We start from the raw sequence: 138,312 nt of genomic DNA on the forward strand, positions 1-138,312 counted from the left end.
CTCAGAAATAATGCTGCATCAACTCTAGCCTCCCCGAGACACCTGGCCAGGGGCTTCCTGGGACACTCTACTCACTGTCACACAGCTACACTGTTATACTTCCTTGTCCCCTGGTCCTAAAGAAAAATATCTATTTTTAGCATGTTCAGAATACTTTCATCCAAGTTTGTCAGACTCCCCAGTCTTTGTTTTACCTATAACGTTACACATTCAACGATGCCTCGGGAAATCCTTCACACGTTCACACGGGGTTACCTCCAGTAACGGCATCATTTTCTTTTGAGATGATTTATTTATTTATTTATTTATTTATTTATTTATTTATTTGACAGAGAGAGAGAGGCACAGGGAGAGGCAGGCAGAGGAAAAGGGAGAAGCAGGCTCCCCACCGAGCAGGGAGCCCGATGCCGGGACAAGATCCCAGGACCCTGGGATCACAACCTGAGCCAAAGGCAGACGCTTAACTGACTGAGCCACCCAGGCGCCCCATGGCATCATTTTTGAATCTCGAAAATAATACATACTATCTGAACACGAGATTGGTTGTTTGCTCTATTCGCTTGTCTGGTGGACATCTGGAGCCCGATTAATCCGACTGCTTTTATCCACATGCCAAGTAAGTGGCCCGCTCAGTCTCTCTCTAGTCCCAACTGGGGCGAGAGAAAGGGAGGGGAGAGCATGAATCTATCTAAGGAAAGACCTACCCAGTGAAGTTTGAAGATCACTGTCATGCAGTTTCAAAGTCAAGCCAGGAGAGGGCACAGAAAACTTCTGCTTGATTGTCTAACAAGGAAGAGGAATTTCAGGGAATGGACAGAGCGCTCCTTCAATCCTCCATCGGGTGACAGACATAGTCCAGGTCATTTAGTCGGTCTGATTTCATCAGACCACAACAATTTTTTTTAAAGATTTTATTTATTTATTTGTTTATTTATTTATTTAAAGCGCAAGCGGGGGGAGGGGCAGAGGGAGAGAGAATCCCGAGCAGACTCCACACTGAGCACAGAGCTGGTCTCAGGGCTCGATCTCACAATCCCAAGACCATGACCTGAGCTGAAATCAAGAGTCAGGTGCTCAACCAACTGAGCCACCCAGACGCCCAAGCCCGAGACAATTTTATTCCACGGTAGGCTAGCTTAATGTGATCTTTGCACCATTTAATTCTTTCTTGAAGAAAATGTTCAGATTTCTTCAAGCCCCAGCCAGTTTCCTCTGCATTTCTTTTAGATGGCAGTACCCTGCCTCTCTCAGGAAGTCAGCTGCTTCTGAGTAGCTCTCCTTCGCCTGCAAAGCGGAGCCTGGAGGAGCTCGTTCTCCTGACTTCCTGGTGATGACGCACAGCTGGAAACACACGCTCGACCTGGTCCTTGGTGGGAACGGCATTACATAAATGCAGGGGCTGATTATTAACTATAAACTACATACTCTGGGTAATAGATCTGACTCAAGTTACTAGTGAGACTGAATATTCAGTAATTGAGGACCAAAGGGACTGTAGCTAAAAACCCGAGGTTCCAGAGTGACACAAAGCTCAGGGACACGTTGGGAAAACGCTGTTTAGACAAAGCCATCTGTAAGCCAACTCATGCTAGGCAATTCAAACCAAGAGAGCATCATTATCCGTGCTTGGAGGATAAGGGTCAATGCTTGAAGTACAGGTGGAGAGCTCATACAATTAAGCAGGTATGATACAATGTTTCCTGCAGTATCATAAAGTCAATGAGATGATAAAGTATTTGTTCTGTTTCGTTATGATTTACTTTTCCATCCCAATTTCTTTCTAAATTCAACACTTAATTTCATCTTGTCTTTCCAATTATCCTATAAATAAAACATCTATATTTGATAAGGAAACAGAAGTGCTAGGCCACTGATGTCACTGTATTTATTGCAAGGCCACTTCCTCCCCAAGATCCAGGATTAGAGGTGGTTTTAGCTAATAAGACTTCAGTCAGAGTGGTTGGAAGGGAGTGAGTCTCATCATTTATCGGACAGTTAAGAGGATTAAAAAATCCCCCTGACATCCTCCCCATTGCTGCTATCAAAATTGTTTCAGAGTTCCACTTCTGACACTTAAGATCCAGACTCCAAATACTGGCTTCATTACTCGAACCTGGTTTCTGGAACAATCACCAGAGCTACATAATTTGTCTTGGCTCAGAGTTCAAAGACCAGAACGAGAACAGAATTCAGGCTTTTCCATTTCTAATCTAACATCCTGTTCACTGCCTTGTGGATGGGTCAAATCGACTTTTTTTTCTCTTGGTGTCACCCTTGACTTGATTTTCTCTTTTAAATTTTAATCCTCCTTTAAAAATCTTTTTTTCTGATTACAAAAGTGATACATGTGTATTGTACAAAGTGAGAGTCCATCATTGTCTACCCCCACCCAATCAAGGTTGTATTTCAATGCATAGAAGGCTTTTGAAAAAATCAAAAGGGTGGGTTTAGCTTAAAGTGGTTGGCAACATCCTTTTCACCTTAAAATGCCTTGAAACCTTCAAGATAAGCTTTTTTAAAAACTGCTTTATTTAGGGGTGCCTGAGTGGCTCAGTCAATTTAGCATGAAACTCTTGATTTCAGCTCAGGTTATGATCTCAGGGTTCTGAGATTGAGCCCTGAGTCAGGCTCTGTGCTCAGGGGGAGTCTGCTTCTCTCCTTTTCTCTCTCCCTCTGCCCCTCCCCCTGCTTGCGCGTGCACGTTCTCTCTCTCTAAAATAAATAATCTTTAAAAAACTGCTTTATTTAGGTGTAATCTATATACCACAAAATTCACCTATTTTTAAGTGTACAATCCAATAATTTTTTGTAAGTTTCTGCAACCATCACCACAACCCACTTTTAGAACATCTTCCTCATCCCTAAAAGTTTCCTCATGCCTGCAAATAAGCTTTTTTAAAGGGTGCATTTTTGTGGATAATTACAATCACGAATAACAAGTCCCAGAAATTTCCATTTTGCCTAGCTTTCACTTGCTGCTGGCAGGCAAGAAGAAAATTGCAAAAGCCCATCAACAAATGTTGGAAGAAAACACCATAAGCTGACCGACAGCTGTTTGCTCAAAATAGTTTATTCATCCACTCCAGCTTTTACTGAGTGTCAGCCAAGTAGCAAGCTATTGGTTAAGTCTGTAGGGATATAAAGACAGATAATAGCTGTCTTCTCCTGGAATAAATTGGGTGTGAGTTCAAGAGTATGCAGCCTAAGAGTTTCAAGATTCAATGGTTTTGAGACATAAAAGTTTTCCAGATGGGTGGGATATTTGGACTTCCACTTCCAGAAGTCATGATAGAGAAACAGGGACCAGATTTCCTTTCCCACCCAAAAGAGCCAAAAGAGGACAAAAAATATGAAACAATGGTTTTCAATACACTGGACATAAAGCCACAAAGGATAATAACCCCCGATAAAGGACAATAAACAGGGTGAGCCCTAATACTTGCCCTGCTTTAGCTTACAGGCTATAGTGCAGGGAAGGAAAACTGAGGCAGAGCTCAGTGGAGTCCCTGAGTTGTGAAGACAGAGCTGAGAGTGCAGGGTGACCAAGGCAGCTAGAGTTTACAGAACAGAGTACCAGAGAGCAGACACACACACACACACACACACACACACACACACACACACGGAGAGAGAGAACCCCAGAGATTTCTAGAGGGCCCTCTTCTGGTTTTCACCAAGTCCTGCATAGGGCATTTAAAGTAAGAAAACTATCTAAGCCTGGGAAAAGAACCACTTGAAAGGATTAGAGGGAAATGTGCTTCACACCCACCAGGCTGGGAATAGTGCTTATTCCCACTTGTCAGATTAGAAAAACTCCTAATTTATGGGGCATTGGGAAGAAGATTCATAAAGGTCTTCCCTCAGGGGGAATAATCTGTCCTACAGTTGGCACTGCTGTAGTCCTAATGAATCTTAAAAGCAAGACCCCAAAGACTCAAACTATTTCCAAGTAACCTAACTGCACCCCAGAACAAAGCTCCAGATTTACAGGAACACAAAAATATCCAGCACTAAACAACGTAAAATTCACAGCATCTAGCATCCAATCATAAATTACCAGGCAAGTAGAGAGATAAATGTGACTCATGAGGACACAAACTGACCCAGAAGTGACACAGATGTAGAATTAGCAAAGACACTAAAACGATTATTATAACTGTAGTCTCTATCTTCAAAATATTGAGTAGAGTCATGGGAAATATAAAAAAGATTATAATTGAACTTTTAGACCTGGGCTGCATACAGTTCCCAAGCCCACCACAAGTATTTCTGGACTGAAAATGCTGAAGAGCCAAACACTGCCACTGTTACTAGAAATCTCAAAGACAAGGCCTTTAAAAAAAAAAAAAAAGGCAAATATATAAACTTTTTTTAAAAAAAAAAGTAATCTCTATACCCAATGCGGGGCTGAAGTCAGGACCCGCCCAAGATCAAGAGCTGCTCCAACGACTGAGCCAACCAGGCGCCCCACAAACTTTTTTAAAAGAAGTATTTGACTCTTCACTTCTGGGAATTTTTTTTTAATGGAGATCTGTGATCCTTCGGTCTACCACTATTCAAAGCACAGTCTTTTTGGTCAAGACGAATTAGCAGCACAGAGTCCCACTGCCCATTTCCTTTCTCTCTCTGGTCAAGGCGACAAGCCTAAGCCCTGACATAAGGCGCAAGGAAGCTGGAGGAAGCCACCCACGCCTGGGACTTCCACCATGCACCAGTTTCTCCCGCCGCCACTGCCTCAGGCACACCTCCGCCCCAGCTGGAGTCTGAGCCAGTTCTCCAGAGTCGAGCCGGCCGAGGCGGGGTGCCTACGAGCGGACCGGGCTCAACCCGCGCGGCCCTGCGGCCCTTCGGCCGCCGGCTCGGGCCCAGAGGACCGTGAGGCCGCCCGACCGCGGATGCCGGGACATCGGGGCTGGAGCCCCGAAGGGCGCACGGGAGTGGAAACCGCCACCCGGCCTTCCGCCACAGAGAAGGCGGTAGCCGCGAAACGCCCCCGCAGGCTGCCACACTTCCAAGAGCCCCCGCGGGTCGGAGCGGCCAACTCTACCTCCCGGGATAAACCCCGGCCGCCAAAGCTGGGCTGAGGTCGCCTAGCAACCAGGAGCCCAGAGCGCGGACGCCAGGCATTGGCCCGCGCGCATCACGTGACGAGGCGCGCCGGCTCGCTGGAAGATTACGCTGCAGACACGTGATGCGGCGCAGGCGCGTTTCCACCCGGCTCTGGAACAGCGGTGGTGGTGCCGCCGGAGGACTGCTCGCCGGGGTTTCGGCCCAAGCCTCAGATGGGGTGGCCAGAGGGTGACCGAACGGACAGCTGGGGCCTTTCCGCACCAGAAACGGTGAAGCGATAAAACGGTGCCAGATGCGCCCGTGAGGCTTGTTTGGTCGTGCAGGAGCATTTCCTGAGAATAAGACTCGTCAGATGAAGTCGGCCTCCTGTGGGCACAGAAAAAGTTGTGTGAAATTTGTAATATTTAATAAGGGGCAACATTTAGGGATATTAAGGCTGTTGAGTTGAGCCCTATATTCAGCACTGGCTAGAAGAGATCCTGCATCTGGGGTAAGAGGCGTCTCTTTGAGGGGGTAGTTACTGGAAAGGTACAACTTCCACTGTGAGCCAGCTTCTCAGAGCCTAGTTATCCACCTGTCAGTCCATAAATTCTAGGTCTCCGCGTGCAGGCCAGGGTTCGGGGAACCCCAAGACAAGCCTTTGAGGCCGAGCCAAAAAAAAGTCCGATATGAAAGGGATTTGAGGAGATCATTGGGACGGCGCAACTCTTTTTAAAAACTTCCAGGAGGCTGTTGGCAATGCTATTCTTTCCTTCTAATAAATTTCACGCTAGCAAGCAAAGGAGTTTAAAGTACTATCTGTGCTCTGGAATACTAACGCATACCTTGTGGCCATCCTTGATTTCTCTTTCTTCCACACCCTGTGTTCAGTGCGTCGGCAAGTCCTGTAGGTTCTACCTTCAAAATGAATTCAGAATCTGACAGCTTCTCACTAAGTGCACCCTGGTCAGATTTCCCTATGGTCTGTCGCATGGGTTATTGCTAGTTGTATTGCTGATTCTAACTAGTCCACTCACACCTTCCTCTGCAAGTCAGCCAAGGTGATTTTTTCTTTTAAGTTCTGCATCCAACTTGGGGCTCGAACTCACAACCCCGAGATCAACAGTCACATGCTCCACCAATTCCGCCAGCCAGACTCCCCAGCCAAAGTGATCTATTGACATAGCGCATTACATCATGTCACTTCTCTGCTCAAACCTCTCCAGTGGCTTCCCATTGCAGTCCGTGAAAGCCAAGTCCTTACAATCACTTGCCATACAATCTGGTCCCATGGGTTTCTATCTACTCTCCTCATTCATTGATTTCCGGAAGTGTTGTTCTTCATTCTGTCTTGAACAAGACAGGTATGCTTCCATATTTAGGTCTATGCACCTGCTATTATCTGTGCTGAGTATTCTCCCTGGATGTCCACGTGATTTACTCCATTCTGCTTCATCCTGCTCAGATGTCACCTTATAAGACAGACTTTCCCTGACCACCCTCTGTGAAGTAACCACCACCACATGCCCAAATTCCTCACCATCTCCCCAACATTCCCTATCATCTATGTGCTTTTTTTTTCCCTCTATAGTATTTATCACCATCTGACACATTTTGTATGTTCTCTGTGACCCCTTACTAGAATGTAAGCTCAGTGTGGATAGGCTCTTTGTCTTGTTCCCTGTTGTAACTAGAACAATGTCTGGCATTCAGTAGGTGTTAAGAATTGTTGAAGAAGTTAATGAATGGTCTATGTCCAATATGGTTCTATTGCTGATTATGGTGAGTGGACCAAAGTTGTTCTAAGTGGCTAAAAGACTTTGAACATATCCCTGCTATTGTAATGATTCTCACTTTGGCAGTGCCCACTCAGAATGTTTTGTATCCACTTTATATCTTAAAAGCTGGCTCTATACTCTGAGCCATGACACCTGAGATTCCTCCACAACTGTGATGTGGTGTTCCAAGAAGAAAGACACAAGTTTTTCATGAAAAACCAGGAGCTTCCTGAAGGGAAAAAATAGAAAAGCAAGTTCACTACCAAGGCGGGTATTAAACCAGGTATATCAAGGATAGATCAACAAAGTCTGGTCCGATGTCAACAGAGTAGGTAAAGCAGGCTTGTGTCAATCCAGAGGTTCTTGGGGAAATTTGTCTTCCTCAACAGATTCCCTGAAGCCTAGAAATCTGTAGCTGATGATTGATACCTTTATCCCTATTAAAATGCACCTTCCCTAAGAGAGACCATACAGAGTTTCAGCAGTCATTAGTACCTTAGTGTGAACTGGTCCAGCTCCTTTCTTGTGAGCAGGTTTTAAAAAGGCAAGTGAAGAAAGTAGGACCCATGAGAACTAAGAGGAACAGGTGGAGAGAAAGGGAGCCAAAGAAGGAGCATCATGTTGAGCTTGCCAAGGACAAACTTTGGCCTGTTTTGTACTTCTGCCCAGGCTGACTCTGGTAATCAAAGTACATTTTGATCTCTAGCTACAAACTTCTGAGTAGGCAAATAATGGTGCTTGAAGTTACAGCCATAAGTACCTGCAATGTTTTGATAACCCGATGAGTACACAGTACACTGGAAATGAAGAGGAAGAATTGACCTAGAGTATAGTGGGACTGAAATGCTATCAGATTTTAGGAAAGATAAGCAGGGAAGGGAGGAGGCATTGCATTATACACCTGCACATGATCCTGGCCTAAGAAATAGGAAACCGAAGGAGAAGAGTTTTTGTGTTAAGGTAAAATGAGTAAAACGGAGCACCATCTGCTATCAGTTGACGCGCCAGGAACAGCAAGGTAAGAGAGACTTCTTTGAGCAACCATGAACTGATGATGAGGAAAAAATTCAAAGAACAATATATACCTGCTTAAAAAAACAAAAACAAGTACTTAGAGTGTTTGGGATTTAGTCCCTATTGTAGGAGGTTTATTTTTTTTTTAAGATTATATTTATCTTTGAGAGAGAGAGAGAGAGAGAGCGCGTGCATGAGCCAGGGTGGGGGTGGAGGGGAGCAGAAGGAGAAATAGACTCCCCGCTGAGCAGGGAGCCCAATGTGGGACTCAATCCCAGGACCCTGGGATCATGACCCAAGCCAAAGACAGAGGCCTAACTGACCGAGCGACCCAGGTGCCCACCAATTGTAGGAGTTTTAAAAATCAACTAGGGTAAATGCCTTTACCAATTTGTTCTTCCTAGTAGAGAAGAATTAGGCAAGAACCTAGAAGTAGACAGAAACTTCGCTGGCGGTGACCATATGGTGTTGAAAGGGTTTTGGAGCACAGCCAGGTGTCTCCACATGTAGTGTGCAGGCAGAATGCTGGTGCTCTAGTTAAAGGTTGGAAATAGATGTTTTTGTTTTTAAAGTTTTTTATGGCTTGGAGAACCTACTATCTACTAGCTGTGTGAATCTGGGCAAATTGGTTAAAATTCCCACACCTCAATTTCCTTATCCATGAAATGGGAATGAATACAAATACCGGACTCCCCTGCCATCCAAAAGTTTGCTTTATGAAACTTCAAGTTTACAAAAGACCTACGTTAGTACTTGTTTTCACTAACCAAAAGAAATCTGAAGAGGATTTTCGGTTTTGTGAAATGGTAATCACTTCGTTTTGCACCATTTCAACTTACAAAAGGTTTCATAGGAACCATCTACTTTCAGATAGCAGGGAAAACTGGTAGTTCCTATCTCTGAAGGCTTTTGTAAGGATGAAATGAGGTCTTACATGTAGCCGTGTAAAGTAGTAGTTAAGACTGTGGACTCGTGGGGCGCCTGGCTGGCTTGGTCAGAAGAGTGTGCAACTCTTCATCTCTGGGTCGTGAGTTTGAGCCCCACATTGGGTGGACAGATTAAATAAATAAATAAACTTTTTTTAAAAAGTGTGGACTCAAGTCAGAGAGCCTGGTCTGAGTCCTGGAACTGCCATTTACTACTTGTGTGTCCTTGGGCAGGAGACTGGCCTCTCTCTATGCCCGAGTTTCTTCATTTGTAGAATGGAGATAATACCTCATAGGATTTTTGTGGGATTCAAAGACTCAACACATAAAGTGCTTAGAAGAGTGTCTGGCACAAAGTTAGCATTGAGTAAATGTTAGCAATCATTTGCAAGGTTCTTGACATACAGCACTGATTGGTTCATGGGAATCAAGGGTATCCTTCTTGTCTAGGCTTTCTCTCAAGGCCCACTCCAACCCATCCTCACTTAGAATCATGGACCGGAGATGTCTCAAGGCATCTGTGGTCACAAGTAATGGAGATTCAAAGTCTATCTCATAGAGTGATGAGAGAAGTGGGAGTCCATACTCTGAACCAGATCTCAAGAAGCAATTGAGCAGAGTCCAAAAGGGGTGAGGCCCGTACCTCGACATAATAAGGCTTCTCTGTGAAAACCCATAGCCAACATCATACTCAATGGTGAAAAGCCAAGAGCTTTTCCCCAAGGTCAGTAACAAGACAAGGATGTCCACTCTCACCACTTTCTTTTTTTTAAAGATTTTATTTATATATTTGAGAGAGAGCACACGGAGGCAGAGGGAGAAGCAGGCTCCCTGCTGAGCAGGGAGCCCAACATGTGGCTTGATCCCAGGACCCTGAAACCATGACCTGAGCTGAAGGCGGACGCTTAACTAACTGAGCCACACAGGCGCCCCCTCACCACTTAAAAAAAATAAATATTGTAAGTAATCTCTTCACCCAATGTGGGACTTGGACTCACAACCCAGAGATTGAGTCACATGCTCCACTGACTGAGCCAGCCAGGCACCCCCACTCTCACCACTTTTATTCAGCATTACTGGAAGTCCTAGCCACAGCAATCAGACAACATAAAGAAATAAAAGGCATCCAAATTAGTAAGGAGGAAGTAAAACTGCCACTATTTGCAGACGACATGATACTATATTTATAGAAAACCCTAAAGACTCCACCAGAAAACTACTAGAACTGATAAATGAATTCAGTAAAGTTGCAGGATATAAACTCAATGTACAGAAATCTGTTGCATTCCTATACACTAATAATGAAGCAGCAGAAAGTGAAATTAAAACAATTACACCTACAACTGCACCAAAACCAATAAAATATCTAGGAATAAACTTAACCAAAGAGGTGAGAGACCTGTACTCTGAAAACTAAAACACTGGTGAAAGAAATTCAAGATGACACAAAGAAATGGAAAGACATTCCATGCTCATGGGTTGGAAGAACAAATGTTATTAAAATGTCTATACTACCCAAAGTAATCTACAGATTTACTGCAATTCCTATCAAAATATCAACGCATCTTTTACAAAACTAGAACAAAAATCCTAAAATTTGTATGAAACCACAAAAGACCTCGAATAGTCAAAGCAATCCTGAAAAAGAAAAACAAAAGTAAAAGTATCACAATTCCAGATTTCAGGTTATATTACAAAGCTTTAGTAATTAAAACAGTATGGTACAGGCATAAAAATAGGCACACAGATCAATGGAATAGAATAGAAAACTCAGAAATAAACCCACAATTATGTGGTCAATTAATCTTCGACAAAGGAGGAATGAAATACAATGAGAAAAAAAGTCCCTTCAACAACTGGTGTTGGGAAAATCAGCTACATGCAAAAGAATGAAACTGAACCACTGTCTTTCACCATACACAAAAATAAACACAAAATGTATTAAAGACCTAAAACTATAAAAGTGTGAGATCTGAAACTATAAAAATCCTTGAAGAGAGCACAAGCAGTAATTTCTCTGATATCAGCCATAGCAACATTTTTCAAGGTACGTTTCCTGAGGCAAGGGAAATAAAAGCAAAAATAAACTGTTGGGATTACATCAAAATAAAAAGTTTCTGCACAGCTAAGGAAACAACAAAACTAAAAAGCAACCTACTGAATGGGAGAAGATATTTGCAAATGACATATCTGATAAAGGATTAGTATCCAAAATATATAAAGGACTGACACAGCTCAACACCCAAAAAACAAATGACCCAATTAAAAAATGAGCAGAAGACATGAAGAGACATGTCTCCAGAGAAGACATAGACATGGCCAATAAGACACATGAAAAGAGGCTCAACATCTCTCATCACTGGGGAAATGCAAGTCAAAGCTACAATGAGATATCACCTCACACTTGTCGGAATGGCTAAAATCAAGAACACAAGAAACAACAAGTGTTACCAAGGATGTGGAGAAAAAGGAACCTTCTTGCACTGTTGGTGGGAATGCAAACTGGTGCAGCCACGGTGGAAAATGGTACGCAGGTTCCTCAAAAAGAAAAATAGAACAACCCTACAATCCAGTAATCACACAACTGGGTATTTATCCCCAAAATACAAAAACACTAATTCAAAGGGATACACGCACCCCTATGCTTGTTGTGGCATTATTTACAATAGCCGGGCTATGGGGGCACCTAGGTGGTGCAGTTGGTTAGTATCTAACTCTTGGTTTTGGCTCAGGTCATGATCTCAGGGTCCTGGGATCAAGCCCCATGTTGGGCTCCGAGCTCAGGGTGGAGTCGGCTCAAGATTCTCTCCCTCTTCCTCTGCCCCTCCCACTCATGCTCTCTCTCTCTCTCTCTCAAATAAATAAATAAAATCTTTTTTTTAAGATTTTATTTATTTATGTGACAGAGAGACAGCCAGCGAGAGAGAGAACACAGCAGAGGAGTGGGAGAGGAAGAAGCAGGCTCCCAGCGGAGGAGCCCGATGTGGGACTTGGTGTGGGACTCCCACAACGCCGGGATCATGCCCTGAGCCGAAGGCAGACGCTTAATGACTGTGCTACCCAGGCGCCCCTAAATCTTTAAAAAAAAAAACAACAATAGCTAAACTATGGAAGCAGCCCAAGTGTCCATTGATAGTTGAATGGATAAAGAAGATGTGGTATGGGTGTATCTATATATATATATAGAGAGAGAGAGAGAGAGAAAGTAAGAGAGAGACTGTATTCAGTGTACCATATATTGTTGCTTTGTAACAAACCACCTCAAACTTAGTCATGCAAAATAACCATTGTATTATGCTCACAGATTTGTGGGTCGGGGATACAAAAAGAATACAGTGGAGATGGACACATGGTGTTTGAGACCTCTGCTGGAAAGATCCAGATGCTGGAGATGGTTCAATGTCTGGGGTTGAAACCAACTGCACGTGTCTTTGGTGGTTTTCCCAGGAATTGGCTTTGATCTCATCTGGGCTGTTGACTGAAACATCCACACATGTTCTCTCCATGTGGTTTGGGTTTCCTCACAGCATGGCTGCTGGGTTCTAAGACCAAGAGTTCCCAGAGAGCCAGGCAGAAAGCTATATTGCCATTTATAACCTAGCCTTAGAAGTCATACAGTGACATTTATACCAGAGTCAGTCAGCCATGATTCAAATGGAGGGACATACACCCCATCTCTAAATAGGAGGACTGTTATGGTCACATTGTAAGAAGAACTTGTAAGATGGGAGATATTAGCGTGGCCATCTTTAGAAAATAAAATCTGTCACACCCGGCACCTGAGCACCACTAGAGAAAAGATGTAACATGGAAAAATTAATCAATTCATGATTCCAACCTCAGTTGAATCCTTGACACCACCTGACAATTCTACATCATTTCTCTGTTCAACTTGCTTCAATTTGCAATGGTTATTTCAAATATTCTCTGCCGTAGTAGGTCTATGTAGGTCTCACCTACCTAGGTCATGGTAGTGGACATGGAGGGTGTTCACCTAACACCTGTTCCCAAAACCTTTTTCTCCTGTCCATGTCCTTTAAAGAGGTAAGAAAAGCTAAACATTCACTTTCCTAGCCTTGCTTGCATCTATGTGGCACAGTCCTGGCCAGTAAGATGTGAGCAGAAACCTGCCGCAGGACTTCTGGCCAAGCTCTTGCCTTAAACAAGAAAATGCTGCATGGAGTAGAGGCAGCCAACCATACTGTAACCCTCTGGGAAAGGCCAAAATATTTACAGAAATACAGGCCCCGATATCATTGAGTCACCAAACAGATGCAGCGGTCTACCTCCAGGCTTCCCACTCTGAGAAAAACCTTTATTTGCTTAAATCACTGATAGGTTTTCTGTAGCTGATACGACCACTCTTATCCACCCCCTGCTCCTCCACTTTTTATTCTCCACAGATGACTCTCCTTACTTTACAGAGAAAAGCCTTCAGATGGTCATTGACTTTCTTGCCACCAAACCTACCTACTTACCTGCATCCATAGCCATCCTGTTTCCTCCTTCCCTCGTGTTGTAACATCCCTACTCCATGGATGGGGAATTGGGCAGTGGTAAGTAGGGAGATGCCACTCTTGCATCGGTTTTGGTTTTCTGACCTTATCCTCATGCTCTGGGTGTCTATCCAGTCATCAGCTACGTGGCTATGAACAGGCCATTAAAGTAGCAAATACTTTATGGAGTGGATTCTAAGCTGTGCCCAAAAAAAGCTCTGTAGTAGGCGCTGGGGGGATGCTATGTCTAGGACGGAGACAGTCCCAAGTAGAGAGAAAACTTTACAAGGCAGAGGAATGGAGCCTTGGAGCAACCGAAGTCCCAATGTGGCTGGGGATGCCGAGTGGAGGAAGGGCTCAGGAGACAGTTCCGGAGAAGGCAGGTTCCAAGGTAAGCTCGGTTCTATAGACTAGACAAGGTCATGATTTTGATTTTAACCCTAAATCACTGGGACAGGGAGTGAATTAATCTCTCTGAGCCTCAATTTCTACTTGGTAAAATGCATTTTAGAACTCTCTGCTTAGTTGCGTTTGAGTTCCTTAAGGGCAAAGAAGGACCTGTGTTTTTACGCAGTTTTGTATCCACGTGGTCGGCGCTTAATAAATGCCTCAGTTGGGTGAATGAGATCGTGGAGTCCGCCGCCGACTTCAGCTATAAAATCACTCCTCGATTTCCCTCATTCCCTTACTTCCCTCCCCTTTTCTCGCCCTTCCTCCCTCGGGCTTCCCAAGCCTTCCCTTCCCTCCAATCCTCTCCTAGCTTCCCGCTTCCTCTTCCCGGCCCGCCCCTTCTCTGCGTCGCGAAGGCCGAGAGGGCGAGGCGGGCTTTACGGCAGCCGCGTTGCGGCGGGGCGGGGCGCTGGGCGGCTGGCGCGCTTGGCGGCAGCGGTGGGAGGCAGGTCGGCAGGCAGGCAGACGGAGTCGCAGGCGGGTGGCGGCGGCGGTGCTTGGTAGTGAGGGCGGGAGGGAGTGAGTCACTGAGCGTGTGTGAGGGAGGGAAGGAGCAAGCGGGCGAGCAAGCAGCCCGCGCCGTTCGCCCGCAGCACCAGCCAGGCCCCGCCGCCGCCCCGCAGCCCAGCGCCGAGGCCGGGCCGAGCCGAGCTGGGTCGGGCCCGGGCCATGCTGCTCACCGTGTACTGTGTGCGGAGGGACCTCTCCGAGGTGACCTTTTCCCTCCAGGTCGACGCCGACTTCGAGCTGCACAACTTCCGCGCGCTGTGCGAGCTCGAGTCCGGCATCCCCGCAGCCGAGAGCCAGGTATGCCGGGCAGCGAGCTGGGTCTCCCTACGGGGCTAATTCTCCTGCCTCCGGGTCTCACGCCCTCCCTTTGCTACTGGTGAGGAATAGGGGGTGGGGGAGCAGGATGGCCTCTCCCAGCTCGCCCCCGCGTCCGGGAGGGAGCTGGAATCGGTAGCTGCCCCCACACACGCCGAGCGTGGGGTGGGGTGCCATGGGAGCGAGCGGAGAACCTGACCGCAGACGCACCCACTGCAGCCTGAGGGGCGCGTGGACAGTTGGGCTGCCCGCCCCACCTTCTGGCTCTTTGGCCCTCTCTCCTCTAATCCCGAGTTTGGGGTGTTGTGGACCAATGTACGTTATGAGCAACCATAGAATAGAAGAAGCAGCTCGAGGTTTGCAGGAATTCATACATCCTGCTTCCCCAACCAGAAATACCAGTTTGGATCACTGTGGTAGGTTGATGTGCATCTGCTTTTTTGGAGAGGGCTCCTGCTTAAGCAAACGTAATTTACCTTTAAATGTAGAGATTTGCACTCTAAGTGAAGGAAAAAGTTTTGAGACTTGCATTACCTTGTTTTGAGGCATTTGGAAATGCCCTGTTCCCTTTTCCCTACCACATGGCATTTCTGGTTAAATTCTTAAAAAAAAAGAAAAAAAAAAGGTAATTTCCCCCCTCCCCCCAAAGGGAGGGCAGTTATTAGTTCAATTCAAGTGTTTGTTTTTCTGGTTTCTTCGCTGGGAGGAGGCCAGAATCCCTCTTTATTTCAGGCCACAATTCGGAGTTTGGGTGGGTTCAAAGTTCAGTGCTTTATGAGGATATTTTTGTAAAAATGGCCTAGTATCTTCTCCATGTGATTTGCCTGTTTCATTTCCCTACCGTGCTGGAAGGAAGTTCAGCTGCTCTAACATTTTAAATAAGCAAAGTAATTTATTCTCAAAATGCCTTGAGGCTGCCACCCAACAGAATTGGTGACGGTAACTCTGGCCTTCACACTAAAACATTTAAATCTTAACTTGATAAGTAGGCCTTGGAGGACATGTTCTAAACATTAAGAAAATTATAGAAGTCCTCCAAGGCCCCAGAATGTAAATCTTGATTTCCTACTGCAGTTATGAAATAGTTCCAAAAACTATTGCCCAACTACAGCATGTTCTGCCCTGTGTTATGGTAAACAGACGCGTCAATATTTTGTTCAGAAGTGAGTATGATTCCTTTACAGTATGTGAACTTTAGAACCTTGGCATAAGGGGCGCCTGGGTGGCTTAGTTGTTAAGCGTCTGCCTTTGGCTCAGGGCGTGATCCCAGGGTCCTGGGATGGAGCCCCACATCGGGCTCCCTGCTCTGCCTGGGAAGCCTGCTTCTTCCTCTCTCACTCCCCCTGCTTATGTTCCCTCTCTCGCTGGCTGTCTCTCTCTCTGTCAAATAAATAAATAAAATCTTAAAAAAAAAAAAAAAAAAGAACCTTGGCATAAAGCTGAATATCAAGAAAGAATTTGTTTCAGGGTGCAAAGTGTTACTCAAATAGGCAGACTGATGAAAGCTGCAAAGAAATTGGTAAAAGGGATTATTTGCACCTTTTTCTATAAACAGCTAATCCACAAAAACTGAGGAACCAGTTCCTGTCAGTGAATCCCTCAAGTGGAGAGCTGGGAAAGGACAGTTTAAGTAGGGAGGTACACTCAACTCTTGAATATTTGAAGGTGGCTTTTTCAATTGTTCTCTTCCCTTTGGTGGTTCTGTTACCGTGGTTGTAATCACCAGCTGCTGGGGGAAATAAAAAATTAAGATGTAAGTTGATTTTGTTATTAGGACTTGGGAGAAGATGAAGACTGACATTGCCTCAATTTCTGCCCTTTTTGAGATGGGCTGTAACAAAATTTAAATGAAGAGTGTGTCAGATTGACACAGCTCAGAATATGAGGAGTGCCTCACTAATTGAACAATTAGGCTAACTCTAAATTTCTTTCTTATTCCTTAGGTCACCCTTTGGGCATTCACTTCCTTCCCAAGCCAAATTAGCATATGCAAACCTGGGCTCCAAGTACTGTGAACCCTGTATTAAAGAGCCGTAAACAGCGCCTGTGTTTCAAGTTTGTTCCGTTGGCTCCATTGTAACCCAACACAGTATCTATTTTAAGATGTGTGGTGGTCGGTTGTCTTTTCAGTTGTTTGCCCATCAGGCAGGAACAGGATCCACCCTAGACACTTGAGTCATTTCCGTTCACCAAATCATAATAGTAAGCATCATTATAGTTCTTACCTACAAAAATATCACTTACTCGAGGCCCCCACTCCCACCCTTTTACCTCCCAGGTTCTCCCCTATTACTCATCTTCCCTTTCTTCCTCTCACAGTTCTCTTGGTCTAGTTACCTCACTCCTCTTACTTACCTTCTCCATTCTCATTCCTTCACCTCCATTTTTAAAGGGATTTTTTTTTTTTTTTTTTTTTTTAATGTTCCTGGCTGTTCTTTCCTGTCACGATCTCCACCACTGATCTCCCAACTTTTTTGGTTGTGTATTCCTCTGAGTAAAATGTTTTGGAACATACATCTTTGTGATATATATAGAAAGTTGTAAACATTATGAACAAATGTGATATGCATTTTATATATATATGCGCGTATATGTATATAAGTGTAAACATCAGTTATGTAATATACTAAGTAATACCTGATGTACATTATGAACAACCGTAGGATAGAGTTTAAGGAAGGATGAACTAAAATAAGTGGAAATGAAAATTCTAACATTTTTCTGTTCCTTCATGTTTAAAGAATTGCTTTGCCTGCCTACCCCACATTGACGATCACTAGTTTAGAATTCAGTCTTCCACATCAGCATCAGTTGTGCATAAGTATGCACTTGGAAAAGGTGTTAATTTTTAACAGCTCTAGTCTGATTATAGTAGTTATAATGTGACGATAACAAATTTAGACTAGAAACTATCTCTGCTTGTACATGTGATTAAAGCTGGGCATGTTCCATCTCTTAATACAAGTGTGGGCTTGGAAGCCAGTCATGGCTCTGTTTGATACTTTGATGCAGACTTGGCTGGGCAAACTTCAAAGAATTATCAGAACTTAGCTTCACTTTAAATTAATGTCTTTGTATTTTTGAAACATCATTATAATTTACCCCTGTAGGTGGCATGTGGTAAAGACGTGTGCAGAATGTGTAAGGACTCTCAAATGAAAAGCATATTTAAATACCAAATAATAGCAGTGACTGTATGATCCTGGAAAAGCAGCTCTGTACACAGCATGATTTGTGGTTTGTAAAACACTATTTTAAATTGGTGGAAACTAAAATTTTCTATTGTAACTGGTTTTGACATGTTTATTTTCGCAGGTAATTTTCATGTATTTTTTTTCCCTGATAAATACTGCATGTTCATTATAGAGAATTTGTGACTTACAGGAAACGATAAGGACAATAAGTTACTACCTCATCACCCCCAAATAACTGCAGTTTACTTGGTTTTATTTTTAAGATTTTATGTATTCGAGGGAGTGAGAGAGAGTACACGCAGGGGGGAGAGGTGGAAGCAGGCTCCCCGCTGAGCCAGGAGTCCGATATGGGGCTTGATCCCAGGACTCTGGGATCATGACCTGAGCCGAAGATAGACGCTTAAGTGGCTGAGCCACCCGGGTGCCCCTGCAGTTTACTTTTTAGTGTATTTTTTCTCAGCTTATTTCCTTTTATATATGTATCATTTCAACACGATGCCCTGAACTATACTAACAGTTTCAGCTTTCTTTGTTCAGTCAATACTACGTTGTCAGCATTTTCCCACTGCATTTCAGATTCTTCAAATTTATCATTTTAATGGCCACATCATATACCATCCTATAGCTGTACTACCGTTTATTTAACAATTTCCCCATTGCTGGGCATTTGAATTGGGGAAAATTGGGAGCAGTTATGAGTAACATTTCCATGGATATCTGTTTACTTAAGGCTTTGTCACCATTTCTGATTATTTTCTCAGGATATATTCTTAAATATGGAATTGCCAGGTCTTTTGAAAGGCTTTTAGTAACTTGCCAAGTTGTTTTCCAGAAGGGTTGGAAAAGTCAACCTGTTGCATGAGATAGTGTGTGTAGATCACTTGGCATATAGTAGGCTTTCAGTTAACGGTAGGTACTATGAGGTAGCCATTCAGATGTGAGTCCAAAGATTTTGTGGCCAGTGTATGGTCCTTACTGCTAGAAATGTGTTGTTAGGATTTCTGGTGATTGAAGGCTCTCATTCAGAGACCGGGAAACATTTGACATCATGCTTAAAGGTCTCGGAGTTGTTTTCATTAGACTGTTGTTGAATGTTGATGAAGAGGAGAATTCCATCTCGAGGGTGCCTCCCCTGGAGTAAGTCCTGGCAGGTGGGCCAGTTCTGCCGCTTAAGACTCACAGCAGTGTCGGTTTTCCTGTTGTATGTCTTTGTAACTGGCAAAACTAGAATTCTTAGCTTTGTGGCCTTTGAGTCAGGTGTTACGGTAGAAAGCATCACCAGTGCCATTACTGAAACTCATTTTGTTTTGACTGGTAGAAATTTGAAACCATTGGTCTAATACACTCCTGTTAAGCTGGAAGCTCCTTCAGATTTATTCTAGGACTTAAGCTATAAAATAATTGTCTTTCTTAGACTTTTAAACCTGTTTCAACAAAAAGAAATCGTTCCTTTATGGCAGTTATAATTTCAGCTGAGCTTTTGTTTATCTCATTTGTGTCCTTGACTAAAATGGAATACGCCTGCTGCTTTGTCAGTGTGAAGGGTGTTTGCCCCTCGCCCACATTCTCTAGTCCAGTATTTTTAGGAAATGGGGCAGGTGGCAATATTCCCCATTTCATGTATGTATTCGGTGGTGGTTATTACCTGGATCTTATTGTTAGATGAGGCTGTCTTCCTGTTAAAAATTGTATCGTCTGCTGAGGAAAGACTGTGCTAACACTGCGGAGTGATGTACGGCACCCCAAGGTGGGAGTCCAAGGAGGGAGGTGTTGCCAGCGTTCTTTCTCACGTTCAGGGCAGGGGACACAGTGAGCAGTGGACAGGGCTTGGGGTCCCCCTGGTGAGGATAGGCCCTTAGTGGATGGCCTAATAGCTCTCGTTTCAGGTCACCAGCTGATTCACCAGGCCACTTTGGACTTAGGTTTGGGGAAGTTGTCTCTGGTCCTTAGGGAAGATACGGGCTTTGTAGTCAGGCAGATGTGGTTTCAGTCCTAGTTCTCTTCTTAATAGCTGTGTAGTCTCAGGGCACTGAACTCTCTGTATCTGTTTCCCTGTCCATAAAATGGGACAAATAAGGCTCATCTCATAAAATGATTGACACTTATACGAGAGGGTGTTGGTAAGTGGGAGAGCGTGAGAACCCATTCTGACAGAAGCGCACGTGATGCTAGCGTTTTATGGTGGCTCTTCTGGCTGGAGAGAGTTCCGTGATCTGGTGGACAGGAGCGTCTTGATACTCCTGAGTTTGATTTCCTGTTGTAGATAAGTGTTCTTTTATAAGTACAGTTAGAATGTGTCAACTGACTGTATCTCTAAATATACTGATAGTTGAGTTTCTGAACCTGGAAAATTAAGGAGTGGGCTCGTTGTGGTGGCTTCACAGTGTCGCCGCCACTTTGTAAGAGCTGCCTGCGTGGCGCTTCTCTTGGCATGCCTCTTCTTGCTGCTGCACACCTCAACCCGTGACTCTTGTCGCTTCAGATTTCCGGTAGTTTTCCCAGCAATCCCACAAATTATGGTACAACTCTCAGGTTGTATTGCAAACAGTCTGTGTTGGTTCTGTTGTACCTTTACCGTGTGATATGTGCTTAAATAAGGGAGAATAGGAGAGAGTGAATGGATTGATGGAATGAGAGTTGCAGCCTGTTGTAACATGTCTGAACTCTGCAGGTTGAGGTAAGAACTGACATTCCATTTTCTAGTCATGTATAGAACTTGTAAAGTATCGTCAGCCCTACAAACTCTGAAATCAGTTTTTTTTGCGTCCCCAGAAGTATCCGGTTTTGGAAATTCGGTTTCCTGTTAGTTCTGTTCCTCACGTCAGTGCAGATTCTGCGAGCAGATATGACGGATCATTTTTTCCAGTATAAACCATGTATTTTTCAGGTTCTGTGTCAGGCAGTCTTACTATGAAAGCTTTGAGGACACATGAGGAAACGCTGTAAAATGGTAGTGGAGCAGAAAGACCTGGAAGGCACAGCTGTAGTGATCCTCAAGCTTGCTTGACAAGTGGGGAATGTGAAGCCTGGACCAGCTGAGTGGCGCGGCCCCTGTCAGAGCCAGGACAGGACTCGGGCTCCTCAGTTTGCTGGTGGCTTGGTGCATAGCACATCTTTAGGGAGAAAATTTTTCAAAGCCTGAGTTTATTCTCAATGCCCCTCTGGAGTATGTGATAGCGCAGGGTAGGTTTTATGTTCTTTCATGATAAAAGTACCCTTTGCCCGTTGTGCCTTTGCTTTCTGCAGTGTGTGTTTCATCTGCTTTTCTGCTCTCACATTTTCTTCAGTGTTTGATTGCACCTTGTAAAAATATTTTTATTGGTACATCCATGATCCTTTTTGCCATCTGTGTTTAATTGTTCTTTTCTGAATTTCTTCCCCTTTTGTCTTCCACTTACAAGTGTGACCAAACTTTGGGAATGGTAGAAGAGAAGGAAGGATGCAGAGTGGATGGTATTTGGAAAACTTGTAGACTTGCCAGTAGTGCAAGATCATTTAAAAGTGGACACACCGGGATGTCATTTCCAGCTTGGTGACTGTAATTAAGTGCTGTATCACATACGTGAAAGCTGCTAGGAGAGTAGATGTGACGTTCTTAACACACACACACGAGGCATTTGAGATATGGCGAACAAAAGAAAATCCTGTCCTCAAGTAGCTTACATTTTAGTGAGACAGAAAGACAATAAAAAAATAGATTTATAATATGAGAGGTGAGGGTACATTTTAAATAGAGTGATGAGTGAAGGGCTCTGAAAAGGTAATGTTTGATCAGAGACCTTAAAAAAGAATGACTGGGGAGCACCTGGCTGGCTCAGTTGGCAGAGCGTGTGACTCTTGATCTTAGGGTTGTGAGTTTAAGCCCCACATTGGGCGTAGAGCCTACTTAAAAAAGACATGACTGGGAAAAGAACATTCCTTAGGTAGAGAGAAGAGCAAGTGAAACAGTCCCAGGGGGGAAATTGATCATGTTATTTGGGGAACGGCAATTACAGTATGAGATAAAGTCAGAGGGAGAGCCAGGGCCCAAATGGTTTGGGCCTAGTAGGCAGCGGGAAGGACTTGGGCTTTTATTCCAGGTGTGATAGGAAACCATTGGGGGTTTTGAGCAGGGACTGACATCTGATGAAAAGGGACGCTGTATGTAGTTTTCCTGCTTTGTGCCATATTACCTCTTAGTGCTTTCTACCGTGTAATCTTTTCTGGTTGTAGATTGTCTATGCTGAAAGACCTCTCACAGACAACCACAGATCGCTGGCTTCCTACGGCTTGAAAGATGGAGACGTTGTGATTTTACGACAGAAGGAGAATGCTGACCCTCGACCTCCAGTGCAGTTCCCAAGTAAGACATCCCTAACGCCAGCATCAGGAGAGAGCGTAACACTGTGGGCCAGAGCTGTGGACTAGCTTCGGGTTCAGAGTGCAGGGTACGGGCTCTGACTGCCCCTTGGTTGCTGTGTACCCTTGGATGTGTTAACTTCCCTACGTCCGTTTCATCACCAGCTGTAAGATAGGCTGTGAGAACAGTGCACGTGCAACCTTCAGCATGTCCTCGATAAATGTTCGCTTCTGTTGTTATCAATAATAACTTTATCCTTGGGAAGGACTTAGGAGGCCACCTCTGCCCATGATTCCTGACTGACTTTTGCTGCTTCGTGTCTGGCCCTCGGCTAGCAGGCCTTTGTGGAGGAGGCAGCCAGGCACTTGCACCCACGTTGCATGGGTCTCATCACTGCTGTGGGGGAAGAGATTCCTCTTTATAACTCGTTATCACTAATAGATGGCGCTCTGATTTTAAGTAATGTCTTCAGTGTTCATAGCTAGTAAGTGAAGGCGTGGGGACGAAAACGTGGGACTTTTTCCAGTATACTGAGCTTTATGAGCATTAAGCAGCCGGACCACCAAATTCTGTTCCTTCCCCACCAGCCACGTTAATCACGTAAAAGGTAGCTGTTGTCTATCTTGATGTTCCATCCAGATTAGGTGTTTATAGTCTGGAGTCTGTGCATTGGGATTTAGAACGTTTCTGTGGCTCTGAAATAATCACAGTTGTGTGGCTGTGAGCATGTGTGCATTTGATGGGGAGAGAGTCTGTAGCTTTCTTCAGATACTCAGAGGGGTTCATGATCTATAGAAAGTTGACAAGGTTTTGAGGTGGAACCGTTTGATGAAATGTAATCGTGTGTTCCATTCCCTGCTCTCTTCAGATAGATTTCTTTAAACAGTGTTTAGTCTTTAGGTTGGCTGGTTTTATAGTTTGTGGTAACAGCTGATGGGTGTCTGGGTGATGATGACACACTCTAGCTTAGAACACAATGCTTCCATTCACCCTGAAACTGGGGCTGTAAGAGACCATCATGCACTGTTCCTCCCAGATCGGGGTTACATGAGTCCCTTGGGGCTGCTGTTAAACTTTAGAAAGAGTTGTGATTCAAACGTGCCAGTCAACAAAAACCAAGTTTTCGTTTGGTTAATTTGGCGAGATTGTTAGCTCTGGAGATTCACTGTTTTTTTCCTGTACTCTCCCATGTGGACAAGAGAGGCAGTAGGCGGGGGAGGGGAGGGGAGGTGATTTCATCTAGCAGGTAAACAAGTTTCTCAAAATTGCTCTGAAGCGAATGGACTCTCCAGATAAGTGTAACAGGGTTAGAGATAAAATTTCTTGACCCACAGAGAAGGCCCGCCCCTGTGTTTTGCTGGTTGGTGTAGATTAACTCCCTCAACACGTACACACACACATACACATTGACTAGCTGCCAGCAGAGGTCTGTTTGAAGAAAGTGGCTAGTTGAGCCCGTGCTAAGAGGCAGAAACTGATGGCTGGAATTTAAGGATTCCCTTCTTCTGTTGATATCCCGTAAGCTTCAGGATGGCCTCAGACTTGGGACAGGAGTGACTATCAGATACATTTTTGGGATTGAGGAGATGCAGATTCGCTCAGTTCTAGCCCCCCATTCTGGCTCTGCTCTCCTTTTTCTTTGCTAAGGTAAAACTCCTTTTTAAGTAACAGCTTTATCGAGATTTCATTCATGTACTATACAGTTCACTCATTTAAAGGGTGCAGTACATTGATTTTTAGTATATTCCAAGTCATGCAGCCATCACTACAATCAATTGTAGCACCTTTTCATCACCTTAAACATAAACATACCTATTAGCAATCATTCCCCATCTGCCTCCAAGCCTCCTGGCCCTAGGCAACCATCAGTCTACTTCTGTCTCTGTGTATTTTCCTGTTCTGGTCATTTCATATAAATGGAATCATATAATATGTGGGGCCTTTGTGTAAGGCTCCCTTTTATTTTCCTTTCATTTTAATAAGGTCAGCTCAGCCTGGATTATAGAACCCGGAAGTTGTAGCCTCTAAATCTGTTCTATCTTTTGGTGACCTCAGCACTGAGAATCTGAGCATGTTCCTTTTCTTCTGTTTGTCTCTCCTGTAAAACGATTTTACCTGCCAGCTCCCCGGGGTGGGGTGGGTAAGAGGTAGCAGTGAGGCACAGATGAAAGTGTAAATTCCAAGAACGAATATGTTTAGCAGAGACTTGTAGAATTTTACATCTGAAATTGATGCAGTTCCCTTGGTTTGTATAGTATTCTTTACCCAAGGTGTGCAGGCTCTTTGAAACATGCCAAGTGGACTGGGATATTTCTCAAGAATTACATCCAAAATTATGCGGTTATGTTTATTGAGACTAGCTTTAATGTTTTAAAAACACAAATAAGTAAAAATTTGGCATCTCTTTCGGGATATGTATAAGCCAAAAATCTAGGGTTACTGCCATTGTCGGCACCTCTTTTCTGTTCTTGCCTGTGGGTTCACTCGGACTGCAGTCTTTATGTTCAGTGAGTTGAGAGAGGGAGCAGGGGAAAGGTTAAATGTCTGCGGTTACCATTTACTACATGCCATGTACCAGCAAATGTTCGCTGTTCCCTTCAAGTGCTTGTTTTTATGGAGTCACTGGAAGTAAACTTTGAACCGATTTTCCCCAACAGACTTACCCCGAATAGACTTCCGTAGTATAGCCGTGCCTGGCACATCAGGCTCCCGGCAGCGCCAGCCACCAGGAGCACAGCAGTCCCACTCATCTCCTGGAGACATAGCTTCATCTCCTCAGGGCTTGGACAATCCAGCCTTGCTCCGAGACATGTTGCTGGCCAACCCCCATGAGCTGTCCTTGCTGAAGGAACGCAATCCGCCCCTGGCAGATGCTCTGCTCAGTGGAGACCTTGGTAAGCTTATAAATATGGAAGACTGTCAAGCTGACCTGAGGGGATGTAGTCCTGTCGCAGCACAGGTGCGAAAACTCAAGCAACTGGTGTGTTCAGCCCACCGCGTCATGTGATTTCTTGAACTCCTGGTTGCTCTCTGAGAGGTAAATTCGTGCTAGTATCAAAGGCTGAGTCGGTTGGCAGTAGTGAGAGAATTTTACAGCTGCATGGAGTTCTGAAATCCAGCTTGACCAGCCCCCTCCATGGACTTTTTTTTCAAATTATGTTCACAGCACATAACCTAGGTACTGATATTTTAACCTGTTTAGTTAGACCCTCCGTTTGAGAGCGCACCAGTAAGCCAGCTGTCTGCCAGGTGAAATGCTTTTAGTTGCAGAAAACCTATCCAGTTCCATGAGCCTGTGTGGTGAAATGGAACCAGCCCCTTTTATGCTCACTGCCCCGAGTTTAATGAGAGCGGGGTTGTTGCCAGCAGTTTGTTTGGAGCTGCATTCGAGCCATTCTTACATTAAACAGAACGTTTATTTTTAGTCGGCTTCATGAAGAAAGTTTTTCTCTGTAAATTTCTCTAATTTTACTCTTGGGCTTATGAAACGGTACTGATTAAATTTTAAAACCTAACAGACACTTAATAGCTCATTCTTCAGTTGACCATTTTTTAAGTCGAGATAATAATTACCTAACAGAAATGCGCAGATTTTAAGTGTACAGTTCATTGGGTTTTGGCAAACTCATGTAGCCACCACCGTAGTCAAGATACAGAACATTTTTCTCACTCCAGAAGTTTCTGCGGCAAGTCAGTTTCCTCCAGTTATGGGCTACTGCCATTGTGATAATCATGGTTTTGATCTCCACGTAAATGGAGTCATGCACCAGGTCCTCTCTCACGTCAGGCTGCTTTTGCTCAACTTAATGTGTTGTAGGTTCATTCATGTTGTGTGTATGAATAGTTCATATGACCGTTATTGTGGTGGCTTTAATTTCTTACGTAGCAGATCTGGTCGCCAAAGACCACGATGATGGCACATTTAAGTTTATACGTTTATATGCATCCTCATTTAAGAAATAGCCAAATTAAGGGGGTTCTTGTGACATACATTTTATAGCAAGCAATATTTCCTCTTTATTCGTTTTCCTGCCTGTTATTCATCAGGTCAGATAGGTAAGCTAACAGTCGTTTGCTTTTAACTTAACCTGGGTTAAGGCAGAGGGTGTTGTAAAGGGAACGAAACTAGAAGAGGAAAAACAGGGTTGTAGTGCACTGTGGGGTTTGTTTGTTTGTTTGTTTTTTAATTGAAGTATAGCTGACACACAGTGTTACCCTAGTTTCACGTGTACAACACAGTGATTCATCAAGTCTGTGCCTTATGCTGTGATCACCACAGGCGCACCATTTGTCACTACACAAACGCTGTTACAGTACCGCTGACTACATTCCTGTTGTTGTGCTCTGTTTTATTTCTAAGTAATGGGTTAATAAGGGCGGCCGGGGAGGAGAGCAGTGCGGCCATGTATCTGCCACACAGAGAGTCATTCCCACTGGTTTCAATCGAAATATAGTTATCTCTGGGTAGAAACAATACAATGGATAACTTCTTACAGGAAGAAGTGATTTTTGCAAAGACTTTATTTCTTTATACTGAGTTTAGGCGATGGAGTCTTGCCTTAGAACGTAGCAAGTAAATGTGATTGCTCATTTAAAATAGTTCTTAGGCACCCTTTCTGCATCTCTTTACAGCTGTATCTTAAGAAACTATTTGATCTGGAAAAGTTCTAATGAAGAATGGAAATTGAGTGGTACTCAAGATTCTCCCCCTTATTTTTGTAGAGAAATTTTCTAGGGTCCTGGTGGAGCAGCAGCAGGACCGAGCCCGGAGAGAGCAAGAAAGGATTCGTCTCTTTTCTGCTGACCCTTTTGATCTTGAAGCTCAGGCAAAAATAGAAGAAGATATAAGGTAATGACCCTTTACCTAAAGAGCGAGCTTTAGAGAATCCAGAGTTCCCGAATGACAGGTGACCCAGTGTCAGTCGGGCATCTGCTCTGAAGCAGCGTCCTTGTTTTGTATTTGAGAGAGCAGCTTCAGCCTTTTAGGTCGTTCTCTCCTCTTCCGTTTTCCTCACACGCTGATTCAACATCACAAAGGTACAGGTACCTAATTTAATGACTTTCTGTTCTAAAACTTGAATGAAGCCTCCGAGACTAGCCCACAGGGCATCATCAAAGCAGCTGCAGTACGTGACCCCAGGACTGAGCAGAAGCCCCAGCCTGGGGAGACCGTTAGGCTGTCCGGGCTGACTGACTGGATCTCGATCCTTAGACGATCCTTAATTACACCGGGGCTTGAGCATGACTGGAGAGCGAGCTCTGGACAGATGGAACCCTGTAGTCCTAGGTCCGTCTTCCTCCTGCAGTTCTTGCCCTGGCCTCAGTGGATAAACTGACTGCCGGATGCTTTTCCAGCTCCAGCTTCTCTAATGCTGTGGTTCTCACCTGAGGCTACATTAAAAATCACATAAGAAGCTTTAAAAATGCGGATGCTTGTGCTCTACTCCCATATCTCATGGGTCAGAGTCTTCAGAGGTGAGGCCGGAGCAGGTGCAGTGACGCCAGTGCCAACCTTGGTCACGTTACTAGTCGCGAGCAAGATGCTCTTCAGTCCCTTAAAATGAAAAAGAATAGCTGCCTCCTACCCCCATTCAGTTTTTGTTGCGAGTGGTGAAGGCCTTAGTCCAGTCTTCTCCCGTCTTATTCACGGTCTCAGTTTTCTGCGGTTGACCGTAGTTCAGAAGATCAGTAGTAGCCTAATACCACGTCACAAAACCTCTGTCATTCACCTCACTTCATCTTACCACGTAGGCATTTTTTCATCTCCCATCGTCATGAGAAGGATGAGTGCAGTACAATAGATATTTAGAGAGAGACCACGATCATAGAATGTTTATTACAGAATAGTATAATTTTTCTATTTTTTTATTGTTGGTTCTCTCTTACTATGCTTCACTGATAAATGAAGCTTTGTCATAGATATGTGTGCACAGGAAAAACGTATGTATAGGACTCGGTACTCTTGGTTTTGGGCATCCGCTGGGGGTCATGGAATGTGTCCCTTGCAGGGAAGGGCGGACTGCTGTATAACTAAGAAGAACTCTGTTCTTCATTGTCATAGTCTTTTGTTACTCGAATGAAGCCCGACTTGGTCATTATACTGTCAGCTTGGAAGTCAAATAATGGTTATTTTATTTCTTGTTTCTCTAACTACATTTGAAATCAAGGAAATTTAAATTGTATATCAGAATCAGTTGACAGCCCCAAGCCGTTCGTGTTCTTGTTGATGAAGTGCCCCCATTAATTGCATCAGTATTATATGAGTATCTTTGAAAAAACATCTCACTAGTTAAATCTACCCAGAGAAATAGGAAGAGACTTGTGTACTCTGAACTAGACCCCATTGCAGCTCTAAGGGAACCTAACATAATTCTCAAGAATAGATGTGTTCAACCCAGGAGGCAGGAGTGGCGGGAGGGAGAGTGGGGAGGCAGCCAAACCCTGACACTGCCCTGTTGGCAGAGTAGCAGTGAGATGGGGCGTATTGGTCAGGGGCCGGGGAGATTAAGGAAATGGGGTAATGTGTACAGTCTTTTAAAGAAGACCTTATACCTCTCAAGAGACTCTCTACATATAGGGCCCAGATTAGCCAAAGCGACTGGTATTCTCTCAGAATCTGATTTTGCTGAAATTTATCTTGGTTGGAGTCAGTGCAAGGTCAGGAGTGTACAACTAATTTTAGTTCATTTCTAAATTTAAGAATGTGGCATAAGAGAAAAGCCGTGTAATTCTGTCAAATGCCTCCTAGAGTTCTATTTGGTACGTTGCACCAGTGATTACTCAGGGTGTATGTACACTGGGGAATAATAGCTTGCATATTTCCCTGACTAAATTAAACGAGGATGCCTTTGATTTTCTGAAAAGGTTCATGTATTATTACAGAATGGCTGGTAAAATCATCGGTTCAGTTGAGGTAGAGTATTGCTACTCAAAAGGACAGGCACTATGAGTTAGAGCAGGGGTCAGCAAACACTCCATAAAAAGCCAGACAGTAAATATTTTAGGGTTTGCAGGCCCTGCTGTCTGTCGGTGAGGGCTCGTTTATGCCGGTGCAGTACCAGAGCGGCCATAATACAGCAGCTCGAAGTGAGCAGTGCGGCTGTGCCCCCGCGGAGGGTTGTTCGCACAAACGGACGGTCGTCTGTAGTCATAATTTATCCCCAGTCTGGGGCCCCGTTCTGTTCGTGTCTCAGTCTTCAGGTGTGTTGCCCAGCCCCTGCCCTTGTTCCCATGAATGTTGGTAGCTCAATAATGTTTTTAAAAGGAGGTTGGGAATGAAGGCATGAGTTGTTGGAGTAAGCTAGAACCCCCTTTTATATCTTTTTCTCATGTGGGAATTAGAATATGTCTGATGTTTGAAGAAATGGTTTGACGGACCAAGTGAACTGTGAACTGTGATGTGTGTGTGTGTGTGTGTGTGTGTGTGTGTGTGGTTTTCTAAGTGACAGCAGATAGCTAGAGGGACGTGTGCATTTGCTGAAGATCCGTGCTTCTGTTCACACTGTGTTCTAGATGCTCTCGACCTCTTAGCCACACTGTAACAGGAGTCGTTACCCTCACTCACAGGTAGAAAGTCCAGTCTTGGGGATTAAGCGGAGACAGCACAGACGCTAACACCCATGGATTGTATTTGCCAGCTATTTCTAATGCACTGGACATAGGAAATGTACCCAGATACCCAGTAAATCCTCCGTTAAAATTGAAGCATTCATGAAGTTCTGACATTGTGCAGAATTAAAAGGTTGTGACCCTTACTCTGCCGAGGTTTATCTTCCTGTTTCTGAGCTCATAAAGGGAGCAGACCTGTTCTGTGTGAGAGAGCGGTGTGTATGCCTTTAGATTTTCTGCCAGCTGCTTCTCACTGCCTCACCTGCAGGAGAGAGCACCAGGGTCCATTTCCATGACTCAGCTGCTATAATAGGGGCAAAAGATGTGTACAGATCTGTTGGTTTGTTTTTTTTTTTTTTCCGGACAGCGAAAGGGAAACTGGAGGCTCCAAGGCCTTGGGGCTCAGGCAGGAGGCTGCCCTGCAGGCAGAGGAAGAGCCGGCGGAGGGGCCTTGTTTGACCTTCTTCTTGGGGCGCAGGTGGTTGGTGTGGCTGTACTTCCTGCGGCAGTTGACAGCGCGGGGGTGAGGGTGAGCAAAGCGCTGGCGGCAGGTCATCTGGTCGCAGTTGTCTTTCTGGGCCAGCTGGCCGAGGGGAGGCTCGATGGTGCCACCCCACAGGCAGCCAAGTACAGGGTGGACTCTTTCTGCTAGTCTGAGAGCGTGCGTCCATCCATCAGCGGTTTGCCCGCAAAAATCAGACGCTGCTGGTCAGGAGGGATGCTCTCCTTGTGTTGGAATTTGGCTTTGACATTCTCACTGGTGTCACTGGCTCAACTTTGAGGGTGATGGTCTTGCCGCCAGAGTCTTTGCAAAGATCGGCGTCTCCGCGTCTGCCGCTCAGCCACCTTGTTGAAGAGAAAGCCAAGTTTGTTTTGAGTATTGTGACTTTGAAACAGATTTCCCTTCCTGGAAATAATTTTACTGAACTTGGTTTTGGTTTGTTACAGGCAACAGAACATTGAGGAAAACATGACAATAGCTATGGAAGAAGCTCCTGAAAGTTTTGGCCAAGTAGTGATGCTTTATATTAACTGCAAAGTGAATGGACATCCTGTGAAAGCTTTTGTTGACTCAGGTGACGTCTCCGTCTTTGTCTCCATCTGTCCGACATTCTTACGTGACACGGGAAGAAGGGGAGACGCTGGTGCCTGTTAAAGATGGTAGTAGTCTTCTGGACTGCTAACAAGCCTGAGGGTCACTTCATCTGCCAATCTTTTTGTTTGTTTGTAACAGGCTTATTTCTTAATTGTTTCTTAACTGGTTTTGTATTTTGCAGTATGTCCTTTATCTTCCTACCTCCCCTTATTCGGCATCCTGAATTTTTAGGATACCTCTGTAAGAAATTTGGGGGTAAATGGATTTAGGAGAAGGAGCCGTAAGAAGTAGCTGCATAGAGTATAGGTCAGACAAATATCTCAGCATAGTCTGTGTGGTAGCACTTTGCCAGGAGCTATGAGGAGTCAAAGCATGTATGAATCAGGGCTCTTGCCCTTAAAGAACTTAACCAGGTCAGGAGACAGGGAGTTTCCCACTTGAGGATTAAAATAATCCCTGTACCAGCTGGCACCTTTTCTCGCAGTAATAACTCTGCTTTTTAGTAAGACCGCACAGCACCGTGTGGGTGTGGCTCAGTGGTCTTATGGGCCTTAATTCTGTGCAGTTCGCTCAGGCTGTAAGCTAGGATGAGTTCCTAGAGTAGTAAAAGGCCCTGTTCAAGTAATATTTTCCTCCATTTGTTCATCCACAATTATTTGAGCACATGCTAGGTTTTAGCTGTCACTAGGTGTTTTTATATCTTGAGATACATACATATCCTGGGAGAAGCACATTTGCTAATTATTCACTTTAAAAAATGTCCGTTGAATATTGTAGGAAGGGCACTCGTGCTGAGTGTTTGGGAGTAAGACTCACTAACTGGAGCTTCATGGGGCTCCTATGAGTGAGAGAGACAAATACATAAGAGACCCTAATATTAACACTCAACATTTATTGAGCCCTTACTGTGTGCCGAGCACCATACTCCGTGCTTAATATAAGTCATCTTAATTTCACTTAATCCTCAGGTTATCCTATGAGCTGTGTTCAACTATTAACTCTATTTTGTAGATGAGAAAATTTAGACAAGTGATGTCACTCTTCAGGTGGACAGAGTTCACAAGTGGTGGACTTTGGTTTCAGCCCAGATCTGTTTGATACCACAACTCAGCCACCGCAAAAATCAGGTGCATGTTGGATAGCCATCGAGACCACATTCTCCCTCCGACTGGGGTGCTCAGGCATGCCTTCCCCACAGAGCAGGCAGGCATCCGAACTGCCCTGTCTTCATGGGCAGAGGAAGGGCCTTCAAGCTGAGGCTTGAAAAAAGGCAGGAGAGTGGCAAAAGGGGCCCTTCTTAATCTTGGACTTGCTTGCTTTACATCAGTAAGGAGCTTTTGTGGAATAGAGTGGGGAGAGAGGAAGAGAAGAGAGATTGCCTTCTCCGGTTTTCGTTTCCTTCGTTTTTGCTGGGCCTTTTTGAATCTAACCTTCCTTGAATGCCGAGAGCTTTCAGTGCTCATAAAGTGTAAGGAGCCTAATGAGTACAATGAACAGGAAGTGTTGGAATTGAAAGAGGGGAGATCACTGGGCAAGGCCAGTCAGCGGAGGAGGAGGCGGGCTTTGAGCTGGGCCTGACGGCATAAGTGGAATTCGGAGAAAGTGAAGGCAGGGGGCACGCTGCAGGAGGGTCGGCGGGAGGAAGAGGCAGAGGGAACAACTCGCTCCTGCCGAAGTGGAGGGTTCAGAAGAGTCCGAGTATAAGGCTGAGAGCTGCCTCTGTCTGGGCTGCTATACAGTAATACCATGGACCAGGGGGCTTGTAAACAGCACAGGTTTATTTGTCGTTCCGGAGGCTGGGGGGTCCAGGACAAAGGTGCAGGCAGGTTCAGTGTCTGCTGAGGACCCACTTCCTAGGTCACAGGTGCACGTCTTCTCACTGTGTCCTCACATGGCAGAAAGGGTGAGGGAGCTCTCTGGGGTCTCCTCTATAAAGACGCTCATCCCATTCCTGAGAGTTTCACCTCCATGACCCAATCACCTCCCAAAGGCCCCACCTCCTAATGCAGTCACGTTAGGAATGTGATGGTTTCAACATAGGAATTTTGGACGGACACAGACATCCAGTCTGTAGCAGCGGGAAGCAGTTTGGCCAGGATGAGGTGGGCTCTGAAGCTGTGGTGAGGTGGTTTGAAGCTTATCTTACAAAGAGGAGGAGCCATCGAGGATTTTTGAGCAGATGAATAAGTGATCTGAAGAAGGTCATATTTGAGGAAGACTGAAGACAGTGACAGCTCTGGAAAATTCTGTACCCATCAGGGTCAGAACTATTCCCTTGCTTTAAATTATATCCCCACAGAGTGGTTTGGAAACCAGAGAAATTGTCCACTAGCGAGGGCAATAGGGTGTGAGCTAGGCTGATTGCTATAGTTAGAAGGAGGAAAGTCAGAAATAGAAATTGCATAAAACTTACTCATAGGGTTGGAGCAGAGTTTAGAGTGGGGAGAAGGCTAAAAGACAAAGAGTCACAAGTGAACAGTGCTGAGTTCTATGTTGCAGGAAAGTAGTTTCGTTGGTAAGAGAAATCCAAAGTGAGAATGACTTGGGGGAGAAAGGGTTTTATACCTGTTGGCTTTGAGATGGCAATGTCGAGCACCCAGGCATGTAGACAGGAGTCTGTGGGAGAGATTAGGACTGTAGGGGAAAACAGAGATGTGTCTGTCTCTTGCACAGGCCGGGTCCGGCTGCGTGGATGAGTACATGCGAGAAAAGACCCTAACTGCCCTCTTTCCCAAAGGAAACAGAGTGATTGCTGATGCAGAGATGGGGGGAGTTCAGCTTTTATTTATTCGAGAGACTGCAGGTTTTACCTGGTAAATTACGGTGTCCCAAAGTTTGAAATAAAAATAATCTGATCAGGTGTTTAGAGGTACTTGGTGAAGATTGATCTGAGTGTAAAGCTCTGCTTGACTTAGTGTTTCCATCTGTAGACATGGTTTGACTCTCTGGAAGTCCTCTCCAGGTAGTTTTGCTTTCTGTCGGTAAAGTTTTAAAACGTCATCCAGTTACTACCTTTAAACAAAATATTCTTTCGCTCCCCGTCAGGTTTCTACACTGTGTTTCAGATTCCAGTGTGGAACTGAAAGTTGAATTAAGTGTGGCAGGAACAACTAAGGGCTAGGTTAAGCTAGGGTATGAATAATTTTACACAGACAAAAGCCTGGGGGTGTACTTGCTCTCTGCCCTGTTCGCAGGCTGCATTTTTTAATCTTAACACAAACGTGGACTTTGTTTTTATTATCTGATGTTTCCCTCCGCCTCCAGGTGCCCAGATGACTATAATGAGCCAAGCTTGTGCAGAAAGGTGTAATATAATGAGGCTGGTGGACCGTCGGTGGGCAGGGATCGCCAAAGGAGTGGGCACCCAGAAGATTATTGGAAGGGTACATCTAGGTGAGCAAGGGTACTGTGGGAGTCTTTCAGAGTAGTAGATTATTAAAAATTTATTTTGCGTAGGTATATCTGATCCAGCAAGCCTAATCCCCAGAAATTTTAAATCCTCTGTTCTGTCCGAATTATCCATATACATGTTTTAGCTGATTATAAAAAATCAGTCACTGTGTACTTCTGCGTTCCTGCTCCTTAGTGATCCCATTCAGCTATTTTAGCTCATTTCTTTTGGTGCTTACCTCCATATTTCAAAATAACATGTGTTTTGTGCTCTTACTGATACGTAAATACTGTTGAGAGCTGAGCCATCTGAAAATGATTGCTTTTCCTTTTGTGTCTAGTATTGTTTTTCTTGTAATAATTGTTTTGTTTTGGTCATTTGGGATTTGGTCATTTGGGATTCTTTGTCTTACTCAATCCCCGAACACTTTGGTCATTTTGGGATTCTATGTGTTACTCAATCCCCAAACACTTACCTAGTTGTGGAAATCTTCTTTATGCATTTCATCCTGTTGAAGATTCTTCTAGAGACTGGATGGGTGCCTCAGAGCTGCCTCACAGCTGTTGTTTTAGACTCTCCCTTGCCTGGGTCTCAAAGGCTCCTTTCCCCTTGGTGTTAGATAGGATTACATGCATCCCCTGTCATACTCTGTAATTTTCTCCTCAGCTTTTTAGAGTACATCTTCCAGTAGCTTCCTGAGAAAAAGTGTAAGGGAGGAAACTGAGTCCTTAAATATCAGAACTTGTCTTTTTCCCCTATATTCTACTAGTCTAGCTAAGTTGGAGATCACTTTTGTTTTCCACAGTTTTTGTCAGCATTGCTGCAGAGAAGCTGGCTGCTGTCCCAATTCTTGATCCTTTATGTGAAAGATTTCTTTTCCATTTCTGAAGCTTGTAGAATCTTCTTTGACCTCAGTGTTCTGAAATTTCACAGTGATGTACTCGGGTGTAGATCTGTCTTCATCCACTGCACAGGGTATGTTTCACCCCGCCGCACCCTGGAAGTCTGTTGCTAGGGTGGGATAATCTCCTATCCTGGACTTGTCTTCTAGTTTTCTTTCTCTCCTGTTTCTTTCATGTGTCCTGGTGTGTTGTTTGTTTGCCAGATTTCCTCAACTTTGCCTTCCAACCTGTTATGTTTTGTATTTATTTGACTTTTGTGTTAGATGGTTTTCTCAAATGTCTGGTGAGACATTGTCTTGGCATCTGCTCATATCGAAGACTGGGACACCAAAAGTCTGTTTGGAAGATTACTTGGGTGGGCAGCCATGGCAGTTGTGGGTGATATGGAAGTTGGAAGGGAGAAAAGGGCCAGAGGCTCAGTAAACTTGACCTTCATCCCCCTGGGTTTCAGTTACATGCTCGTATCTCTGTCCTCCTCCGTGCCCACCTCTGTTTTACCCTCTTGAGAAAATAAACCTCCAGTCTACTGTGGGGGTGAAGGGAGGAAATCACCTGACTGAGCAGAAGTTCCAGAGGGAACCCCAAGATCTAACTGCCTCCTGCAGAGACCTTCACCCAGTCTTCCTGCTTCGGACCCACCTCTACCCCTGTTTGCACAGGTCCTTGTTCTGGTGAACAGGGGAGCTCTGAGATGTGAACTGGCTTGATTCCTGGTTTTCCTTACTGTCCTCTGCTTTCTGTTCCAAAATTGTGTTTCAGTTGTCTCTTCCGTTATTTTTGTCCTTAGTGATTTGTACCTTAAAAAACAAACTTGATTGTGAATTTTTTAGGAGTAAATGGAGATAAATATATGTGTTCAGTTCTTCATCTCTAACCAAACTTTTTCTTTTTCTTAATACTTTAAATCCTTTTGAGTGAGACTCAACCACCAGGTACCATTGTACTTAATCTCCTTCTGGCCTTTTTTCCATGCATTTTATTCTTGCAAAAAAGTGGTCATATATAGAATTTTATACCCTGTTTTATGAAAAAATAACATTTTCTCACTGTTTCTATATATTTCATAAGCACCATTTCAGATGCATAGCATTCTCTTGTACGGGTTTAATGGTCAACTTTTAGGATAAATATTTCCCCCAATATTTTTGTGTAGTGGATTTTTGTGTAGTTTTGTGCACATTTTAATTTTTCTCTTAGTCGAGATTCCTGTAAGTGAAGCTCCCGAATCAAAAGTTATGAATACTTAAAGGCTCTTGATGTATTTCCAGCTTGTATCAAGGCAGTTTTTCCAGCACTGAATCAGTATTCATCTTGAGGTCCTTGTACAATCAAGGATTATTAGTTTTTATTCCCTTAATGGACAGATTTAAAAAGGGTTTTTTAAAATTGTTTTTTTCTTTTATTGCAAGTGATAGTTTCTACCCATTTTTTCCTTTCTTTTGTAATGTTGTCTATTAGAGTCTCTTTGTTTTCTCTTGTCGATTTATGTAGACTAACGATAGTTTATTTTATTTTATTTTTTTTTTTAATAATGATTTTTTATTATATTATGTTAGTCACCATACAGTACATCCCCGGTTTTCGATGTTAGACTAAGGATAGTTTAAATACCTTCCTTGCATATACTTCCCTACACGCAGTAGGCCTGAACCTTCACACAGTGGTTGCTTCAGAGTCTGAATTTTCAGAATTTCCGTGGTTTTAAGTAGGAAGGTGATAGGAGGAAGCAAAGTCAGTACCAGTCCCTTGTGTCCTTCCCTGTGGGTGGGCAGGCTGTAGCATTTGCAGCTTTGGCTATGACAGGCAGAAGAAACCTTAAAATTATAAGGGAAATCTAAGTAAAGGGGAGCTATGTCATGGATAAAAGGACTCAGGATATCGAAGGTGGTAATTCTCCCACATTCGTCAGCAGCAGAGTCATTGTAATACCATTAAGATTTCAGTAGGTTTTTTTGGTGAGACCTGATGTGCTAATTTAAAATTTTACATGGGCCATTTATTATAGGAATAGGCAAGATACTCTGGAATAACTTCCCCTTCTAGATGTCAAGACCGAAGGACTAGAACAGAAACAGACCCATGGCTTACATGAACCTTGATAAATGAGAGAGGAAATCTTATAGAGCAGAGGGAAGTTTTCAGGAAACAGTGCTAGGACAGCTGGGTATCCATGTGGAAAAAATGAATTGGAAATTGGACCCTTTCTCACATCACACACAAATGTCAGTTCAGGGTTGATGTGAAAGGCAAAGTCAGAGCTTTTAGAAGAAAATACTGGAGAATATCTTGCATGGGGAAGAGGTTCCTTAAAAGTTAAGAAGGAAATTATATGACAAATTTGGCCACATTAAGATTAAGAACTTTTTATCAAAAGACAAAGAAAGTGAACAAATGCAAAGTAGGAAAGAATTTTTATAGCACATATGACTAATAAAGGATTCAGATTATGTACATTCTGTGTGTGTGTCTGCCTGTCCTCCAACTCAGTAAAAAAGACAGGATAGGGGCACCTGGGTGGCTCTGTTAAGTGTCCAACTCTTGATCTCAGCTCAGGTCTCTTATCAGGGTCATTAGTTCAAGCCCTGCTTTGGGATCCACACTAGGCATGGAGCCTGTTTTTTAAAAAAAAAAAAAAAGTTCATAAAAAATTACAGAAACGACAGAAGAGGCACTTTTTTTTTTTTTTTTTTTAGAGAGAGAGTGAGCAAGAGCAGAGGGGATGGGCAGAGGGAGAAGCAGACTCCCCACTGAGCAGGGAGCCTGATGTGGGGCTCTATCCCAGGACCCTGAGATCATGGCCTGAGCCGAAGGCGGATACTTAACCGAACCCCCCCCCAGATGCCCCCAGGCACTATTGAACAAGAAACCCAGATGGTTAATAAATGAAAATTTGTTCATTATTAATCAGGGAAATACAAAATTACTTGCCAGATTAGCAAGATTTTAAATCTGATAATACCAGGTGTTGGTGAGAGCAGTGAAATGTGGAGCAGTGAAAGTTTTATACTAGAAGCGTGTTAGAAAGTATTTCAGCATCACCCAGCAAAGTTGATCCTAATATCCCCTAGAACTGTATGATTCCATTTTCTATGATACACACACACACACACACACACACACACACACCACGTTAGAGAAACTGAATACACACCAGGAGACAAGTATTAGAATATTCAGGGTGGCATTGCTTATGATAGCAGAAAACTGAAAGCGACCCAGAAAGTCCCAGAGCAATAGAATCAATAAATCAGTTGTGGTATATTAGACGTTACAGTACTGGAAGGGGTGATTTAAAGTGAAAGAAACAGTCACATGTACAGGGATAGATCTCAAAATACTTTTTGAGTAAAGAAGCAAGTGGTAGTTCAGAAACACAAAGTTGAACGGTAATGCTGCTTAGAAATCATACAGAACTGGTAAGGATTATTTAAAAAGCTGGGAATGATGAACACAAAAACCAGGATAGTAGGAAAGGTTGGAGAAATCACTAAGTTGTGATCAGTAGAAGATAATATAGGAGACTTCTGTGCTTTGTGTTTTCTAACCTGGGAAATAAATGCATGGGTGTTTGTTCCATTATGCTTTATACTGTACACGTTTCATATACTCGTCTGTTCGTAAGGTACACTTAAGAACAGGGCGCATGGGTGGCTCAGTCAGTTGAGAGTCTACCTTCGGCTGGAGTCGTGATCCCAGGGTGCTGGGATCGGGTCTTGAGTCCTGCTCTCTGCTCGGTGGGGAGCCTGCTTCTCCCTCTGCCCCTCCCCCTGCACACTCACGCCTTCTCTCATGCTTGCACGCTCGCTCTCTCTGACTCTCTCAAAAATAAATAAAATCTTTTTTTTTAAGAAAAACTATATTTAGGGCGCCTGGGTAGCGCAGTCGTTAAAGCGTCTGCCTTCGGCTCAGGGCGTGATCCCGGCGTTCCGGGATCGAGTCCCACATCGGGCTCCTCCGCTGGGAGCCTGCTTCTTCCTCTCTCACTCGCCTGCTGTGTTCCCTCTCTCGCTGGCTATCTCTCTGTCACATAAATAAATAAAATCTTTAAAAAAAAAAAAAAAAAGAAAAAAAAAAAAAGAAAAACTATATTTAATAACAAAGTAATTTTTAAAATATATGTATAAAGTAAGAGGACTAATAAAGAGGCAAAGCAGAAGGCTCCAGGCAGACACAGGCTTTGGTTTGTCTCGGCTTTCATGAGTAGAAACTTGATTATAACAGGTGGTGATAAACTTTAGTTTACTCTTTGGAGACTGACTTGTGTACAGATTTTATTTCCCTTTTAGAAAGCCTTTTGTAAGTGGATAGGAAGCAAGCGGTTAATATTGGAGGAACTGATCCTGCCAGTCTTTAATGCCAGCTTTCCTTACCAGCTGAACATGTGTCCTGATGGTATCACGTATCAAGCCGGGTATTCTGGGTAGTAGAGTTCCAGTCTATCCCCTTTATAAGCTGGTGCCTTCATTGGCTTTCAAACTGATCGTTGGGCTTACTGGATTTATTTTATACGTAACTCACCTTTTTCATGCTTTGCCTTGGCTTTGACCAATTACAGGAAGTAGGGCACAGAATGATAGGTACTTCCGAGGCTTGCATGAGGCTTTTGAAGCAAAAATCGGTAATCCCAAAAAATAAAATAAGAAATACAGATTAAAATAAAACTCCGTAATCTCTTCTCTTCCTGTGCTGTAGCTCAGGTTCAGATTGAAGGCGATTTCCTGGCGTGTTCCTTCTCCATCCTGGAGGAGCAGCCCATGGACATGCTTCTGGGACTGGACATGCTGAAGCGGCATCAGGTAGTTAACGGACTTCGCTGTCCTTCTTCTGTGTGTGTACACGGTTCTTAGCGCCTCATTCTCCTCGGTTGTGTATCCTGGAAAACGGAGAAGCCGTGGCTTCTCCAACCTGGAAAGGGCCTGAATTGAGGATGGCATCGTGGATGGTTTGAAATTATGTATCAGTAGAAATAGAATCTCTTCTTGTGAAATCTCTCTGAATCTTTTACATCTTGCCATCTGTTTGAGATTATAATGGGCAACTTTGTTCTCTTGTGTTATTTTTAGTTTCTTATGGGAACTCAGGTAATTTTTGATGGGTTTGCAGGGATCTGGACAACACATGATGGTAATTTTTTTTTTTTTTTTTTTTTGAGAGGTCGGGGAGGGACAAAGGGAGAAGGGGAGAGTCAGACACTTAACTGATTGAGCCCTCCCGGTGCCACCATGATGGCGATTTTATTGCAAGTATATGTTCAGTAAATCCTTACTAGCTCGGCAGACGATGCCCAGGAAGAGGAGCTGCTGGATTCAGGAAGGTGTACGTGAGGTGCTGGGAGTAGAAATGTTTATTTAGTACAGGGAGAATGATTCGTAAATATATTTGCTTGTAGTGATACTTATGTTTCCACCTTGAAGCCTAATAATTGGTGTAAAGATAAACTGTTCTGATTGAAGAAGCATTTAGTGTCCACTGGGTAATGAGATTTTTCACAACAAGATTTCATAGCTAGTCAATATATTTATGTCACTAATACTCTTTAAAAAGATTTTTATTATAAATTCCTATAGAACATATTGCATTAATATTCTAATTAAGGTGCAGAATTTTAAGTAGAAGGGATGAGTGAATGCATGTATTAATAAAACCCAATATTTAATTTGCACTATGTTTCTCTGTTTACCTGTCATGGTAGAGACCAGTACTCTCCAACTTGACAGATACAAAACATGTATGTGTGTACTGTCCTGTGTCAAATACATAGAAAAATAAACGGAAAAGGAGGGTAGCATAAGTATGAAATGAATACTTCTGTAGAGATGGCCTTGCCATATACCACTTTTAAGACCATTGGTATAGAGTTTAAATATAAGTTGTACTTTATGCAATAAGCCAAATGTAAATAGTAATGTAAATGTGAATGTATAAATAGTATGTCTCAGCTTTATAAGAAAAAGTCACTTACATGTTTCTAAAAAGTGGGGCTGCTGATTATGCCTGGCTTTTTTCCAAATTTTGTACAATGAACATGTATTACATTTAAATTCTGAAGTGAATAGAGCTTGGGTTAGACGAATAAGTGTAAACTGCATCCTATGAAGATGATTCTGCTATAAACTTCAAGTACTTAAAAATATTTAAATATGAAGTAAAACTTAAATATTTAAATTCATGATAGTTTTTCTGCATGGCATCTTATCCACTGTCCTCAGTCTTTGGTTTCTTCCTTCTAAGTGTTCCATTGACCTCAAGAAGAATGTACTCGTGATCGGCACCACAGGCTCTCAGACCACCTTCCTTCCCGAGGGGGAGTTACCAGAGTGTGCCCGATTGGCATATGGGGCGGGGCGAGAAGACGTGCGGCCAGAGGAGATTGCAGACCAAGAATTAGCAGAAGCTCTTCAAAAATCCGTAGAGGATGCAGGTATTTGCAGTGGCCACGCTCTTTAATAACTTTTCTTGTTACTGGTCGGTGAGCAGGGGAGGTTGGAGCTTCAGAGGGGATGGGGACCTTTTCCGTTTCTAATCCGTGTCATCGTCCTGTCATGGATGTGTTCCTTGTCCTCTCACCACCTCCTCCTATCTCTGAATCCAATAAAGCAAACCTCGGTGTCTCAGCAGATCCATTGCTGTGTTATTGGGTACATCAGGGAGTTATTTGCTTAAGCACATTTTGGTAGGCTTCCTAAAAAATCTTGGCTTTTTTCCCCTAACAAAAATTACTACGGGGGTGCCTGGCTGGCTCAGTCAGTTGAACGTCCGACTCAATCTCAGCTCAGGTCTTGATCTCAGAGTTGTGAGTTCAAGCCCCACGTGGGACTCCATGCTGTGTGTGGAGCCTACTTTAAAAAATAAAATAAATTATAGTAAGCAGGCATTCCCTTTTGAGTTCTACAGTCTCCCTGAAAATTTAGTTTCCTTTTCTTAGGCCCGTTTCCTTTGAAAGACAGCATTGTCGTTGTGACTGAGCAGTCCTGACCTTTTTGATATCTACTAAAAGTGCCACCACCATAGACAGAGACACCGACGATAAGACACATAATTGGACACTAGTCAAACTACAGTGTTTATGCTATTAATGAGATTGCATGTGTGTCCTTGGGCCAAATCAGAACAGTAGGTCAGCTGTTGACATGGGGATACCTAATCATTTTTTCCTAAGTCTCAATTGTCATGGCTTGTTTAAATCTAAAGACCAAAGCCAAGTTTTCTGGGCTAAACGGAAGGACATATTTTTTGCTGAACTCCTACCTCCATGGCATAGTTTTTCCCCATCTGTTATAAAACAGTGACTCTGGGATACATTTTCTAGAAGCTGAAGAGAATTGATTTTTAAGGGTTTTTTTTTTTAAAGTCTTGAGCTGTAATTATTCATCAGTGACTAATATCACATGTTGTGTTTTCTGGTGTAGTAAAATGTATTAGAGCTACAAGTCCAGTGAGTAGCTTTCTCCTAAAGACAAAAAAAAAATAGGATCTTTAAAAAATAAGCAGCCAGATTTTGCCAGTGTTTGTACTTAGAGAACACCCAGATATCTAGCCCCAAGCCTCTTTAAAATGGGTGTGGGCTGCAGACAGAGTTTCCCACGCTGGCATTGGCCCTAATCTCCACCACACCCTTTGGCACTTTCGAGTTTTACATATAAAGTACAGCTTTGGTTGTGACTTAACTGTTTTGCAGGAAAGGGAGAATTCTGAACAACCAGAGACTAAATTAATAGTTTTAATCTTCCCTGCAAGGCAAGCTTGACTGAGTTTGACATACCCACTTAGAAGGTTTTACCTGTTTTTAGTAACTTGTCAGCTTAGTCATAATAGTGGGTATTAATAAAATGAAGATGTATTACCATCTTGTGAAGTCTCTATTTTCCCCCACAATTTGGTGTTTTTATTTGAGAAGCACTAGCTGATGATAGCAATGCTTTCTAACCTACTAACAGTTACCCTCTTTGGTAATTACCTTCTTGTAATAAAAAGTTTAGGAAATTAAAATAAAAACCACAGGTGTTTTCAGGCATAGTGACAGGAATGTACCAATTGAAAGGATGAAAAGGGGCGCCTGGCTGCTCAGTTGGTAGACCGCGAGACTGCTGATCTCAGGGTCATGAGTTTGAGCCCCACGTTGGGGTTAGAGATTACTCTAAGGACATTAAAAGTAACATGAAAAAATAAAAATATTTTTTAAAAGGATTAAAAGGAAGTAGGTTTTTTGCCCATGCGCCTTTTTGTTACTGACCCATATATGGCTCTTGCTAATTTTCATAATGTTTAAATAGCGAAATAATTCTACATCAGGTCCTGTTTGTTTGGAACACTGACTTCCAGTATCCTCAAAATCAAAACTCTGGACATAGTAGGTGAAAGTATTTTTGCTAAAAACTGGTGGATACCTTATACCAGAGTGTCTTTATCTTTTCTATCAATGGAAAAAGAAATATATCTAATATGTCTTCTAAAAACTGGCTAAAAGGTAAGCCAGGATAATCCAGTTTGGTTTGTTTTTCTTCTAAAAATAAATCTCAACTGAGAAGGAAATTTGGAAAGTGACTGTTACAAGTGTTCGCTCACCTTTAAGATTTCCATACCGTGTGATTCCATCTGTGAGTCTGCTGTTCTCCACCCGTCCCACATGTCTGCCCGTGAATTCCATGTGTGTGGGTGTGTGAAGTTCATTTCTTTCCAAGTTCTATTGAAAAATCTGTTGAAGTTGACACATTGCTTTATGTATTGTGAGAGAATTAAACCAACCAGACTGCAGAAACATTCCCCAAGCTTGACTCTACCAGTTCCCGGTTGTAAAGGTGACAGAGGAATGGAGACAAAACGCTGCATGCCGTGTGGTTCGCATTGTTAACCCAAGTTTGCTTGTCTGTTTCCTAATTCAAACAGAGCGTCAGAAGCCATGATGCATGTAGTGTGTGTGTACTGCAGCTGGAGTGGGCCCCAGACCAGGTATTTATAGACACCACGTTAAGCCTTCCATCCAGTTATCGTCTGTGGTCTGAAAGTCTCTGTATCTGCAGCAGTTTTGGAATTTAGCCGCTGCCGTCCATTTCACCTTGTGTAATCTGGTTACAACTAGCCTGTATATGCATCTGTGTGTTGGCATACGTACGTATCTGAGCACAATTTCCTATGCAAAGTTTTCTCAACCATTGGAACAGTCCAAGGAGGGGAGGGAAATCCCAGGAAAAACAGGGCCCATCTGGCCATGGCGAATACATCAAATCAAGAATGTCAGCACCACAGCACACTGTCCTTGGGGATACCTACACCATCAGCGGTTTCGTGAGTCCGTTTCTTCTGAAAACCTGGAAGGTTTTTTTTCCTAGCATCGCACACAACTGCCTAGAGTTAGAGACGGGTAGAAATTGCCAGTCCACTGAGGAAGAAGTGGAAGCCTAGACCAGCTGACTTGTCTAGGGACACAGGTTCACTAACATGGGCAGGATTGAGGTTTTATTCTCCCAGAAAGAAGAGCTGACGCTTGGCTCTTCTGTCTCTCCCTAGCCTGACAGATTCTCCCCTGGAGGTGCTCTGCCCCGTTTCCCTGGAGTGTAAACCTGGGAGACAGCAGCCTGAGCATATCGGCTGATTTCTCAAGAGGAGGAAAGACAATCTTTAAACTACCAACCTGGGACTTATAGGGGTTTGCAGGCTGGTTGTAATTAGATACCTAGCACTCAATTTCTCCTTTTTTCCTTTTTCCTTACAAAGGGGTAAAAAAGTAGGCATGTTTAATTAGTCTTACTATCCATTGTCCTCATCCCCGTCTCCTATCCTGTCATACTGACCCAGTGCTCCCCTACAGTTAGGACTTAGACCAGTGAGACCCACCATCTCAGCTACAGGAGGACTATACGCTGCTTTCATAGGGAGTACCAAACGCATGGAGGCCATGTCCTCCTTGACCGCATGCAGTTGTCCTAACTGGCGTGCCAGTGCCAGAAGGCCGTTATCACATACCCCATGCCACTCACATGGGTACTTCACTGTAACGCATCTTTTCTGTTGGCATTAACTCGCAGTTGAACCTCTTTCAGAGTCAGCCTTAGGGATTGGTAAATAAAACTAATAGCTGTGTTTCTAGGCACTAATGGATATAATTTGCACTGAAGTAAATACTGTTTTCCCGTTTACCTCTGAGGTACAAGATCGTTTTGCAAGAAGTCTGTAACTTCCTGACCTCATTAGTGCTTTATTGTCTCCTGCTGTTAAGCAGTGTCGCAGTAGAATGATTTCAGAGCTCTTTGAATCCTAACTGGATTGCTTCATGACTTCTTAAGATCAGGCCCCCCACCTTGGGTGTTCATCAGCATGAAGCATTTGAGTCACATCTGCCCTAATAGATTGTATTGTGAAGTAATTTTTGTTACCAGCCTTTGACATTCAATTAAAGATCGTATGGTAATTGTGTAGAGGTCCGTGTTTAACTGAGTCGGTGGCAAAAGGAGGGTTGGAGTTGATGATTAATGGTGTCGTGAGGTGGTGTTTGAGCCTGCCACCCTGTGAGCGCTCCGTCAGTTGCAGTCTATCTGAATTGTCATTGCCTAGCGAAAAACTGTTACGAACTATCTCCTTCCATTGCCAGGACTGCCCCGCTACCATGCCCTTAAAGTACTTAAATGTTCTCACTTAGTTGTACTATGTTAGTGTGATAAAGTAACTGATAATCCTTTCTAAAGTTGCCCTGTTTGGTAAGGTGATGATTGGTATTAATCTGTTTGACCTTTAGCTTTATTTTTGTTCTTTGACTCCACACTCGTGTAGTTTTATCCTGATTTTCAGGAAGTTTGGACAGAAATGAATTGAATAGAATGTTTCTCTGTCCTCTGGAGATTCCCAAGCGTATTCTCCTTTCTCATTGTAATTCCCACTCTGTTCCAGATATACCTGGATTTAGACTTGTCGTTTAGAACCTTCGTGTTCACGTTTGAAACACTAAAAGTGCATTGACGTGAGAATCGTTCCAGTGTAGAGGTCCTCAAAATTTGTAACATGCTTAAGAATCACCTGAGGAGCCTATTGAAAATGCAGATTCGTGGGTTTACTCGCAAGGATAGGTGCCCCAGAATGTGCGTGCTTAGCAAGCGTTGCAAGGTGATTTCAGGGCAAGTGATGGAACACGCTTGGAGAAGCTCTTCTAGAGTTCTGAACCCACTGAGAATAAAGATACATCATGTCCCTCAGTCTTCAGCACTAACCCAGCCACTATGTGGATGTTTATTAATGGTACTTAAGGAAAAATACGGAATTAGAGTGCACATGTTTTATTAAGAACGTACCTGCCTCTTACTCTGATGCTGTGATGTTAAATTGTCTGCCCCAGTGAGAATGGCTCTTGTATAAGTCTGTGAATATTAAGACAAACCCAAGCTTAAGGACCTGATTTTGTTCTGTCCTGTTTAGATTTGTATCATCTGATAATTTAGTGGCCTTTGTAACCTGCTAATTATAATCTCCTTTCCTTTTTGTTCCATTTAGAGAAAAGCGGTAAAGAAACTACCTCACTGGGAATGTCATCATTACCAACTTCAGATGGATTTAACCATCCAGCCCATCCTTCAGGACAGAGTCCTGAGATTGGTAATCCTATGAGTCTTGCTCACTCTGTCTCTGCTTCAGTCTGCCCTATCAAGCCCAGTGACCCCGACAGCATCGAACCTAAAGCTGTGAAGGCTTTGAAGGCTTCAGCTGAATTCCAGATAACCTCCGAAAAGAAAGAACATCTTCCTCTGCAGGACCTTTCTGATAGTGCTTCTTCAGCAGACAGTGCTCCGGCAGACCAGAGTCCAGCCATGCCTTTGCAGAATTCCTCCGAAGAAGCCATCGTTGCCGATAATGTGGAGAAACCTGCTGAAAGAAGCACCCAGGGCCTCAGATCTCATCTCCACACAAGACAGCAAACCAGTGTATCTGTCACAACTACCAGGGTGCAAGAACCACAGGGGTTTCTGGGTGAAAAGGGGTGGCATCCAGAAAATCAGAATCTGCGTCAGGTGAATGGCCTTCAGCAGCACAAAGAACCAGGGGATGAACAGCACGGGGTTGGACATCAGAATGCTCTAAATGACCAAGAACATCTCTGTAACACAGAGGACTTGGAGCTTCTTGGAGAAAGGCAACAGAATCAACAAAGAAGTGTTGATTTGGAAACAACAATGAAAGAAGACGGGCTACAACAGAATGTGGACCTTCCAGGTACAGAGGAAAATATTCTACCTTCAGGATGCTTTGGCTGCTCAAATTCAGAAACACTTATGGAAGTAGATACAGTTGAAGAGTCCCCAGTTGCTGTGCTTAATTCAGCAGACAGCCAGCATGCCAGTGTCAAGAACATCAGCGCATCTGCTCGCACCTTAGAGAATCCCTTGATGGAAGTAGAAACATCAAAATGTAACCCTTCGTCTGAAATTTTGAGTAATTCAGTTTGCACTCAGGATTTACAGCCTCCAGACAGTAATGTTGAAATGTCTGGAACAAGTAAAGAAGATGGGGATTGCTCCCCCTCCTTAAATCTTTGTGGCAGTTCTCAGCCCTCCGTGGAGTTCACAGAGGAATCTGGCTCGTCTCTAACAGCAGCCTTGAAGGAGCTCCATGAACTTCTGGTCATTAGTAGTAAACCAGCTTCAGAAAATACATCTGGGGAAGTTATCTGTCAGTCCGAAATGGTAACTGAGGGCCAAACAGTTACTAAGGACCTTTCTGAAAGATGGACCCGAAGTGAGCATCTTACAGCTACCCAGAATGAAGAGCGTTCACAGGTCACCTTTCATCAGACCATATCTGTATCGGTGAGGGCAGAGAAGTTAACAGACACTTCAAATGGTGCTGGAGTAGACGCAGTAGAAAAGAGTACCGTTAGGGATCCGGGCGATGGCCCGGTAACGGATAAGGAAAGTGTCCCCGAGCCTAGGGAATCCGGAAAGGAGAGCAGCTCTGCCACTCTAGCCTCAGCTAAAACGTCTAACCAGTCACACTGCACCTTAGGTGTAGACATTCCACCCAAACTCTTAGCAGGTAAGGAGGATGCAGTCAGTCACGCTTCTGAGCAAACAAAGTCCTTGTCCAATTTCATACTGGTTCAAGATTTGGGTCAGGGCACACAGAAGCCAGTGCCAGACAGGCCTGAGACCAGAGAAGATGTCTGTCCTGAAGCTGCAGGGCCACTTCTTGAATTTGAACCACCTCCCAGCCAGCCATCATCAAATCCCTCCATTCTTTCACCATTAATTTTTCCCGCTGCAGACATTGACCGCATTCTCCGTGCCGGCTTCACTTTGCAGGAAGCTCTTGGGGCTTTGCATCGAGTTGGTGGAAATGCAGACCTTGCACTTCTTGTTTTGCTAGCAAAGAACATTGTAGTTCCTACATAACCATGGAAAAGGGGGCTAGACCATACTCCATTCCCTTAAAAAAAGCTATACACACGCACGTGCGTGCACGCACACACACACACACACACACACACACACTCACCACATATACAGTATATGTAGAAACCTGCAAGCAGAATGTTGAGCCAGATTTTTTTTTAAAGATTTTTTTCGGCCAAAGTAATTTATCTCTTGTCTGATGAATTTGTCTATTCTCTTTGTTAAAATTTGGGCCTTTTTAAATGTATTGGCAGTATGTGCATACAAAAGCTTTTTATTATCATTAAGATGATGTATTCTGGAATAAAATCGTTGGTTTCGTGTATAGCATACCATTTTAGAATGAGAGTGAATGCTTTAAAAAGCAGAAGCCATGAGAATTCCCACCACCCATGCAGCTAAAAGCCGATCAGCTTCCCATCTTGGCTGTGTCTGTGCTGTAGGCAAGGTATGGCTTGTTGGCTCAGTTGTCCATTTACAAACTGGATCACATGGTTTGGTGTTTGGAATTATACTTAGTGCTCTGTGTATTGATGATTCATCAGTTACAACAGGAAATTGAAGAGTAATTGAATAATATCTTCTAGAGTGGTATGTTTTTATTTGTGTGGTTAGGATGTGACCTTTTTATGGGATGAGGTGGGAGGGTTTAGAGCTTGGGCTGCTTTGTGCATCATAGGCTGCTGCATGGATTGCCATGTATTTGGGGTGGGACACTGGTGGGGAGGGTGGGGGAGTCAACATCAAAGTGAAACATGGTGCTACCCAGATAGAAAAGGGAAGAGTCTGTAATTCCATTTGCAAACGTCTTGGTGATGTTTGAAGAACTAGGAATGAAAAATGGCCGAAACACTGGACTTGACTAGAGAGTGGGTTTGCTGGCATCTTCTTGATCACACCTCAATCTTTAGTGATTAATGATGGACTTAAAGATCTGCTAATGGCTTGATCGCCAGCAGTTTATTTCCTTTTGAAGCTCATCTGCTAGAACTTCCTCCAAAGCTCAGGTTGAGCTGTGATCTGAGTGAAATATTGTGAAGTGGGATAACCTTGTCACTGGTTCATCTTGGTGCTTGGAATGGTCAGTCTCTTTGTGGCCCCGGAAATAGTAACTGCAGTTTCTGACTCAAGTGGCCTTGGTAGAGATTTCCATCCCTTTCTTTCCTCAGGAGTTTCTTTTTTAAAGCAAGATGCATCATATTTGTGTTTACCATGTCAAGGTAGAGTGGGGCATAGTATATAGATGTATTTATTGTGGCCTTTTTTTATATGAGGACTAGCCCTTGGAAACCATTGTCCTATGGGCCCCACTGTGCAATAATCCTACTGGATAGATTTTAGGTAGTTTTTCCTGGAAAATAAAACTCTCTTACGTACCTAGCAGGAATCCGAAATCTTGGTTTTATTGAAAAGAATTTTGAGAATGACTCCCGATTCCAAGTTCTGGTTCGCAGTGTATTTGAAACAGATGTTTTGAAAGGGTGATTCGTGAACTTAGTGTTAAATGATTTTGTCTGAAGTTTTTACTCTCTTTGGAAGCTTATTCTTTCCATCAAAATTCGAGTCATTGAGCACAATCAAAACGGAGGCTCATATCTCAGGAGTTTTTGAAATTTTAATTTGGGGGCACTTAGAGACGTTTCTCTTCTACCCTATTCCATCTTCTTTTCCTTTTGCTGTGGTGTTTGTATGTGTGTTTTGAGACTTTAGTGATGTGATGCAAAGTCACATAGATTCATCATGATCTCTGAAGTTAGGAGATGGTTGACGGAAGGAGTTGTGGTTTACTGTTTTCAAGAGGGCGCTCGGAACAGCGGGTCAGCCAGGTTGTCTTTAAGATGTTCTTTTAGACAGTCACATGTTGCAGATCCTTTTGCCTGCCCCACACCAAAGATGTAAGATGCACTAGAAAACTGCATATAGGATTTCTGTCAACCGACTCTTAGAGCTGTGATTGTAATTAAGTAGTTGGTGCTATGATTGAAGCAAAATCCAGTAGCAATGCAATGGCCCCTGTATTTGCTTTATGGGTGGTAATTGGGAATTTATTCTAAGCTTATAAATCTTTAGGGTCGTGAAGTGGGGTTGATGTGAGGTGGGGGAAGTGATCAATGACAACAGACTCTTCCAGAAAGGCCTCTGCGTGAAGATGGGCCTCATAGACTTCTGTCTGGGCAGTGGCACACTGCTCAGAGGCTTGGCCGCTCAAGTTTCACAGTGCAGAGATTTGGGAATCAGTCCCAGGTGGAGTATAGAGTATCAGGCCGGAAAAGGTTTTATTATAATAGCTTTTTACATATGTATATTTATTTTTAGAAGAAAATTGAATAGGCCTATAGTTGTACATGTATTCTTGTTAGGAGTGCTTTGAATGAATGAGCTGAACCCACTTGCCAAATATCCTTGGCCTTTTTCATCATTTATTTTTCAATGTATAATTGCTTTCAGTTTTTAAAACCTTATTTCCCGTTCCATCATTTGTATGAAAGTGAAGTTGTTGACATTGTTAGGATTTTGAATCATTTTTAAATTTTGCAGTTCTTAAAACACAAAGGGAATTAAGGAACATGACATCAGTGAACTTTCATTGTCAGTTTTATTGAAAGTGCAGAAATTCGGGGCGCCTGGCTTCCTCAGTCGGAAGAACATGCGACTCTTGATCTCAGGGTCGTGAGTTCGAGCCTCTCACATTGGGTGTAGAGATTACTTTAAAAAAAAAAAAAGTTACACTTTTTTTAAAAAGTGAAGAAATTCAAGATAATTTCTCTTAAGATAAAATCATTGTGAACTCCTCCAGTTGCCAACAAAACGGATACTGGTCAGCCATAAACGATAATGGGCCACTTTACTGGACAGCTTCTTTGCCACAACCAGTAATGGACGGTTCTGTGGTCAGCGCTCACCTCCAAGGGTGGTCTCTGTTTATTCACCAGAGAGGAGAAGATTATCCTGTACGACTTCTGCAGTTTTTACCCTAAGTCGATTCACATGTGTAGCAATGTGCTCGGTGACCACACAGCTGTGCCTAGGCTGTAGATTTTGCCCATCGGAGCTGATAAGAATGATTTCCACCTGTACCTGTTTAGGCCTCCAGACATCAGCCAGTAGCCTTCATCCCACAGTCTGGACCTTAGCCATTAACATATAAAGATAACCAGTTGCTTGGCAAAGAGAACGGGGTAGATGGTGGGTGGGTGTTAAAACTGTTCTGCCTTGGAGCCTCTGAAACCTCCCAGAGCTCCTTGTCTCCATATGTACTAACGGAAGACACAACCCATGTGTTTCTTCCCAAAGCATTTCTCCAGCAAGAGAGGGTTGCATAAAAACGGAAAGATGTATGAGACTGTGTGTCACCAATTTTATGATAACTAGTTAAAATGGAATCTTATTCTTCCCTTAGCACAGCTTTCTCTCTCTAGTAAAAGCCATAAAAACTTAGTTGGTTTAACCATCAGCTCATGTGTATATAGACATGTGTGGTTGACAAATATCCTACAGTTAATTTTACATAGACTGAAAAGCAAACAATCTTTGTATCTACAGATATATTCTTCACTTACGGTGGCTTTTATCCCACCATGTATATAAAAACAGCCTTGCAAATAACTGGCCAGGAAAGTTACAGTACATCCTGACTTCCTTTTCCGACCTGTTTGCCGCCTGTAATGAGAGCAAGCGGGGTCGTCGAACTGCGATGTATTTCAAACTTGTCATCACTGGTAACATATCCTAAGAGAAGCTAATTAGATCATGCCTTCCTCCATTCTCTAGCACAAATACCAAAAAGCCAGATTTCTCCTTTGAATTTGGTGACTTAGTATAGTCTGTGGCTGAACTAGAAAGAAAGAAGTTATTAGGAGTTTCCCTTCCCAGAAGATGGAACGTTAACTTTTGTGTTAGGAGTTCCATAAAATAAAAATCGCTTTTTTTCTGAAAGAGTAAAAATTCCAGTTCCTCTTAACAGCAAAGTACACTTGAAGTGTTTCCTTGAGAGCTAGAAATGTAAAATCATGGCATAAGTTCTGTACGTTAGAGGCCTCGCAGTGTTTGTGGGGTGTTCTGAGGAGTTCATTGAATAAATAATTTAGGGGTAAACCTTTGATGTACTTGATTTTTCTCTTGTGCCTTAGTTTCTCCAAATAGCAGAAGCATCGCCTTTTGGTGGGAAATAAAAGTGGAAGTATCGGGCAAGTTTGAAAATGGCCGTCCTTGAGATAGAGGCCATGCATGGAGTGGTCCTAAGACTCACCCTCGTTGTTATTTCAGAATTATCCTGCACCAAATCTCTAGACTTCCCTAGATAGAAGAATTACAATAGGGCTTTTTGCATTGGGAGTACCAAAAAATGGTTTCTAGATGTTTATTATGTTCCTTGTTGCACTATCTGTATTGTGGTGAAGACAGAGTTCGAGAAAATGTGTGTGGTACTGTTGAAGGCTGTACAGTGTGAGTCTTTGAATAAGATTTCATTGATTCATGGGGCGCCTGGCTGGCTCGGTCGTTAGAACATGCAACTCTTGATCTCGGGATTGTGAGTTGGAACCCCACATTGGGGATAGAGTTTACTTTAAAAAAAAAAAAAGTGTATTGATTTATTCATCAAACATTAAGTGCCTGTGTGCCCAGTACTGGGGAGCACTGGGGATACAGGGGTGACTAAATCAGATTGGAAGCCTGCCCTCGTGAAGTTCTGTCTAGTAAGGAGACATGAAATAAATTTTAGCTTTAAGAGCAAGATCTGTTTTTGCCTGTTAGCATGGTTTTATTTTCAAAGTCATATTGGAGAGATTTGGTTCAAATTCAGAGGAGATTGGGAAAATCAGGCTCAAAGTGGAATTAGATGCTGTGAGCCTAAAACTGCTCTAAAAAGTTTTTATTTTTTAATAGAGTCAGAAGCCAACAAAAAATGTTCTAACATTTGATAGAAATACTTGAAGAGATCAGCATAAATGCTCCCGGGGGACAGGGGGAAATGGGCAGGACAGAAGCGCAAGTAATTATGGGAGATGATCCCAAAGACGCACCAGTGACAGTCAGCTCTTCCTCCCAGCAGGACACCCTTCCACGCAGGGCAGAGATGTGGAGTGTGCTGCGGCATCCTCCCCGCTGCCCCTTTGAGCGCAGCTGCTCCAGAATACTGACCATCTGGGCCAACAGGACTTAGCAGACAATCTGCAGGAGTTGCTGTTCGAAAGCAGCTGAGTGCAAGACGTGGCAATGGGAATCTAGAGCAGAAAATGCAGCAAGTGACGGGACCGGATGGTGGGCAGGGTGATTTACAAGAGGAGTCAAGGCTCTACCAAATCTTTGACAGGATAGCTCCATCAGAAGGACATTCTTCAACCCGTTATTTAAAATGTCATCATGTATGTTGTAATCCTGAGGCATACAGGTAGAATTTCTGGACCTGAGTACTAGTGACTTCCGAGGCTTACGGTCAGAAAACTCAGAAGTTGTGTATTGGTGACTGGTAATCTAGACCCTCTGGGGGCTATAAAAGGTGAGAGGGCTATAGCTGGTAAGTTTCAGGGCACACTCTTAAGGAATGAAATCTACAGAGAAAATGGTTCAAGGGTGTAGGAGTTAGAGAATGTTTCTTTTACCTAAAAAAGTTAGGCAGATGACAGAAGACCTGGGGTGGGGGCGTAGAACACAAAATTAGAATTTTTACAGAACTGGATTTCTTTAAACACGTACCATAAGAGGGTTCTCATTTAGCCGACGTCGGGAAGGGGCATGCTGGCTATTTTTCCCTGGGAGAATCCATGTCTGATGGGAAACAATTTTGTTTACCAGGAGCTTGCTTTACACACAACGTTGAATGAATGCATCTGTGGCTTAAAGGAAGGAGACCTCTCTCCATCTCCTACCAGAGGCAGTCAGATCAGCCAGTTGGTTTCCAGATTCCTTCAGCCTGAGATTACCTGACGCTGACCAGACTTCTCTTTCTTTCCCTGAAGGCCCCACAGCTTTCTGAGTTTATGCCTCCTGTCTGAGACCTTTCTCTCTGAATGATTATATTCCATTCTCTATTCTCTCGATCATCCTTTTGAAATAGTGATGCACTCAGAGCAGTTCAACGTACTGATTATATTGCTTTCTTCACTGTGCACCAACAATGGACATTGATTTGCTTGTTTTTATTCAAAATCTCGTCTTCATGGCAAGTTGGGCTAATGGCCTTCGCTCTCGTGTAAGGTTTGTTTACCAGTTTTGCAGCCATTTTGGCAAATCTTAGCAAATAGAAACCCTTCTTTTCCCTTTTGTTCTCGCAATTGCTCATGTATTGCTTTTCTGACTTTTCTTTAAGCTTTGAGACTACTGCATCTTTAAAAACTAGGCGGATTGGCAAAATAGGCTTGCCAAAAGCTTAGTCACTCCCATAGTGCTTTGGTTTTGAGAGTTGGGAAAACTCTGAGAACTTAAGAGAACCAAACTCAGGAATCCCACAGTTGGCTGCACTGTGCCCTTGTTTAGGGGCTGGACATAGGACCTGTCTGCAGCTGAGTGAACTAGATGCATTTGGGTTTGAGTTTTTGTCACATACTGAAATGTTAAGTCAGCCCTAAATAATCGAAACACTTTATTTTTCTTTTTTTAATAGGAACTTTCTGAAGAAAAAGTGATGTGTAAATCATTTGATATTTAAGACAATAAAGTTTTTATCATAAGACACTTGTTTGATCCATTTCTTTTAAGTTGAGATGGTTACTTTAGTCCTTGTCTGTCTCCCTATCCCTTTAAATAACCTGTACCCGGGCACCGTGATTTGTAGCCACCTGCCCGTACCTCACAAGAAATGGGTATCTCCAAGCCATTCAAGGTAACTTCCAGATAACCACTGCAGGGGCACGGCCACCTGCTCGTGTCAGAGACGTGCGTCTGTGACTGCATGGGTGGCTGATGTGCAGGGTCAGACATTGTGATAGGGTGTTGGGGGTTAGACCCGCCTCTGGAGCCAGGCCGCTTTGCCACTTGCTGGCTGTGTGCGTTTGGGTTAGTTTCCTAACCTTTCTGTGCCTCCATCTCATCTACAAAATGGGGACCGTGTGGATGGTTGTAGGGTTTAAACGAGTTAATATGTGTAAAGTGCTTAGCACAGCACCTGGCACCATGCTAAGTGCTCATTAGATATTAGCTAGTACTGTGTCACGTAAAGGATTTGAGAATGCTGAATGCAGTTTCTAGAAGTTGGGCAATCCCAACTGTGGGATGTGGCTCCGCCCCATGCAGTCAGTCAGGGTCCTAGGCTGCCAGGGCTCTGCTTTTCTCCCACACATGGCTTCCAAGATTACCTTGGACACCAGCATCCCACTGACATACCAGGAGAAGAGAATGAGGGCTGTTCATGGAAGTTTTTCTACCAGGCCTGGAAATGGTGTGTGTCGCTTTGCTACCCACATTTCCCTGGCTGGAACACAGTACCACGGCCAGACCAAAGTGCAAGGGAGGCTGGGAAACCTAACCTCGTGTGCCCAGGGTGAGTGGTACAGCGAGGTGTCACCTAGCAGTGCTTCAGCTCCCACCCCCAAAAAGATGGCCCCATACAGGCTCTCAGCCGACCTCAGTCCAGAATCTCCCTGCCCTTCAGGTCCTGATTGTGGCTCCTTACGGTCTAGCAAACCGAACTGGAGATAAGTTCTGTGCTCCCACCCACACACAATGTTGACTCAGGGACAGAAAAATAGCAATAACAAATCCCATTCAGAAAAAAGAAGGGGAAATGCAGCCATCGTGAAGGGGTTGGGGGAAGTTCCTCTGCTTAAAATTCGCATGATCTCCTGTGGAAGGAACTCCCTTGTTCTTCGTCCGTGGCCCCACCTGCAGCAGGTGTTCGGTGTGCCTTCCTCGGGAGTTACGCAGCTCTTGGCTTACTGCTCGCACAGGTCTGGGGACTGGGGGTTGTCTGAAGGCTTGGGAAAGAGTCCATGGCTTTTGAACTCTGGATTTGTAGTTTCTTTGGCAAAACAATTTGCTCAGTAACACTTAAGGGGCTTCTGATTATTTGCTCCAGTCAACCCTGCATTGCCAGTAACCACACTCAGGGGTTCTTTCATGTTCACAGTCCTCAGGCATGATTCATTTCTTCGCTTTCTCACTTCCAGTCTGCCCTCAGGGGCATCTGAGTTTATCTCAAATAGGTTCGAATGGGAAAAACATACTATGATTTTTGCTACAGGACTGAGTCTTACTGGGCTTTGGTATTCAAAGCTCATTTCAAACTTAGCTCTTACTATCTGAAGTCCAGAACAAGGAAATTGACTCGAACAACCCTGAATTCAAGGCCCCAAGTTTCTTGGCCCCATTCCTTTTCCAATTCTGCTCGCAACAAGCCAGTTCTTCCCTAAACTTGGGTCTTTCTCATAAAGTCAACACACTAACCTGGCTTTTCAACCTTTCCTTGTAGACCTGAGCTTCAGGCCATGCAGTTAATGTAGCCAACCATCCAAGGTGCCCCAGGAGAGTTCTACCAGGTGTTTCCCCCCCCCCGGGATAAGAAGCACCTCCATTTTTCCAGCCTCTGTATATCCGTTTCCTTCTTAACCACCAAGACAGGCTCTTCTGTTAGGTTTTTAGGGTGAATAAAATTAGTACGAATTTCTGTATTAAGGTAGGCTAACTGCTGTGAGACACCCAACCCAAATACCAGTAGCTTAACACAACAGAACCTTATTTCTCCTTCACTAACAGCCCACTGTGTGTCCAAGTCAGTGGAGGTAGGAGGACTCTTCACGCTGTTGTTCAGGCAACAGGCTTTGAGCCGCTCCGCCATTTTCGCCGGGCTTCCAAGCTTGCCCCGGCCTTCAACATTCAGCTGGAAAATAATGGAAGAGAGAAGCAAGCTCAAGTGGTTTTTACAGGCCAGACCTGGAAACGGTACCTATCATTTCCCACACAAAATCAGTGAAAACTGGCCACACCTCGCTGAAGGAGAGGCAGAGAAAGGTAGACGAGCTCTGAGCTCAGTAAGAAGAGAGCAGTTAACCCAGTTTTTGTCTCAGAAAGAATATCCATTTTCTAATATCCAGTGGGCCCCCAGAGCCTTGTCTTGATTCCCGTTTATATATTCACAAATTGAGACCCCTCATTCTGAGCTACTGAGAGTGGATTTCTTGTTGAGGGTAACAGGACAATCTCTTTTCTATCCTTAAGCTTGGAAATGTGTGATTTTTTTTTTTTTTTAATTTAAGTGACTTGGAGTGCCTGGGTGGCTCATTCTGTTGTGTCCAACTCTTGATTTTGACTCAGGTCATGATCTCATGGTTCATGGGCTCGAGCCCCACGTTGGGCTCCGAGCTCAGCAGGGAGTCTGCTTCTCTCCTCCTTCTCCCTCTGCCCCTCTGCGCACGCTCTGTCTCTGTCTCTCTCAAATAAACCTTAATCTTAAAAAGAAAATATTACCTGACTTAAAATTAACCATTTTGGGGATCCATGAGTAACTTGGAAACACCTTAGGGTGTTGACCAATGTGGAGTCATTGCCTTGTGTGTGGTTTGTGCTGTGGGGCCTTTACTTGAGAGGATTTCAATGTACCTGGAAAAGCTGGTATATATGGGGAGGAGCGTAGACATACCCCGCCTTGTTCTGTTAGACATACCCCCCCTTGTACTTCCTCGCCCATCTAATAAGAATGATGAGAGCAGGGGTGCGTGGGAGGCTCAGTCAGTTAAGACTCTTGGTTTCAGCTCAGGTTGTGATCTCAGGTTCATGGGATTGAGCCCTGAGTCTCTCCCGCTCCCTCTTCCTCTGCCCCTCCCTCCGCTCACACCCTCTCTCTCTCTCTCTCCCTAAAAAATAAATAAAATCTTTAAAAAAAAAAAAAGAATGATGAGAGCAAAGGCTATTTCTAGTTGGAGGTAAGAATTATGTTACCATTTTTCAGGTCTTAATCCTTTGATAATCATTTCATTTGAAATGAAATTTCTGGTACTTGATAGAGTCATAGAAATTGTGGGACATTAGGGGCACCTGGGTGGCACAGCGGTTAAGCGTCTGCCTTCGGCTCAGGGCGTGATCCCGGCGTTATGGGATCGAGCCCCACATCAGGCTCCTCCGCTATGAGCCTGCTTCTTCCTCTCCCACTCCCCCTGCTTGTGTTCCCTCTCTCGCTGGCTGTCTCTATCTCTGTCAAATAAATAAAATCTTAAAAAAAAATTGTGGGACATTAATTAATTAGTGGAAAGAATTATGGGTCCTTGGCACAGAGAGAGGGGAATTCACTACATCTTTATTTATAAAACAACAACAACTTTGAAAGTATCGGGGAAGTGGGGCGCCTGGCTGGCTCGGTTGGAAGAGCCTGCGATTCTCGATCTTGGGGTTGTGAGTTCGAGCCCCGTGTTGGGTGTAGAGACTACTAAAAAAAGTAAACTTAAAAAAAAAAGTATCAGGGGGCGCCTGGGTGGCACAGCGGTTAATCGTCTGCCTTCAGCTCAGGGCGTGATCCCGGCGTTCCAGGATCGAGTCCCACATCAGGCTCTTCCGCTATGAGCCTGCTTCTTCCTCTCCCACTCCCCCTGCTTGTGTTCCCTCTCTCGCTGGCTGTCTCTCTCTGTCGAATAAATAAATAAAATCTTTAAAAAAAAAAAAAAGTATCAGGGAAGTAAATGCATTGGAGGGCTGTGACAGGAATCCGTCTATAGCTTGGAGGAGGAAAATGTAAGAAAAGGGTAGGATATTCATTTAAAAGTAGAAATACAAAGAAATACAAAAATAAATGAGTTCAAAAAAGAACATAGTTCTAAATTTCAAAATACGCGGAAAGCAGAGCTTATTACCATCTTACATAAAAGGGCTAAACTGTCACCAGATACTGCTTCCTCGTTCAGAGCCATTAGTGTACTAATGGGATTAACCAACAATACCAACCAATCCTTACATGTGGATTGTGTCCTTAAAAAAAAAAAAATTAGAGCTAAGGTGGTTTGGTTCCTCCTAGGAAATTACTTAAAGCCAACATTTTCCCTGTTCGACTCCAGGTATCTGAAATTGCAGAGCCTGAGCCAGAACTGCCCCACCCCCACCCCCAATCCTGCTCCTCTCCGTCCTCCCTGGGAAATCAATAGCAACCGGCAGCACCATTCTTCCAGCTGCTGGCTTTAAGACCTTGACTCTTATCCTTCACAACGTGCGTCCCATCCATCCTAAAGCCTATTGGCTGCACTTCAAAACAGATTCAAAATCCAATCATTCCTGGGGGCACCTCCGTTGGTTAAGCCTCCAACTCTTGATTTCCGCTGGGGTCGTGATCTTGGGGTCGTGGGATTGAGCCCCATGTTGGGCTCCGCGCTTTGTGGCTTTGGGCGGAGTCTGCTTGTCCCTCTCCCTCTGCTCCTCCCCTCAACCCCGCTCATACTCTCTCTCTCTCTCTCTCAAATAAGTGAATAAAATTCAATTTTAAAAAATCCAATCATTTCCAGAGCCCTGGTCCCAGGCCCCATCACCTCTCCCCTGGGTCTCCCTTCTCCTGTCCCTGCCTACCTACAAGTCTTTTTTTTTTTTTTTTTTTTAAGATTTATTTATGTATTTGTTGGGGAGGGGCAGAAGGAGAGGGAGAATCCTCAAGCAGACCCCCTGCTGAGCAAGAGCCTGTCGTACGGCTCGATGCCAGGACCCTGAGATCATGACCTGAGCCGAAATCAAGAGTCAGCCACTCAACCAACCGTCACCCATGCGCCCCATCTACATTCTGTTCTTCCTGAGTACAACAGCCAGCACGATTCTGTCAAAGCCAGACCACAGCTCTCCTTAAAACCCTTCAACGTGTCCCCATCCCACTCGGGGTAACAGCAGAAATCCTCATAATGCCTCCAAGGCCCCTATCCACCTCCCTGCCTTCCCCCCCGCTCCTTTCCTTTCCCTCATCCCTAAACCAGCCTGCCCTCCATATTCCGTGAGCTCACCACAGTCTTGCCCACTTCAGGGCCTCTGTAATGGTTACTTCCTTCCTCTGGAAGGCCCTGTCCTCAGACACCTTCATGGCTTTTTTGCTCACGTCCTTTGGGTCTTTATATAAATATCACCTCCGTAAAGGCCTCCCCTGGCTGGCTACTCTATCTAAAATTCAAGCCACCCAGCCCCTTCGCCGTCATTTCCCTTCATTTTTCTCCGTAGTGCTAAGCACTACCCAACATACGGGCATTTCCCCCCTGGTGACAGTCTTTCTCTCCCGTTAGAATGTATGCCCGGGAGGGTAGGGATTTCCGTCTGTCCTTCTCACTGCTACACCCCAGTGCCTAGAACTGTGCCTGGTGCACAGCAGTCACTGTCGTGAGTTAGTAAATCCATCAACACGATTATGCTGCTTCAGCGTCTCATCTCCAAGGTCGCAAGGGGCTGTCCTGTAAGTGGAGTGACGTAGCAGAACTGTGCCTGAGGCCCAGGGAGGTCACTGAAGTCAGTTTGCAGACTTAGGGAGTCCAGCTCAGGATGACTGCTGAGTTTGAGTTCAATGTAAATTTTTTTTTAAGATTTTATTAATTTATCTGACACAGAGAGAGAGAGCACGAGCATGGGGAAGGGCAGAGGGAGAGGGAGAAGCAGGCTCCCCGCTGAGCAGGGAGCCCGAAGCGGGACTCGATCCCAGGACCCTGGGATCATGACCGAGCCGAAGGCAGATGCTTCACCGACTGAGCCACCCAGGGGTCCCGAGTTTAACGTCAATTTTAAAAGACAGATGACATCCTGGGGTTAGTAAGTTTGCAGGCTTCCATGCGAAGTAGTACTTTTTATTATACCCACATATACAACTAATTTGGGACGTCGGTAAACAGCTCCCCTCAGCTTTTGGTCACGTGGGCTTTGACTATACTTCCTCATCCTTTACCTGCTGCAATGGAAAGGCCCAAATCAGGTGTAGAGAGAGGCAGCTTTCGGGGCACCTGGGCGACTCAGTCAGTGAAGCGGTGAGTCAGTCGGTTCAAGTCATGATCCCAGGGTCGTGGGATTGAGTCCTACGTCTGGCTCCTTGCTCAGAGGGGAGCCCGCTTCTCCCTCTCTCTCTGCCTGCCGCTCCCTCTGCTTGTGCTCTCTCCCTGTAAAAAAAAAATGTAAAAATTTTTAAAAAGAGAGGCAGCTTCCTATTGGGTCCTAGTTCTCTTCGGTCCTTTTTCTTCTATGGCCAGCTACAAAGATTTTCAGCTTCCCTACCGGATTAAAAAGTAATCAGAAAATATTGATTCAACAAGCCTTGAATGTCATGTCCCAGACCCTGAGCCGGTGCTGTAAACGGAGCACTGCATGAACGGAGAAAAGGTGTGTCCTTTTGGAAGCGAGCGCTAGAGCAGTCTCTTTGAAGAGTGACAACAAACAAGGTGACAGGTAGTAATAAATTCCACAACAAGAATTTAGTAGCTTTGGGGCCCCTGGGTGGCTCAGTCAGTTTAGCGTCTGCCTTCAGCTCAAGTCACGATCCCAGGTCCTGGGATCGAGTCCCAAGTCAGGATCCCCGCTCAGTGGAGAGCCTGCTTCTCCCTCTCCTTCTGCCGCTCCCCCTGCCCATTCTCTCGCTCTCAGACAACTAAATAAAATCTTTAAAAAAGATTTAGTAGTTTTGCATGCTGGGAAGGACTAGAGGCTGCTTAATGTTGAACAATCAAGGAGATAGTTCTGCGAAGCTAACATTTAAATTGAGACCTGACGAGAAGGGTCCTCCCAGGTGAGGACTTGAGATATATTATATTAGGCTGGGCTGAAGGAACAAAGAGGTCAAACATCTCAATAATTTGTTACAAAAGAAGTTTTTTTTTTTTTTTATCTTGATTATATTACAGTCCAAGACAAGTGTTCCTGGTCCATGGGCAGCTCTGCTCCCTGCAGTGATGTAAGGAGACGCGCTACTCACATCTTGTCACTCAGACATCCCCTTCACGTCATCCCACCTGGTGGAAGAAGACGCAGCATGGAGAAGCCACCCGCTTAGAAGCCCAGGCTGAAGTGAATCTCTTTGTTTCTATTCACGTTCCTTTAGAGAGCACTTCATAATATAGCCATCCCTACCACAAAGGAGGCTGGGAGATGTCATCTAGAATGGTGCCCGGCTACCATGCTGTCACTGTGGGGGGGCAGATGTGGGTGACCCGCTGGGCGCCCCTGCCACACCAGGGAAGAGCGTCCCAGCCAAGGCCCTCGGATGTGAACACACCAGCAGGTTTGAGAAACGGAAGGTTGGCAGGGGCTGGCACACGCCAGGATGAGGAGATGAGTCAGGGAGAGAGTCTGGATCCGATCGGCTATGGCCTTGGCGTATAGGGAAGAGTCTGGATGTCATTCCAGATGCTGCAATGCAAAGATGCTGGAGGCTTTTAAACTAAGAGGTTGAAGGACTTCCCCAATTTTCACCAACCCATCTTGCTGACTGGACGGTCATGAGGAAGGAACTGGATGTTCAACATTTTTAAAAAATAGTTTATTATTATTTTTTAAGTCATCTCTACACCCAACGTGGGGCTAGAACTCACAACTCCGAAACAAGAGTCCTGTGTTCTTCCGACTGAGCCAGCCAGGGACCCCTGAATGGTCAACATTTTAAAATAAAATCAGCTAGGCACACTTGGCTGGCTTAGACAGTGAAGCTTGTGACTCTTGATCTTGGAGTTGTGAGTTCGAGCCCCACGTAGGGTATGGAGATTAGTTAAAAATCTTTTAAAAATAATAATAAAATAAAATCACCTCAACTAAAGCTGCCTTGTTTTATTTAAATTCAATTAATTAACATACAATGTATTATTGGTTTCAGAGGTAGAGGGCAGTGATTCATCAGTGTTATATAACACTCAGTGCTCATTACATCTCGTGCCCTCCTTAATGCCCATCCCCCAGTTACCCCATCTCCCCACCCACTTCCCCTCCAGCAACCCTCAGTTTGTTCCCTATGATTAAGAGTCTCTTATGGTTTGTTTCCCTCTCCGATTTCATCTTACTTTATTTCCCCCCCTTCCCCTATGATCCTCTGTTTTGTTTCTTAAATTCCACATATGAGTGAGATCCTATGATAATTGGCTTTCTCTGATTGACTTTTTTCGCTTAGCATAATACCCTCTAGTTCCATCTATGTCATTGCAAATGACAAGATTTCATTTTTTGATGGCTGAGTAATACTCTATTATATATATATATATATAATATATATATATATTATATATATATATATATATCACATCTTCTTTATCTATTCATCTGTCGATGGACATCTGGGCTCTTTCCATAGTCAGCTCTTGTGGACACTGCTGCTATGAACACCGGGGCACAGGTGCCCCTTCGGATCACTGCATCTGTATCTTTGGGGTAAATACCCAGTAGCAAAGCTGCCTTGTTTTGATTTACCCAGTCCTAGAGCTGTGGGTTGTCTGCACTTGTGGGTGCTGGAGTTAAACTCTAGGAACCGGAACACTGCTGTGAGGTACAACCAGCCCCCACTATCTCCCCTTCTCAGATGGGGTTCAGCTTCACAAGCCTGATGGTCAAGGAAATATTTCCTCCCTCCTCCAGAAACACAAATGCATTTGCCTTGAGTTAAGGGGTAAGGGAGGAACTAGTCTCTTAAACTATCCTCCACCTCCCCCCCCCAGCTTTAATTTAAATTCCAGTTCGTTAACAGACAGTGTAATGTTAGTTTCAGGTGTACAATACAGTGATTCCACACTGACGGACAACACCCAGTGCCCCTCACAAGTGCCCTCCTAACCCATCACCCATTTAACCCATTCCCCTGTTCCCACCTTTCTATTTTTATTTTTTTAAAGATTTTATTTATTTATTTGACACAGAGAGAGACAGCCAGTGAGAGAGGGAACACAAGCAGGGGGTTTGGGAGAGGAAGAGGCAGGCTCCCAGTGGAGGAGCCTGATGTGGGGCTCGATCCCAGGACTCTGGGATCACACCCTGAGCCGAAGGCAGACGCTTAATGACTGAGCCACCCAAGCACCCCATGTTCCCCCCTTTTTAAAAAATAATCCCGTCCAATGACCTTTGAAGGATGTGGCAGGATAAAGCTGCCAGATTTTTTTCCCAGCTCTTCCGTCTCAGAGGCAGGACACATCTTTGGAAAGAAGAGTAAAGAAGACCTGGTGGGTGGCCAGGTCTGTAGACTCTATGATGTGCCTTCTTACCCTACTTGGTCCCTCACCTGACGGAGTTGAGCAGTGGAAGACAGGTTGGGACAATATTTAAAAGAAGAGGAAGAAAAGTCATTTTTCCTGTGTCATTGATTTGGAAACTAAGCCAGTGATTTGCCCGAGGCCTTAGCATGAGTCAAGTGAGGCTTTTGCCTGCTGATGCCTCAGAGTCTCATGCACTTGCCACATGATCAGAAGTCTTGTGCAATAAATGGATGAGCTTCCGTGACTCCCTATAACAGGATTGATAGGCGTCCTGGGCCTTTTTAGTTTGGTTCTTTTCTGGGTTGCCTTTTTTTTTTTTTCTTAAGTAACCTCTATACCCAACCTGAGGCTCAACCTCACATCCTCAGGATCAAGAGTCCCGTGCTCTACCGACTGAGCCCGCCAGGTGCCCCCCGAGTTGCCTTGTCTTTGACAGGCAAGGATGAATTCCATAGTTGAGCTCTGGGCGTGGGGCAATTATCTGCACGTGAACACACACTTGGCCCCCTCCTGCTCCCTGCAAGAAGTCTTGTGAGACTAAAATATGCCTCTCTTCTCCCACCCACTTACCCATGCAAACCTCAGGAATTTTTTTTTTTTTAGAGATAGATTTATTTATTTATTTGAGAGCATGAGATAGAGAGAGAGAACGTGAGCGGGGAGCGGGGGCAGAGGGAGAGGGAGAAGCAGACACCTCATTGAGCAGGGAGCCCGATATGGGACTCTATCCCAGGACCCTGGGATCACGACCTGAGCCGAAGGCAGACGCTTAACGGACTCAGCCACCCAGGCGCTCACCTTAGGAATTTGGTAGGCAGTAAGACTCTATGTTCCTCTAATGTTGTAAAAAGTTGAATGTGCCCATCCCCCAATGTGTGAAGGTGAAAACAGCAGGGCAGAAATGCCACCACCTTCCATCACAGGTAAGTAGCCAAGCAACCCAAACGCCCGTTGAAGCCGTCATATGCCCAAGCCATGAGCAGCCATTTATGGGAAGGCGGTGCCCAGGAGAAGATGCTGCCCAGAAGACACCTTACTGTTTAACAGCAAGGAAGAATCACAAAGCTAGCAGGTTCCACTCTGGGCTGAATGGATTCTCAAGAGCCAGAATTGCGTCTGGCAGGTCAGGGCCTGTAGGCAGCCCAGCCTGGGTGCAGTGGGAAGGGAGCGCAGCAGGGCTATTAGACTGCTCACAAACACCTTGGGACGCGTGACTATTTCTTTCCTCGTTCAAAGTAATGAGTCCTCTGTTCTCAGCCTTTTCTCTACCTGCCCAGTGACCGCAGCCTCTTCCGCACCTGTCATTCTGTCCTGGCCTGACTCCTGAACTGTCCTGAACTCAGTACTAATAAGAAATGCCCTCAGTTTAGAGACTCTGCTTCTTTTCCTCAAAGGTTAGCCCAAGTCCCTACAGGGTCACCTGCTAGAATAGTGCGAAGAAATGTAAAACGATCTTTGACTTGGGATGCAAATGGCTTCCCTCATCTGTACAGGAATTGTGTGAGAATACATGAGACGAATGTACGTAAAGCACTTAGCTCAGCGCGTGGCACATAGTCAGCACGCAACACTTACCACCACCATCATCATCGCTATCGAAAACTCTTGACCCAGATCCTGAAGTGGCCATAGAATGCAGTTTCTCAGGTTGTTCTCTTTCCTTTTCTTGATGCATCATTTTGTCCCCCTATCCAGTCACATAAAAACAAAACAATGGGCTCCTGGCTGGTTCAGTCACTGGCGTGTGCAGCTCTTGATCTTGGGGTTGTAAGTTCGAACCCCACATTGGGTGTAGAGATTACCTGAAAATAAAATCTTAAGCAAACAAATAACTACCACCATCTTGGGTCTCTCCTGGGGAAACTAAGGGATGGAGAGGGATCTTTTGGTTGGGTATGGGGTGAGGTCCATCTAGGATAAGCTGTAGAATCAGTGTTTCTTAAGGGTGCTGAGGGGACCAGGTCTGGGAGGCTGGGGGAGGAGTAGCCCGAGCAGAGAAGAGGGAAAATAGGGAGCTGAAGTTGAGAATTGGGGTGTCTTAAGAATAAAAAGGGTACCAATCATTTCGCAATATATACAAATAACGAATCATAACGTTGTGCCCTGAAACTAGTGTTATATATCTCAATTTCATAAAGTGAAAAAAAATTGTATATGGACTTTTTTTTTTTTAAAGAATAAAAAAGAGGGACTAATGGATGTCTCAGGATATATTTATTTGGGGACCAAATGAGCTAAGCCAGCAGGTAGGTGGCTTTAGGGGAATTTGGAGAGGGGTGTGTGTGTGGATAAGGGGAATTGTTATGGTGGGTTTCAGGGCTGAGGGAGTTGGGGTCCCCAGGGCAGGTAGACCCACTGGAGAATTGGATATGGGTTAAGAATCAGAGTGGGTGTTGGGACCGAAGGGGAAGTGCGGGGGGTGTGTTTTGGAGGTGGGGAGGAGCACCAGAGACCTGAAATGGCCTGAAAGTTTAACACAGGGCCGGGAGGGAAGGAACCGCGAGGGGCTGGCTTCTCTGGGCTGGTGAGGGCCGGGGCAACCAGTGAGCGCCAGAGGGCTGGGGTGTCTGGGTCGGTCCGGGTGGGGGTGCCCGGGTCTCTAGGCTGCCAAAAGCCAGGGGCCCTAGGTCTCTGCGGTGAGGGGAGCCGGTGTCTGTGCATTGAGGGGGGCTCCCGGGATCCCGGGCATGGCAGGGGCCTCTCGGCCAAGGAAAGGGAAGGTACAGGTGGGCTCTGTGGGCTAAGGGGATGTCTCTGGCCGGCGGGGGCGGCGGCTTCTCCAGAGCCCTGAGATCGGGGGGCACCTCCGAGGTCCCCGGCCGGAGGGGGTGGCGGGGCTCGGGGTCGCTGAGGAGCCTCGGGAGGCCTGGGTCTGTGGGCTGGCAAGGGCAGGGGAAGGGGCCCAAGGTCTGCGGGGATCTGGGGGTCCCTGAGGTCTGCGGGCTGAGGGGCTTTCCGCGGCCCCCCGCCCGAGGGGCTGTGAGCCGACAAGGGCCGGGGCTCGGCGGCCGCGGGGCCGTGGGGGTGTCCGGGGTCCCCGGCGTCCCCGGCCGCAGGGGCGGGGGGTCGACGGGCGCCGGGGGGGCCGGGGACGCGAGCCGGAGTGCCGGCGGGTCCCCGGGCGCGGGCGCCCCAGCCCGACCGCCGGCCTTGGCGCCGCCCCGCCTGACATCAGTTCCTGCCGCCGCCGCCGCCGCTGCCGCCGCCGCCGCCGCGCACAGCCCGCGGCCTCTTCCCCGCCGGCCGCGCTCCGGAGCCGCCGGGCCGCGGCGGAGCGAGGGGCCGGGCGAGGCGAGGGCCGGGCGGCGGGCGCCGGGCCCCGCGGCCGGCACGACGGAGCCCCCGCACGGCCGGCGGCAGCGGTTGGCGGCGGCCCCGGGCCCCCGGTGCGGGAAGCGGCGGCGGCGGGGCGGCGGCGGCGGCGGCGCCATGGAGCCGCGGGAGGTGAAGGACCGGATCCTGGAGAACATCTCGCTGTCGGTGAAGAAGGTGAGCGTGGCCTGCTCCCCGCGGCCGGCACCCCCCCCCCCCGCCAATCCGGCGCCCCCCCTTCCCCCGCCGCGGGTCGGTCGCCGGGGCCGGGGGGTCGTCCCGTCCCCGGGGCTCGGGGACACCGCCCTTCCCCTCCGCGACCCCGGGGGCCAGGAGCAGCTGCGGGGGAAGCGGGCGGCTCACGTGAGCGCCGCGGCCTCCGAGCTGTTTGTAAAGAACAAAGTTGAGGTCAGCATCCCCGGAGCTCCCCCGGGGCCGCCGGGGCCCCTGCGTCACCCCGTGGGGCCGCGACCCGCCGGTCCCCCCACCCCGGCCTCCCGGGCATAAGCAGCCGCAGCTCCTCGGGGCCCCGGGAAGTTCCCTGCGCGGTCTTGCTCCAGGATGGCAGTGGGAAGAGGCGCGTTTCAGGGCTTTGAGAACCCCAAGTGCCTGGGGATTGCAGTTTGGGTGACGACCCATGGAACTTGGTGGCACACAGACACCCGGCTGTCTGGGGCTCCCTGCAGTAGACATCATTGCCCCAATTCCAGGTAGAAAAAATACTGCCTATTAAGGATATGTCAGTGTGTGTGAGGAAGTCGCTTCTCTGGAAAAGAGTCCTTCCTATTCTCTTAAAACCAAACCAGAATTGACAGCCGTTTGAGGAACGTGGCATATATATAAAATTTGAGTTCCCGGCTCACCTGATAGTCTCAGAAACTGGGAATGATTTAGAGGGGGAGGAAAGGGTCATCAGATTATTTTAATTCAATAAACCAAAATGAAGAGATTTCTTATTATATTTAAATAGCCCCCCCCCCACTTAAATTCCTCAAAAGTAACATAGGCTGGCAGTTTTACCTTCACTGAGATCAATGTGGCTTAAAAGAAAAGTAGATCCAAAATGATCTTGCTGAAAGGTTCTTCTAAAAGCACAACTAAGAGTAACGTTGCAGACATGGGACAAAAGTTTTGTTTATTTACTTTTCCTGAGTTTTGCTGATGCAGTTGGGGTATAGTTTTTGCTTACTCGAGTTCAGGTTAAGCAAATGCTTTGTTAAAAAGCGATAGATCTTTCACAATGAAAGAGAAAGGGAGACTGCTGACACCTCTAATCTAATCCGGACTGATAATGCTTCAGGTAGGCCAAGCGCTTTGTCTCTGGATTTCCCACAAATAAATGGGGAAAGTTCTGGTAGATGGGGGTAGGCATGGACACTATCATTCGTGTAAGCATGAGTCTTTTCAGGACAGAGATTCGCTCTGTAAATCAGGCTGCCATTTATGAAGGCGCTGGGTGTGCTTGTCAAGATTGTTGTAATCGCGCGCGTGGAATAAGCACGTTTTATTGAGCTGTAATGCACGCCGGAAGATAGAAGTCGCACACTAGCAACTGGAAACCCATCCCTGGGTGATCACAGCCAAAGGCATGACTCTGGCATCCCGGTTAAGAGCATGGATTCTGGAGCGTGGCCGCCCGCCCTGCCAGTTAGTAGCGCTCTAACCTGAGGTAGCTTCCTTCACCTCTCCGCGCCTCATTTTTCTCATCTAGAACAGCAGGGATAAAATTAGGGTTGTGAGCGTGGAACGAGAGCATCTATAGAATGTTGAGCAGTCTTCGTTAAGTTGTCTGAGTCTGCTCCGGCCGCTGTAACGCGCTCCCATGACTGGGTGGCTTAGAGACAACAGGTATTTATTTGTCACAGTTCTGAGTGTTCGAAGTCTGAAAATAGGGGGCCGGCCTGGTTGGGTTCTGATGAGGGCCCTGTTCCCTTTGCAGACTGTTTACTTCCCCTGTGTCCTCACATGGGGGAAGCAGAAGGGACCTCTCCTGGATCTCTTCTATTAGGGCATTAATCCCTACCGAGTGGGCTCCACCCTCGGAACCTCAGCACTTCCCAAAGGCCCCACCTCCTAATACCATCACCCTGGGGTAGGAGTTCAGCCTCCGAATTTGGGGGGAGGGACAGACATTCAGTCCATAGTGCAAGTGGTAGCCTCTTCTGGGTGTGGGAGAGCCAGTTCCTCACTTCTACAAGGCTCTGGGATGGCTAAGGGCCTCATCACCTAAGGGTTGTTATACAACGTCTTTGGACTTGTTACCTACTTTCTTTGTATGCTGTGTTTCAGGGAACTGTTTTATATTCTCGCATCAGGAAGTGCATTTGGTTTTCTGAATCAGAGTATCTCCTCCTAATAGGAATCGGATGGGCTACAGCCATAGGCGTTGAGGCCTAGCAGGCTTGGGTCACATTTGTCCTTGAACACCAGTCTCACCTAAATTTGTATTTAGTGCCTGGAGAGTTGCTTTGCCTTTTCATCTTTCATTCATGCTGCTGCTAGTAAAATGGGCTTGCTGATCCCTCTTAGAAGGTTGTTGCCTGAAGAAAATGAGATGTGTATTTCTGCAAAAAAAGATCCATTGTGTATTACTGTGTTTGCAAAGGGTATTTTAAAGATGTATTTATTTTTAGAGAGAGAGAGAGAGAGCAGGGGGAGTGGCAGAGGGAGAGGAGAGAGAGAATCTCAAGCAGGCCCGACGCCCAGTGCAGAGCCCCACGTGGGGCTTGATCCCACAACCTGATCATGACCTGAGCGAAAACCAAGAGTGAGACACTTAACTGACTGGGCTACCCAGGTGCCCTGGCAAAGGGTATTTTAACACTTTTTATTGAAATGGAACATACCTACAGAAAATAGAATATACTTCACACCCCTAACTACAGCTGAGTTCTCCCAACGTGAACATATGCACACACCCAGCACCTAGATCGAGAAACCGACCATAACCATCATCCAAAAGCCCCCCTCGTCCCCCTCCCAGAAACTGCACCCCAAGCGTAGCCGTTCTCCCCAAGGAGTCTTGTTGAGTTCAGCCGTTTTACGGGCTCTTGTGAGGAGCAGGATACGCGGTGACCCCGGAGAGGCGACATAGCTGTTACCCTGCACGGATCCAGGGGAACCTGTGTTTTGGTATGAAGGCAGGGTTCAGGGGGTTAGAGAGAACTGGAGCGTTTCACAGCACAGTTAAATGAAAAGCAAGTTCCATAGGTTCTAGAAAGGGAGAGGAGGCAGAAACATCCCAGGTGCAGATAATAAAGCCTGCGGTTGCTGGTTTGTTAATAAAGAGAGCTGTCCAAGTCAAGGACAGTGGTGGCATTTTGAACTGGCATATGGTTCTACTAAATAGCATCTTCCCCAGGGGAGGGGAGGCAATGGGTTTCTTTTCTTTTCTTTTCTTTTCTTTTCTTTTCTTTTCTTTTCTTTCTTTCTTTCTTTCTTTCTTTCTTTCTTTTTTTTTAGATTTTATTTATTTATTTGACAGAGAGAGCACAAGCACAAGCATGGGGAAGGGCAGAGGCAGAGGGAGAAGCAGGCTCTCCACTGAGCAGGGAGCCCAATACCGGGCTCGATCCCCCAACCCTGGGATCATGACCTGAGCCGAAGGCAGATGCTCAACCGACTGAACGACCCAGGCAGCCCAAGGCAGTGGTTTTCCCAAGAGTTCTGTTTTGTTTTTGAGGAGCGTGTTTGACGCATACATGCACAGGAGGAGTGAGAAGCAGCCTCCGTCCCCCTACAGTTTGTGTGATGGTTGGAGGGAGAATTTTAAAAATCACTAGAGCGGGGCGCCTGGTTGGCTCAGTCGGTGAAGCATCTGCCTTCGGCTCAGGTCATGATCTCGGGGTCCTGGGATCGAGCCCCACGTGGGGCTCCCTGCTCAGCGGGGAGCCTGCTTCTCCCTCTCCCTCTCCTCTGTCTGAGCTCTCTCTCTCTCTCAAATAAATAAAATAAAATCTTAAAACAAATCACTAGAGCAAGGAGAAGCCCCCAGAGAAGAAGGGCTTCACTGAGTCTTGACAAATTGGTTTCTACCCAGAAAGAGAAGCAGCGGCCATTGCGGCTAGAAGGAACAGCCGCAACATCCCCGAGGCCGTGGGGACGCCCAGGCCGTCTTCTGAGGAGACAGACCAGTCTTGCGCGTGCTCGGGCTTCTGCTCGACGTAGCTGGGAAGCGCGTTGCGTGGAAGCTGAACGGCACGGGGAGGCGGGCGCAGGTGTCCGAGGGGCACAGACCTGAGTCTGGGTTTGAATCCTGGCTGTGTCACTGACCTCTCTGGCCCTGGCAAATGACTGGGCCTGCATCAGCCTCCGCCGTCAGAACTTTCTGATAGTGGTGTCATGAGAATGAGATCACGGGACATAACACGCTCCAGGCACTTAGCAGAACACGGAGCTCGTGCCCAGGCCTAAAAAACACCAGGTACCGCCGGGCCGGCGCCCGTGTGAACCCTGCGGTTCGCTCTCAGAAGCTCCCCAGTCAAAGCCTCAGACGACTCTTCTCGGTTTCTTCAGGCTCAGGGTTTGTCAGACTTTTTCGTGAAATGCCAGGTAGTTTGCGCTCGTGTGGTCTCTGTCGCAGCTACTCGGTGCTGCCCTTGTGGCTCAAGGGCAACGGCAGACAGTCCGTCCACGTGGGAGAGCAGCTCTGCTCCCGTAAACCTTTACGTACAAAAGCAGGCTGCATTCGGCAGGCCGTACTTGGGATATGTGCCTGCGTGTGCGCATGAGAAGCCCTCCTCGGGGCGCCTGCGTGGCTCAGTTGGTTAACCAACTGCCTTTGGCTCAGGTCATGATCCCAGGGTCCTGGGATGGAGCCCCACATCGGGCTCCCTGCTCCCCAGGGAGCCTGCTTCTCCCTCTGCCTGCGGCTCCCCCTGCTTGTGCTCTCTCTCTGTCAAATAAGTAAATAAAATCTTAAAAAAAAAAAAAAAAAGAGTCCTCATCCAGGTAGGCTACAGATCACCTTCAGAGAAATGGGTGTGACTGGTCCCACAGGTAATCAGATCTCTATGGCAACTGTGTTTTTGTGTATTGTATCAGGCTTGCGGAATGAATGTGGACATTGGTAAATCCCATCTCATGTCTGTGTGTTTCATTTATCAAAAATATTTACCGAGCCCTCCCCCCCCCCCCGTATGTCTCTCCTGTGCCAGGCCCGAGGAGGGTAGGGGTTGTAGTGAGCAAGGCGGATCAGATCCTTGCCCTCATGGAGTGGGGATTGCAGTGAAAGAGACAAGGGATGAATTAGTAGGCAAACCAGTACAAAGATGATTTCAGATCATGGTCATGGCGTGAAGGCATTATAATGGCAGGAGACCGTGACAGGGAATTGGCAGGGGAGTTTGCTGTATAGAGGAGGTGACCCAAGAAGACTGGCCTAAGGAGGTGATGTCGTATCCCGTCCTGAGCACTGACTAGGGTAAGAGAATGAAACAGTATTCTAAGAAAATGAGTAGTTGTGGGGCTCCCGGGTGGCTCAGTTGGTTGGGCATCTGCCTTCGGCTCAGGTCATGATCCCAGAGTCCTGGGATCAAGCCCCACATCAGGCTCCCTGCCCTTGGCGGGGAGCCTGCTTCTCTGTCTCCCTCTGCCTGCTGCTCCCCTTGCTTGTTCTCTCTCTTCCCATCTGTCAAATAAATAAATAAAATCTTTAAAAAAAAGAAAAGAAAACGAGTAGCTGTTTTTAAAAGCATGCAAACAGCTCAGAAACGTGTAAAATAAAAAGTAAGTGGCCCCTGTTCTCTGTCTCCTCAGCTCCAATTCTGCTCTCCTTAAACAGGGTAAATAAATGGATTTTATTTTATTTTTTAAAAAGATTTTATTTATTTATTTGAGAGAGGAAGAGATGGAGAGATCATGAGTGGGGGAGGGGCAGAGGGACAAGCAGACTCCCCGCTGAGTGGGGAGCCAGAAAAGGCAAGGCTCGTCCCAGGACCGACCCTGAGATCATGACCTGAGCCAAGGGCAGATGCTTAATGGACTGAGGCGCCAGGGACCCAGGAGCCCCTGCAGTTTAATAAAGTAACCATCTAGAGAATGAATGTTCCTAGGTCAGGACGACATTCTCTCACCTGGGTCTCCTGCCCAGCACAGACGTGCTGCCCCACCAGCTCAGGCCCCGAGTGAGGTTCTGTTTCCGGCCAGGCACCCCGAGGTCTGCTGGTCGGGGTCTGCTCACACTGGCAAAGGAGCTGCGGCTGTGTTGTTCAACCCAGCCTGTGAGTGCGGCTGAAGAGGCCGGCAAGAGCGGTGGGCTCCTCCCCTCCCCATTTTCCCATCCCTCAGATCCGTTAGGTCGGCCAGCTCATTAAAAATTAGCTCGGGCAGCTGATTCTAGAGAGGTCCTTGTATTTATATACATGTGGGAAGCATATTGACCATTGGGTTTCAATCAATAGTTTTGTGCTCTCTGGCTGAAAGGTCTTAAGAGTTCTGAAAATCCCCAGTGACCTGAGTCACTGGGGCAGAGCTCTAAAGATAATACCCCCACACACACTTTTTTTATAAACTGAAGTGCTAAGGGTCAGGCTTGCTTCTCCTTGCTTCCTCTCCCCCTGCCTGCGGCCTAATGTTGACAGTAACTGTTCTGTGCTCCTTTCCTCTCTCACAGAATAGAGGCTTTCCAGTGAGGGGTGTGAGGACCCAAAAGCCCCGACCGGGAAGCACAGGACTGTGCACCTGACCCTCTGAGTGACCCCCCCCCCCAGGCCCAGCAGGAGATACTAGTAGAGAAGTGGTTTTCCGAGGCCTGCCCATTCAGTTTTAGGACATGGTTTTCCTTTTACAAAATGCTTCTCTAGCATTAGGTTTCTGTTCGAGGCCTTGTGACATTGTGGGCCCGCCCATCCCATCGCAGCACACCCTGGGCCCTGGCTCTAGCATGAGGCCCGTCCACACCGAAAGGCCTGTTTGACGACGGGAGGCCGGGCAGAAACTCACCTGTACCTGGGGCTGGACAGAAGCCGGTGACCCTCTGGCGGCAGCAGGCCCCCAACGCCGTTGGGTGGGCTGTCACTGTGTCTCTGTAGTCGCTCTGCGGTACGGTTAACACTCGAGTTCAGATGGAGCAGTGGCGCTTCCTGCCGGTCCCCCTCAGAGCTCATCCAGCTGGAGCCCCTTGTGACAAGAAGTTGCCAGCAAAATTGAAGATCTGCTGCTAGCGGACAGAAATTGTTGGTCTGAAACTAACGTGGCGCAGTCAAGACAGGTTCGACCGTGGAAAGAAAGGAGCGATATTTGGAGTGTGAACCTTGTGGGAAGAAGGTTGGCACTTGGGGGTACCGTGGGGCTGTCGGGTGGGTCGATCTCCCCGCTCGAGTGTTTGGTGCTCACCTCGAGCGTCGGGATGCGCTGCCCGGCACGAGCATGCTGCTGCCGAAGCTGGCGGTGCCCTTGGGGCCGAGGCGCGCGATGGGGTCTTCTCCCAGGTGGCCTGGCTGAGAAACCATGAAGCCGGTGTCTGAGCTTAGGACCTGCCGTGCGGGGGAACAACCACATCCGGGCGCCCGGCTCTCCTCCGTGGGAGTCGGAACGAGGCAGCAGGGCTGGTTGGTTCGGGTGAACTTGCCTTTCCAGCCCTGTCCTTATGGCTGCTCGCTTAAGGCGGGAACATCCTAGAACTTCCCTTTGAGGCAGGAGAGTAAGGACAGTTTCGGGGAGAGTCCCTTTGGCTGGAGCTGAAAGTTCGGGTCGTTGGTCTGTTGGTCATGTGACCATCCCGGGTCCTGAGAGCGCCTCCTGCATCTTGCTCTCAGGCAGCTGGTCCTGCCACACAACCATCCCCCCCTGGTTTATGTATTTGTCATGTATCGTTGCCCCTTTGCCTGAGTGCTTCACCAGCATCACAGAAACACATAAGGAAAGGGGCGTGTGGCTGGCTCAGCTGGTTCAGCTTCCAACTCTTGATTTCGGCTCAGGTCATGATCTCAGGGTCGTGAGATCGAGCCCCGCATCAGGCTCCACGCTAGGTGTGGAGTCTGCTTGAGATTCTCTCTCTCCCTCTGCCCCTCCCCCACACTCGTGCATGCGTTCTCTCTCTCTCAAAAAAAAACCCACAAAAAACAAAAAACGTAAGGAAGTGTTAGGGGCACCTGGCTGGCTCAGTCACAGGAGCACGCACCTCTTGTTCTTGGGGTCACGAGCTCCAGCCCCATGTTGAGTGTAGAGATTATGTAAATAAATAAATAAAACAAAAAGCCAAAAAAAAAAAAAAGAAAGGAAGGAAGTGTTAGTTTCCTAGAATCGCCTCTCCTCCCTGGATAACTGTGCCTGAGAGTTGGAATCGACAGATTCTAAGAAACCCGGTAATATATGAGAAGGAAGGGACTAGTGTAATATTGAAATCCACAGAAATCGCCAAAGTTAATTTTACTAAGTAGTCAACCTCTGTTCACACTTTCTCCCTGGGTTCTTTGTTTTGGGTGTTCCAGACGACCGAGGCATGGAATGGCCAAGTACCCGAGAGGTAGCAGGGTAATAATGCCAGAGGGGTCCCTACGTTGAGTTTCGTCAGCAGCTGCCGGTTACGCACATTTCCTGAGTCGGGCTCGCAACACACTTGCAGGCTAGGCCGTGAGCCTGGTCCAATACCCGAGGGAAATGACGCTTGGAGAAGGAACTTGCCCCGGATTCTAATGCTCACGAGGGGCAGAGCTGGATTTGAACCATGTTTCTGGCTGCAGCTCTTTCCATTTCTCTGGGCCTTTTCCATCCTCGTGATGTCTGTCTTGAAATTATAACAGATAATCCATCCTCTCGGGTCCGTCTTGTGGGCCAGGCCTCCTTAAAACCACGTGTTCATTGAACAAATATTTGCTGAGTGACGGTGACGTGCTGGACGCTCTTCCGGTCCCTGGGAACCAGCAGTGAAGAGAACCCACCGAGCCCCTACCCCCTGGGGCTGGCGCTCTAGGAGAGAAGACCGTCAGCACACCACGACGGACTAGGTGTCTACCCAGCGGTCCCCCATGTCCCTTCATGGCCAGGATGCGTGTGTAATCCACGGCGTTGTTGTCATGCTTCCTGACCCTGTATCACATCGTTAGCCTCTGTCTGCCTGTATGGCATGGACCATGGGGCGGAAGCAGGGGTCCCCCCAGTGTCCTCAAAACCTAATATTTTGATTTGGACAATGACCTGATGACATTTTCCGTGGCAACAAAATGGCTGTAGGGTGAGGGGCGCCTTCGTGAGGTCATGTCGCAGGTCCAGCTGAGAGGAGGGGAAGTGAAAGCTGAATGCAGAACCAGTGAGGTTCCCAGGCGTTGAAAGACTGAAAGAGGCTTTGAAAAGCTCCCTTCTTCTTCCTGCCAGTGCCACACACGCCACTGAAGCGGAGCCCGGAGAAAACAGGGCCCGCCTCCATCCCAGGGGAGAAGCGTGGCGTGGAGTCCTGTGTGCTGCATGTTCTTTCAGGCCGTTGGTTGGCTTCTCGGCCTCTGGTGTTTGCCCAGCGACCTCCTAGCAGAGACTCCTGCTGTTTTCGTCCCCACTTGGAAAGGAGTGCTCTGCCCCCGTGAGAGGTCCGGCCCGTGCCGTGCTCCTTGGGGCTGGGACACTCCTCCTCCAGGAAGGAGAAACACGTAACTGCTCTTGGAAACCATATTCCATCAAATTACCCAGAAGATCTGTGCCCAACTAGGCCTGTCCCCTTCTGCTATCACTGTTCCAACACCCCAAAGAAAGCACAAAAAAATGAAATCCATGGATAATTCAAGTACCTGCTTTTTTTAGCTCTCCCCCCACCCCCCGCATATCTTTCTGCAGAGCTGCCAAAAAAGCAGAGAGCTTGCCGACTTTCCAGCAAAGGGGCTAATGAGTAGCGATTTGGGCGGTGGGAAAGAAAGCCATTATAATTGGGTGTATTCAGTAGCAAATAAATGGTTAAGAAGCATTGATTTCACTCATCTTGCTTGAGAAGCAATGCAGGCTCGTGGTGAACAAACAGCACACCCTGCACGGTGACGGTGCGGATGGGGCCAGCCAGCCCTAGGATGGCGCCCAGCCTGGGCACGCGCCTTTCCCGGGCAGGGGAACTGACAGATGGACGGTGTTTTTCATGCCTGCCAAGAAACCAGGCTGATCACTTCTGAGCTGCAGGGTCTCTGGTTCCTACCTAGCAGTGATCTCTGGTTCCGTAATCTACCGTAATTGTCATTGGGAATGCGGTATTTTTCAGGCTGAGGTGGGGTGGGATCTCAGGTTAGGGATTTTAAAATTAGGAGAGTTAAGTCATGGGGTGCCTGGGTGGCTCTGATCTGTTGGTTAAACATCTCCATCTCAGCTCAGGTCTTGATCTCAGGGTCATGAGTTCAAGCCCTTTAAAAATAATAATCATAAAATAAAATAAAATCAAGAGAGTAAGTCAGAAACGTTGCACTTGCCTGGGATTGTGGGAGCAGTGGACACCTAGCGGGCCAAAGCTTGTGTCGACACGCTCCTGTTGTCTAGGAAGGAGGCAGCAAGGATGTGCCTGACGTTGTCCCCAAACTGTAGCTCCCCTTCTGCAGAGCCCTGGAAATGGCCCAAGGCCCTCCTCAGTAAGACGTGCGGCTGAGCACTTCCCAGATGGCTACAGTAGGTACCCCTGACTGTTGCTTTACCCTCAGGGGGGATGGAAGCAGAAGGGGCCCCAGGAACAGCCACTTCCATGGTGCCTGAGCACACCGGGCCACGACGGCGCGGTAAGGACCACCGCACAAAGTCAGGACGGGCAGGGAGTGTCTTCACGTCCCCGGCCCCGATCTCCCTGCCAGCAAAGTAAGGATCAGGTCGTTTTTCTGCTCTTCGGCACATTCAGTAGTCAGACTTTCTTCTTTCTTTTTTTAATTTTAATTTTTTAATTTTAATTTTGATTTTTTAAAAAGATTTTATTTATTTGACAGAGAGAGAGAGAGAGCGCGCGCAAGCGAGCGCAAGCAGGGGAAGTGGCAGGCAGAGGGGGAAGCAGGCTCCCCGCTGAGCCGGGCTCCATGCCAGGACCCTGGGATCATGACCTGATCCAAAGGCAGTTGCTTACCTGACTGAGCCCCCCAGGCGCCCCCCTTTCTTTCTCTTTTTTTTTTAGTCAAACTTGCATTCACTGATAGCCTCACTCTGACACCCCCACCATGGGGGAGACCCCAGGAAACTCTGCTTTGTAACCAGGTGATTTCTGGGGGTCCTTCTGCTCTTAGATTCTGAAACTCTTCCACCTGGTCGGTCCCAACCTTGTCTTAGATTCCAGTGGGGCTTCTCTGCAGAGATGCTGTTGACCCGGGCCTTCTCTTCCTGGGATCGGACATTATTCTTCTTAAGAAGTTTTGCTAAGACTTAAAAGGCTCCAGCTGGCCTGCCTTGTGTGTGTGTTTACTTGTTTCTTTGGAGGGTCTGCATGATGAGCCCTGGCCTTCTCAAATCCAAGGGTCTGTGTCTGAAGCCAGTGCAGAATGTTCGTGCAAGATCTCAGCGGGGACCTGTTTGGGCGGCCTGCCTGAGGGGGTCTGGGTAGTTCTAACCACACCAGCTCTTCTCCAGTGGTCTCTGCTATGGATAAACTATCGTGGGGTCCCCCCTCCAGGGAAGTTCAGGCAACAAGGTTAAGGGACATCCCAGCCCCAAAGGTAGGTGATAAATGGTAGCACATGGCTTGACCTCTGCCTCTCCTCTGAGTTGCTGCCTTGGAAAGAAGAGCGAACGTCCGTGAGGCCCGCAGGGCCAGTTCGACCCTAAGGCCTCACACTGTAAATAGAATTCCAAAGGCCAGGCAGGCACACACACACACACACACACACACACACACACACACACCCGCGCCCCGGTCTTCCACAAGGCCCGTCCCTCCCTCCGAGCGCACCTGCAGCAGCAGCAGGCGGAGAGGCAGCTTAGGGAGTCAATGGCCCTGCGGGGTCCTGCAGCTCAGGGTGGCTCTGAGTTTGAGTGGAGCTCCTGCATCCAGGGCCAGCGTGGATTTCATTTCTAAGACAGGGGAGTTGAGGACAGGTGGCAGTCTACTCTTCGTTCCATGGGGTTTTCCTGCCTTTGGATTTCCACCTCCCGGACCTGGAATGCGAGGCTGTTCTGAACATTCTGTGGTCTAAATATACCTGGTCTCCATGGAGCCCATAGGGCGGCTGCTGTTGCCCGGGGAGCAGAGGAGAGCCAGTTCCTCCCGCTGATAGGTCTGCAGGCTCTGTGCGCTAAGCAGGGAGGGAGCCCAGCAGCGGTGAGGCAGCTCAGCGCCCCGGGCTGTGCCGCCCTGTGGACCCCCTTGCCAATTGTTGGCGCAGGCATTTAACACAGGGGTGGGGACCCTCCCCAGACCCTCCCGCTGCCCCGCCCAGGACAGCCTGTGAGCAGGTAGCAGTCAGAGTCCAGACCTCCCCTCTGCTGGGCCGCATCACGGCGCCCTTGGGGCCGACTGACCAGGGAGAGAGAAGGAAGGGTCCCTGCAACCGTCTTTATTTTCCTTTGGCCACATATCATCTTTCATAGCCACCTTGGAGTTGACCTATTAGGGACCAGTTCTGGAAGGATTTCTCAGTACCAACCACAGAACTAGAAATTGTCTCTTGGTTATGGGTCTATAAGGAAGAGGGAAGACAAAGAGGGCCGGCTGCAGCTCGGAGCAGAGAGTGGGACTGACCCTAATTAAAATGTCCCGAGTCAGGCATTTCTTGGCTTGCTGGAGTGTGCCACCCACATTTCCCGGCAACCACGGGGTCTGGCGCGGCCTCATGATGGCCAGCCTTCCCAGGGTGCTTGGCCTGCCTGCCTGCCGTCCTCCTGGCTTAGAGAGGGTGGGTGTGGACTGAGCCCAGCACTCCCCTGCGCTGGTGCCTGAGTGCACCCCAAGAATCAGGAAAGGCGAGCAGCTTAGCCGACCCGGGGTGTGGTCTGGGAACGTGCCTGACTTAAAGTACTTTAGGGAGACCGTGGCTTAAAAAAAATCTACTTTATGAAATAAGTCAAGCAGAGAAAGACAATTATCATATGGTTTCACTCATCTATGGAACGTAAGAAGTAGGAAGATCAGTAGGAGAAGGAAGGGAAGAATGAAGGGGGGGTAAACAGAACGGGGAATGAACCATGAGAGACTGTGGACTCTGGGAAACAAACTGAGGGCTTCGGGGGGTGGGGGAATGGGATAGGCCGGTGATGGGTAGTAAGGAGGGCACGTATTGCATGGTGCCCTGGGTGTTATACGCAACTAATGAATCATGGAACTCTACATCAAAAACTAGGGATGTACTTACTGTATGGTGACTAACATGACATAATAAAAAATTATTATTAAAAAATTACTTTAAATCTTAATCCCTCTCTTCATTCTTAGCTGACCTTGCTTATTTTTGTTTTGTTTTTTTCTTTAATTTGAATTTTAGTTAATTTTCACTTTAGTTAACATACAGTGCAATATTGGTTTCAGGAGTGGAATCAGGATTCACGACTTAATACAACACGCAGGGCTCATCACGGCCAGTGGCCTCCTTAATGCCCTTCGACCGTCTAGCTCCTCCCCCACCCTCCTCCCTCCAGCCACCCTCAGTTTGTTCTCTATCGTTAGGACCTTGCTTATTTTGAAATGTCCTTCTGATGGGAACGGTTCATCCTGCCGCCTGGGAGCACACCTGCCCACCTGCGTCTGGGCTCCCATCCCTGCCACCCTCCCCTGGGGCAGTGGCTGCCATCCTGTCTTTCCTGTTCGAGGGCTCAACTCCTTCACTCCACTCCCATTTTCTTGCCGCTCTTGACAACTGGCCAAAGGAGTATTCTGTATTAATGTCTCCTCTCCTTCCCTCCCTTCTCGTCCCCTTCCTCTTCTTCTTTCTTCCAAATAGTAGTAGGCAGTAAGACGTACTGAAGTCCCACGCACAGCTCTTTATATCAGGGACTGCTTTGTGTCAACGGTACCCGTCTGTTATTTTTGAAGCAGGCCCCAGACATCCATAAAATTTTCAGTAAACATTGCTCAAAGGTGAGGATTCTCTTCTCACATAACCTAATGCCACTATCACACCTTAAAATTTGTTTTAGTTTATTTATTTTAGAGAGAGTGTACATGTGCAAGCAGTGGAAGGAGCAGAGAGGGAAGGAGGAAGGGGGCACGAATCCCAAGCACAATGCGCCCTGAGCGCAGGGCTCCATCTCACGACCCTGAGGTCATGACCCTAGCCGAAACCAAGAGTCAGACGCTCAACCTACGGAGCCGCCAGGTGCCCCACTCACACTTCCTTTACCAGGGTTCCCAGCACCGTCCTTTTCATGGGACTATGACCCCGATGAAGGGATCATTCCTGGGGCACCTGGCTGGATCAGTTGGAGGAGGACGTGCTCTTGATCTCGGGGTTATGAGTTCGAGCCCCACATTGGGTGTGGAGATTACCTAAGAATTAAGAAAAAAAGGAAGGGATCATTCCCTCCCTTTGGAAACTTTCTTCACTTGGCTTTTGGAGCGCACACAGCCCAGATTTTCTACCCGCCTCTTTGGCTGTACCTTCTCAGTCTGAAGGAGTAATCCTCAGCCCAGGCTGGGCATTGGAATCACCCGGAGAGCGTTTTTTAAAATGCTGGTCCATGGGCTCCATGTCCAGCGTTTCTGCTTTAACTGATCTGGGAAGGCACCGGGGCCTGATTATTTTCCTCCCGTTCCCATGTGGTTCTGTTGTGCAGATGCGGTGAGGACCCCCGGTCTCGCATTGGCGTGCCCTGGCTCAGTACTCAGCAGGACTCAGGCGCCGTGCCTCCTGCTCCCGGGTGACCTCGGCCAGTTCCACAGCTTTAAATACCTCTCCCTGAGCTCCAGACCCATTTATACAACCGTCTCCATGACATCTCCACTTAGACGTCTGAGAAGTGTTTTGAACTTACTGTGTCCAGAGCAGAATTCCACCTGACCTGGAAATGGCAACCCATGCAGTTGCTCAGACCGAAAACCTTAGAATCACCTGGCACCTTTCTTGCTCTCGTACCCCACATCTAATCCATAAATAAATCCCTGGGGCACCACCTTCACATGAGATCTTGAATCTGACCCTTTCCCACTTCCACTACGACAGCCAGCTCCAAGCCTCCAGCATCCATCCGCACCGGTGATAGCCTCCCAGCCAGTCTCCCTGCCTCTACCGTGGCTTCTCACAGTCTGTGTATACACGACACAGAAGCTAGAGCAGCCTCATAACGTATATATTGAACTGTGGTAAGTCCCTGTTCTCAACCTCCCAATAGCTTCCCATCAAACTGGTAATGAAGTATGAAGTCCTTCTTATGGCTTGCATGACACACACGATGTGGCCCTTGGCTGCCCTCTGACCTCATCTCATACCACTCACATCATCGCTTCCTGAGCTCCAGTCACACCTGTCTCCTTACTGCTGCCCCTGCCTCAGGACCTTTGCACCTACTGTCCCTCTAACGAGAATAACTCTTCCCCCAGATACCTCAACAGTCATTTCCCCAGCGAGATCTTCTCAGACCCCATATTTATAACAGATTCCCTGTACCCTGCGTCTTCTTTTTCTTATAACATTTTTACTCCTGAACGTGATATTATGTATATGTACACAGTTATCTCCATCTGCCACCAGAACGTAAGTTTTACAAGGGCAAGAACTTCTGTATAAGATTAGTATCTGATATACACAGAGCAGGTACTCAGTAGATATTTGTTGAAATATATGAATCTGCAAGACTTGAGCCTCCCCTCTGGCCACTGCTGACCTGAGCTTTGGTCAAGAGACACCTCTCAACCCAACCTGGCACAGGTGTGTGCTCCATCTCTACTGAAGGCTCTAGACCAAAGGTCAACAAACTTTTTTCGTAAAGGGCCAGATAATATTTTAGGTTCCATGGGCCGTACATTCTCTCTTGCATCTACTCGGTGCTGCCATCGTAGCACAAAAGCAGCTGTAAGTGTGCCGGGCTGGCTCAGTTGGAAGACCATGTGACTCTTAATCTCTCAGGGACGCGAGTTCAAGCCCTACGTTGGGTGTGGAGATTACTTAAAAAAAAAAAAAAGGTGGTTGTAGATAATACAGAAACACATGATGTGGCTGTGTTCCAATAAAACTTTATTTACAAAAATAGGAGGCAGACCCACTGGCTATAGTTTGCTGGCCCCTCGTCTGACATTTTCCACCTTTTCCCCAAATCTACATAGACAGAAAGGGAATAGCCAAAACTACTTGGGAATCTGGTCAGCAGGATGAGTTTCTTCCCAGAAGTGGGAAAAATCTCCTGGAGCAACTGCAGCTTGTGTTAGCCAGACAGTACACTTCCTCACCACCGGGAGGATGCCAGTGTGGAGCAAAAGGAGGGCGAGAGTCAGAGGCAAGCTTTCTTCTTAAAAAAAAGTGGCACTGGCATTTCTCCTTGGTCCATCTTCCAAGCAGAAGAGTTACCGCAGAAGGTGCTGAGCTCATTTCCACCCCATGGTGAAAAAAGTTTAGTTCTGTGGCTTGTAAAAGAGAGACCGTACTTCTGAGTCCTCGTGCAGCGCATTAGATCAGAGCGTAACATTTTATATACATTATTCATCCAGGGATCTTGAGCCCCGATGGAAAGACGTGGATTGAGAGTCTGGCTCTGCCACTTACTAGCTCTGTGACCTACTTTATGCAATCGCCGTGGTGATTAAATTAAACAGTGCTTGTAAAGTGTATCATCGTCACGTTGATAAAAACAGTGTAAATAGTAGCTGAACCCTTACAGCATCCCACAGGGAGGATACCGTGACCAAGCCCATTTCACAGATGCGAATGCTGAGTGTAGAGAGGTGAAATCACTTGCCAGCGTCACACGGTGAATGAGGAGCAGAGGCCACGTTCAAATCCAAGTTGTCTGACCCCAGAATCCGTACTCGTATCCACTGGGCGCTTCCTGGTGCCTGTAATAAGCACTCTGTAAGTGTGCTCAACACAGCTGGCGTTAGCCCCGCAGCAGGTGTCGCGGTAACTGAAGAGTCGTCCGCAATACAGGCTGGTAACTGTGCTTCCAGGCTCACGCATGTTCGTTACCCTCATTCCCTGCATTCTGTTGCCCCAGAGCCCTTGTTTATGTGATGGTTGCTTCCCTCCCATCCCCAGTCCTTTCGGAGCCTGCTGATCTTACTGGCGGTGAGTTGCTACTGGCCGTGGCCTCTCCACAGTGAAGGGAGAATACCTCTGCTGTTTACCTTTATGTCACGCTTTGCTGACCCAGCTTCCCAAGTACGAGCTCAAGCCGTGGACGCAAGTCCTAAAGTCCTTCCATCATTGGTTCATAGACATTCCCTTTCTTCTTCCTCCTCCCCTCAGGAGTCATGTGGGGCTGCAGCACTGATTCGAGAACACCTTGTCCCCTGAGATAATAGAAAATCTTTATCAGCCTGCTGTAAAAAGTTGTTTCAAGAGTAGGCTTTGGAACCCCCACTAGCGAACCAGTGAACAGAATGGTAGTTCTCGAGAGCAGAGTACTTTGTTCTGTCTCATTTGCACCTGTTGTTAGGGTTAGCCAAGTGCTGTGTTATTGGTTTGACTAAGAATATGGGTTCGGGGCGCCTGGGTGACTCAGTCGGTTAAGCATCAGACTCTTGATTTTGGCTTAGGTCATGATCTCGGGGTCGTGGGATCGAGCCCTGATTCAGGCTCTGTGCTCAGCGGGGAGTCTGCTTGGGATTCTCTCTCCCTCCTTTCCTCTCCCCATTCATGGTCTCTCTCACTCACTCTCTCTCAAATAAATAAATAAATAAATAAATAAATCTTTGTGTGTTTTTTTTTAAGATTTTTATTTATTTATTTAAGAGACAGCAGGAGCCAGGCAGGGGGCACCGGGAGAGGGAGAAGCAGGCTCCCCATTGAGCAGGGAGCCCAACGCGGTGCTCTATCCCAGGACCCCAGGATCATAACCTGAGCTGAAGGCAGACGCTTAACCAACTGAGCTACCCAGGCTCCCCTAAATAAAGAAATCTTTAAAAAAAAAAAAAAAAATATATATATATATATATATATATATATATATATATATATATATGGGTTCATTATTCTTAAGAAGCTTGGCTACTGTTTATTGAGTGCTTGCTGCCTACCAGGATGTATGGTAAGCCTCTTGCACGCTTTATATCATTCCCTCCCCCAAACTAGCACCATCCAATAGGACTCTCACGGGGAGGGCAGTGTTCTATATCTGCACTGTCCAGTGCAGTAGCCACTCACCACATGGGGCTACTGAACGTCTGAAGGGTGGCTGGTGCCACGGAAGAACTGAACTGTTATTTGTGTCTAATTTTAATCAGTTTAAATGTAACTAGCCCCATGAAGCTGGTGGCTGCTATACCGGACAGCTCAGCTCTCTCCCATTTTATAGATGAGAAAAAATGAAAGTTCAGATGGTTGAGCAGTTTGCCAAAGGTACTCCGCTCCACCGTGGCAGAGCCGCGCTTTGGACCCCTTCTTTCTGCCCACAGCAGAGTGGGCTCTCCACCACCATGTTGCACTCTCTTTCTGTTGTACTTTCTGCAGCAGCGGTTTCCTGGTTGGCAGACTGTTCCCTAAATCATAATATACGTGCATTATGCAGTCCACCTTGCAGTCCCTGTGTGAGACCTACCTATAGAAAGCTGTGAAACATGCCAAACGATAGAAAAGAAGACCTGCATAAATGGGGAAAATTCCACGTCCCTGAATGGGAACACTTAGTGTTGCAAAGATACTGTTTCTCACCGCCAGATCATCTTTGGACTCAGTACAATTCTACTCCAAACTCGATTCTAAAAAGATTGTGCCAGAATAGTCAAAACAAGAATAGTTGGGGGATGGGGTGGATTTGTTCTGCCCCTATCAAAATGATGAATAAAGTGAAAATAAGTAAAAATCAGAGACTGGCCCAGGAGTGGGCAATGGGCTGGTTAAAATAATCTAGAAAGATGGCATATGAAATCACAAATCAGTATGGGATGGGGGCGCCTGGGTGGCTCAGTCGTTAAGCATCTACCTTCGGCTCAGGGCGTTATCCCGGCGTTATGGGATGGAGCCCCATGTCAGGCTTCTCCACTAGGAGCCTGCTTCTTCCTCTCCCACTCCCCCTGCTTGTGCTCCCTCTCTTGCTGGCTGTCTCTATCTCTGTCGAATAAATAAATAAAATCTTTTTTAAAAAAATCAGTATGGGACTGTTAATAAAGGTGGAAATGAGTTCTCCATCCAGAAAGTAATAAGGCTCAATCCTTACCTCATGCCACATATAAAGTAAAGGTCTAAACGCAAAAAAGGAAACCAAAAAATCTGATAAGCCATAGAGGGATAGAAGTACTTTTATAATATTAGACTGGGGAAAACGGGAAACCGTGAAGAGCAAGGTTGACAGCTTTGACTACCTAAAAGATAGAAGTTTCTCAATAGGATAAAAAACACCATAAGCAAAATTTAAAGGTCAGTTGACACAGGGCAAGAATAATAATTCAAAGCAGCGCACAGGATTAACTCCTCCACCAACAAAGAGCTATGCCAGACCATCAGCAAGAAGGCGAGCAGACGGAAGATGGAGCAGGTTGAAGAGACAGTTCACAGGAAAAGAAATAGAAATGGTAGAAATGGCTAATATGAATGTTCAGCTGGGGGCGCCTGGGTGGCTCCGTCGGTTAAGCATCTGCCTTCGGCTCAGGTCATGATCCCAGGGTCCTGGGATCAAGACCCGCATTGGCCTCCCTGCTCAGCAGAGAATCTGCTTCTCCCTCTACCCCTCCCCCTGATCTCTATCTCTTTCTCTCTCTAATAAATAAAATATTTAAAAAAAAGAATGTTCAGCTGCACTAATGGTGAGAGAAATCCAATTTAGAACCATCAGGTACCGGGGTGCCTGGCTGGCTGTGTCGGAGGAGCACGCGACTCTTGGTCTCGGGGTTGTAAGTTCCCAGCCCCACGTTAAGCATAGAGAGTACTTAAAATAAAATCTTTAAAAAAACAACCAAAAAACCCCAAACAATTAGGTCCTGTTTTTTCACCAGTTGGACTGCCAAGAATTAGACTAATTATATCCAGGGTTCACCGGCACCGTGAGAGTGCAAATCGATCCAGCATTTTAAAAGGTCTGCAGGTCCGTTGTAAGCACTCACTGCGCAGAAATACCCACACAGGGATCCACAGACGTTCGCTGCAGGATAGTGTGGCATCAGAGAAGTGGAGACAGCAGCCATTAGCTAACAATGTCCTATTTTAGCATGCAGTGCGGCCCCGAAAAAATGCAGCCGCTCTGTATGTAATGGTACGGAAATAGCTGCTGCGTATGTTGCTAAGAAAAAGCACGTTTGGGAACCATGAGTATAGCATGACCCGGTTTCACTTTAAAAAAAATTTTTTTTAAGTCTGCGTATGCAGGAAGCGTGTTGGGAGGACACACATGCAGGAAGCGTGTTGGGAGGACACACACGAGCAGTTGACAGTGGGAAACGGGGCCAGGAGGTCTTTGTACTTTATACACACTTCATCTTGCTTGAGTTTTTATGGCGAGCAAATGTTGTGAAGGTCTCTTGACCCGAGAAAGGAGTCCGAGTCCCACTCTGGCTCCCCCGCACTGAACTGACCCTCCAGTGAAGAACCAGCCTGCACTGGCTTTAGCCTCCTGCTCTGTGTAAACGAAACAAACACAATCGGAAAGCTTTTCCGTGTCTCTCCAGTGTTGTGGTAGGTGCGGCTCCTCTTATAATCAAGAAAATGAGTAAACGTCCGTTTTCCTTTCTTACGTAAGGGAGTTCACCAGATCTCGAGAGATCCTGCCAGCTCTATCATCTAAGACTGTCTGATCTCAGAAGAAGAAGAGGCCGGACTCCCGTGTGGTGGTTCTCAGTCCTGAAGCGAGCAGGACAACCTCCAGCCATCGCGGGGAGGGAGCTGGGCGGTTCGCATAGGCTCGTTGCTTTCTCCCGGGCCTGTTTTGCCCGCCTCTCCTCTCGGGAGGGCAACCCCGAGGGACTGGGGTCTATCCCCGGCCAGCAGGGCTGCTGGGCTTACCCTGGGCCACAGGGAAGAGAGGCTATTTTTGTTGTGGGCGCTGAATGGTTGGCCTCTGGCCAGGAGCGCGTGCTCGTTGGTATGGTTGATGTAGCTTGCTGCTGCCGTCTCTACCACTGCGGCCAGAAAACACTGGAGAACACGTTTGGCCCGTGCCAAGAGCTTAAACCTGAGATGAGTGTTCTTGTGTGTCCGTCCCCCGTCTGGCTGTTCGAAGGGCAACAGCAGACCGGAGTATGGCTAAAACGAAGTTGGAAAGACTTGTCTCCTAGGGCTTTACTTGGAAAGGGCCCCTGCTTTCTTAGCCTTAACGAATCAGAGAGAGCCACCCTCACCTTCTTCAGCCTTTGCTCAGTGCTGTGGTTCATCTCGCCTGCTGCCCCCTTCCTTTTATCCGTCCAGCCTGGAAATAAGCGTCCTTCTTGGTGTAGGGCTGGACATGAGCCTGGCGTGGACCCTGACCCATACCCAACCTTGTCCGTTACCCCCGGGCAAATCCAGGGTCCCACATCAGTCTCTGGGGCCAGCGCCCCAGTCCCTCAGCCCTTAGTTTGTGCAGAGGGGCCGCTCCGAGTAGGGCGTGCTGGACAACGCCGGAGTGGGGGGCGTTTATACAGATAATGCCTCATGTAGTGCCCCTGGGGGGGCTAGCACCACAGCCCTGGCTCGAAGCCCAGTACCACCTGAGACCTACACACGGACGGTGGGCCCCTGCCAGCATCAAAATGTCATTGTGCAGAGCACGGGCTGGGTGCTCTCGGGGCCTGGGCTCTGAGCATGCAGCTTTGCCCTCTGGAGCGTTCAGGGTAAGCCACTGGTGGTCACCATGGATAGATCATTTGACTGGTCTTTCTTTTATTTATTTATTTTTTTATTTTTAATAATCTCTACATCCAGCGTGGGGCTCGAGATCAAGCGTCGCGCGCTGCACGGATGGAGCCAGCCAGGCGCCCCTTGACTGGTTGTCTCAGCTCTCTGCTCTCACCGTCCTCTTTATCTGTTTCTCATTTCAGGCGCATTTCTTTTCCTTTCAGTTGCAGAGCTACTTTGCTGCGTGTGAAGACGAGACCCCCGCCATCCGGAACCATGACAAGGTCCTGCAACGTCTGTGTGAGCACCTGGACCACGCCCTGCTGTACGGGTAAGCCGAGGTGGTCCCTGGAGAAGACCCTAGGCTGCCACCCGGCTACGGCCTGGGCCGCGAGGAGCCTGCTGAGAGCAGTCCCTCCCCTTGTCTGCCTGTTCTTTCTGCTTTCTCTTGGCAGAGAGAGATTTGCCTCCCTCGGGTAGACCGCAGGCTGTCCGCAGCCGTCCCCGTGAATCGCCTCTGAGCAGGCGTGAACGGCTGGGGAAAGCATCAGCCGGCGGTGAGCCGCTGGCGTGAAGGTGCAGTGGTTGCCTGTGGGCCCCGCAGGGAGCCCATCGCCTTCTGCCCGGAGCTCATTACCAACATGCAGACCGCTGGGCCGGCTGACTGCAGCTTCCCAGGGTGGCCCCGTTGAGGTCACGGCAGCTCCTGTCCTATTTTCTCAGACTGCAAGACCTCTCATCTGGCTACTGGGTGCTGGTGGTGCATTTCACCCGGAGAGAGGCCATCAAACAGATCGAGGTGCTGCAGCACGTGGCCACCAACCTGGGGCGCAGTGAGTAGCACCAGGACGATGCTGCGGGGAGCCCGGGGCCCGGTGCGGCCTCAGGGTCAGCCCCGGGCGGCTGATCCCCTTGTGCTGTCCCCCGGCAGAGGGGCGTTCAGGTGCTGGTGCCCTGCGCCTGAGTTAGCTGGAGCATCGAGGGCGGCGGGGAGGAGAGTGAGGTGCCGAGGAGAGCCCGACTCCTCTCGAATCCCAGCCCGAGCCCCGAATGGGGAGCCCGGCTTCTCTCCCTGAGCTAGGATCCGTGTTAGCCGGCAGGATCGGTGCCCATCTGGAGTTTGGTCCGAGTTCCCTGGCCTGCCAGCAGCTAGGGTCTGACCAGAAGACCACAGATTTCAGGGGTTCCAGCCCTGCCCACAAGAGAGGAGGCTATCAGAGAGCTTGGTGCCCTCAGCTACTCTTGCTGTCCTTCCTGCCCTCACTTGGCCCAAAGAGCCAGCACCCTGACAGACCTTCCTTCCGGTTACTCCTGCCCTCCGTTTGCAGGCAGGGCCTGGCTGTACCTGGCGCTCAACGAGAACTCCCTGGAGAGCTACCTGCGGCTGTTCCAGGAGAACCTGGGTCTGCTGCATAAATACTACGTCAAGTGAGTGTCCGGAACAGTCTGTCTCACGCAGCCCCGGAGCTCCCCTTGAACCTCGTCCCAGAGACTCTTGTCACATGCAGACACCACGGTGTGCCATGTCAGAGGCCTAGCCCGGCCTGGCATGCTGAGGACACGTCAGTGATGGCTGAAGAGCCCTCAGCGCCTTGCCTCTGATGGCCCTGCCAGGAAGATGGGCACTCCCACTGCTCCGCCTCTGCCCAATCCTCTCCCCAGGCCTCAGACCTTACGCTCCGACCCCTTGGCTGGGCTCCTGCAGGAGCAAAGTATTTGTGGCAGCTGCTAAGAGCTAGAGGAGCCTTATGCTGCAGGCCCCGTGTCTGAAGACAGTGGCCGGAAGGTGCTTTGCGGCTCCCAAGCCAGGAGAATGGTGCCAAGGGGTGGGTGAAGGCGGCCCAAGCTGGGTGCCCTCCAGGCAGTGGGGATGTCACATGTCAAACGTCAACACAGCCAGCTTGCCAGTGAGGTCGGGGCCAAGCTGGTAACCACCGTCCCTCCTCGTGTCTCGCAGGAATGCCCTGGTCTGCAGCCACGATCACCTGACTCTCTTCCTGACCTTGGTGTCTGGGCTGGAGTTCATTCGATTCGACCTGGATCTGGTGAGACACCCTGGCTCTCGCCGCCTCTGGGGGCAGCAGGGTGGGCGGGCCGGACGTGCGGTCTTACTCTTCTGGTGCCTCTCAGGGAGCCCGTTGGGGTTCTGAACAAACAACACCTTGTTTGTTCAGGGTCAGAACAGTGGAACTGGGTGGAAGGGGGCGAGCCTCTCTTGGCTTATCTAAGCCAGAATGCCTAGTTCAGGTGACTCCTTCCTTGCCCCTCTGTCCAAACTGGGAGAAAAGCCATGTTGCCTGGAGCATTTAGTGCTAATGTACCCTCCTGTGTGTTTAGGATGTGAGTGTTTGAGAAAGACAAGGCACAGGCATCCCTGTGCCTCTTGGGATCCTAGAAGCGTCCTCAGCTCCTTGCTCCCCGGCCTCCCTCACTGTCATGCACTAGAGAAACAGGACGCGGATCAGGAAGGGCTGAGGAGGGTCCAGAGCATCTCTTGGACTTGGGCTCATCAGCATGCAGCTGCCCCGTCCTAATCCAGTCACCTTCCCAGGTCCCTACGCCAGCGGCACAGACCGTCTACTGAAAAGTAGTTGGAACTGGAGAAAATGAGCGACTCTTATGGTCGAAGAGGTCAAGGAGGGGTTGGCAGGCAGAGCTGGGATCTGTCGTCTCTGTCTGCCTCCAGTCCAGAGCTTTAAGAGTCACAGCCATTCACATGACTCCTTTTAGCGGCTTATTTCTGAATTCCGGGCCTTTAGCTGATTCCCCAAAGGAGAGCCAGCCAGGAGGACTGACGGAGGCAGGTCTGCGCCGGGCCGCCCAAGGCCTCCCGCAGCCGAGCCCCTTCTTTGTGCTCTTATCTCAGGACGCCCCGTACTTAGACTTGGCCCCCTACATGCCTGACTACTACAAACCGCAGTACCTGCTGGACTTTGAAGACCGCCTCCCCAGCTCCGTGCAAGGCTCGGACAGCCTGTCCCTCAACTCCTTCAACTCCGTCACCTCCACCAACCTGGAGTGGGATGACAGCGCCATTGCCCCATCCAGTGAGGGTAAGTGCCCCTGGTGGCAGGGAGCCACGCCCCTGCGGTGGCACCGTGGTGAGGCCGCTCCCGCCTGGCTGGGTGACGTCTCTCTGGGCTCGTTGTGGTCTGATGGGGGAGATTGGCAGTTCAACAGGGCTGACCATTTCCCAAGTCTTCATTCATTTCCTCAGCATCTCCGTGGTGGGTAAAACACTGATTCTGGGGACAAAAAGCCAACATGAGATCATACCTTTTCCAGAAGGCTAGAGCCCTATGCCTGGGGTGGGGGTGGGCGGGACGGTTTTCTAAGTGAGGAGGGATTGGCTGCGTGACCTGGAAACTCTTGCTGCCACTGCAGGGGTGAGTGCTGCCTGCTCGGGGAGGTCGTCCTACTCTGATTCTAGGCAGAAAGAGGCTGAGCAGTCCCTGGAAGGAGGAGAGAGAGCCAGATGGGTCCGAAGGGGAGGGGAGACTTGCCCCCGTTTCTCACAAGCCCATCCGGCTTCTGAGTCCCTCCTGCGCTCGCTGGCGTGTTAGTGCTGATTGCACCCGCTGCTTCCAAGACGGAAATAGGTGGTCATCGTGTCTGTAGGGCATCTTGTCATCTGGATCCGACAACTGAGTGGAACAGCCTGGTTTCTTTCGAACCTTAGGCTTCTGTGTTCATTTATAAAACTGGCGTTTCTCCACCTTCATTCATCCCATGCGGGAAAGGAGAGCTCTTCATTTACTGTACCCCGCCTCACCTCCAGGGAAGGGGACCCCAAGCACAAGTTCAGCCCCCGGGGCTCCCTGGAAGTGCATTAGCATTGAGACCTTTGCCTTCCTCGTTCTTCGCGTCTGCTTGTGCCGTGGGCCAAGGGCCCATGAGGGCAGTTACTTTCAGCCTTGTTAGCAAGACTTGCATTGCTCCTTGTCCAAGCGGAAGGCGGTGGCTCAGTCTCCTAGGATTGGGCTCGCGGGCTGCCTCCGAGAAGTCCGGGGCTGGGCCCTGAAGGGGCAGCCAGGCCGCCGGCAGGCGGAGGTGCCCCCTTGAGCCACCTCACCTCCGATGCTGGGTTCAGAGGCAAGGAAGGCAAGGGATGGAAGAGGTTAGGTACAGGGGAGCCCACATTCTTCTCAGCCAGAACCAGGCCCTGGGGTTGGAAAGGATTGCCCCTGAGGGTCTTTCCAGCTGATCAGAGGGTCCTGGGCCAGCGCCTGAGCTGAGAAGCATCGTAAGTTCCCTGAGGCTATTAGAGAAAATGCAGAAAGTTTAACTTTTTCCTCTCTTGTTTTCTCCCCGTGTCTCCCACCCCATGCCCCCACCCTCCCTGTCCTTCCACTCCCTGTTTCTAATCTTCAGTTTTGTCCCTCATTTTTATAGATTATGATTTTGGAGATGTGTTTCCAGCAGTGCCGTCTGTACCCAGCACAGACTGGGAAGGTGGGACAGAGTCTGCTGTTACCCTCTTTTCCTGTTTTGCTATGTTTCCATGCCAAGCTTGCTGCATGATTCGAAATCAGCTCATTATTTATAATAATGTCAATGATCATAATAAAGCCAAGCTGGTCTTCTAAGAGATGGAATTCTGCAGGAGGAGAACTCGACCTGCAGCTCAAGGCAAACCCCTTCTAGTGCAGGACTCCTGCCTTTACGCAGTGGCCTCGCGGAGTCACCAAGTGACCGCATTTCAGGGACACGTGGTTCCCCCTCCCTGATTCCGATGCCAGTGAAAGCACCAGATGTGCGTAGGGACCTGCCAGCTCGTGGGGTGTTAGTGGCCTGACCCGGCTAGCGGAGACTTGTTCTGGAAAGCATGGGTTGAATCTGTGGATCGTAAGCTCCTTTAGGTCAGATGTGCCCTTGTGTCAGAAGCATCAAGAAGTGAAGGTGGAGGGCTCGATTCCTCCAGTCCAGTCTTGGTGGCTTCCTCTCCGGTGGAAAGAGCCTGAGGGCCGGATGGGCAAAATTGCCCAGGCAGAGCCGAAACTTCCTACAGGGAGAGTCTCTCTGAGGTTTTAAGGCCGATTGAAATAAAATCTGGCCGCTCTCCCACCTGTCCACTAGGCGGCAGCCGTGTGCGGGCCGTCTCCGGCCCATGACTCCACTTCTGGGCTTCTGGAAACCCATGGGGCTCTTCCCGTTCCCAGGATTACTCAAAACCTAGGGCATGTTTCTGAGAGGGTTAATGCTTCCTCCTTAGATCTGGGGCTGTAACCCCTCAGCCCCTTATTAAAGAGCCTCCTGCCCTGTGGGCCGCTTCTGCCCGGGGCTGGGCCAGGCAGGGGCGGGGGCCAGCCCTGGAGGGAGAAGGTGCTGACTCTAACCCTGGCAGGAGGCATAGGTGCCCTTTCCACTGCTCCAGAGCTGGCCTCTTTGTTATTAGCGCCGTGATCTCTGAGTAATGGATGACAGGTGATCTTCTCCCAAGTACTGTATGAGATAGCTTAGTTTGAGGGAAATAAGATAGGGCATTGGGGAAGGTTAATTATGTCATCTGGCCAAGAAAGTAGCACTCAAGAGTGCCACAGATTAGTTAAGATGAGCTCGAAATCCAGAATTCCATCGTAACCTCGTTGATCCTCTCAACCTCTCTTCTTACAATGCACATGCTGGGCATTGATTTCTTCCCCGCCCATTCTAACCACTAACCCCCTCCTGACCCAGCTCCTCGCTGCCCTTTGCAGTCACTTGACAAGCAGGGCCCGACCTTTCCTCTGCAGCCCTTCAGAGCTCCCGGTGGCCCGGGAACTAACGACCCGGGTCGCACTGCTTGCTCAGGCTGGGCCGGGCAGGGCTCCCGGGTGTGGTGAGCTTTGTCCCATCGTGATCTCCTGCTTTCCTCAGTTCCCAAGCCTGCTCTGGCCGCTCACCTGGGGAGGCTTTGTCTTCTCCATCCACCCGGAGGGAAGCAGGATTTGGGGGCAGCTCCAAACTCGGGGCCCTGGGGTGGGGGTTGGGGTGGCCTTCCATGGTCCTTGGCTCATCATGGAGCACGTCCCGTGGCCTGCTCACTCCCTTCTCAGCACTCCTCCCACAAGCAACTGCAGATCTCTAGGGGCTGGAACGAGAGTGGTTGGCCTCACAGGACCCTTCTTTGAGACGGAAGGGCAAGGTTTTCTGCCTCTGAGAACTAAGGCTCTGGGGACCCAGGACATCTGAAGGAAGTCTCGAATGCTGCTGGTGTTTTCCTGGCAGGGCGGGCAGTTGCCTTTGGCCCCTACCTTTATCCTTATATTAAAAGACACTGTACTTTAAAAAAAAAAAACAAAAACGGATGGTGTGTGGCATCGGCAGACAGCTGCCCGGTGGTTTCCAAGATCACTAGGAAGCGAAGCAGGTTGGGCCCTTCCAGATGAGGCTGAGGGCAGGAAACATGTTTGCCATGTCTCCTCTGTCACATAATGGCCCACAAGATGTGTGTAAGCTGGCAAATGGGGCGTGAACATCCCGCGTCCCGTGCCATTAACTCTCACCCGACCTCTTCCGACAGCTGGGCCTCAGCTCCCTGCTGGGCCAGCTCCCATCTGCCAGCAGATAAGTGCCCTGTGTGCTTCTCATGCTCCTGTTCCAGTAACCTGGGCTGGATGGTTGGGGGCAGGGGGAGCAGTGAAACCAGCCCCTCTCTGGAGAGGCAGCACCCCCCCACCCGACCCTGCCTTCTCCCCAGGGTGGAGCCAAGGGTGAGGGGCACCCAGAAATGACCGGTAGGCCGGCGAAGGCTTGCGTGAAATGGAGTTCCCAACTCTCGCCTTAAAGGGGTGCCTGGTCCTGCCCACCCCCACCCCGGCTCCGGGAGTGTGCTGATGTCAGGGAGAGAAGCAGCCGCCGAAGGGCCTGTGAGGCCGCTTTTGGGGGGCGGCCACTTGGCACACCTTTCTTCTCCCCTTTGCACCTTGTTGCCCTGGTCTGTCATTCTCCCTACTGTGCTCTGGGCCCTTGTTCTGCCTTTTCCCCCCATGCTCCTCACCCTCTGGACTCCCTATCCAGTCTCTCAGCCCCTGCCCCCACTCTGCACCCTTCAGTTTCCCTGATCCCCGTTGTCTCTCTCTAGTCTCTCTTCCTTTGTTGCTTTTTATCTGCCTCTGGCACAGGGTGGAGGGGGGACCCTTCAGAGGACTTTGGGTATCTCAGCCCTGCCGGTGGCGTGTGGCACTGCAAGTAAACGTCCCCCCGCCCCCCCATAGCTCCCTCAGACGGAAGGCTCTAAGGTTAACCTGAGAGGTCTGCGGTCCATTTCCTCTCGAGGCATCAAGGTCACCGTCCCTGAGGGGCTTCAGCCTGAAGGCTGCTTAACCTTGGGGCTCTTAACTCGAACTTGGCCAAATTGCTATGAGCTCTTGGGGGTTCCCAGTGGAGTGGTGATGGTGTCCCTCCAAGTCACTTGTAAAGCACAAATCCCCTCTCCTGTTGGTCTGGGCTTCTGCTCTTAAAACAGGGCCACCCTGATCAGATTTCCCCAGGAGGTACTCACCTGCCTCCCTCATGAGTTAAGGCATGCTTTGGGGGCCCCAGACGGTGTCTGATGGGCTGTCTCCTGTTTCCTGTTCTCCCAGATGGAGACCTCACAGACACCGTCAGCGGCCCCCGCTCCACCGCTTCGGACCCAACCAGTAGCAAAGCTTCCACCAAGAGTCCTACCCAACGCCACAACCCCTTCAGTGAGGACGCGGCCGAGACCGTGTCCTCCTCCGACACCACCCCGGTGCACACCACCTCCCAGGAGAAGGGCGAATCCCACGCTCTCGACCTGCCGGACCCCTGCCCGGAGCTCGAAGTCATCAGGTCAGTGGGGTGGGGCCCGCAGAGAAGGTGGGGGAGCATCCGGGGGTCCATCCCGTCCTCTCTGAGCATCCCGTTTTAGTCCTCGCACATGGGGACCATACCCCCCCCCCCGATGGGGGGACCAGGAACTTCCTGGAGACTAAGGGGTTCTCCAGTGGTTCTTTGAGCAAGAAGAAACAGGCGGCCCAAGCCCAGAAGGCGGTGTGGCACTGATGACCGCCGTGGCTGGTGGCGAGGGCCACGCCCGGGCTGCTGGGGCATTTGTCAGGTTTATTCAGAGCCAGAAAGCCCCTTCTGGCTGGAATTCTTCCAGTTCTTGACTGTCACTGTACAGTTTCTGAGATGTGTACTCGTTCAGCATGGCTCCTCGGAAGAAGAGTGTCTCTGTCGTGTGGGTAGGGGCCTTACAGAAGGGGAGGGAGGACAGGTGGGGGAGCTCTTGGTGCAGAGACTCCTGGATTCCCTGCCCTGCCCCGGCTCCTGCCCCTGAGGGTCTCAGCGCTAGAGGGGAAGGAAGATATGTATGTCAAATCCTCCGAGGCTTGCTGGCCCGAGGCAGGGGTCAGGGGTCCCGCCCTGCAGGCTGGTTCAAGGCCTCAGCCTCTTAAATGGCTCAGACCTGGGGTCACCTTGCCAGGCCCATCCCAGCCAACTTGCCACGAAGGAAGCTTGAGCCCAGAAGACTTTGAGTGCACTTCTGGTTACGTGATGGGGAGTGAGGTCAGCTCAGGGGCCGCTGGCCACATCCCAAGGAGATGGCTCCGTTAGAGACGCCATCGCCCTGTGTGTGCTCCCCAGAGCACAGCTAGTGCAGCTGTGTCGTCAGCTAGAATTCGTAGGACCTGCTCAGGGGTTCCTCGGGTCCCCGCCTCTGCCAGCAGCGGGGTCCCTCAGGGCCTGAGCTGCTGTTGCCCCCAGTACTGCCCAGGACCGCCGAAACTCCGCCCTCAGAGGTCACGCGCGCAGGATCGCCCCTTTTGGCCCAGCCCGCCTAATTCTCCAGTACCGCAGCGCTCGGGTGGTAAATCTGTGCCCGTCACTACTGTCCCAGGGTCACCAAGAAGAAGAAAACTGGCAAGAAGAAGAAGACGAGGTCGGATGAGGAAGCTAGTCCACTTCACCCCTCCTTGACCCAGGACACCTGTGCCCGGCGGGGGGATGGTGACAGCCTGGTCAGCAGCCCAGGCCTGGGGCGGGCCTCCCCGGACGCGACCTTTACTTCCCCCCAGGAGGAGGGAGAGGGGCCCAGCAGCACAGCGGAGAGCAGCGAGCTCTCGGAGCCCGGCCAGATGGGCCTGCTTATTCCCGAGATGAAGGACACCTCCATGGAGCGCTTGGGGCAGCCCCTGAGTAAGGTCATTGACCAGCTCAACGGGCAGCTGGATCCCAGCACCTGGTGCTCCCACGTCCAGTCCCCAGACCAGTCCTTTCGGACCGGCTCTCCCGGGGAAGCCCCGGAGAAGCCGCCATTTTGCGACTTTAGTGAGGGGCTTCCAGCCCCAATGGACTTCTACCGCTTTACCGTCGAGAGTCCAAGCACTCTTACATCAGGTGGCGGCAACCATGACCCTGCAGGGCCTGGCCAACCGCTGCATGTTCCTGGTAGCCCTGCGACTGCTGGCCAAGAAGAGGGAGGAGGAGGAAGAGAGGGACAGACGCCTGGGGCCCTAAAGGACGCCCCCAGGAAGGCCCAGGAGCCGGGGACCCAGGAGCCGGACACTGAGTTGCCCCCGGTTGGGGAGGGGACTGTGCCCGAACCAGAGCCCGGGACCCACGAGACTCTTTGCCAGCTCAAGCGAGACCCGCCCAGCCCGTGTCTGAGCAGCGCGGAGGACTCTGGGGTGGATGAGGGGCAGGGGAGCCCGTCCGAGATGACCCACTCGGCAGAGTTCAGGTGAGCCGGGCCCCCCGTGCGGCTGGCCTCAGAGCCGCTCCGGCCCTCCAAAGCTGGGGACAGTCTGTCCTCCAAATGAAGGAAGTGCGGCTCCTGAAAGGACTGGCCTGGGCTGGGAGGCGGGAGGGGGTGTAAGTCTCCCCCACCCCCCACCACCCCCCACCCCCCGTCACCTCACTTTGGCTCCCCATCGGGGAGCCAGGACGGCTGGGCTCCCTCTGGGTGCCTGCTTGGCCGCTGTGAGCCTGTGTCCCCTCCGCCCCTGCCCTCGCCCGACACCCCCCACGCTTGTCCCTCTCACAGAGTAGACAACAATCACTTACTCCTGCTGATGATCCATGTATTTCGAGAAAATGAAGAGCAGCTGTTCAAGGTCAGTCCCAGGAACTCCAGGGCGAGCAGGAAAGCGTGCGGCCGGCCGGGGCGGGCGGGGCCGGGGTGCCTGACCCTCCTCCGTGCGGCCCCTCAGATGATCCGGATGAGTACCGGGCACATGGAGGGCAACCTGCAGCTGCTGTACGTGCTGCTCACCGACTGCTACGTCTACCTGCTCCGGAAAGGTGCCTGCCGCCCCCAGCACGGGCTCGCCGCCCTCCCTTTCCCCGCGCCCCCACCCCCGGCTCTCGGCCGCCAGGTGTGCGGCGACCAAAACGCTGCCCGGCTGTGCCACCGGCTGTCCCAGCACCCCAGGAGCCACGAGCCCCCCGTGTCATTCCCCTCCACCGTGTCCGATCGCGGGGCAAGGACGGGGCCTCCCTCAGAGAGAGGCCGGGTCTTAGAAAATGGGGCAGGGGGAGGGAAGAGAGGCCCCTATGAGTCATAGGCATTGGGGTCTCCTCTCTCAGGGGCCGCGGAGAAGCCATACCTGGTGGAAGAGGCCGTTTCTTACAACGAACTTGACTATGTGTCGGTGAGTGCAGGCTCAGCAGGTGGCATACACCGTAGGACAGGGCTCCGCGGGCCGCCAGAGCTGCCGAGCGAGGCTGCAGAGCGATGCGTGTCCCTGCCTCCCCCCCCCCGTTGCCCCCCCACCCCGGGGTTGGGCATCAGCTTCTCTCTCAGAGCACCTTCCACACGTGATGCTGGGGACAAGAACCAAGTTTCTGACGTCTCTTCGTCCACCACATTTCTGACCATCCCTCCCGAACTCATGCCAGGGTCCCCAGCCTCTGGGGCTTTACCTTGTGGCGACTCCGGGGCGTGCTTCTTCCTGCCCCAGCCAGCCCTCAGTCTGGCCACGGCCACGGCCATGGCTGCCTCTTCCTCCAGGCAGCCGCCAAGCCCCGTGCGCATGTGAAGGTGTTGTTTCTGGCAGGTGGGCCTGGACCAGCAGACGGTGAAGCTGGTGTGCACCAACCGCAGGAAGCAGTTCCTGCTGGACACGGCCGACGTGGCCCTGGCTGAGTGAGTGACACGCCCCTGACACCTCCCCGTTTGCATAGGACTGGAGAGCGGTCCTGGACTCCCCAGCCTTGGGGGAGGACGGGGAACAGTAGGATTCGAAGAAGTGGCGAACAGATGTGTTCCCTCTGGAACCTGTGGGGGGTGTACAAGCACACTGTCGGACTCTGTCGTCAGCTGGGGGGGGGGGGGGACCTGAGACCCCAGGTGGCCGCCAGAGAGGAAGGGGGCTGGCATGAGTTACTAACAGGGAAGAAACACACGCCCCGCCACCAGGCCACGGGGCCACAGAGTGCATGCAGAAATGACTCGGAATAGGATGGTGTCAGTATGCTGACTCGGGTCCCCTCTGCACCGCCGTATCTGGTCTGCCCTCCCCGGCAGACCCCAGGCCCCAGGTCACCGGGAATGGCTCGGCCTTCCCCAGGTCACCGTGCGATGCCAGGGGACTGGTGCGCGTCATGCCCCACCTGCCGCCCTGAGCTCTGGTTCCGGCTGGCTCCCTCCCCGAAGTGCCGGTGACCCCCTCCGGGCCAGGGTCCCGTCCAGTGGAGAGGTGCCCCCACCCCGGCCTCTGACGGCACACCCCACGCCCTGTGCAGGTTCTTCTTGGCCTCTTTGAAGTCCGCCATGATCAAAGGCTGCCGGGAACCACCTTACCCCAGCGTCCTGACTGACGCCACCATGGAGAAGCTGGCGCTGGCCAAGTTTGTGGCTCAGGAGTCTAAGTGCGAGGTCAGTGCTGGCGGGGGGGGTCATCCCTGAGAGGCCAGCTGTGGCGTCAGGGTGAGGTCAGGCGGTGCAAATAGAGGTCTGTAGCACTTCGGTGTCCCCCATCCCGAAAGGGCTCTCTTGCCCCTGGGTCCGGTCCCCCCGGCCCCCTGGGATATGTCCTTGCTTCTCTGTGGCCGTTCCTGGTGCCGGGCCGTCGGTGAGCCGGCCCGGACCTCACTGCTCTGTCTGCTGCCCCTCCCAGGCCACTGCTGTCGTTGTGCGCTTCTACGGGCTTGTCCACTGGGAGGACCCCATGGATGAGTCCCTGGGTCCCATGCCCTGCCACTGCTCACCCCCCGAGGGCGCCATCACCAAAGAAGGCGTGCTGCATTACAAGGCGGGCACCTCCTACTTGGGCAAAGAGCACTGGAAGACCTGCTTCGTGGTACTCAGGTGGGAGCTCCCGCAGCTCCGGCCTCAGGCCCGGCCTGGAGCTCTTTGGGCCAGCCACAGAGAGAGAAGCCCGAGGGGGCCCCCTTCCACCCCCACAAGGGTTTTAGAGTCCATCTATCTCGGGATATTAGAGCTTCTGTGTAAAGCCATCTTCGGGGCCCAAGGAATCCTGGGGCATCAGGTGTCGATCTGGGCTGGGCTGCTGCCAAGTGTCTCAGTGTCCCAGGTCTGCTGAGGGGGTAGTGTGCCCTCCTGTGCCTCTGGTTCCTTCTTCACCCTCCGTTTCACAGAAGATAGGCCCCTTGGCCTCTGGGGCTTCAGGCCCCAGCTTGCGGGGGGTCCCTGGGATCTGGGCTCCTCCTGGCCCCCAGTGTCCGGGACAGGCCTCACCCCTGTGTTGTGCCCCTGCAGCAACGGGATCCTCTACCAGTATCCCGACCGCACTGATGTCACTCCCCTGCTGTCGGTGAACATGGGGTGAGTGCCCTGGCAATGGGGGGCTGGGCAGGTATGGGGCCTGGCCCCAGCACCGGAAGGTGGGGACTGTGGCTGAGCCTGCGGCCCAGGGCTCCTGCCCTCCCTGGCTTGAGCTGGCATGCCCTCTTGTCCGTCAGTTCAGCCCACCCCTCTTAGCCCCATCCGGTCCAGCAGCCCTGACTGAAACCTGGGGGTCTGTGAAGCCCCAAGCAAGGGGAGGAGGGGCGGCTTCCTGTCAGGGAAGCAAGAGAAACTCCTTGTCAGGAAAGGATCTGGTCAGGCAGGGGAAGGGGCCGCTCCCCTGGGAAGCTCCTGACCTGATGGAAGATGGACACGCACATGCTTGGAGACCACCTCGGGCCCAGAGAGAGAGAGTGAATGACTGTATCCTGGTTCTGAGAGGGCCAGAGCCAAGAGCCCATTCTCACCCCTTGCCTGGCCAGACAAAGATCTCTAGAAGGATCTTCACAGAAAGGGGTGCGCTTGGCCAGCAGCTTTAAGCCTCTTCCGAGAGCCCAAGGGGTCCACACCACCTTCTGTCCTCCCGTCCCCGGGGACCGCGGGTGTAGGTACGCCCATGTCCACGTGCCTCGAGCCACCCCTGCCTCCTTGCTGCCCTTTCACCCCTCCTCCTCTGGCCCAGGGGGGAGCAGTGCGGTGGCTGTCGGAGAGCCAACACCACGGATCGGCCCCACGCCTTCCAGGTCATCCTCTCCGACCGGCCCTGCCTAGAGCTGGGCGCCGACAGTGAGGCCGACATGGCCGACTGGATGCAGCATCTCTGCCAGGCTGTGTCCAAGGGGGTGAGCGCTCCCCACCTCCCGACCCAGCCAGGATCCCTGCTCCCTTCCCCGGACCCACACACTCAGGGAGCAAGCAGCCCCTGAAGACCAAGACAGGGACATCCAGGGGACAGCCCAGGAGCAGACCGAGAGCTCTGTGGCCTGACACTCCCACCTTCACCCCTGTCCCCCACCTCCACTTTCGAGGTGGCCGGAGCCTTTCCGGTCTCTGGAGGGAGGGGCCGAGGGGCTTGGCCATGGGAGTGAGGAGTTCTGGAGTGGGGAGCTCTGTGGCTGGCCAGCCCGGACAGCTCCAGCTTGCCTCCCCCCACCCCTCTGCCAACGCTCTTCAGGTCATCCCCCAGGGGGTGACTCCCAGCCCCTGCATCCCCTGCTGCCTGGTGATCACCGACGACCGCCTCTTCACGTGCCACGAGGACTGCCAGACCAGCTTCTTCCGCTCCCTGGGCACAGTCAAGCTGGCCGACATCAATGCTGTCTCCACTGAACCGGGCAAGGAGTACTGTGTCCTGGTGAGCTGGCCCGGGGAGGGGGTGGGCGGCAGAGAGGCTATGGAGGCAGGCCCTGCAGAAGGAGCACTGCGTCGGCTCACCCGGGGACCCGCTCTCCCCAGGAGTTTTCCCAGGACGGCCAGCAGCCCCTCCCACCCTGGGTCGTCTACCTGAGCTGCACATCTGAACTGGACCGATTCCTGTCTGCACTGAGCTCCGGGTGGAAAACCATTTACCAGGTACCCAGCCGCCCAGGGCCTGAGGAATGAGTGCAGCCACTGAGGCGGGAGTCGGGGGACAGCCCCGTTCCAGTAGCTCTGGGGTGGACTCTGGCCCCCGTGCACCTGAGGCTACAGCTGGTAGTCGAATCTAGGAGATGCAGCTCCTGACCTTGGTCCCACGGTGCAGGGGGACTCCGGGGTGCCCACGGCTCCCGGAAGAGCGGGGTCCCGGCCGCAGCCCTCACAGCTGCCCTCCGTACCCCCACCCAGGTGGACCTACCCCGCAAGGCCATCCAGGAAGCCTCCAACAAGAAGTTCGAGGACGCCCTCAGCCTCATCCACAGCGCCTGGCAGCGGAGTGACAGCCTCTGCCGCGGCAGAGCCTCCCGGGACCCCTGGTGCTGAGGCGGAGCCGGCTGGCAGCCGGGGGGGCCGAGAGAGGCCTGCCGAGCAGCACCCGGTGTCCTCGCTCCATCATCGTGCCACTCGGGGCCGGGCTTCCACCCGTGTTCCATAGCCCACTCCCGCCTGGGGGACAGAAGCACCGACCGGGGCTCGAGACAGGGTCTCTCCCCTCCCAGGGATCCAGAACGGGTGCTCCGCGCTCTCGGGCAGCACGCCCGGCCAGTGATGACTGGAGAGCGCTGGGCGGAGGGTCTGAGCCCTATGGGCTCTGCGTAGGCACGCATGCGTGGCATTGGCAGATGCATATGCATCTTTTCAGGAGGGCGATGAGAGTAATACCAGCTCTGAGGGGAGCAGAAGGACGGAGAGGGCAGGAGTCCCCTCTTCCCCTCCCGGGTCAGGGGTCCGGGCCTTGGCCCGCCATCCTTGTTCACTTTTGAGCACTCAGCGGGCGGTGCGGGGAAGCTGGGCACTAGGGCCTCGTGCATGTTCCCTCCTCACTAACTCCATCCCCAGGCACACTGCTGTCCGCCTTGCGAGGGCCCACAGCTGCGGGCCGGGGTCGGGGCCCGGGGCTGGGCGGCCCCTCCCTGGCTGCCCGGAGGCCCTGCATGTCCACGGCCCCTGCCTGTCCCCAAACCACAGTGCCCGGTGCCTGGTGGACCCAGGAGGACGCAGGAGGCAGGCCGCCTCCTTCTGCCAGGAGCAAAGGGGAGGGAGGAGGGCTTGGAGAGGAGCAGAGCCCCGCCAGCCTGGCATCTTGGAGCGTGCCTCCTGACCGTCCCTTGCTTGGCTGGAGCCGGGCCCTCTGGGGGAAGGGGTCAGATGGTCTGGGTTTTGTTTTTTTAAATAAAATAGACATGTTATATTGCCAAGTCTTCGTCACTGGCCCTTTGTGACCAGGTTGGAGGTGGGGGATCACCAGCCCCCCCTAAAGCCCCTTGGCCATTCATTCCCTGGTTCTCTTCCATCAGCTGCCGTGTGCTGACACGGGGCACCCGATCACCCACTGCCCCCTTGCTGCTCTCTGGAGCTCAGGCCCTGAGGGTTTCTTGGCCTGACCTTTGCTCTCCCTCCTACTTCCTACAGGGGCCAGGGGAGGGGAAGCCACCCCTCTAGTCCCAGGGCCTGTCTCCACAGCCAGGGCAGGGCACTCCACGGCCAGCCTCCCCAGCTGTGGGGGCGAGGGCCAGCCATTTGGGATAAACCCAAAAGAGTCCAAGCTGTCCCTAGACCTCGTGTTGAGCTGCTGCCCTGGGGGCTGGCCAGAGGGTGCTGCCAAGCTTACCAGGCTCTGGAGGGGGAGGGGAGGGTGCTCTGAGGTGCTCCAGCACCCCACACCTCCAGGCCCTCACACCTGGGAGGAAACGGGTGGGCGCTGGGAAGGGTGGGCGTGGACGCGATAGAGGTGGGTTCCAGGCAGGGTGGCTCTGCCTCTGGTTCTGACTAGGACTTGGGTGACAGGAGAGAGATGCCCTGGGGACAGAGGCCAAGGTGGGCAGGGTGGTGCTGTGAGGTCCCTTCTGACAAAGGGCCATTTCCACACTTGGGCCTCTCCTCCAGAAACCTACAGCCCAGAAGGGGCTCCCATCAGAAGGGGGCAGGACAGGGGCAAGTCCACACGGGGTGAGTGACCGAAGCCACAGGCCACTCCTTGAGACACATGGCTCAAAGGCCCTGAAGTCATGGGAGGCAGGGACGGGGAGAAAGGAGCCAGAAGTGGGGGGTGGGGGTAGGGACGTGGGCCATCTTGTCCTGGGTGAAGCCCTGCGTTAGGAATGTTCTTCACACATCTCTAGTCCTCCGAAAAACCTCTGAGGGAGGTCCTGATATCCCCATTTCACAAATAGACTGAAGCTAGGAGAGAGGAAGTGATTGCCCACGGTCACACAGGACAGACAGCAGAGCCTGGGATTCAAAATCAGTTCCACGGGACCCGAGAAGCCCCTTGCCACCTCTGCTCTCCCTGACAGTGGGACTGTAGACCCTGGGAGCCAGACTGGAAGACTGAGCCCAGGAAAGGGGAGCAGCAAAGACAATACAGGGTGGTTGTGGACAGTTGCTGCGTAGCCTGGGCACACGGTTTCAGGAGCCTCCCCAGGCAGTTGCCCCTGTGCCCAGGGCTCTGAGCTGCAGCAGGACTGGCTAGACCAGAGGTGGGGCCAGGGCCACCAAGCCCTTTGCCCCAGGGCCACCAGCCCTTTGCCCCAGGACCAGAGGGAGGGCAGGAAGACAAGCAGGAGGAGGTGTCTCAGCTGACTGGCACCTTCTCCCCGCCCCCAATCTCCGTCTTGCTCCAGGTGACCTTTTCCCCAGATCCCAGGGTCCAGGCACACCCCGCTGGGAGGTGTGGAGATCAGAGACAGCTGGGATTGGCCCGAGCCAGCGGGGGCGTGTCCCAGGCTCCTCCGGCCCCAGTAGCCAAGCGGAGCAGGTGGACTCCCGAGATAGACCAGGGTCCACCCGCCTACCCGACTGGGACCTCTGCCCTCCAGACATGGGCCCAGACCCCCTTGATCCCCAGCCCTGTGGCCGTGCAGGGGTGCAGACAGCCTAAGCGCCACCATCCCGGGGCCTGTGCCCATGTCTCTGACCCGGGCACTGCCGGCCTCAGGAACAGAGGCCATGGAGACGGTTGCCCCAGCTGTGGACCTGGTGCTGGGCGCCTCGGCCTGTTGCCTGGCCTGCGTCTTCACCAACCCCCTAGAGGTGGTGAAGACGAGGCTGCAGCTGCAAGGGGAGCTGCAGGCCCGCGGCACCTACCGACGGCCCTACAGGGGCTTTTTGGCCTCGGTAGCAGCCGTGGTCCGTGCAGACGGGCTGTATGGCCTGCAGAAGGGGCTGGCTGCCGGCCTCCTTTACCAGGGCCTCATGAATGGCGTCCGCTTCTACTGCTACAGCCTGGCGGGCCAGGCTGGCCTCACCCAGCTGCCTGGTGGCACCCTGGTTGCGGGCGCCGTGGCTGGGGCACTGGGAGCCTTCGTGGGGAGCCCCGCTTACTTGGTGAGTGCCTTGTCTCCATCCTTCTCCACCCCGTGACCCAGCTCCCTCAGGGGCTCCGGAGCCTCCCAGGGTGGCTCTGGTACCGGGTGGGGTGGGGCGGGCTGGGTGGGGCCGTGCCCGGGACATCCCCGCCCCGGACTGAAATCTGCCCCTGGGCCCACAGCACCAGAGTCTTGCTCCTGGAGTCCCTTCTCCCCTCGGCCAGAGCCAGAGGAGGGGGCAGAGGGTGGCAGGACAGGTGCTGGCTCAAACCCAGCATGGTCACTCGTCTTCCTGTGTGGCCCAGCAAGTTAAGAATAAGCAAAGCCCCCGCGTCCTAGGCTGGACGCTGAATAGCCGTGATCCCACTGAGTCCTCAGAACAGCTTGTCCAGTGGGAGCAGACAGGCCAGGAGAAGGTCAAGTGACTTGCCCCAGGTCACACTGAGATGCAGACCCAGGCCGACTTCAGAGCCTCCCCCCCAACGCTATTCCCCTCGCCCCCTAAGCTGTGGGTGTGGGCCCTTGGGGTCTGGATGTCGGGGCACAGCTCGTCCAGTCCCTCTGTCACATCTGCTCTCACAGGTCAAAACACAACTGCAGGCCCAGACGGTGGCCGCAATGGCCGTGGGGCACCAGCACCATCACCAGGTAGGAACCATCACTCCCCAGAGCCGCCTGGACTGGGTGGGCTGGATGGGCTCCTGGGCTGGCAGGGGCTGCGCAGTGACCCAGTGCCTTCTCCCCACAGAATGTTCTGGGTGCCTTGGAGACCATCTGGCGGCAGCAGGGCCTGGCGGGGCTATGGCGGGGCGTGGGCGGGGCTGTGCCCAGAGTCATGGTCGGCTCAGCCGCGCAGCTGGCCACCTTTGCCTCTGCCAAGGCCTGGGTGCAGGAGCAACAGGTGAGGAGCCAGGGACGCCTGTGCCCACCCGCAGACACGACAAAGTCGCGTCATCTGCCTCCTTTCTCCCTGTCCGGGCCCTCATCACACCCTGACATCTCCAGCTGGACCCCCACCTCGAGAAGCCCAGGGGGAAGGGACGGACAGGGCCCCTGAAGAAAGCTGAGGACCCCGGCTCTGCCCTCGCGCCCGGCAGGGGTGGGGGCCGGCAGTGAGCCCTGACGCTGTGAAGGAGCCGGGCTGGGGGAATGGCTGGAGGGGCCTGGTCTGCTCACTTTCCCCCAGCTCTTCCAGCCCCAAGCGCTGGGAGGGTAGGGTGGGCACTGTGTGAGTAGGGGGAGGACAGCTGCAGGGGTCAGAGCCTGTACCATCCCCACAGTGGCTCCCGGAAGACAGCTGGCTGGTCGCTTTGGCTGGAGGCATGATCAGCAGCGTGGCCGTGGCTGCAGTCATGACCCCCTTCGACGTGGTCAGCACGCGGCTCTACAATCAGCCCGTGGACGGAACTGGCAGAGTGAGCAGGGGACGGCGCAGGGGGATGCGGGGAGCTGGAGCGCGCGCGCGCGCGCGCGCGCGCACACACACACACACACACACACACACACACACCAGAGACGGGCAGACCTGCAAACACATTGCAAGCACGTTGATTCGGCTTGTTCGCTGAGCACCCATGTCCCGGGCATAGGCGAAGCATGCTCACATCTGGATTTCAGTCTATCCTCACAACCACCTTCATTTTCCTGATGGGGAAACGGAAGGTCGGGGAGATCTAGGGACGCACCTGACGTCACCCAGCTGCTAAGTGCAGGAGCCTGACCCACAGCCTGGCAGACACGCACAGCCATCACATACACTGGTGCAGGGTGTGCTCAACAAAGGTGCCCTCTAAAGACCGAGCTGGGGACGAAATCCACTCCTGTGCCACTAGCCAGAGCTCGGCCCCCGGGCATGGGGCTGTGGCTGCCTGGAGGAAGAGGTCTCTTCTTAAATTTCACAGCCTCAAGGGCCACCCTTCTGTAAGTTGCCAGCCTGGGGAGAGCCTCTGTACTGATGGCCACAGAAGCCCCTACACACAGACATCCCCCCCCCCCGGCTGTGCCAGCCAGGGCCCCATGACCCCTGCAGTGACATCCGCCCTGTGTCTGTCCCCAGGGCCTGATGTATGGTGGCCTTGCCGACTGCCTGGTGAAGATCTGGCGGCAGGAGGGCCCCCTGGCGCTCTACAAGGGGCTGGGCCCGGCCTACCTGCGCTTGGGCCCCCACACCATCCTCAGCATGCTCTTCTGGGATGAGCTCCGGAAACTGGCCACGCGGGGCCAGCACCAGGGCACCTAGGCGGCATCCCTCAGCCGGGTATCCTGACGCAGCCCGGGACCTGGCAGGAAGCAATAGCCCGCTCCGGCGGCGAATGGCCATCTCAGAGCAGGCCACAGGCCCAGACCCTGCCACACGTCCGAGGAGAGTGTGGACAGCTCTGGTCAACCCAGACGCATGGCCCACTCAGGGCCCCGGCCTCCGCTCTGGATCACCAGCCACTCTGTTCCCCCGGCAAGTTCTCTTCCCTCTCTGCCTGGGTTACCTCATCCCAGAGCCTTACCCGTGACTATAATAACCGCTCCGGGGTCACCACACGCTGGGTCACTCACGTGCATCAGCCTGCTGAGTCCGCGGACAGGACGACACAGGGAAATCCTCTCTTACCAAGAGGAAGCCCAGGCTGAGCAAGGCGATGCTCTTTGACCAAAGCCGTACTGCTCTGAGGGGGCGGAGCCGGGACTGGAACTTAGCTCCGCCCAGCGCAGACTGGTGCCCCTGCCGAGAGCCAGGACCACGGGGGCTGGAGGGCCCCTGAGTGTCGCTGCACACAGGCCCCAGGATGCACCGGGAGGCCGTCCTGTCACATCAGTGAGCTCAGGCTGCCGTAAGAAGCACCCAGACCGGGGGTTCAAGCAGCAGAGGCTGGAAGTCCAAGCTCAAGGTGTCAGCACGGTCGGTTTCTCCGAGGCCTCTCTCCTTGGCAGCCCTGGGTCCTCACACAGTCTTCCTTCTGTGTCTGTGTTCGAATCTCTTCTTACAGGGACACTAGTCATGTTGGATTAGCGCCCACCCTAATGTCCTCGTTGTAACTTAATTACCTCTTTAGAGACCTCGCCTCCAAGTACGGTCACAGGCTGGGGGTTAGAGCTTCAGTATATGAATGTGGGGGAGGGGGAGACATAATTCGGCCCACGACATCCACTGAGAGCTTTTCCCGAGGGCCTCCTAGATGCCTGGCACTGTGGGCATTTGCACAAATCCTCATGACAATTCTGAAAGGGAGCTCTTGCGATGCCCATTCTTCAGATAAGGAGGCTGAGGCCCACTTGCTTAGGTGAGTCGCAGAGCCAGGTGTCCTCACCCCAGGCCCTTTGCCCAAGCTGCCGCCACACTCCCCCCAGTGAGTATGTTCCTAAGGCCCGCGCTGACCTTTGTGCTTCAGAGACGGACACCGAGTCCCTGGAAGGGACAGGACTGGCCCAGGTCAAACAGCCTGAACCCTGCCACACACCATGTCCGCTGTTCCACGGGTCCCCCTAGCACACACTCCAAACCAATAAAGTTTTCTATTTTGTTTACTTCAACGACTCCCTTCTGCTAGCAGCTTCAGTCTCCCCCAGCCCTGCACCCCCACCCTTGGCTCTCTCTCCTTAGTCCTGGGAAAGGAGGATCCAAAAGTTTTGGGACAGGCCAGTCACACCCCACTGTTTCCAGCCCTACTGAGGCCTGCCACCTAGTGGACACAGGGAGGACCGTCAAGGAGGGCTGCCCTGTGGCTGAGGGAGAGGAGGGCCCAGAACTTTCTCTCAACCTCAGGCTGTGGGAGGATAGATGCCCTGCCTCCAGACCTCAGGCTGTGGGGGGACAGACCACCTTCCAGACCTCAGGCTGAGGAGGCTGAGCCTCAGGCTGTGGGGACATAGACGTCCCCTTCCAGCCCTGGGGCTGAGGGGGCAGAGCCCACATGGAAGGCTGGGGGCAGGGGCAACAGAGAGGCTTGGGGCTTCAGGAAGGCCTTGTGGGGCAAGCCCTGGAGGAAGGTGAAAAAGTGGGCACACCACTTGAGCGGGGACAGAGGGCAGAGACCAGTGCTGGAGATGCCCCCCGTGTCATGCTGGCCAGATGTGGAGCCCCTGAGCAGCGGTTGGCTCCCAAGGCCCCATAACCCTGTGGCGCTAAAAGTGCAAGGCCCCTGCCTCCCCTTCCTGCCCCTCCCCTCTCTTCCTCCCCTCCTTCCCTCCCCCCCACTTCTGACCCCTCCCCTCCCGGACTTCTGACCCCTCCCCGCCCCACCCCCCAGCCCCGCTTCTGACCCCTCCCCTCCCCCAACACCCCCCCCACCCGCTTCTGACCCCTCCCTGCCCCTCCCCTCCCTCCCCTCCCTCCACGGACACCTTTGCCCCGTGACGTTGGTCTCTGTGGTGCAGACCTGGCCGGAGGCTGGGGCCGATCTCGGCGGCCATGTTCTCCCTGCCATCCCTTCCCTCCTGGCTCTCCAGCCTCCCCTCCCTCCAGTGGGGCTCCGGCCTCCTCGACTCTGTCCTTCAAGGTGAGCCCCGCCCCTCGGGCAGCTCGGGGGTGGACCCCCCACGTGCTCTCCCACCACCTCCCACCCTGCCCAACTGGCTTGCCCTCCCCCCTGCCCCTCAGGCCTCATCGGGGCCAGTGGCGTCTCGGTCCTGAGCAGCCTCCTGAAGGCCTACTTCTTTGTGAACTGTGCCAAGTGAGTGCCCGCCCGGCCCCTCCCGGCCCGGGCCCTGAGCCCACTCCAGCTGGCGTGGGGAGGACTGCAGGGAAGAGACCCCGTCCCCAGAGCGCGGTTGGGGGCACGGCCGCTGCCTGGGCCTGCCCACGCCCGCTCTGCCCCACAGCAGCCCCGAGCGGCGGCTGGAGAAGCAGCGGCTGCAGGCCCAGTGGGCCCCGCTGGAGACGGTGCACCTGGCCGGGCTGACCCTGATCCTGACCGTCCTGAGGGCGCGCGTGGCCGCCCTGGTGGTGCTGGAGTTCTCCCTCCGGGCCGTCTCCACCCTGCTCTCCCTGGGCAAGGTAAGGCTTCCAGAGGTGGTGAGTCACTGTCCAGCCCCGGCCCTGGTTTTCACCCTGGAACACGGGGAGCTGGGCCCCCCTGGAGCACCCTGTCTCCTCACTGCCCCTTTCCGTGAGTCTGAGACTGGAAAGTGTAGCTTGCCTCCTGGGATTGGGAGCACAGTCCCGCTCGCTCGCTCGCAGTGGCCTGCAGTGGCCTGCAGTGGCCTGAGCCGCAGGCCACGAAGAGAGCGGTGGCAGCTCCTGGCTACGGAGCTCCCCACGTGCCAGGCGCCGCGCCACATATCACAGGGGGTGAAGCTCTGCTGTGCTCTCCGTTTCCCACGTGGGGAGACTCAGGCTCAGGGAGGGCGAGCAGCTTGTCCCAGGTCAACCAGCAAGACATAGAGTCAGGCTTTGAAGCCAGGTCTGCAAGGCTCCGAGCCACCAACCTTCAGCCACAGTAACAATCGTGATGGAAATAAGTGAAAAGACGTGGTCCCGGTAGGGCTTGACCTGGAGGCAGCAGTCCTTCTTCGGGAATGGTTCCCGAGGGTCCTTCCGGCTCCAGCCTCCTACAGAGTGGTCTGCGCGCCTTCACAGCCCCCCGGCCCGTGCCGAGCCCCCCCCACCACCACGGCCCCTCTTCTGCGCCCTCCCCGCGCAGGGCTCGGACAGGGAGAGGCTGCGGCTGTACCTGCTGAGCCAGTACTCGCTGGGCTGCGGACTGACCTGCGGCCTGAGCTTCCTGCAGGAGGGCGCCCCTCACCGCACCCTGAACCTGCTGCTGGGCGTCTGGCTGGCCACCCTGCTGCGCGCGGGGGCCAGGCGCGTCTGCCGCCACGTCTGCCAGCTCTACGAGCTGCACAGCAGCCAGCACTACTGCGGGCTCTGCCTGGGCCTGCTGGCCGGCGCGCACCGCCTCCCCCGGCTGCTGGCCCGCGCCCTGGCCGTGGCCTTCGCTGTGGGGGACCTGGCCGCCGTGGTGCTCGTCAACCGGGACTTCCCGACCGCCTCGGACGCCGTGCGCTTCTGGACGCCGCTCGTCATCTGCTACGCCCTGCTGGTCATCTACATGCAGGGTGAGGGCCACCGCGGGGGTCCTGGGCAGCAGCGGCCTCACTCGGCACTCATCCCGCTGTCTGACCCGGGCACGGCGTCACGCCAGGCCCTGGGGAGGCCGACCGCGATCAGACCCCTCCCCTGCCATCCCGGGGCGCCCAGTCTAGCGACAGAAGCCATATGGAGCAGCTCAGGGAAGGGTGTGGTGTGCAGCGGGAGCCCTGAGGAGACGGGGCTCGAATGGGGTTTTGAAGGATAAGTAGGAGCCCTCTGGGGGAGGTGGGGGAGGGGAGAAGGAGGTCCTGGCAGGGGGAACCACACATACCAAAGCCCAGAGGTGAGAGAAGGCATGGCACCGTCAAACAACTGGAAAAAGTTGAGTATGGCTATCTCCCCAAGGGAATGGGGAGGGCATGAAGCTGGCCAGTTTCATGGGGGCCTGACGGGGAGCCGTCATCAGCCTGGCCGGCCATCTGCTGAGGAGCCACTGCAGGGTTTCGGCGGGGGGAGTGACCTGGTCAGATGCGGGCCATAGGAAGAGCCAGCTGGCTGAAGGGGAGAGATGGGGTAGCAGGGGCAAGACAGGGAAGGGCAGTCAGGCAGAGAGCAGCAGGTGCAAAGGCCCTGAGGTGGAAGTGAGCTTGGTGTGCTTGATGAACAGCAAGAAAACCTGGATGGCTCCGGGGTAGTAGGGAGGGGAGCAAGTCCGAGATGAGGTGAGGTTGGAGAGCGGGCATGGTTCCTATCAGGCAGGCCTCACAGGCAAGGTAAGGAGTTTGGAGTTTACCCCACATGCAATGGAAGATCCTGGGAAGAATGTAAGCAAAGGAAAGATTTCATCTCGGTGATGTGCTTAGAAGGTCACTAGCTGCTGAACAGACATGGAGTAGACGCTTGACCCACAAGGTCAAGAACAGAAGCCAGGAGCTGGGACTGGGCGGGGCAGCGGGAGTGGGGAGGTGGGCTCAGGTGGGTGATATACTTAGCAGAAAGAGTCCCCAGGGTTTACTGATGGATCAGATGTGGGGTGCAGTCGGGATGACTCCTGCCACTTGGAGCTGGCCCCCCTCCCCCGCCCACTGCAGGCAGAGCTCAAACATCTGGGAGGCTTGGGGTGAGCATTGAGGCCTGGGAGGCCGGTGCTTAGAGAGTGGGGGTGGGGAGGAGGGAGGCAAGGAAGGGGGCTGCAAGGGGAGGGGAAGGTGGGGAGGGAGATGGGAGGTCCGGGCCCTGCCCCAGCCTGGACCTGAGGTTGGGGCAGTAGGTGTGGTGGCAGGCGGTGACAAGCGCCCGCCCCCCACAGAGGAGCAACGGCAGCACCCCGACCTGCAGAGCCATGTCCAGACGCTGCTGGTGCGCATGGGTGGCCTCTTTGTGCTGCTGCTGACCGTGGGCAGCTGGCTGGACCTCCTGGGAGTCGTCCTGTCCCTGCTGGGCGAGCTCTGGTGCCTGGCAGGCACCCGCACTCTGCTGGGCCTTTGCCAGATACAGGTGGGCAGTCCCCCGCCCCCCCCCACCGAGACACCCCAGACACTGAGCCCTGCTCCAGACAGCCCGAGGAGCTTCAGCGTGCCCCAAGTTTAAGAAGAGCTGGGGTGACCTCTCGGGGTGGGGGCAGAAGGAGCTGAAATCCCCTCTCCCTCCTGGTGTTAACCTTTGACCCCTCAGAAGTCCCAGGTGGGAGGAAGGGCCTGGGTAATCGGAGGGTAATCTGAAGTCCCCCACCAGGGGCTGGGGGAACTGAGGGATGTCCTCAATCTTTTCCTCCCCACCTTCCCTCAGGATTTTCCATCCCAGAGGCCTTCGGTGTCTGCTCCAGGGCAGGCCCAGCCCCAGCCCTCAGCACCTGCCGAGCCCCGGGACACAGCCCCCTCCTGACCTGCCTTAGCAAGGACTGGAGTCTGTCTGAGGCCCACCCAGGCTCATGTGGAGGCCTTGACCACCAGGACACTGCTCCGAGGCAGACAGAGGCGCAGGCCGGCCCCCACCTGGAGCTTGAGGTGGGCGCTGGGGGCTGCTGGCAGGAAGGGTTTGGGGTCCTCAGAAGGGGGCCAGTGGGTGAAGCCCTGTTTTTCTCAGGATGGACAATGGATACAGCCCCCTCAGACCCTGCCTTCCCCAGGGGGCTTGCGGAATGGGGGAGAATTGCGTCCTCAGGGTGGCCCCCCTTTACTGGCCTCCCTCACCTCCTCCATGAACAACAATAAAGATGATTTTTCTCAACCTGTGTGTAGAATCATGAACACACAGAGAGGGAAAGAGGCTTTTCTGGGGCCACACAGCCCTTCTTCTTTTTTTTTTTTTTTTAAGATTTTATTTATTTATTCGACAGAGATAGAGACAGCCAGTGAGAGAGGGAACACAAGCAGGGGGAGTGGGAGAGGAAGAAGCAGGCCCACAGCGGAGGAGCCCGATGTGGGGCTTGATCCCATAACGCCGGGATCACACCCTGAGCCGAAGGCAGACGCCCAACCGCTATGCCACCCAGGCGCCCCTCACACAGCCCTTCTGGTGGGGGCAGGCTTCAGGAATACATGCGGGCTGGGTCCCCTGGGGTTCAGGAGTTACTACTGATGTGGCTGAGGAAGTGATGGGGATTCAGTGGCACGGACTCAGGGTCTAGCCCCCACCTGCAGTTGTGGGTGGACGGTGTCCGTGCCCCTTCCCATCCTAGGCTAAGACCATGCGGGTCCTTACCATCTCAGGCTCGTTCAGCCCTGTCTTCCCTGCAGGGCCCAGCCCAGGGAGGCCACAGAGTATCTGGGAGAAGATTGGATACCATCTCCTCTGCTTACTTGCTGTGTGGTCTTGGGTGGGTCGCTGCCAGTCTCTGAGCCAGTCAGAAGAAAACTTGCCATGTGTAGGGTGCTTACCACATGCCAAGCATTTTCATGATCTCATTTTGTTCTGACATCAGCCCCAAGAGACAGCTACTGTTATCCCTTTTTAACAGATTCAGAAATAAGCTCAGAGAGGTTATGTAACTTGCTCAGGGTCACAGAGCTAGTTAGTGGCAAAGCCAGGAAGGGAGCCTAGGTGGCCTGACTCCCAAAGTTCAAGTGCTTTGCATGATTCTTGCTACCCTCTTCTCGTTGAAAAACTTGGGCCAGGGAAACCAACAAAGGTGCACATAAAAAATATGGCATGTCCATTCCTGGAAGATTCTGGAATGTGGTTCCAGCCACCTTGTGAGCAGAGTTGCCTAAGGCTCCATCACAGCCATGTTTTCCTGGCCCACAGGGATTGAGGGGGATTCGTAGGAGGGGCCCCACAGGACAAAGAAGACTCCTAGCTAGGGGGCGTCCAGGAGGCTACGAGGCTCAGTTGTCTGGGATTGGCAGAGGACACACCAGGAAGGAGGTGAGGGGAAAAGGTTCTTGGAGGATTCCAGGTTTTGGCGAGCCCTGCTTCTCAGCAAAGGCCACCATGATCACCCAAAGGCTACTGCTTTGGGAAGCAGAGTCTGGTGTAGGGTTCTCTGCTCCCCACCCGGGGGCACACCTGGGACATGGGCAGGCTGGCCTCAAGGCTGGTCTGGGTGGTTTCAGCTCCTTCCTCCAGAAATGGACACCTACTGACAGCTCAAGCCCAGTCTCTGATCCCTTGCTGTCCATGCTCTACCCCCAGGAGGGCCTCTCAGCTCCAAAGCAGCTGAGGTGGGGGAAATGCCTGTGGTTGCCCCTTCCCCCAATCCAGGACCCAGCCCCCCTCTGCCTGGGAGTGTGTTCAGTTCCCTCCGGGCAGGAAACTTGCCCCAGTCTGGGAGGAAATGGCTCAGTTAGCTGGGCACACGGCCAGCCCTTGCCAGACCCAGACTGGGCACTGGGTTCCGACTCAGGCCCGATGTTTTTGCTGGAAGGTTCCCTGGCCTCCTGGCCCCCAACACAGCCTGGGATCCGGTGGGGACAGGGCTGGGAGGGGATTAGATTTGGCGGTCCTTTCCTTTTTATGGACACAGGGACCATTTCCAAACAAAAATTGGGCCACATGTGTTGGAATAGGATTCTTTTCTTATCTATTAAATTATTTTTGTGGGGGCGCCTGGGTGGCGCAGTCGTTAAGCGTCTGCCTTCGGCTCAGGGCGTGATCCCGGCGTTCTGGGATCGAGCCCCACATCAGGCTCCTCCGCTGGTAGCCTGTTTCTTCCTCTCCCACTCCCCCTGCTTGTGTTCCCTCTCTCGCTGGCTGTCTCTCTCTGTGTCAAATAAATAAATAAAATCTTTAAAAAAATTATTTTTGTGAAAAGTCTAACAAGGGTATAAAAATTAGATCACTCTAAGTGAGGCATTTAGCAAATCTCCATCCAAAGAAAGAAAAACAGGACTGAAGTCCAGAAAGCAGAGGAAATCCAGAAGGCATGGTCTGGAATGGGGTATGCAGCTGGGACTCATTCTCCTACAAAAACCATGAGAGCCCAAATCCTGGGCCCAGACCAGCATCCTTCTGAAGAGGTGGGAGACCAGGATCCCCAGTCTCTGCTAAGAAAGGGTGGTAACCTCCATGGCAGCTGGGATTGGAGTGAGCCAGCCTCCTCCCTCATGAGCCCCTTACTTCTGGCTCTTCTGAGCTATGGCATTGTCCCTTTGGGCATCCTGCATGCCTTCCCCTGTCTGCCCATTCACAAGTAATTACTGGACATCTGCCTGGGGCCAGACTCTGGGCCAGAAAAGATGCAGAAGTCACAACCATGCTGCAAAGAAACATGAAGCTGGGTAAGGGGATAGCGTGGCAGCAGGTTGGGGCAAGCGGGCTAGGAGAGTGTATTTGTTAGTCACAGCTGTGTAATAAGCGGTCCCAAAACTTAGTAGCTTAAAACAACAGACATTTATTGTCTCCCTCTTTTTTTGAGAGAGAGAGAGAGAGAGAGAGGGTATGCTTGAGTGGGGTGGGAGGGAGTGTGGAGAGGGAGAGGGAGAGAATCTCAAGCAGGCTCCATACCCAGCGCAGAGCCCAACACGGTGCTTCATCTCACGACCCTGAGATCATGACCTGAGCCAAAATCAAAAGTCAGCCGCTTAACCGACTGAGGCCCCCAGGCGCCCGCATGGTCTTTTTCTGTGGGTTGGGTCCCACAGCCTGGAAGGGTCGTCTGGCTCAAGTTCTCCTCACAGACCAGGTCAAGGGGGTGGGCAAGGCTCTGGTGTCATCTCGGCCTGACGGGGGTAGGATCCACTTCCAAGCTCACTCACATGGTTGTTGGCAGGGTTCGGTTTCTTGTGGGCTACTGGACCGAGAGTCTCAGTTCCTCTCTGGCTGTTGGCTGGGGGTATCCTTAGTTCCTTGCCACGTGGGCCTCTCCATAGACAGCTCACAACATGGAAGCTGGCTTCCCTCAGAGCAAGCCAGGGAGGGAGAGAGAAAGAAGACAGCAGGAGAGAAGTCACAGTCCTTTTGTAGCCCAACGTGAAAAAGCAACACCCATTGTTTTTGCTGTGTTCTACTGGTTAGAAGCAAGTCTCTGAGTCTCGCCCACCAAGAAGAGGGGATTACACAAGGGTAGGGCAGAAGCATGGAACCTTGAGGGCCATCTCTGAAGCTGTCTTCCACGGAGGGCTTCTTCAAATGGACTGAGGGAACAAGCCAAGCAAGATGCTGAGGGAAGGACATCCTGGCTGAGGGAACAGCATGGGCAAAGGCCCTGAGGTGGCAACAAGCTGAGAGTTCTGTAGGAACAGAGGCAATTTCGTGTGGCTGGAGCGTCAGAAAGGATGGAGTGGCAGGAATGAGGTCGCGGAGGTGGGCAGGGACCAGATCACTCAGGGCCACGGTGAGGGTCGTGACAGATAGCCAGCGAGAGTTTGCACAAGGGAGTGACATAACGTGACTTACATTTTTAAAGAATTCCCCTCCTTGCTGTTTGTAGAATAGTGCAGAAACAGAAACCCAGTTCAGGGGCATTTGGAATTACCCACGTGAGATGATAATAACCCTGGGACTAACCCAGGGCTTGGACCAAGATGGTCGCCATGGAGGTAGCCAGAAGTGGGTGGGCTGGATCGGACGGATGGGCACGGATGGATGGGTATGGATGTGTTGTGAAGAGCTCATAGGACTTCCTGACCAATTAGATGTGGGTTTGAGAGAATGAGAAGAACCCAGGGCTCTTAGCTTTCTGGCCTGAGGAACCCGGTGAAGGAGACGGGAGGCATCTGGGGCAGAGCAGTACCACCTGCGGGTGCGGTCAGGTTGGCGGGAAGGCTGGGTGTTATGAAGTGTGTGATGGGGTCTGGGGCTCAGGGAGGCTTCACTGACAAAGAGCTGTTGACATGGAATCCTGAACATTCGAGGGGAGTTCCAGACCAAGGGAATAGTGGGGAAGCCCAGGCGCTGAGCCGCCTGAGGGGCCCAAGAAAGGGTCGTGTGGCCGAGCAGAGCGGGCGAGAGTCACAGCAGTGGGAGACGCTGTCGCGGAGGCTGGCTGCGGCCAGATCACCCAGGGTCACAGGAGGGCTTGGCATTTTGCCCCTGAAAGCAGCAGGAGCCCCAGAGGGGCTGTGTGGGGGCCCGTGAAGATCACAGGCTGCTCTAGCGAGATAGTCTGGCCATCAGAGTGGAGATGTGTTGTGAAGGGGTGAGAGCAGGGCCAGTCCAATTTTAAGGGCCCCCTTTAGGAAAAAGAATACAAAATCTGTATTAAAGTGAATAGTGATAGAATGATAAAGAAAAGCATAACAAATTGCTGGACGCCTAGAGACTTGGGTTCCTTCTTCTGACATCTCCCTGGGCAGCGTGCCAGGAGCACTTAATGGAAAATTCTTCCTGAGTGTGATCTGGCTGCCTCCCCTCCCAGAACATTCTGTAACTCCCAGCAACCCTCACAGGGGCCCCTACAAGTAAGAGGCCTACACAGTCACCATAAACCCACCTTGGCTAAGAGAGAAGTAGGGAGGCCAGCTGGGGGTAAGGAAGGGTCTCAGGGACTGCGGGTGCTGAGACAGATGAAGCCAAGGGGAGGGGGCTCCGGTGGGGATGGCGCCTCAAGCTGGGGGATGGGATCAGTGAGGTGTTTGAACAGGGGCTCAGCCTTGGCAAACGGCCGAGGGCTTGGGACAGTCTCAGGGACCTCAGTGACCTGACTGACACCAGGATTTCCCCTTCTCTGTCCGAGAAGGAGCTCTGACCTTCAAGGCTGGGGGCAAGGAGCCTCTAGTCCCCTCCATGGCCCACCTCTCACCCTGGAGCCCGTGCCAGTTTGCTAAGCAATGGCAAATCGTGGGAACCAACCAGCCCAGTGTCAGCTCAGGCCCCTGGACCAGGAGGGGATTAAGACCCAGACGATGTTGTCACAGCCAGGTCTGGGAGGCTGAGCCCTGTGCGGCCCAAGTGGACACAGGCTTGGGGCCTGAGAGGAGGGGAATTTATGTGGCTCTAATGTGACCCGGTCTGCTCCCCCTTGGTTTTTAAACATTTCCCTACATACTTGGCCGGTTCAGTAAAGTTGCCTGGAGCCAGGCCACCTGTCTGAATAAAGCTCATTTACTAACCTTGTGGCCTTGAGCAAGTTACCGTCTGTGCTCAGTTTCCCCATTTGCTGAGTGCACTGAACACATGGTAGGGGCAGGGCACATAGCCCTGAGGCTGACTGTGGGCTCCAGTTCCCCAGCCCCCCACCCCAGGCCTGCCAAGGGACCGTAACTGAGTCTCAGCCATGCCCCTGAGTCAGGGGATGGGGAAGGAGGGACTCATTCAGGCAGCGGAAGCAGGAACCCATCTCAGGGGAGGAATGGAATGAAGAGCCCTCACTTCCCCCATCCTGTCCACCACACTGTTCCTGGGGTATAGAAAGAGGAGCACGTTTGCATTTCACTTTCAAAGAGCTGTGACTATGGCAACTCTCTCTACTGACAAATTACAGCCCTGTGTTATGGATTTTTCTTGCATTACCTGCCCCCAGCCTTCAGAGCAACCTGGGAGGAGTTGACCATTTTCTCTGTCTCCTGAGGAGAAGACCCAAGATACAGAGAGATCACATGACTTGCTCAAGGTCACAGAGCTAATACGTGGGAGAGCCAAGATCCAAATTCAAGTAGGTCTGACTCCAAAGCCCAGGCCCTTTAGAGCTCACTACCAATCACCACTTCAATGTGGTCTGCATAGGCAGCTACGTAAGACCTTCAACGCCAGCTTGCACACTTTGCAGAAATTACTGAGTCCCTACTATGCGCCAAGCATCATGCTGGGTGCTGGAGACCCAGAAAGGAATGAGACACAGCCCTGCTCCATATGCACAGAAAGCATATGGTACAACCCAGCAGCCTTGGGATGTATCCAGGGGATGGACATGACTCCTAAACCTGCCTGCAGGAATCAGGACAGGCTTCTCAAAAGTGGTGACAGGGGTGCAGAGCTTGCCAGGAAGAGGAGGTGATCCAGACCCATGGGGTCTCACCAGTCTTCACCATGACTCTGCTTTAAGCAATAGAAACACAATTTTAACCTGTTGAAGACAAGGCAAGAAAAAAAGAGAATGCAGAGGTCCAGAGGGAAGACTTCAGGCATGGCTGAATCCAGCAGCCTAAGTGATGAGATCAGCTATCTCTCCTTCTTTATCATCTTTGCTCCCCTGTCCTCTGTGTTGGTCCAAGTGCTCGTAGCTTGCATTCTGGCAGCCTGGAGAAATGCTGCCTCTTTTTAAGTAGTTCCAGCCAGGCACTGACAGTGGGGGTGGGTTTCCTCAAACCGAAATCGATTGCTGTGACCAGAGTCCGGGGAAGTGAGGCTGGCTGAAAGGAGCCATGATGTCCGTTGGATTCTCCAGTGGAACCAAGTCTCTGCCTTACCTTCAGGACTTCGTTCATCTCACTGTCATCTCCCTAGACCTCGTCCTCTGCCTGCCAGGGAGAGGAAGGGAACTCGTCTCTGAACACCTGAGAAGCACCAGGCATATTTATCCACAATCATCCGTCAGATCCTCACGGTGAAGCCCAGGTGACAAGAGGAAACTGATTTGCCCAAGGTAAGCGACTGACAAGCGGCAGAGCTGGACTCACTCACAGATCCTGATTTTACTCCTGTCTGTGCTTGGCCCGCCACCTTCCCCGCTGCAGTGTGGGGGAGCTCCCGCTTCTTGGAACTGCTCCCCCTCCTGCCCCCGACCCTACACACAGTGGGTGCTCAGGGAGTAAGTGTTGAGCTGATCTAACTCCCAGCAGGCAGAGCAGAGGATGGAGGAAGGAGCAGGGGCAGAGGCAGGACTGGGAGGCCCAGGGAGGCTTCTGGGGCTGTTTGCCAAGTGGAACCCCCGCCCCGCCCCGGACTTACAACTTCATGCAGCTGTAAGTCGGCGCCCTGCTCCCCGCCCCACCCAAGGCTGGGGCTGCCGGCTCTGCTCTGATCTGGCCCACACGGAGCCGGTCAAGGGGAAGGGCCACTGAGCAGGCAGGTGCTTCCCTTCCTCAAGGTCTCTGGGCCAGTGGGGGCTGTGGCTCCGGGAAACTTGTCCCTGTTCCCAGGTCTAGTTGCACGGCGTATGCACTGTGTGAACAGAGGGCTCTGGAGGCCAGGCGAGGGTGACATGAGAACAGCCAGCACTACCGCTGGTGGGCACTGATCATGGGCCAGGCCCTGGGGTGCCCTCTCAGTGCCTTTGTCCCCAACAGTTCTGCAAAGGGAGGCATTCATGTTCCCAGGGGAGGGTATCTGATCCAGCTCCCCTATTTTTTTTTTTTTTGAAATTTTATATTTTTAAGTAATCCCTACACCCAATGTGGGGCTCGAACCCATGACCCCGAGGTCAAGCACGGCATGCTCCAGCCACTGAGCCAGCTGGGCGCCCCTCCCTTATGTTACAGGTGAGGAAACAGAGCCTCAGAGAGGGAAAGAGCTTGTCCAAGGTCATAGCCAGCACCAGAATGCCGGGAGTTAAGCCGAAATCCGAGCTCAAAGCCCATGTATTCCTTACGGCCTCCCTGGTCCTGGATGTCCTTGCCTGTTCTTCTCATGGCTGGCTCCTCATCGTCTCAGCTTAAGTGACACCGGCCCCCCAGGGAGGCCATCCCTACTCTCACCAGCACCCCTTATTCTGTGTCAGCCCCTTATTCATTCCTTCATGGCACACATTATATTACGGTCATCGTCATATCGCGGTAACTATTGTGGTAGTTCATGCTACGTGTTGATCTCCCCCAGCTCTCCGTAAGTTCTGCGGGGACAAGGAGGGATTGTGTCTGACCTGATTCCCTTAGGCTCCTTGACTCGTTTTAGCACGCAGTAGGTGCCCAACCAATGTTTGCTGGATCCAAGCCCTCTTCTGTGGGCAGCAGGCGTCATGCTCCCCGCAGACTGGGCAGCAGCAAACGTCCGCACTGCTTGGTTCTGTCCCCCAAACCTCTCTCCCACCCATTCCCTGCCACCCGGGGTCTCAGCCCTAATAAAAGATTGTTCAACTGCTTGGAAGAGAGCTGGTCCAAGGCTCACAGGACAGGGGGAGGGAGCAGGGGCTCTCTGAGCTGCAAACAAAGGGCATGTGTTCCCGTCCAGTATACTTCCTGGGTTTCCGTTACAGGAAGCTTGGCACCTGCCAAGGTGACACGGACACCACCCACTGGGGCAGCTGCGGGACCGCCTTCGCCAGGACGCTCCTCTCCACCCAGGAGCAGCCACACAGGTGGAACAGGCGGCCAGGGGTGCTGGACAGCAGGTAAGTGGTGGCAGCTGGACCCCCACATATCCCTTCGACCTTCCCCCTTCCGCAGCCAGTCTTAGCCCCAAGCAGATGTGTGGAGGCCTGGGCCCTCGATGGAGTCCGTGTGACTTTGGACGAGGCCGCAGATCAACCCTTTGGTATCTCATTGTCCCATCTGCGGGTGCAGTGAGGCGGCTCAGGGGACGTCGTGAAGGTGAGGGAGGGCAGCTCCATGTTTATCTGTTTTAAATAAGCTTCTGGGTCACAAAGCACTTGAAAAGGGGGTTCTAGGGCCCAGAGTATCTGCAAACCCCTGGATCGCGCCTTCTCCTTAAATTCCTTCCCACCCCTGGCAGTCAGCAGCCCCCTCCTTCCTCCTGGGAGAAGCTCCGGAGCTGGGGGCGGGGGCAGTCCCCTCCAGGCAGCGCTGCCGGCTGGGGATGAGCCTGGTCAAGGGCCCCAGCAGCCTGGAGTCTGAGTCTGCTCAGCCACGGGTGCTCTACAAGCCTCAGCTCCCACATCCCTGTGGGTGGCAGGTACGGGGCGGGGGGGGGTCGGGAACAGGAGCCGCAGAGCAGTGTGTGCACCCAGGGGGCACCCGCTGGTCTGGGTTTGAATCCGGCTCCACCCCCTTGCCCCTCGTGTGGCCTTGCACCTCTCTGGGCCTCAGTTTCCTCAACTGTGAAGCAGAAATGACCAGCCCTGCCATACGGGGCTGTCCCGGAGATTCGGTAGAGAGGTCTGTAGGTCAGGCACCTGCCACGGGAGCCTCTACCCTGGGGGCTACTGTTATCATGTTGTTTGTGGAGTGGCGAGAGGCTCACAAGTGGGTGAAGAATTGAGAGAGGCTGGGATGAGAAGGAGGAGGAGGAGTGGGGGAATGCTACAGGGTACCCAGCTGCCGCCCTCACGACCCCCATGAGTGGGAGCCCCTCAGGAGCAGCCCCAGAGCCATCCTGGCCAGGGTGACTGGAGCTTGGGCCCCAGGGGAGAGCTAGACCCCGCCTGGCCTCCCCACAGATGGCGCTGGGTCCAGCACTCCTCTGGCCTCAGCCACTGTGGCTTTAATCAAAAGAACAATCTGTTTGCCTCTGAATCAGACCCAGATTCCTTTTCCCAGCAATGTTCCCGAAGCCTCCAGGGACTCAGGCGGCCCATCCCTGCTCGGCTCAGTCTCCTGTCCCAGGGCCCAGGCTCTGCTTCCTCCTCCCCCTCTACCCCGGCTTGGGTCCGGGGAGTGCAGGAGGCGGGAGGGAGTCGGAGACTGGAACCAGGGTGGCAAACCAGGTGACCTGACTGTCTGCTGGGCCCTTCGGACAAGGCTTCCTGGAGGGGCCTGTGCCCTCCGCAGCCCCCCCCCCAGACACTGGGACCCCACTGCAGAGGGTTTAAGGGTCCACACAGGCAGTGATGGCCGCTCAGAAAGGAAAACTGAGATGACCTACTCCGCTGAGCATCTGAGACCTCCCCCCGGGGTCACCCCCTAAGAAAGTCCCAAGCCCAGCATGTGTTGACTTCTGACAGCCAGCGCCCTTCTCACTGTCAATACCACCTTTTATCCTCAGACTGACCCCCAGCGGTAAGCAGCCTTTACCCCCATTTTACAGATAAGACACTGAGACTCCAGGAGGCAGAGTGACTGCCCAGGGTCACTGGGTTAGTGAACGGCCATGGAACCCAGATCCACCTGACTCCTAGGACGCTGGGAGATCTCAGGCCAAACTCAGGTGTAAGGGGGCCGCCCCCCAACACACACCCGACAGGGCAGGTGGGGCCACCAACCCAGGTGACCCAGGGAAGGAGGAGAGGAAGCACCAGGCAGGGCGCACAAAGGCCTCGGGGGTGGGCAGCGGGGGAGGCCTCCCACCCCAGGCCCAGGCCCAGGGGAAGGGAGGAGTGGTCGAGGGAACAAAGGGCGGGCGGCGGGGGCGGCGCGGGGCGCGGCCGGGCAGGTGGGGGGGCAGGTAGGGGCCGCTTCCGCCGGCGGGAATCCCGGGCCCCCTCCCCCTAAGCTTCACCTTTTATGGTAAGGCGGCCGGGGCGGCGGGGCGGAGGGAGCCGAGGGGGCGGGGAGGGCGGAGGGGGCGGGAGGCGCCGCGCCGCTCCCGGCTCTGCTCGCTCGGGCGTCGGACCGGAGCCGCTGGGGGCGCGGGCGACGCAGGTAAGCGGGGTGCTGGGCGCGGGGCTGGGGGGGGGGGGGCAGGGGGCGGCCGTCCTTCCGCCCCTGCCCCGGCCGCACACAGGTGACAGCAAGGGCAGCCCCGGGCCGGAGCCCACCCCGCCCCCCCGGCCGGGACCCCAGCCCCCGGCTCTCCTGCAGGGGGCCCGCGGGGGGCGGGGGTGCCGCCTAGGCTCCCGGCCCCAGGTCTCTGTCCCCGGAGCGGGGGGAGGGCTGGTGTCCCTGCCCCGGAGCGGGGCGCCGGGGGAAGAGGTGGGCAGGGCGGAAGCTCCCGCACAAAGAGGACAGCGTCCCGCACATGGATCGAATTAAAGTCCCCGGCGGCGCCCCACAGTGACCCGGCCAGCCGCCCGGCTGGGCTGCTTGCGGGAGGGCGCCGGGTTTCCGGAGCTCCGGGAAGCTCCGGGCCCCTTCACCCAGCCCGGGTCAGGCGAGGGGAAGGGGGGGGGCCCAGGGCCGCCCCTCTCTGGGCCTCAAATCCCCGTCGGGGCTGGGAAGGGGTGTGCCGTGGGGCATCTTGGCGTGGATCCTCCCCCAGCCCTGCTCTGGGTACCCCGGGAAGCGCCCGGGCAGCGCCCAGATTCCTGCTCTTGATGACGGAAGCCAAGTCGGGTCCTCCCAGGTCCCCCAAACCAGCTGGGCCCCTGGGGGCTCCTCCCCATCAGGGGCTGGATAACCAGCTGGCCTTCTCTTTGCACCCACCAAGTACCAAGATCTGGAGCTCTCTCTCCTTGTATTCTCTCAGCCAACCGCCTTTCAGGACAGACTTTTTAATTCTCACTTTAGGAAAAAACAGGCCCAGAGAGGGTCAGTAACCTGCTCCTGGTCACCCAGCAGGAAAGAGGTGGGGCCGGGCGTGAATCCAGCTCTCTGTGCTTCCTTGGCTTCCCTGAGGTGGGGCAGAGGAAAAGGGCACCCCTACCCAAGGCTGCAGGGCCCTCTGCAGGGGGTGGGCACAGTCTCATTCCCACCTCCGGCAAAGTGTCATTCTGAACCAAGCAGAGATTGCTTTGTCCAAGTGTCAAAGAACAAAGATTACAGGTGGTTCCAGAAGTTTTTGGAGGGTGTTAGGAGGAGTAAGGAAGGAAGGGAAAGAGGGGGGTACTACCAGGAGGCCCGCCAGCCTGTCCCCTGCCCTGGGCTGCAGCCTAAAGCCAGGCTGGGTGGGTGGCTGCCTGGATCTCAGCCTCCTTCCTTCCTCTTGACAGGAAATGACTTTCTTTCCCTTTGTTCCCACTTTCTCCGCTTACCCAACTGGGTCTCAGATTCCCCCTCTACGGGAGGAAGGATGGGGGCGGAGGGTCCCCTGGGTGCGGCTGGCCAGTAGCCCCACAGGGACGTTTCTCACACATACCCTGGTCTGGGGTGACCTGGGGGCAGTGGGAGCTGAGGGAGGCCAAGGCTCCCTCTCCTAGCAGCCTGGGGCCTGACTGACAGGCTTTGAAAATCCCCAGCGGGGGCCCCTTCCCCTGGGGCCAGAAGTCCCTGCGGGAACCACAGGGAGGGATGGTGGGGGGTGGAGCTGCCCAGCTGTGCACATCTGGCCTCAGAGCTAGGACGTTTGCCTTGGGTGTTTTCCGAGAAACCCACAGATCTGACTTCCCGGAGGGGTGGGCTGGGGTGGAGTGGGGGTCAGAGCAGGGTCGAAGGGGGGCGGAGGAGGCATCCACAGCAGTCTCTGGGGATGAGCCCAGAATGCACTGACCACAAGAAAATCTATCCCGATCGGGCCATTCTGGGGGGGTGAGAACAGGCCTGAGGATTTGGAGGTCCCGTACCATCCAGGGAGGGAAACGTGTGTCGTCTCAGGTCCAAGGACACCCCCCACCCCCGCACCCCCCCGCACCCCCCGCACCAGGACTCAGGTCAAAATGGTGCTCAGTTAGAATTCTGAGTCTGCTAAGTCTGCTAAGGTCACCTGGAAAAGTCACTTACCCTCTCGGGGCCTCGCTTGGAGCCACCTGTAAAGTGGGGGCATAAGGGGCTGTGTCGCAAACGAGGTGCGTTTTGGGGCTCAGAGAGCACATGACACGGTGCCGGGCACACAGCCCACACTTGGTCACTAAGTGCCATTGCTGTCGTTTCTTGCACGGGCATCTCAGAAAACTGCTTACAAAATTAGGCTCTTAAACTTGTAACCAAATCCAAAGCCCGGAAGTGTCAAAGCATATGGTGCTGCATGACCCGTGGCTGTGGCCGCCAGTGTCAGGAAGCATATGTACCGCCAGACATCGCGTAGAGAGCAAGAAACAGCAGGAAAGCACTTTGAAAGGACTTTTTAAGCTTCATAGGTTGTTTCCTGTTCAGAGCAGGTATTTTGTTAATCAGACTGACCTATACGTTTTAACCAAACATATAAACCAATGCGAGAGGGATTGAGGCACATTGGTTGTGTTCGTTACTGTTATTCCCTTAGTCACCATGAGAGTCCGAAGTGGCCTCTCAGTGGACTTTGAGATACAGAGGGGGCCCTATGAGTGGCCGCTAGGGCTCCAAGTCTGCCACTGGGGTCCCTCAGGGCCCTCAGCCCCTACCCACCCAGCCCCATTTCTTGAGATTCACTCACTGGGTCCCTATTTATTCTTCTCCCCGCATACCTGTGGGCTGGCCTTTGGAGCCAGAGCGGGGTGGCTTAGCTGGAGAGTGAGTTAGAAAGGGGAGAGACCCAGCTTAGACCCAGCTCAAAGTGGGCATAAGCCCTTGGAGCCCAGTGAGGACCCCCGGCTGAATGTGGTTGACTTGCTGTCCCCCAACCTGAGCGCCCCCCCCCACCCCCGCTCAGCCTTGGCCTTGGAGGCTACTCTTTGCAGGCACCACCTGGGGGATGGAAAATGGGCTCCTTGACATCAGGAATGCTGCCCTGCTCCCAGATCCGTGTCCGGATGCCGACACGGCTTGGGTCACAGAGATTACGGGCACCGCTGAAGTCACGTGTAGTCACTTGGGGAGGTAGGGGCAGACGTGGTGACAGGGAGCCAACATGTCCTGTGATGGGCTGTCATCACCCTGTGGAAGCAGACAGCTGCCTCCAGGAGGGGGTCAGGAATCAGGGGAGGCTTCGTGGAAAAGCTGGGCCTCTAAGAAAAAACTGACATTCGCCCTGTGAGGGGTAGGGGTGGAAACACTCCAAGGCGGGTAAGAGAAAAAGCTGAGAAAGGGTGAACGGTCCACGGTGGTCAAAAAAAGAAGTTGAGGGCCGCCTGGCTGGCTGAGTCGGAAGAGCCTGCAACTCTTGATCTCAGGGCTGTGGGTTCAAGCCCCATGTTGGGTGTAGAGATTATTTCAAAATAAAATCTTTTTTGTTCCTTATTTGTTTAGAGAGTGAGGGAAAGAGCTTGGGGAAGGGGGAGAGGGGGAGAGAGAGAGAGAGAATCTTAAGCAGGCTCCATGCCTAGCACAGAACCCAACTCAAGGCTTGAGATCATGACCTGAGCCGAGATCAAGAGTCAGACGATGAACTGACTGAGCCACCTGGTGCCCCTAAAAATAAAATCTTTTAAAAAAAGGAAAAATAATAAGTTGAAGCCAGAGGAATTTGGACTTCATTTTGAAGGTAGTAGGGAGCCATGGAAGGTTTTTGAGTAGAGGAGAGACAAATTTATGCTCTAGAAAGGGCAGGATTGGAGATCACTGGGGCTCCCACCCCTACCTCACCCCGGTGCCTGAGCCAGAGCCTGGTTTTGGAGATGGGACAGAGTGAGAGATTCTGACAATAGAATCAAGACTTGATTGGATATGGAGGCGGATACAGAGAAAGGGATGCCGTCGGTGGGCTGGGCTGGGAGAGGGTGGCAGAGCCAAGTGGTCAAGAGCATGGCCGCTGGATTCAAATCCCGTCTCTGCTGCTGTGTGACCTTGAACAAGTGATTTCACCTCTCTGAGCCTTGGTTTCCCCATCTGTCAGGATAGTCATAGTGCCTCTCCCCCAGCGGCCAGGAGGACTCAGGAGCCAGTGGGCAGAAAGTGCTTAGGACGGTGGGTGCAGAGAGAGATTGTTCTGTCCCCTCTGCCTCCTGGAACCCAACCCTAAGGCTCTGACGGGTCACGCTGTTTCCCTCCCACAGCACAGCCAGTTTGGACCCCCCGGGGACTTCGGCCTTCCCAGGAGAAGTGGATCCCAGGTGAGGGAGGGACCTGGGGTGTGGCCCCGCGGCAGGCCGGGCCCTGGGCTGGGACCAGCAGTCAGCTGCCCTGGGGGGTGGGGACCTGGAGGAGCGGCTCCTTCCTCACACTTCTCAGATGAGCAAAATTAATCATTTGTGAGGTGAGCGGGGCAGGGCTGCCCTTTGCTTCCCCAGGTGTGCAGGTTGGGGGGCGGGCCGGTGGGACTGCTGGGTCACCTCCGTGTGGCCGAGTCACCTGGTGGACACCTGCCCTCCTCCGCAGGACATCCCCAGCCCCTTCTTTGTGTCCGCTGGGACCAGGCGGGGCACAGTGGGGTGGCCCCTCCTGTCGTGTTAGCAGGAGGGAGGCTCGGTGCCCTGGGGATGTCTGTCTGTCTAGAGCATGTCCCTGTGTCCTGAGCCCTGCCCCAGCTGGAGCCCCACTCTGTCCCCAGCCCCACCAGGAACCGAGACAATGGCCTCGAAGCCCGAGAAGAGGGTCGCCTCGTCTGTCTTTATTACGCTGGCCCCCCCGCGGCGAAACCTGGCTGTGGCCGAAGAGGTGAAGCCGGCAGCTTGTGAGGCCCGGCCTGGCCGCCCCTGGGAGGCCCCTGCCACCGTGAAGGCGCCCGGGGCTGGCTCGGCGGGGAGACCCAGCCTTTGGACACCCCCTGCCCGGGCGGCAGCCGCTGTGCCGGCTGTGCCACCCCAGCTCGCCAATGGCGGTAAGAAGCAGGGCACCGGGCACGAGGCTGGCTCAGAGGCAGCACGGAGGTGGGGAGGAAGGGACAGGCTCCGAGCGCATTCATGCGTCCGTTCCTTCATGAGCACCTGCTATGTGCCAGGCAGACTCAAGCCCACCTGCCTGGGTTTGAATCCTGGCTCTTCCGCTTGGCTGTGTGATGTTGGCAAGCATGCGCCCTCTCTGTTCCTCTGTTTCCTAATCTATAAAACAGGCGTCATGATAGTACCTTCCTCAGTGGATTAGTGGAATTAGTACATATGTTTGGGCCAGCGCCTGTCACGTGGAAGGTGTTAAATGTGTCACCTGCTGCTACTCTTCTGGGCCAGAGGCTGGGGACATGAAAAGAAAGACAAGGCTTTCAGCCTGCATGAAACTGAAATCTTAGTGGGGGAAACAGATGGCAAAAATATATAATGTTGGGGAGACACAAGTGCTGGACAGGAGCAAAGCACGGCGAAGTGGTGGGAGGTATAACTTTTTTTTTTTTAAGATTTTATTTATTTATATGAGAGAGAGAGCATGAGCAGGGGGAGGGGTAGAGGGAGAAGCAGACTCCCTCGCTGAGCAGGGAGCCCCAGGAGGTACCACTTTTTATGGAGCAGTCAGGATGGCTTCCCCAAAGAGGTGCCATTTCACCTCAGCTAAGACCTGAATGACAGGATAGAGCTGGCCAGTGGGAAAAGCAAGTGCAAAGGCCCTGAGGCAGGAATGAATGGGGCACGCTGGCATGTTGAAGGACCTCAAAGGTGGTTTTATTCTTTCTCGAGCTCTGCCATTCACTGGCTCTGTGGTCTTAGGCAAGATGTTTGTTTGCTTGGTTTCCTCCTCTGGAAAGTGGAAATTTGGTCATGTATGTGATGCATCCATCACAGAATGGACATACTTCACACATGGCTCTTCCTTTACCTTGTGCTTGGCTCTGCTGCCGTGGTGACAGTGAGCTTTGGAGACCTCTCTCCATGGCGTCTTAGCTGTTGGTTGGGTAGAAACAAGGAAGGAGGACAACCCAGGGGCCTGGGGCAGGGGGATGGCTCGCCTTACAGGACACCAGGTGGAATAAGGAGGCCCAGAGACATCAAGGATGAGCCCCCTGAGGTCCCCCCGGGTGCAGAGTCAGGTGTCCTGCTGTCCCCGAGCAGGGTTAGGGCAGCCCTGTGCATCCATCACCACAGAAACCACCTGAAGACCAATAGGAACTGCCAATTCCGAGGGGCCAGGAGAGGGCAGGAGAAGGGGCCACCCGTGTACACGCGTGGGAGTGCATGGACATGCATGTAACATGCCTCTTCATACGCCACGACCTTGTAAACAGATCTGTCCTTTCTAACCACACATCCCAAGAACACGGCCTCCTCCCGGTGCTTCCATGTAGAACCAGGACCACGATGAGCGGAATTCACACAGCAGGACGTGTGATCCGGTGGAAAAAAATGACGACCCTTCTGGGTAGGAGAGGGAGTCCAGGATATATGGTATAGATGCCCCAGTGCCAGAATTTCCAGGATGTTCTCATGGGCTGTTGGAGTTACAGTCAGAAGATCCCGGGAGTGTGGTAACAGAAGCGGCCTTCTCTGGGAGGGGGCGCCCAGCCGTGCTGGTCAGCTGGTCCGCCGTTTTGTGGCCGATTTGGCACAGGGGCAGAGCCCGGGGCATCTTGGGGTTCAGCCTGGCTTGAGTGAGACAAGTTCTAGGCGAGCAGCGTGGTCATGAGTCTGGTCTGACCTCAGAGCACAGAGCGCGCCCCGGGGCCCTGCCACTTGCTTCGAGCCATCTCTGGGGCAGGCTGGCCTCTGACACCCCAGCTAGTGCTCGTCCCCGCGGGAGTCCACACACGTTTATTTGGCCCTTTCATCCTGACAGAGGTCCCCGCTCTCCCCCAGATGCTCACGTGCCCTGACTGCGGCCTCACCAACTCGCATTCAGAAGTCAGTTTTTCTCTTGGCTTCTCTTTAAAAGTCTGCTCTTCCTCCTGCTCCTGGCCACGTGACCCTGGTCCAGCTCAGGCCCCTCTGCACGGCGGCCTGCGGGCCTCCAGCCCCGGCTGTCTTGAATGCCTGTCCTGGCCAGGACCGAAGAAGGCAGGGTCCTGGGAGAGGCCTGAGCGCTCCTGCTGCCTCTCCGTGATCCGGTTCCTGACTCACTTCAGCTCTGCGGGAGCAAGGTTCTCACACTGGAGCAGCCTAGCATCAGCAGGGGGCTTGTTCCGACACAGCCGGCCCCACCCTGGGTGTTTCTGATTCAGCAGGTCCGCTGTGGGGCCGAAGAATTTGCATTTCTTACACATTTCCAGGTAATGCTGAGGCTCTGGTTTGCGGACCACGCTTGGGGAGCTGTGGTTCTAGCCCGAAGGCCTTAAGCAACTGAAGCTCCGGGAGCGGAAGACTAGTTTTCCAAGTGTGGTCTTCGAACCAGAACCAGCGGCAGCTTCACCTGGGAACTTTTCAAGAATGTAAATTCTCAGGCGCTTTCCCCCAAGTCTGCTGAGTCAGAAGCTCTGGGGGTGGGGCCCCCGTCTGCCTCTGAGCAAGCCCCCAGAGGATTCTGTGGCTTACTCACAGGTCTAGAACAATCCTCCCATCTGTACCGTCCCTCAGTCCTTGGGAGAACGGGCAGGGGGCTCATTATCTTTGTGGAATGGGTAAGAAACCGGAAGCCCAGAGAGGTGCCCCTGTGAATCCGCAGGGAATGGGACCAGAGCCTGGGGCTTCAGGGGGCAGGGCCTGGGGCACTTTCCGTCTGCTTTCCATGGGTGTCTAAGGCAGTCTGACCTTGTGAGGCCTGGCCTACCTTGTGCCCCAGAGATAGGAGGGGAGCGGAGGGCAGACTCCGACCAGACTCCCTGCCCTTTCTCCCTGGGGCACTATTAATAGCGCTCTCCCTGTATGTGGCAGCAGCCGACAGGATTTTCAGGGCCAGCTTCTCTCCTGACCCCCAGTCACCTCCTCCAGGGGAGCTGGGGAGCTGTTCCTGGAGAGAGCAGAGCCTGGGGCTAAGGCAGGAGCTGGGTGATCCTCAGCCCCCCTCCTCCCTCTGTCCTCCCCCGAGAGGGCCTCGGATCCAGGCCCCTCCCCTTCTGTGGACCTCAGCCTTCCCAGCAGGAGTTCAGCTCTCCTGGTTAACGTCTGGCTTCCGCTCAGGTCAGGATTCCAGGGTCCTGGGATCTAGCCCCAGGGAGTCTGCTTCTCCCTCTGCCCTCTTCCCGTTCGTTCTGTCTCCCACTGTGTGTCTCTCTCAAATAAATAAAATCTTAAAAAAAAAAAAGAAAGGAGTTAAGCTCTCCTGCACTAACCAAGAAAATGGTGTCATGCCAGGGTGTTTTTCTTATGTATGTACGTGTGTTTGCTGTTGGGTGGTTCTTTTTTAAATTTTATTTATTATTATTTTATTTTTTCTAATGAGAGAGAGAGGGAGAACATGAGTAGGGGAAGGAGCAGAGGGAGAGAATCTTAAGCAGGCTTCACACTCAGGCTCAGCGTGCAGCCTGACTCTGGGACTCGATCCCAGGACCCTGAGATCATGACCTGAGCTGAAGGCAGACGCTTAACCGACTGAGCCACCCAGGTGCCCCAAGTGATATTAATTTTAATAATGTATATTGTGCCATCTGATACAGTAAAATGATCATTTCAGCAGTAATTATGGAAACTATCAATGAGATATTTTACACTGTGTTTTCAGTCCTGATTCTTCCCGCACATCTCGGTGTGGACCAGCCATGTGCCAAGTGCTTATTGGCCACATGGGACTGGTGGCTGCTTTATTGGACAAAACACACACACAATGAACCGTATGTGGTTGTTTTTCTCTAAATTCTCTTAATGCCAGGGAAGTTTCTCCTTTCTTTTTCTCTCACATGCCATTGACTTTTTGCAAAAAGTAGGGTCAGTTTCTGTAGAATGTCCCTGATTTTTCCCCTGCTGTCTTGGGGCCCCATTCAACTCACCCCCTCTTCCAAGTTTATTGTTAGCAGAGTTAATTCTGGAGACCTGATTAGATTGGGTTTGGTTCTTGTTTATGTTTTGGGGTTTGCTTTGGTAAGAACATTTAAGGGTGTACCTGCCTGCAGTGTAACATGAGCCCGAAGCCCCCTGGTATCTGCTGGGGTTATTAACCAGTGGATTCAGGTGGTGACAGCCTGACCCCTCCTTCAGAAAGTTCTCCATCAACCTGTTGCCTGATGCTTTCAACACTTGATAGTCATTGCCTGGACCGGTTATTTAACCAGGGTGGTGGTTCCCACACTTAGGTGGCATAGTGTCACTGGGAGGGCTTCTGTGCTCTCTGTGGCTGGACCCCACCACACAAGTTCCGATTCTCCAGATCAGGGGCAGACCCAGAAGGCGCATTTCTGCGAGACTTCCGGTCACTGCTGTTGCTGAGCCAGGAGCCCCACTTTGCACAGCCTTAGCGGTTGAGTTCGCTTGTATTTCAACAAGGACCTTCTAGCAAGGATTTGGGGCCCTCGAGCGTCCCGGTAGGGGAGGGCTGTTATGGGGGGTTCTGACACCTTCTGTTTTCTGAGCCCATGCCACGTGCCATCTCCTGTACCATCTCCTCACAACAGCCCAGAAAGAATGATGCCCATGTTTCAACTGAGCACACAGACCCAGAGAGGTGAAGTCTCTTGCCTAAGGACACACAGCAAGTCAGTGGCAGAGCCAGAGATGGACCGCAGGTCTGGGGGACCCTGGACATGAGCTCTTGGCCCCCATGCCGCATGGCCTTCTGGGTAAGTGGACACCTTTTCTGTCCACCCGCAGAGACTCACACCAACCCTCTCTCCCCTTTTGGTTGCAGGATGTTCTCCCCCTCCTCCTACCTTGGATGGCGAGGACGCACTGCCCGATCTGGACCTCCTCCCACCTCCACCGCCCTCCCCTGATGAGGAGCCCCCTGCCTCGATGGGAGCGGCGCTCATTTCAGACTTAGAGCAGCTGCACCTGCCCCCGCCTCCACCCCCACCCCAGGTACTGCCAACCCCTTGGTTCCCCCACCCCCAGTGGAGCCCCAGGGGCCCCAGGGAGGGAGGGAGGGAGAGGGGGAGGGATTTAAGCCTGGAGATTGCTCCTGCTTGAGGGCTGTCCCTCTTCGAAACTTCCAAGCCGTTAAAGTTGGTCCTGTTTTTCAAGGTCCCTGGATGAGGGATGCCGCAGCCTTTTCCCCCTCAGGTACCCCCTTCAGCTCTGAGAAGATATTTTTAATCCTCCGCCCTTAACAGACGCCATTGTAGAAACGGGCAGGATTCCAGGCCAGGGAAGAAGAATTCCAGGAGCTTCTTCAGAAGTAGGAGGAAGTAGCTTTGGGCCCCAGCCACTGCTGTCAACCTTCCTGCTGAGTGACACTAGGTCCCTTGCTTCTCTGTGCCTCGGTTTCCTCCTCTGCACAGTGGGGCTGATTGTGCTTGGTGCCGTCAGCGGAGGAGCAGAGCTGAGAGGGCTGTGCGGGGTCCCCACTGGCTGACACCTGTCCTGCCCTCCCCCTGTATCCCCACAGCCCCTGGCGGAGGGACCTCCGGTCCAGCCTCGGCCCATTCTCCCCAGGCCCACAGAGGAGGAGCTGCCGCCTCCCCCAGAAGAGCCTGTTGGCTTCCACGAGAGAGAGGCATCCACAGGTATGGGCTCAGGGCTGGAAACTTCTGGGGGGCCCCCAGGGGCCCTCACTGGACAAGCATGAGCTTCCACGTGGGAACTAGGAGAGCAGGGCCTGCCAGCATCTGTCCCTGCTGCTCACGGTTCAGTGATGGGCCTTATAATTATACATCAATTTTATGTTTATTGCCTTAATCTTTTTCCTTTAAACTGAAATCCATTTTTTTAACACTAGTTTTTTTTTGTTTTTTGTTTTTTTTAGATTTTATTTATTTGGGAGAGAGGGTGGGGGAGGGGCAGAGGGAGAGGGAGAGAGAGTCTTAAGCAGACTCCTCCCTGAGTGTGAAGCCTGAGGCAGGGCTCCGTCTCATGACCCTGAGATCATGACCTTGAGCCTAAATCACGAGTCCGACGCTCCACTGACCCCGCCACCCAGGAGCCCCGAACTGAAATCCATTTAAGTATTGATCAGCCAAATGTGCTGTGATAGCAAAATACCTTGAATTTTTTCACTATTTAATTTTTTGAGCACGTAATGTTCTCGCGTAGACAAAAGAAAAAGCACGGAAAGGTGTAGAGTGAAAAGTCTCCCCTTTGCACCATCCCGGTGGCCCCCGCTTTCCTGCCAGGTGGGCAGCCCCTGTGGTTAATGTCTTGCATATCCTTTCAGAGATGTTCAATGCCTGTGCAAGTGAGTACGACCCTGTGTCTGCCCCCACCCCGGCCCGCGGTCCCACAAACTGTAGCAGACTCTCTGCTCTTCCGCGCTTTGCTTTCTTTCCTTCACACATCGAAGAGGTCGCGCCACATCCTTCTTTTGCACAGCTGCATAGCAGTCCTCATCGGGGCCCTGCCATATGCGCGTAGCCAGTCGCCCGTGGACGGGCACATAGGTGGTTTCTTGCTACAACACTGAGGCTGAGACGAATCTCCTAGCATGTAGGTCATTTTGCCCGCGTGCAGGTTTGTGGGAGAAATTTCTAGAAGAGGAAATACTGTGGTCAAAGGGCGGGTGCATTTATAACTTTGATCTTTTTGGCGCGTTGGCCTCTGGGGTCCTCCCGAGCTGCACCCCCACCAGCGGCGTCTGAGGCATGACTGCCCGCCGCCTCCCCCGCTGTGTGTTCACTATTTACTTAGCAGCTACTAAGTGCCTGCCAGGCACCGAAAGCCTTCTCTGCTCCAAAGTCATAATATACTTCTCCGGTTTCTTCCAGTCTTATGGTTTCATTTTCTCACACTTAAGATATTTGATACATTTGGAATCATCTGGGTATAAAGGTGTCACTGTGGAGCCTCCTTCAAATTTTTACGGATGGCAACCCACTCGTCCCGATGCTGTGTCCTTTGATTTCGGCTTTTTTTTTTTTTTTTTTTTTAAGATTTTACTTTTAAGTAATCTCTACACTAAAGGTAGGGCTCAGACGCAACCCCGAGATCAAGAGTCGCACTGTCCGCTGTCGGAACCAGCCAGGCGTCCCTGACATAGGCTTTCAGAGGTGTTCACGTTCCTTTTCACCGCTCCTCCTAAAATGAGGCCACACTCGCACCCCCGGGGGCTGGAGGCAGAGACCCAGTGCTCTAGGCTTGTCCTGGGTGGTGCCTGGGTGCGGTAGGCCCAGGCCGGGCGGCTGACAAGCTGCGTCTCCTCCACCCCAGACGTCTGTGCCTTCTGCCACAAGACCGTGTCCCCCCGAGAGCTGGCCGTGGAAGCCATGAAGAGGCAGTACCACGCTCACTGCTTCACGTGCCGCACCTGCCGCCGCCAGCTGGCCGGGCAGACCT

General features: G+C 51.1%; 5 protein-coding genes, 3 long non-coding RNA genes and 1 pseudogene across 19 annotated transcripts in view; 6 read left to right on the top strand and 3 right to left on the bottom strand.

Annotated features, from left to right (window-relative positions):
* The first annotated feature begins 5,235 nt into the window (after positions 1-5,235).
* Positions 5,236-55,114, top strand: DDI2 (DNA damage inducible 1 homolog 2). 8 transcript variants are annotated; one of them, XM_026519777.4, is made up of 9 exons: positions 14,182-14,520; positions 21,945-22,074; positions 24,729-24,965; positions 26,794-26,920; positions 30,628-30,755; positions 34,040-34,168; positions 39,761-39,864; positions 41,300-41,489; positions 46,550-55,114. In XM_026519777.4, the coding sequence occupies exons 1-9, from the start codon at positions 14,383-14,385 to the stop codon at positions 48,439-48,441; spliced, it is 3,075 nt and encodes a 1,024-aa protein (XP_026375562.1). In that variant the 5' UTR covers positions 14,182-14,382; the 3' UTR covers positions 48,442-55,114. The 8 variants fall into 8 exon arrangements, with proteins under 8 accessions (XP_057161477.1, XP_057161476.1, XP_026375562.1 ...); XM_026519780.4 differs by lacking the exon at positions 46,550-55,114 and adding an exon at positions 43,955-44,017 and having other exon boundaries at positions 14,192-14,520; XM_057305494.1 differs by lacking the exons at positions 14,182-14,520; positions 34,040-34,168 and adding an exon at positions 5,236-5,453.
* LOC113270704 (ubiquitin-60S ribosomal protein L40-like) lies at positions 27,663-30,538 on the bottom strand (annotated as a pseudogene).
* LOC130542325 (uncharacterized) lies at positions 55,008-66,645 on the bottom strand. Its single transcript, XR_008956810.1, has 2 exons — positions 66,117-66,645; positions 55,008-57,256 (listed from the first exon to the last, which is right to left on the bottom strand). It is a non-coding gene; the product is annotated as an uncharacterized LOC130542325 (long non-coding RNA).
* Positions 66,646-67,753: 1,108 nt separating this feature from the next.
* On the top strand, positions 67,754-105,151 carry PLEKHM2 (pleckstrin homology and RUN domain containing M2). 2 transcript variants are annotated; one of them, XM_026520149.4, is made up of 20 exons: positions 67,754-68,030; positions 89,848-89,954; positions 90,347-90,456; positions 90,952-91,051; positions 91,581-91,668; positions 92,490-92,676; positions 94,016-94,075; positions 97,189-97,417; positions 98,469-99,311; positions 99,615-99,684; positions 99,781-99,871; positions 100,157-100,221; positions 100,627-100,715; positions 101,315-101,447; positions 101,689-101,879; positions 102,291-102,356; positions 103,000-103,159; positions 103,492-103,671; positions 103,773-103,889; positions 104,142-105,151. In XM_026520149.4, the coding sequence occupies exons 1-20, from the start codon at positions 67,971-67,973 to the stop codon at positions 104,274-104,276; spliced, it is 3,081 nt and encodes a 1,026-aa protein (XP_026375934.2). In that variant the 5' UTR covers positions 67,754-67,970; the 3' UTR covers positions 104,277-105,151. The 2 variants fall into 2 exon arrangements, with proteins under 2 accessions (XP_026375934.2, XP_057161479.1); XM_057305496.1 differs by lacking the exon at positions 94,016-94,075.
* LOC130542326 (uncharacterized) lies at positions 68,068-81,149 on the top strand. Its single transcript, XR_008956811.1, has 2 exons — positions 68,068-75,119; positions 76,286-81,149. It is a non-coding gene; the product is annotated as an uncharacterized LOC130542326 (long non-coding RNA).
* On the bottom strand, positions 83,882-88,102 carry LOC130542327 (uncharacterized). The gene is made up of 2 exons (XR_008956812.1): positions 87,919-88,102; positions 83,882-85,170 (listed from the first exon to the last, which is right to left on the bottom strand). It is a non-coding gene; the product is annotated as an uncharacterized LOC130542327 (long non-coding RNA).
* A 1,488-nt stretch (positions 105,152-106,639) lies between the features above and the next one.
* Positions 106,640-110,779, top strand: SLC25A34 (solute carrier family 25 member 34). The gene is made up of 5 exons (XM_026519776.3): positions 106,640-107,279; positions 107,843-107,908; positions 108,009-108,161; positions 108,541-108,675; positions 109,317-110,779. Exons 1-5 carry the CDS (start codon positions 106,860-106,862, stop codon positions 109,497-109,499), a joined length of 957 nt encoding a protein of 318 aa, XP_026375561.1. The 5' UTR covers positions 106,640-106,859; the 3' UTR covers positions 109,500-110,779.
* Positions 110,780-111,614: 835 nt separating this feature from the next.
* TMEM82 (transmembrane protein 82) lies at positions 111,615-115,511 on the top strand. Of its 3 annotated transcripts, none has more exons than XM_026519774.4 (6): positions 111,615-111,750; positions 111,852-111,924; positions 112,073-112,247; positions 112,735-113,308; positions 114,592-114,779; positions 115,071-115,511. In XM_026519774.4, exons 1-6 carry the CDS (start codon positions 111,663-111,665, stop codon positions 115,164-115,166), a joined length of 1,194 nt encoding a protein of 397 aa, XP_026375559.2. In that variant the 5' UTR covers positions 111,615-111,662; the 3' UTR covers positions 115,167-115,511. The 3 variants fall into 3 exon arrangements, with proteins under 3 accessions (XP_026375559.2, XP_026375557.2, XP_026375560.2); XM_026519772.4 differs by having other exon boundaries at positions 112,830-113,308; XM_026519775.4 differs by having other exon boundaries at positions 112,894-113,308.
* An 8,292-nt stretch (positions 115,512-123,803) lies between these two features.
* Positions 123,804-138,312, top strand: part of FBLIM1 (filamin binding LIM protein 1) — a 22,326-nt gene continuing 7,817 nt past the window's right edge. The window contains exons 1-6 of one of the 2 annotated variants that reach the window (XM_057305497.1): positions 123,804-123,927; positions 130,156-130,212; positions 130,650-130,919; positions 135,737-135,906; positions 136,433-136,550; positions 138,187-138,312. The exon at positions 138,187-138,312 is cut by the window's right edge and continues 44 nt beyond it. In XM_057305497.1, the coding sequence (XP_057161480.1) occupies positions 130,670-130,919; positions 135,737-135,906; positions 136,433-136,550; positions 138,187-138,312 (664 nt within the window). In that variant the 5' untranslated portion in view covers positions 123,804-123,927; positions 130,156-130,212; positions 130,650-130,669. Of the gene's footprint in view, positions 123,928-125,992; positions 126,074-130,155; positions 130,213-130,649; positions 130,920-135,736; positions 135,907-136,432; positions 136,551-138,186 lie in introns of those variants that run through there. The other variant, XM_026519770.4, reaches the window with a different exon arrangement.

Source organism: Ursus arctos, unplaced genomic scaffold (assembly GCF_023065955.2).
Source record: "Ursus arctos isolate Adak ecotype North America unplaced genomic scaffold, UrsArc2.0 scaffold_32, whole genome shotgun sequence".
NCBI lineage: Eukaryota > Metazoa > Chordata > Mammalia > Carnivora > Ursidae > Ursus > Ursus arctos.

Coding starts and splice junctions, on each gene's coding strand:
- TMEM82 (XM_026519772.4), top strand. CDS start 111,663: ATGTTCTCCCTGCCATCCCTTCCCTCCTGGCTCTCCAGCCTCCCCTCC. Junction 111,925..112,072: donor TTCTTTGTGAACTGTGCCAA/GTGAGTGCCCGC, acceptor TCTGCCCCACAG/CAGCCCCGAGCGGCGGCTGG. Junction 113,309..114,591: donor GCTGGTCATCTACATGCAGG/GTGAGGGCCACC, acceptor CGCCCCCCACAG/AGGAGCAACGGCAGCACCCC.
- PLEKHM2 (XM_026520149.4), top strand. CDS start 67,971: ATGGAGCCGCGGGAGGTGAAGGACCGGATCCTGGAGAACATCTCGCTG. Junction 92,677..94,015: donor CATTGCCCCATCCAGTGAGG/GTAAGTGCCCCT, acceptor TCATTTTTATAG/ATTATGATTTTGGAGATGTG. Junction 99,312..99,614: donor ACCCACTCGGCAGAGTTCAG/GTGAGCCGGGCC, acceptor TCCCTCTCACAG/AGTAGACAACAATCACTTAC.
- SLC25A34 (XM_026519776.3), top strand. CDS start 106,860: ATGTCTCTGACCCGGGCACTGCCGGCCTCAGGAACAGAGGCCATGGAG. Junction 108,162..108,540: donor CCTGGGTGCAGGAGCAACAG/GTGAGGAGCCAG, acceptor CCATCCCCACAG/TGGCTCCCGGAAGACAGCTG. Junction 108,676..109,316: donor CCGTGGACGGAACTGGCAGA/GTGAGCAGGGGA, acceptor GTCTGTCCCCAG/GGCCTGATGTATGGTGGCCT.
- DDI2 (XM_026519777.4), top strand. CDS start 14,383: ATGCTGCTCACCGTGTACTGTGTGCGGAGGGACCTCTCCGAGGTGACC. Junction 24,966..26,793: donor TCTGCTCAGTGGAGACCTTG/GTAAGCTTATAA, acceptor TTATTTTTGTAG/AGAAATTTTCTAGGGTCCTG. Junction 30,756..34,039: donor GAAAGCTTTTGTTGACTCAG/GTGACGTCTCCG, acceptor CTCCGCCTCCAG/GTGCCCAGATGACTATAATG.